Source organism: Patagioenas fasciata, chromosome Z (genome assembly GCF_037038585.1).
Source record: "Patagioenas fasciata isolate bPatFas1 chromosome Z, bPatFas1.hap1, whole genome shotgun sequence".
Taxonomy (NCBI): Eukaryota; Metazoa; Chordata; class Aves; order Columbiformes; family Columbidae; genus Patagioenas; species Patagioenas fasciata.
In genome coordinates, this window is record NC_092560.1 from 45,458,443 (window position 1) to 45,602,621 (window position 144,179).

Genomic DNA, 144,179 nt, shown 5'->3' on the forward strand with positions numbered 1-144,179 from the left:
GCTATGACAGCTATTTCCAGTGAGGGTTTCTTTCAGTTTAAAGTGGCTGAATCAATATGAGGGTTTTTTTGGCATCCTATAGAAGTCATGTTGGCCTAGCAATGAACTGAAAGTTGTGTTGTGTGCCTTCAGCTGCAAAATGAAGGATGACAAAAATGTCTGAAGATACAGAGCCTGTTGACAGACAGCCTGAGGGATCTGCAAGAGGGAAGAAGGAGCAGCTATGGTTGGTGCAGTTTTATCGATACTGCTCTCCAGGAATGATCCTCTTGTGGATTCCATCTCCCAAAGCATGGCTGGACTTCATGTCAGAGAGATTTGTAATATTTTTATTTAGCAATATATAATAGATGTAGCCTCAGTAGGTTCTGTACTCGCAAGTCCCTTTATCATGCCAAGTCATATAATGATGTTATGTACTGCATGGCCATTTTTATCATGAGGGAAGAGTCACTGAAGAAAATTCAAATAGACTGTTGTCTGGAGAACATGATGAGATTTCATGATCACATGCCAGATTACATCACGGAGTTTTGGTGGCAGAAGAGTGCAGTAAGTAACAATATAAATGACAAAAAAAATCTCGCATAACAGTAGCAGCTCGACTGAGAGACTCACATTATGCTGGTAAAGACTACCCATAATAACAATACAAGCGGTGATGAAAGTATCCATCACATTTTAATATAAATCGTCAGTAATAAAGTAATTAATGTAGTACTATTTTTTTTCTTATTAGTATGTTACGATTTTTATGACAAAACTCTGTGAAACTTGCCTCACAAAGACTTTTCTTGCTACTTGAAGTTAATTGCAGCTTGACTGTATCACAGAAATAAATGTGCCTCTGTCCACCTGAAGTATAGCTGAATTTCCCAATGTCTACATTCCTCCACAGTACCTATCAGTTTGCTTGGTCTGGAGGATTAAAGAGCCGTTTTCTACACTAGGCATGGCTGTAATTTTTGATTACATTGTTATTGTGGGGTTCACTATTTAAAGCTTTTAATATATTTAGGGGTGCTTTGGTGTAAAGATGAAACAATTATATTGTTAGAAATTAAGGATTATAAAATTAAGACTGTTCGCCTCAAAATAATTCACATGACAAATTTAAAGAGGAAATTCTGCTTTCCGATACATTCATACAAGTTGGTAGAATTGCTCTGCATTTACACAGTTCCGCTATAATATCAAGTGTTATTTTTCTGTACATGCAACTACAGATAATCTCAAACTAGCGCTTCAGGACTAACAACCCTCAGAACTATGGTACAAGCCAATTAAGTTTCTTGCTGTACAGATGTTTATACCTAAATTTGGAATGGTATGTGGATTTGACATTTGTGAATTTAAAGTTTTTGATAATTTTGCAATCAAAAGCATGTATTTTGCAAATTGAAGTGAGAAGCAGGAGTAAAGTGCTCCAAGCTAACTAATAGATGTGCTTCTCTTCTATGGACATAGTCAAAGTTAAAATACTCATAACGTTATGCATGCATAAAATATGAAAATACTATTTTGCTGTCACTTCAGGATGGAAATAAAAATGGAGTATGTGAAATTTCCCTGCCACTCTCTTCAGCTCACTTCATACTGTTGCAATGCCTGCCATCTCTCCACAAATCCCCAGTTTTCATATACTATCTAGCTACGAACATTTTTAAAACATCTAAAAAAAGGTGTTTCAACCCACATACACACTGCTGAAAGCACTCTAATTAGATTTATTATGTATCTTACAGTATGTAAAAAGATGAAAAGTATCAGCAATGAAATTCAGTTTTCCTACAATATGGTTAAGGGGGTTCATATTCAGAAAATAATTTAATCTTGTGTGTGTGCTGTGATTGTGTTATGTATCTTAAAATACCTAGACTTCTTTTTCTTCTGCTTATTCATGATGGGCCAGGTCCTAGAAAAGTGCCAAATATTTGAAACTCACATGGAAGACTGGTAATTGGGACCTCTAAGGAGCTGGCCTTGAATTAATCTGACAGACATTGAGACAATGGATGCCAAAATGTTTGCACTCTAGAATGTAATATCTACTTCATTATTCATTAGAACAGGTTTTTTAAAAGAATGCATATTCCAAATTACATGAATGAAATTTGCTGCAGAACAACTCCACTTCTCATGTATTTCACTTTTTCTCTGACTAATTATATTGAGGAAATGATAGTCTTACACTTTGAACATTATGTAGGAAAATATTAATGTTCCAAACTTCTCACTATGTTAGTATGAATTAGTTAAGGTAAAATATTAAACATGTAATGTCACACTTTCTCTAAGCTAGTCAAACCATAACTTCTGCTTAGCCTTGAATAACAGAATTAATAACTTAACGTTCTTCTCAACATTTCTGATCTTGAATGGACTTCAGTACATCACCTGTGGGAGATACACAGTATAGGGATTCTATTACATACAAAAAAGTCTGGAAAACCTTTTTGATTAATTAAAGCAAGTACACTTGGGCTTTTGTGTCTCATCAATTGTATCTCCACACTTAGCTACTTCAGGCAATTTTGATGAAAGTTGGGAACAGATCCACGAACTACCATCTCCCCTTGTAGGGCACAGGCTGTAGCAATGTCAAGATCTCCATACGGGCAACAAACAACACAATGCTAGATTTCTGTGAGATAGCTTCCTATCTCTTCTTATGCAGAAATGATAAACATAATTGCTTTTCTTCCTGTGTGTGCTACCACGGTGATATATTCACTTTCTCCCAAGAAAAGGGCTTACTAGCTCTCTCCACCCCACTGTCATCATTTTTATATAATTTTGATTCATCTGACCTCAGTGATTTTATTTCCGATTTTCTCTTGATGGAGTAAAGTAACAGCAACATCTTCATCTCTCCTGTCAAACTCTACTAAGTTTATGGGATAAGGAAAAACAGAGAATGGAGACTATGCCCTTGGTAGGGGTGCACAAAAAGCTGGGAGGACCTCCATCTGGGACAGCTGACTCCAGCTGACCAAAGGGATGTGCCATACCATATGGCATCATGCTCAGCAACACAAGTCATGGGGAAAAAGGGTGAACGGGGAACGCTCAGAGTTACTGAGTTTTATTTCTCCATGTGTGATGAAGCCCTGCTCTGCAGGAAGTGTCTAGACACCTGCCCACTGATGGGAAGGGGCAAACGAATTCCTTATTTTACTTTGCTTGTGCATGCAGCTTTTTCTTTACCTTTTAAACTGTCTTTATCTAAACACATGAATTTTTGCAGTCTTATGCCTCTGACTATCCCCCATCCCACTGGCTGGGAGCAAGCACGCTGCTCTGTGAGGCTTAGCTGCTGGTTGGAGTTAAAGCAGATCTTTTTGGTGCCCAACATGGGGCTTGAAGGTTTTGAGACAAAGGCAGATTTGATTGGATTGTGCTAGACTGAAATTATAGCTGTTATAGCTGTTTAGCTACTGATTGACAGGCTCCTGGGGCTTGCTTGCCCATGGTAATCCTCAGCAGCTACATGTAAATGCACTGTCAGACTTAGATGCTCCAAAATTACAAAGTTCCCTATGACTGATGAAACTCCAAACATAGCCAAAGCAAGGGAAGCTATGGTGCTATTTAGATGCATCAGATTCATGCCACTCTATGTAGTTTAAAGGTTATGGGATATGCAAAACTCTAAAGCAAGCTGGTAAGAATGAAAAGGTGCAAACCTCTGATTATTAAACAAGGCTAACAGAGGAAGAAATCACCATTGCTTTTGCAGTTTTCTATTGCCAGTGGGGGGCTTTCCTGTGACTTCCATTCCATTGGCTAGATGATACCTTGACTTCAGTAAAGCCTTTGACACAGTCCCTCACAGCATCCTCACAGCTAAATTGAGGAGGTGTGGTCTCGACAATAGAGTAGTGAGGTGGGTTGCAAACTGGCTTAAAGAGAGAAGCCAGAGAGTGGTGGTCAATGGTGCGGAGTCCAGTTGGAGGCCAGTATCTAGTGGAGTGCCTCAGGGGTCAGTACTGGGGCCAATATTATTCAATATATTCATTAATGATTTAGACGAGGGAATTGAGTGTACTATCAGCAAGTTTGCTGATGACACTAAGCTGGGAGGAGTGGCTGACACGCCAGAAGGCTGTGCCGCCATCCAGCGGGACCTGGACAGGCTGGAGAGTTGGGCGGGGGATAATCTGATGGAATTTAACAAGGGAAAGTGTAGAGTCCTGCATCTGGGCAGGAACAATCCCAAGTTCCAGTATAGGTTGGGGCATGACCTATTAGAGAGCAGTGTAGGGGAAAGGGACCTGGGGGTCCTGGTGGACAACAGGATGACCATGAGCCAGCACTGTGCCCTTGTGGCCAGGAAGGCTAATGGCATCCTTGGGTGTATTACAAGGGGGGTGGTCAGTAGATCGAGAGAGGTCCTCCTTCCCCTCTACTCCGCCCTGGTGAGACCCCATCTGGAATATTGTGTCCAGTTCTGGGCCCCTCAGTTCAAGAAGGACAGGGAACTGCTGGAGAGGGTCCAGCGTAGGGCAACAAAGATGATTAAGGGAGTGGAGCATCTCCCTTATGAAGAAAGGCTGAGGGAGCTGGGGCTCTTTAGTTTGGAGAAGAGGAGACTGAGGGGTGACCTTATTAATGTTTATAAATATATAAAGGGTGAGTGCCATGAGGATGGAGTCAGGCTCTTCTCAGTGGCAAACAATGATAGGACAAGGGGCAATGGGATCAAGCTGGAACACAAGAGGTTCCACTTAAATTTGAGAAAGAACTTCTTCTCAGTGAGGGTAACAGAGCACTGGAACAGGCTACCCAGGGAGGTTGTGGAGTCTCCTTCCCTGGAGACATTCAAAGCCCGCCTGGACACATTCCTGTGCGACCTCACCTACGCGTTCCTGCTCCAGCAGGGGGATTGGACTAGATGATCTTTTGAGGTCCCTTCCAATCCCAAACATACTGTGATACTGTGATACTGTCATCTATCGTGAGGCCACGTTCTTTTTCTCATGGATCACTATCAAGAGCTGTAGCCTTGTAAACAGAGCCTGTTTTCTTTATGTGGAAAAAAGGCACAGACTAACTGTGAAATAGTGACTGACACAGCTGCTGCAGCATGTTAAATGGCTTAATTAGATATCCCTTTTCATCTGAGTAACGTGGAAAATCAGAAAAGGTCAGAAAGCAAGCCTTTAGTTTCAAATCCAAGGTTGTAGAACTATAGACCACTCATTGCTCAGGATAGTTCACACAGTCTGTGGACAGACTCTATGGACTGGGAACTGTGTTCAAAAGTACCATTTCCTATGCACACAATTCACCTCTGCACTGACATGCTTCCTGAATACTTTATCGTCTTGGGATGTTGCCCACTACCAACTGCTGCTCCACAGAATGTCTGGATGTGAAGACAGTAATAAATGGCATCTATTTTGAATTTTTTCTTTTTCTAGTTGGCAACAGTTTATGGCTTTAGTGCTGCAGACTCATACTTGAATCTACTTTTGACTTATTACAACAACAGCCATGAATCCAGCTACAGTAGTGTAGTATGGAATGCCCCCCTAAGTGCATTCTGCTCTGTGTGCTACATTCTTAAATAATGAGTCACTGACATTACATAACCGGTGGAACACTCTGTAGAAGAAAAAAAATCAACTTAATTAAAATATTTTGAAATAAAATTGACTATTGTTTCAGTATTCTGATTTTAGAGTTCCTACTTTCTTTCTGTGTAGAAATATTTGGAAGAAACTAATTGGATATCTTAGAAATTAAGATTGCCTTCCATGGTCCAGATTCTACCACCTTTTTTATCTTTAACTGACATAAAATATTGGAGTTAGCCAGTCTGCTGTATGCTACACAGGGTGAAAAAAATCTGTCAGTTTTTAAGATACACTATTCCTTTACAGTACACTTTTAAAGACAAGCTTGAGGAACATCATAACACTAGTGCTGGTGCTTTACCTGTTGGTAGATAAACGTAAGACTGCAATTTCCTGTGGTGTCAATCTGGCCCTTTCACAGACACTAAATGAAATGAAAGATAACCAAACAACTATTCACAGATAGGAAGCCAGCTGAAAATCCCGATTTAGAAAATAACACGTAGTATTGATTTGACAGTCTGATGTAACAAGAAATGTGCACCTTAAAAAACACTGAACACAGTAGGGAGAGTAAGAAAGAATTTTGCAGAATATTTGAAGATTAGTTCTCTGATCACTCCTCTTCATTTTACCAACATGTTGCATAGCATATAGTGCAAATAACAGTTCTTTGCTACTTGTGAAATGCAAAGGCTATAGATTTCACTTACGAGTACGGATTGCAGTAACTGTAATTTCTGAAATAGATCTGCATTGTAGAAAATAAAGTTATGTACAATTAATGGTGATGAGAAATTAATTACTTCAGAAGACCATAACTCTGCCTGTGAAGAAGAGTTTGTCAGTTCAGAAAACCATGACTAAGTATCTGTTGGACTTTTCTCTCATGAGCATTTAACCACAACTTTCTCACATGCAGTATGTGGATTTGCAACACTTTTTTTCTTCTCTTTGGCTTTCTTGAGATATCTGGAATTAAAGGTAGGAAAATCATTGTTCTAGGTTAAAATTAATTTATTCAGTTTCAGCTCAGCCCTTGATGCTTCAAATTTACATCTGCCTTATAGCTTGCCATACCTGTGTTATTTCAGGTTTATTTTCAAGACAAAGATCTATTTTATCCTCAAATATCTCTGCTTTGTAAACTTAGATTAAATTAGTTGAAAACATCTATTAAAGTAATGCAAATGAAGGAAAGAGGATGATCACATGAGAAGTCACAATGAAGAGATAGCCTGTGTGTACATATTAAAGCATAGATGATGTATGTGAAAATCAAATCCCTTTTTAAGGCATGACCAGCCATAGTAAAACCAAATTACTTGAAAAGGAATATATATTTTGTAAAACAGAAGTAGCAGTTTAAGGTAATGGCCCCTAATGCTATGATATCACTATGTAAAACTGTAACTGGTTTATTGACATAAAAAGGTGTTAGCTTTAATGGGTCATATGGTGTTTGTTAACCACATACACAGTATGGAAGTCATTTCAAAGGAATATATGCCAAATGTTGTCATACAGTTACATTGTGGTTGCCATTACTACAACAAATCTGGGAACATGAAGACCTTGTAGTGATCTCAGATACAGCTTTGTCACAGCAGTCAGTACATGTGGAGGGGTTTTGTTAGAAGGAGATATGTTGTTGAATTAGTCAGGCCCAAAGGAATCTCAAGGCCACTTCGAGAAGCTGAGAACAGAATCTGCTGTGAGAAAGAGGGGCGTTTCTTCATTAACAGGGCCCCAGCATGGTGTGAGTCGTCGGACCTATCATCGGTGGGGCTCCAGTGTGTGGACTGCCCATGATGTTCATTTAGCGAATCCATGCTTGGAGATTAGAGAATAGTTGCGTATATAAGGAGAGATGTTTCTGTAATAAATGGCTTTGCGTGATTCACATTGAATCGGAGTGTTGAGTCCTTTATCGTTCCAACAAATGGTGATGCCGACGTGATACTCTGAACGGCGTCTCACTAAGGTCGAGGAAAAGCCTGGAGCGGGCCAGCTGGATCCGGAGATGAATCAGCTGGACTGAGAACTGGGCAGAGGCGTACGGATGTTCCGCAGATAAATTTTGTTGAAGAAGTCCCCGGAAAAGGTGAGCGGCTGGGAGCAGGAGGAGGGAAGACTGAAGTTATGGGGCAGAATATATCCTCTGAGGAAGAAGCTATAGTTAAACTCCTCCTGCATATTCTATGAGAGGACTTAAATATGAAGAAAGTAACATACATAGACTGTTGGTTTGGTGTAGACCTAACGGCTACCCGGCAGAAGCTGCGAAAGCTTTTAAAATTGAACTTTGGGAAGATATAGGGCAGAAATTATGGGATAAGGTTTGCGATGGAGATAAACAAGCTAAATCATTAGTGACTACATGGAAGTTATCATTTCCACCTTAAAAGAATTTAAGGCTGAACAGGCTGCAGTTAGCGGAATTTTTGCAGCGTTGCAGCCTGATAAGAACTCTAAAAATAACTGTGAAGCTTACCCAGTTGGTGTTTTCGATACCCTTCCTGCTCCATCCCCTGTTATGCCTTCGGCACCCCTGATGATACAGCAGTCTGGGGTGGAGGGAGGAAGATTACCAAGTGGATGGCCTCCTGTACCATCACATGATCCTAGAGAGACCAAGAAGTTCAAAGAACTGGAGTCAGATGATTTGTCAAAAGGACTGGTGAAAGTTGAGAATGCTAAAGTCATAAATAAGTGTAATATCAATTCTTTTACTGATTCGTGTCTGCCTTCACCGCCTTCTACCCTTCTAGCTCCTACAAGAGAACAGAAGGAGTCGTCGGATAAGAACTGGGCAAAAGAACTGTGTGAAAGATCAGATCAGCTATTAGCGAGTGAATTCAACAGTCAGCAATATCAAGCTATGAGAGAGGTACCTGAAACCAACAAAGCAGCCAAATCATTTGCAACTATTAATCAGGGTCCCAATGAGAATTACATGCAATTTATTGACCACCTTCAAGAGACCATCAATAAGCAGATTGAAAAGTTAGAAGTTAAGGAAGCACTGGTGTTGAAATTAGCAGTAGAAAATGCTAATGTTTGCTATCAGCATGTCATTTGCGAGTTTTACAGTACATATTATGTGTTCCTGTGTACCGTCTCTCTGAAAATCAAGCAGCTTGTCAGGAATGTGAGTTAATTGTTTTACTAGTTGTTTTTAAGCGCACCATAAAACCTTCTCCCTGCTCTTCCCACTCAGGCTGCAAGCAGCCCTGTGCTCCCCCCGCTCTCCCTCCCTCTTCTCATGGTTTTTACTTGCAAGATGGGGTCAGGAATGATTGTTTTCAGTTGTGTTCCTAAAAAATCAGCATTGGGAGGTGTTTTAAAACATAGGAAAGCACTCGGACAAGAAATCATTAAATCTTTTCAGATAGTTTTACAAGGCAAGGCGATTTGAACTTCAACAAGCTGAGAGAGACTTAACTGATAACACACAGGTCAGAAAACTTGTTAAAGTCTGCAAGATGCTTTCCTTATTAACCTGTTTTCTTTGTGGGTATCTGCTTAAGCATGTTGCAATTTTGGTAGGTCTTTGTTATATGGTATGATAAATTCACAGTCTGTTAAATCATGAGACTCTGTTGACTCAAAATGTGCATTTTGTGATAATACAGAAGAACATGAGTAATTTAGTTCTTTACTGCGTGAATGTGATGTCTATCCCTGTTTCTCTATTAGGATGAGATGTGTTAGGACAACTAGGAGCAACTCTGGTGACAAAACAACAGCATTTCTACAAGCGGCCATTGATGATGGGCGACCAGTACTGAAATTACAGTGGAAAAATTATGATCCAGTATGGGTAAAATCAATGACCGCTCAATAAAGAAAACCTCACCCATGTCGAAAATCTAGTACAGGAACAGCTTGTTGTAGGTGTCTATTACAGGCCACCAGATCAGACTGAGGAAGTTGATGAGGCCTTCTATGTGCATCTGAGAGTGGCCTCACAGTCACAGGCCCTGGTTGTTGTGGGTGATTTTAACTTCCCTGATGTTTGCTGGAAGGACCATTCAGCCAGCCAGCCACAGTCCAGGAGGTTCCTCCAGTGCATTGATGATAACTTCCTCATGCAGATGGTGGAGGAGCCGACTAGGAGAGGTGCACTGCTGGATCTCATCCTCACTAACAAAGAGGGTCTGGTCGAAGCAGTAAAGGTCGAGGGCTGCCTGGGTTGCAGTGACCACGAGATGGTGGAGTTCAGCATCTCGTGTGGCAGGAACAGAATAGCAAGTAGAATTGCAACCCTGGACTTTGGCAGGGCTAATTTCGGCCTTTTCAAGCAATTGCTGGGGGAAATCCCATGGGCAAGACTGCTTGAAGGAAAAGGGGCCCAAGACAGCTGGATTGCATTCAGAGATTGCTTCTTCCATGCTCAGGATCAGAGCATCCCCACATGTAGGAAGTCGAGGAAGGGAGCCAGAAGGCCTGTGTGGTTGAATAGGGATCTGTTGGGTATGCTCAAGCAGAAGAGGCGAGTTTACAGGTCATGGAAGCAGGGACTGGCCACTTGGGAGGAATATAAGGCTGCTGTTAGAGGATGCAGGAAGGCAGCTAGGGTAGCCAAGGCCTCCTTAGAATTACAGCTGGCGAGAAGGGTCAAGGACAGCAAGAAGAACTTTTTCAAATACATAGCAGATAAAACTAATACCAGAGGCAATGTAGGCCCACTGATGAATGAGGTGGGTGCCCTGGTGGCAGAAGACACAGAGAAGGCAGAATTGCTGAATGCCTTCTTTGTCTCTGTCTACTCCGCTGGAGGCTGTCCTGGGGAACCCTGTACCCCTGAGACCCCGGATGAAGCCAGGTTAATGGAGGAGTTTGCTTTAGTTGATGAGGACTGGGTTAGGGAACAATTAAATAGTCTGGACGTCCATAAATCCATGGGTGCAGATGGGATGCATCCGCGGGTGCTGAGGGAGCTGGCTGAAGTCATTGCTAGACCGCTATCCATCATTTTTGCCAAGTCTTGGGAAACGGGAGAGGTGCCCGAGGATTGGAGGAAAGCAAATGTCACTCCAGTCTTCAAAAAGGGCAAGAAGGAGGACCCAGGTAATTATAGACCGGTCAGCCTCACCTCTGTCCCTGGGAAAGTAATGGAACAGCTTATCCTTGGTGTCACCTCGAGGCACATCAGGGATAAGAGGGTCATTAGGGGCAGTCAGCATGGCTTTACCAAGGGTAAGTCATGCTTGACCAACCTCATAGCCTTTTATGAGAATGTAACAAGGTGGATGGATGATGGCAGAGCGGTGGATATGGTCTACCTTGACTTCAGTAAAGCCTTTGACACAGTCCCTCACAGCATCCTCACAGCTAAATTGAGGAGGTGTGGTCTAGACAATAGAGTAGTGAGGTGGGTTGCAAACTGGCTTAAAGAGAGAAGCCAGAGAGTGGTGGTCAATGGTGCGGAGTCCAGTTGGAGGCCAGTATCTAGTGGAGTGCCTCAGGGGTCAGTACGGGGGCCAATATTATTCAATATATTCATTAATGATTTAGACGAGGGAACTGAGTGTACTATCAGCAAGTTTGCTGATGACACTAAGCTGGAAGGAGTGGCTGACACGCCAGAAGGCTGTACTGCCATCCAGCGGGACCTGGACAGGTTGGAGAGCTGGGCGGGGGATAACCTGATGGAATTTAACAAGGGAAAGTGTAGAGTCCTGCATCTGGGCAGGAACAATCCCAAGTTCCAGTATAGGTTGGGGCATGACCTATTAGAGCGCAGTGTAGGGGAAAGGGACCTGGGCGTCCTGGTGGACAACAGGATGACCATGAGCCAGCACTGTGCCCTTGTGGCCAGGAAGGCTAATGGCATCCTTGGGTGTATTACAAGGGGGGTGGTCAGTAGATCGAGAGAGGTCCTCCTTCCCCTCTACTCCGCCCTGGTGAGACGCCATCTGGAATATGGTGTCCAGTTCTGGGCCCCTCAGTTCAAGAAGGACAGGGAACTGCTGGAGAGGGTCCAGCGTAGGGCAACAAAGATGATTAAGGGAGTGGAGCATCTCCCTTATGAAGAAAGGCTGAGGGAGCTGGGGCTTTTTAGTTTGGAGAAGAGGAGACTGAGGGGTGACCTTATTAATGTTTATAAATATATAAAGGGTGAGTGCCATGAGGATGGAGTCAGGCTCTTCTCAGTGGCAAACAATGATAGGACAAGGGGCAATGGGATCAAGCTGGAACACAAGAGGTTCCACTTAAATTTGAGAAAGAACTTCTTCTCAGTGAGGGTAACAGAGCACTGGAACAGGCTACCCAGGGAGGTTGTGGAGTCTCCTTCCCTGGAGACATTCAAAGCCCACCTGGACACATTCCTGTGCGACCTCACCTACGCGTTCCTGCTCCAGCAGGGGGATTGGACTAGATGATCTTTTGAGGTCCCTTCCAATCCCAAACATACTGTGATACTGTGATACTGTGAAGGGCATTTAGAGCTGTCTACAAGTCCCTGGAATACTCCTGTGTTTACTATTCAGAAAAAATCAAACAAATGGAGGTTGTTACATGATCTTCAAAAAATTAATGATACCATGGAAGACATGAGAGCATTACAGCCGGGATTACCATCCCCTGTCACGATTCCAGAAAATTGGCAGATTTTAATAATTGACTTGAAAGATTGTTTTTTCACCATTGCCTTGCATCCTGATGACTGTAAAGGTTTTGCATTTTCCATAAATTCTGTAAATAAGGCTGAACCTGCGAAAAGGTATCAATGGGTAGTTTTGCCACAGGGAATGAAAAATTCCCCAAGTATATGTCAGATTTATGTAGCTTGGGCCTTGCAATCAATCAGAAAATCTCATCCTGAGTTAGTGATTTACCACTATATGGATGACATATTAATAGCTGGGGAAACTTTTTCGACTGATTTGTTGATAAATGAAGTATCTGATACATTGCAGCATAGAGGATTACAAATTGCTCCAGAAAAGGTACAAATTTAAACAGCAGGGAAATATCTTGGTTGGGAAATTTCTCAGTCCACAGTGAAACCTCAGAAAATAGTATGTCGGCCTGTCATTCAATCCTTAAATGATGTGCAGAAGCTAGTGGGTGATCTGAATTGGGTCTGGACCGTTTTGAGATCACTAATGAGGATTTAGCTCCAATTGTAAAACTGCTAAAAGGGGATAGTGACATTAGCTCTCCTAGAACGTTTACTGCTGAGGCGGAAGCTGCTCTGTAAAACATTATGTCCAAACTTGTAAAAGCTTTCAGCCATAGGTGGAACCCAGATTATGTAATCGGACTACTAATTGTAAACAATACTAACAATCCTTTTGCTCTCATAATGCAATGGACAACTGGTAAGGAGCCGTTAAAGATCTTAGAGTGGGTGTTTTTACCTTTTCAACTCAAACGAACCATTACAACCAGGGTTGAGGTCTTTGCTCGGCTTATAATGAAAGGTAGGCAGAGAATAGTTGAAATTTCAGGGGCTGAGCCTGCATATATCATTGTTCCCCTCATTTCAGAATATTTACAGTGGGCTTTGTAGAACTCCTTACCTTTTCAGATTGCGTTATTAGATTCTCAAGCTTTAATTAAGACATTTTCCCCTCCACACAAGTTAATGTCAGTTTTGAATATGGGATCAATGGAGGAGGGTCCCCCTCTTCTCTCAGAATTTCCTGTTAAAGGACCCACAGTGTTCACTGACGCAGGGGATAAAATGCAGAAAGCAGCAATTACATGGAAAACAGATGGAAAATGGCACGATGTGATATTAACTGACCTGAAAGGATCAACTCAGCGTTTGGAACTCAGGGCTGTAATCGAAGTGTTTATCAGATTTGCTCATAGCCCAGTGAATATTGTTTGTGATTCTTTGTATGTGGTAGGTGCGGTAGCTCGCATTGAAAGATCATTGCTCAAAGAGGTTCAGGATGCACAACTGATGTCTTTGTTCAAGCAATTATGGTTGTTGATCGAAGAGAGACAACACCGATACTTCATAACACATATCCGTAGTCACCTGACAATTCAAGGCGAGCTAGCTGAAGGAAACTGCCGAGCTGATTTTCTCCTGCCTGGGTTCCACCTCCAAGAGATAGGTTTGGGCAAGCAATACGCTCTCATAGTTTCCTCCATCACTCTACTCAGGTCTTACAGTGGCAATTTTCATTGTCCGAAAGTGAAGCCTGAGGTATTGTTAAAAGTTGGGCAGATTGTCAGCGCATATCAGTAGGGCTGAGTGCAGGAGTCAATCCAAGAGGATTAGGAGCCTTGGAGTTCTGGCAAATGGATGTCACACATGTCCCTGAATTTGGCAGGCTGAAGTATGTGCATGTCTCTATTGATACATATTTTTTCGCCATATGGGCCACTGCTCAGACTGGTGAAACTAGTTCACATGTGCAATGACATTTACGTTCTGCTTTTGCAGCTTTGGGAGTTTCTGCACAGGTCAAGACAGACAAGGCACCTGGTTATATTGCCATAGCTACTGCCACCTTTTTTCAATCGTGGGGTGTTAAGCATATTACAGGGATACCAAATTCTCCTACTGGTCAGGCCTTGGTAGAAAGGATGAATCAAACTCTCAAGCATCAGCTTGACAAACAAAAAGGGGGAACTGACTGTACTACTCCACATGACAGACTAAGCAAAGCATTATATGTCTTGAACTTTTTACGCCTTCCGCAAGGGTTTGACATTCCACCTATGATTCGTTATGGAACAAGCTTAAAAGGACACTTGACAGACCTTAGAGAAAATCAGTGTCAGGTCAAAATACACAATGGAATTATTGGTGAATGGGAGGGTCCTTTCCAATGAATAACTTGGGGAAAGGGTTATGCTTGTGTCATTACAGACCAAGGATCAAAATGGATTCCTGCGAAATGGATCAAGCCATAGCTGAATAAAGACAACAAAGATTCAACAGATGCAGAAGGACAGGAGGGAGATAAGTTGTGAGAATTGTCTCAAATGTAAACCATGAATTCTTATTCAGTGTTATAGATGCTCCTAGACCCAGTGGTCTAAAAGTTTATTAGTAAACAGATAAGGTACCTTCCATAGAGAATGCTAATTTGAACAGATCGTAAGAGTTCCAAAAGGGTGATATTACAATTAGATAATCTATGCATAGATAAGGTAAAAGTATAAGATATTTCTACCATGGTAACCTAATTTAGCAACTGGTAAGGTTTTAAAAGAGATATTAAGTTATAGATCTTTTAAATAGGTTAATATAAGTTTTAAGATAGTAATTCAATAATTAGCATATGAATAAGTTAATATAAGTTTTAAGATATTAAGTCAATAATTAGCATATGCTGATGGTATTAAGTACGTTACTCTATAAACTGCGCAGTTATAGATCTTTTAGGAATTAAGGAGAATATATTGTATTAAGTTGTCTGACTGTTCTAAAATAGTGCATTTGTAAGGTTGTCATAAGTAGAATTAAGGTTTTACATATGATATGAAGGTTTGAGTACAAGCAGATAGTTGTTTAATCTTATTAAGTAAGGTTTAGCTATGTTATATGTAATTGTAATTATGTTGTTAATCACGTGTCCTATGTTGCAGTGTATTTCAAAGATGATTCAGCATGCTGTTGAAGGGGCCTGACTAATTCAAGAACAAAAAGGGGGAATTGTGGAGGGGTTTCCTTAGAAGGAGGTATGTTGTTAAATTAGTCAGGCCCAAAGGAATCTCAAGGCCACTTCGAGAAGCTGAGAACAGAATCTGCTGTGAGAAAGAGGGGCGTTTCTTCATTAACAGGGCCTCAGCATGGCGTGAGTCGTCGGACCTATCATCGGTGGGGCTCCAGTGTGTGGACTGCCCATGATGTTCATTTAGCGAATCCATGCTTGGAGCGTGGATTCGTGATTAGAGAATAGTTGCGTATATAAGGAGAGATGTTTCTGTAATAAATGGCTTCGCGTGATCCACATTGAATCAGAGTGCTGAGTCCTTTATTTTTCCAACAAGTACAAACTCTATTTTTAGTGGTATTTCCAAGATATGAGTTATGGAGCCAAGTAAGTCAAGGAGATCAGAATTTTCTCCCAGACTCTAACTTCAAAAATATGTTCAGCACAGACTGAATACAAAACTAAACAATACTGCACTGCATTTGCAAAAATGAGATTTTGTTCCTGGAATGCTTTTACCCAAAAACCTTACTATATGGTTATTTATTGAAAGCTAGACTTATACTTCAGCAAAGTAGAGCCAAGAACAGTTAAGTGACAGCAGACAGAAAAGCCTGTTGAGAAGAGTGGATTTCTTGCATACCTTTTCCAGAAGCATTATTTGGGGGAAAAAAAAAAAAAAAAAAGTAACATAAACCTTGTCCTGGTTTTGTTAAAAAACAAGTTTCTCTTTTAGTGAATTTGCCTGTCAGCTAAAGCCTTCATGTTAGCTGCATTTTCCTGGAGAACCCAACACATGTTTTGGTTAAACCTAGCAATGGAATGCAAACTTATTGATAAGCACGGATGGACATCTCGCGAGAGGGGCAACGAGAAACTGATGACCGAGAGACTGACCAATGGTGTATAACATTCCATTCACATGAATACTTCATATAAAAGTGGGAGATCACGAGGATCTCGGCCCCTTTTTTTCCTCATGGCTGACATTAGGAGAGGACCTTGCTGGTCGTCCCTGCGAACTGAGGCCTAGTGACAGACTGAATCCAGTTCCGGTTGGCTACAGAGTCTAATCCAGGACTTTGGGTGCTGGCTCTGCAGTTGCTGAGACTTTCAAGATTGGTTTTGTATATTTTGTATTATTTTCTCTATTCTTAATAGTAGCATTAGTAAAACATCTTTAACTTTTCCAACTCTCTTCTCTCTGTCCTTCTTTCCCTCCTGATCGCCTGTCCTGAGTGGGAAGGGGGGAGAGGGAGGGGCAAAAGGAGGAAGTGGAGGGGAGAGGAGGTTAACAATACATCTGCCAGGGTTTGATTGTCACCCCGCAATCTTAACCCTCGACAAACCTAAACAAAATTAGCTACAAAAACTACAGAATTTTTATCTTACAAGCTATTACTGTGTGTCTCCTAGGGCTTTTATAATCTTTTCTAAAAAACTCTTGATAGATTTTGCTTCATTTTACACTGTGACTAAATAGTTGTTTAAGTGATTCCTTCCCTCCCTCCCTCCAATTTTTTCTCTTTTGCTTCAGACTTTTGTACACTGAATAGTAGCTTTGTTTAAATCTTGACATGCAGTATTCTACTCTAGCTGAGCTAATTCAACAGTAAAAGTTCATTTATATCAGCAAAGAGAGAATTGTACAGGAATATAGAAGTACTGATCTAGGCAAAAGTTACATTGCTGAGCTTTATATAATTATATGCCACAGTGTAGGTTGCAACAAGAAAGACTTAATTTCGACAAGTTTCCACTGAAGATATATATTTTTAAATATATGCTTACTGAAAGGGATATAAAAATGCCATAATATCCACCTATCTGTAATCTCAGAAATGGGCTGGCATTAAGCTGCTAACACATGATACCGTTAGATATTATGTGATATTTGGAAGTTAACACATTTACTGATCTGTATTATTGCTAATTCTAGTTTCCCTATGCTACCACAACGTGTTGTCCAAACTCATTATGTGCCATTGTGGTCAACAAAAAAATAGAACAACTCACAACTGAAATTGTACTACCATGGGTATAGGAAATGATCCCTTGTGCAGCAGCAAATATTATCTGTTCAGGAGTACAGATAACCTCTGTGTAATCCACATAGGAGAGTCGCATAAATAACATATGAAGTGTTGGAGTTGCTTAAAAATAAGACCTGCAAAATGCATTTTGTCATTCCATTAAGGAGCAAATAATATTAATCTATCCTTATTTCTTTCTTTCCTAAGTGTCTTGTTGCCAACTCAGCTTTTATCATTCAGTAAGAATCCTGTTGATGCTGCTTTAGTGCTATATAACATAATGACATTGAAAGCAGTAGGAGGATTTTACCCCACCACACTTTTCCTCTATTATAAAAACTAGTTTAGCAGAGTTAATATCTGCCATAACTGATGATAGACACATTTTCTACTATGGCACTTTTCGGAACAATAAAATCAAGATGAGTGGGTGTCATCTACCATCAAACCTGTTTTTATAGTATTGCTTTGTTTTTTGCTTATTCTGAAAACACAGAGGGTTTTTTTCTGTGTAACTTTTTGCTTTTTAAGTCAGTAAATAAAATAGTGTCTTAGGCAGATATAGAGATGTCAATGAGTGACAAGTGCAGTGTGAGTGATGCAGTTTAGTATTGATAGTATGTGATGATCAATAAATTCTTTTCTAGTATTTTCTGCATCTCCCAAGGAAACTAAGAATAAAAACATGTAACTCCTTACACAGGTCTGAAAACTGTAACTACCTAAAACAAGTCTGTGCCTTGTGAGAGAAAGCAGGCTCCTGAACTGTCTATAATAACAATATGTTCCATCTCATACTATAATAGATATAGTAACTTTTTGTCCATTTTCACATAAAATTGGTCTCAGGTAAAGGATTTTTTTTTCTCCCTCTTCATATTTCTTTCTAAAGTATCAATGACAAGAATTCTCTTTCTTCTGAATATGCAGACAGTGTATTTTATATTAGCCACAGTTGTGTAAGTGGTCACCTTCTAAATGCTTCAGTATTACTGAGTAAACAAAGACTAGAAGGGTTATGTTCCTGAAAACCTTCTTTCCCATACTGCATCTGCAATTTTAATATAAGAAACTTCCTTTCTCTACAAACATAAGACTCATTTTTACTGATAATTGTTATAAAGGAAGTAAGCATTGCTTAAGGTCTCTAGTTAAGGGCTCCAGAAGGAGCTTTTAAGGACTTAAATGAAAAGGGAAGAGTTCCAGAGGTTCTTACCGCCTCTGTAGCTGGTGAGAGCCGTCAGCTTCCTGGAAACTTTGAAAATCTGGCCATACAGTGTAGCATCATCTTACTGGTACAAAAGCCTTTTTGAGCAATTAGACAAGTCATAGAATCACAGAATAGAATCATAGAATCACTTCGCTTGGAAAAAACCCTCAGGATCATCACATCCAACTGTAATCTAATCCCAGCACTAAACCATGTCCCTAAGAAACTTGTCTATATGCCTTCTAAACACCTCCAGGGATGGTGACTCCATTATTTCCCTGGGCAGCCTGTTTCAATGTCTGGCAACACTTCCGCAAAGGTTTTCCTAATTTCCAAACTAAACCTCGCCTGGCACAACTTGAGGCCATTTCCTCTTGTCCTATCACTTGCTACTTAGGAGAAGAGACCAACACCCTCCGTGCTACAACCTCCTTTCAGGAAGCTGCAAACAGCAATAAGGTCTTCTCTCAGCCTCCTGATCTCCAGGCTAAACAATCCCAGTTCTGTCAGCTGCTCCTCACCAGACTTGTGCTTTAGGTCTTTCAACAGCTTCGTCGCCCTCCTCTGAACTCACTCTAGTACTTCAATGTCCTTCCTAGGATGAGAGACCCAAAACGAAACACAACCTCACCAGTGCTGAGTACAGTCGCAAAATCACTTCTCTAGTCCTGCTGGCCTTTTTGTCCACCTGGGCACACTGCTGCCTGGGCACACTGCTGGCTCATATTCAACCATCTGTTAATCAATACCGCCAGATTCTTTTCTGCCAAGCAGCATTCTCCAGCCACCATTCCCAGAATCATAGAATCACAGAATGGTTACTGCTGGAAGGAACCCACCTGCTCAAGCAGGTACATCTAGAGTAGATTGAACAGGAATGTGTCCAGATGGGTTTGAATATCTCCAGAGAAGGAGACTCCACAACCTCTCTGGGGAGCTTGTTCCAGTGCTCTGGCACCCTCAAACTAAAGAAGTTCTTTGTCATATTCACATGTAACCTCCTATACTTCAGTGTGTTCCTGTTGCTCCTCATTCTATCATTGGTACCACTGAAAAGAGTCTGGTCCCATCTTCTTGACATCCACCCTAGAGATATTTTATAAACATTAATGAGATCCCATCTCAGCCTTCTCTTCTCCAGGTTGAACAGACAAATCTCACTCAGTCTCTCCTTATAAGAAAGATGCTCCAGACTCCTTATCATCTTTGTAGACCATCACTGGACTCTCCCCTTGTCCTTCTTAAACTGAGGAGGCCAGAGCTGGATGCAGTACTCCAGATGTGGCCTCACCAGGGCAGAGGCAGAGGATAACCTCCCTCAACTTGATGGTCACACTTTTCTTAATGCACCCCAGGATATCATTTGCCTTATTGGCCACAAGGGCACACTGTTGACTCACAGACAACCTGTTGTTGAACTCCCAAATCCATCGTTGCCGTACTGCTTTCCAGCAAGTCCGCCCCTAACCTGCACTGGTGCCTGGGGTTGCTCCTCCACAGATGCAGGACCCTACACCTGCCCGTGTTAAACGTCATTAAGTTCTTCCATGTCCAGTCCTCTAGCCTCTCCATGTCTCGCTGAATGGCAGCACAGCCTTCTGGTGTCGGGCCTTCCTCCCATTTTGGTACCATCAGCAAATGTACTGAGGGTGCACTCAGTCTCTTCATTCAGATCATTGGCGAACAGGTTAAATAGGATGGGACCAAGTACTGATCCCGGAGGAACCCCGTTAGAGTTGCATGGGGTGGTTGGTGACCTGGCACTTGACCTTGCTGAACTTCATACAATCGGCATCAGCTCAACAATCTAGTCAATCCAGATCCCTCTGTAGAGCCTTCCTACCTTTCAACACATCAACACTCCCACCCAATTTGATGTCATCTGCAAACTTACTGGGGGTGCACTCAAACCCTTCATCCAGATCATTGATAAAGAGATTAAACAGAACCAGCCCAAATACTGAGCCCTGTGGTACCACTCATGACTGGCCACCAACTGGATCTGGCTCCATTTACCACAACTCTTCAGGCCCAGCCCTCCATACAGTTCTTCATCCATCAAAGAGTACACCTATCCAGGCCATGAGCAGCCAGTTTCTCCAGGAGAATGCTGTGTGATATGGTGTCAAAGTTTTTACTGAAGTCTAAGTACACAACATCCACAGCCTTTCCCTCATCTACTAGGTGGGTCACCATGTCATAGAAGGAGATCAGGTTGGTCAAACAGGCCTGCCTTTCATAAACCCACGCTGACTGAGCCGAACCACTTGGTTGTGTTATATGTGTTGTGTAACGTCACACAGGATGATCTGCTCTATGACCTTCCCTGGCACTGAGGTCAGACTGACAGGCCTGCGAAAACTAAGCTAAAATTGTGTTCCTGTTAAATCCAGTGTCAACACAGTGGTCTCTTCTGGCCGACAAAGTCTGTGAATATCCATGATAACTATTCTCAGTACTGTGTACCTGATGTTTAAAAAAATGCAGAAGAAACAGAAGAGATGCAGACCAATTTGGTCCAGGAAAGAGTCGTGCTTTAAAGTACAAACTGTAGTTATCTGTAAATTTTGCCAAATCTCATTTAATATGTCCATTTTAGGAAACTAGTTTAACATTAACAAACTTTATAATTGTGTCTGCTTAGACAACTTGAACCACATTATCTTTTTCTGAAGTTGAAAACTTCTTATTAATACTGTCATTTTGTGAGTTGCTAGCAACATACTGATACATACCACTGCTTTATCTCTTACCTCATGTCTCGTACCATCTAGTTCCTTGTCAAAGGTTTTTAGAAAATCTAAATAAAACATTGCCATTATTCACTTGTTTCTGACATACAAAAATATTTTAGCACACAAAGTCTTGTGATGTGGTTTCATGACAGTTTAAGGCAATCAAAGTCACTGAGCCAAACAAATCCATGTATCTTGTCCCTTTTTTATAGACGTAAATTGCAGCTGTCTTTTTTAACCTTTGGAATAATGTTTGCTATGAGTAAGGCTCTAGATTTTTCTTGGGAAGGTTCGCCCAGGCACTAGGTAGATCACATGCCTCAGAATAACTGATTCTCTGTAATGTCCCTGAATACTTAGTTACTAAAGTTGTTGTCCGTGCGAGGCCTATTTCTGATGTCTTATTTTCCTGTAGTGTTTTGGGTGACTAAATATTTTCTCAAGAGCACAAACCTCTTCTGATTATTGTCTGCATTTTTGCATTTCTAGCACATGAGAGAACCAGGAAGTGAAGAAACACAATCATACAGATTTTAGCTCTGATATATGGAAACAAGATATAAAGAAAGATTATTTTAGACAAATGATGGAGTGAAGTCTTTAATTTTCATCATGTTAGCAAACACACAGGATTACTCTTGTCATGAAGTATGGCTGCTCCTCAGACTGAGACAAGGACAGACAACAAAAGGCACAGTCTGTAGAAGTAATTTGATTGCTCAGCAATTTACACACTTTTCCCCAAATATTGACTCTATTATAAAAAATGTGACTAGGTCTAGATGGCTATGGAAAGGACCTCTAAACTGTGTTCGCTCTATTACTCCTTGATGGTGAAAAGACTAAATTTTGGGAAATGTATTCTATTTGAGTATATAAAAGTTGTGAAACAGATATGAGAGGTAGTCTGAACTAGTGTTTTTCTCTTGTATGTTTGTGGCTCTCACTGACTTTTCCCAATGTTTATCTACCATGGAACCTGTCAAATTAAAATGAATTCCTTCTGGATAGGCAAAGTACTTCAGAGTCACTGAGTGCTTGTCCACTAGAAAAAGTCTGCTGGGATCAACATCTCACTTAGCACCCTCAGTTTTACCATGCTGAACAAAACCATGAAAGACGAAAAATTTTCAGTCAGGTTGAGTCAGATTTGTTACTTGGATATAAAAAAAAATTGTAAGTTGTGGAATTTCCTTGAGATATTTTTGCCTGTTCACTATACAGCTGTGTTTCACAAACTCTGAAAATGAGAGTTTGTGTATTCTATGTAGAGTATGCATTTTGCACCTCTCATTTTTTCATTTCTGATATTTCTCAATATATATTCATTTTCAAAAAACACGAAGAGGGACAATGTGCAATCACTTACGCATTCGTAATTGTTAGACAATTCATGTGAAGAACAAATACTTTCACAGAAAGTTTTTTCTTTTGAGAGAAATGAATAAAAATCCCTTAATGTCTTTTAAAAAGCCTATATTAAACTAAACACAAAAATACTCCTTCTTTTATAAACAACAGAATTATCAAACACACAAGATTTCCACACTAAAATAGTTTTTTTTTTTCTCTGTATGTATACTGTTTAAATTGAAACACATTTTTATTTCTAGTGGAAAATCTCAGAATGAATGTATTTCATAAAACAGTAAGAATTTGGGCATACTTGTATGCTTCCAAGTACAGTACCAGTTGTTGCCGTTTAGTGCTGTGCTGTCAGCTAACTGCAGAACATTCAAACAACCACCCTCTCACCTTTCCTTCTCGGGGGCAGGGTGGGGAAGGAAGGGAAAAAGGTGAAAAGACTCATGAGTTGAAACAGAAACAAATTTGATAAAACAATAAGAGTGAATAATAATAATGCAAATATAATAAACAGAAGAATAGGACAGGAACTGCTGGACAGAGTCCAGTGCAGGGCAATGAAGATGATTAAGGGAGTGGAGCACTTCCCTTATGAGGAAAGGCTGAGGGAGCTCCGTCTCTTTACCTTGGAGGAGACTGAGGGGTGACCTCATGAATGTTTACAGATATGTAAAGGGTGAGTGTCACGAGGATGGAGCCAGGCTCTTCTTGGTGACAAACCATGATAGGACAAGGGGTAATGGGTTCAAACTGGAACACAAAAGGTTCCACTTAAATTTGAGAAGAAACTTATTCTCAGTAAGGGTGACAGAACACTGGAATAGGCTGCCCAGGGGGGTTGTGGAGTCTCCTACTCTGGAGGCATTCAAAACCCGCCTGGACGCCTTCCTGTGTAACCTCATCTAGGTGTTCCTGCTCCGGCAGGGATTTGGACTAGATGATCCTTCGAGATCCCCTCCAAGTCCTAACTTTCTGTGATTCTGTGACTCTGAGATTCTGTGAATATTTAGCTGCTAGAATGCATGGTCCCAGCAATGAACACCAGAGGGTGGACACTGCAAGAACAGCAGGTGCAGCAAAATGTGAGGTGTAGGGTCTGCAGGGTGCAGCGAAGTAATGAGAATTGGGCTCCGGGGAGCGGCAGCAGGAATGGGACCCTTCAGGGACATTGGCCATCTAGGGAAGACGGCCGTTCCTGGCAACTTCACCTTTATATGTTGAGTGTGATGTTCATGGTATAGAATACTTCTATTGCCCAGCTTGGGTCGGCTGTCCTGAACCTGCTCCTCCCCACATTATACATCTGCTTACTTGCAAAACATGGGAAACTCAGTAACAACCTTGGTTAACCTAGCAAGAATTATCAACATCAGTGAGTTCTTGCATTCTTTCATACTAAACTACCTGAAGAAAACATTAACATTATCCCAGGGAGCTATCTATGCTACCTTAGTGCTCTCAAACTAAATTAAAAACAGAAAAATGCACTAGCTACCAAGAAGAGAATTGGCTAACTGCATGGAAAATTACCTTGGTTAAGCCAAACCAGCACACCAATACACAAATAAAAGCCTTTCTGTATTTTATCAGTCCATTTCTTAAATGTAGTACAAAACTACACTTGTGCTAGTAAAATATTTGTGGAGGATGTGATGGCAAAACTAACAGTTAAAATCTTCTACCATGTTTTAAGAATGAAGTTTCAGCCTGATAAGATGGTAATGGTAAATTTCATTCAGATCCCACACTCACTCTGTGCAGGTCTAGCTAAAATCTGAGAAGAAATACTTATTTCTGGCATAGATTCTACAGATGAATGAAGACTGACATCCACAGCAAATAAGAATTTCCATCCTAAAATGGCAAAAAAAGGAGAGATTTCTACAAGGAGAATTTCCAGTAACTGACACTGATAAGCTGTCTGGGAGACCTGAAAGAGTGAATGTGACATTCTCTTGTGATACACTGAAAAATGACCTGGCACATCAAGTAAGGACAAGACTACACAGTACAGTTTTGAAACTACCAGTGTTTTTAAGAATACCTTTGATAAACTGAAACATTACTGTTTTTGTAACACATGAGGGAGTATTTAGAAGCAAATTTCACTGACACAGGCAAGTTCAGACACTTACTTCCTCACCTGAATAGCATCTTCTAGCAAGAGACTACTGTCAGTGGGAGTAGCTTGAAGAATCATCTCATTGTTCACTCTAAATCTGAAATATCTATTGATTTGATCATATGCAAAGCTTTACTTAATATTCAGTTGCAGTTGAACTAGCAATTTTGTACTAATGCTTACAAGACCTTCACAGTCTGAACTAACCAAAAGAAATTAAGGTACTAATGGAAATTACTCTGCAGAATTGTGGATTCTGAGAAGCACTCAGCCTGCTGTCAATGGAGAGTGCTAAATAACAACTTAGTAATGGCTTTTTGCTGCATGCAAGTGACTAAAATTATTATTAGATGCCAACATCCTTTGGTCATTCTAAGAGCAGCTTGTTTTAACTAATGACTATATGTGAGATCTCAGAGGACAACTCAGAAATGGAATAAAACCAGATGGAGAGATGGTTTCTCTTTAGTAGACTGACCCAGAACAGGGCTACAGTGTGGACAAATTCACATGACTAATGGTCATACTATCTAAACACCGTAGAAGAAATATTTACATTTTCTAGCCAGGCATTCTGATACCTTCCAATAAGAAAAAGTTACATAAATACAGTCCAGTCACAGCCATTACTTCTCACTCACCAGCTGACATGCTTGAAAAATCTTTTGTTTCTATAGTTTCTGTCTGCTTTCTTGTATTTTCAAACAATAGATAAGGACCAGAAATTTACTAGTCTGTATCTTCAAACTGCAAGACTTATGGCTGTGTGAAACATTTGCAGATCCAGTTTCAGAAAGGAATGAAATAACGAAACCATCAGGATGAAAACAAAAAATATTAGCAATATCAGGCAATATACCGTCATATTTCCTTTTAGATATTTTGCAAAAATCACTTCTTATCCTCTTGATAGTTTTATATGTTACTGTCCTAGAAAACGCCATTTGTGCAGAATTATTTTTTTGTTCTGTATTTAGAAATGTAAACCATCGTTCTGCAGGCTTTGTAGTGTGCTGCACAATTGCTTTGCTTTGCTTTGAGACCCTGCTGTTAAAAAGATGTTATGCTTGCTTTGATAGGATATCAAGGTAAATACTTCTATAAAGCCTATTTAAAATAAACATACAGCAGAGCACTTATCAACTAAATCAGGTACAACAATTTTAGTTACTCTTCTCATGATACAAAAACACTTTTGTATACAAAAAAGTACGTATTTAATCACATAAATTAATAGCTACAGGTGCACCCACTCTGGAAACATGCAGTCATTTTCAAAGCTCCTTCCACAATATTTTTCAAACAGTCTAATTGCTGTATTACAGAAAAAAGTCTTCTGTTTGTATGGTGTAGGTCACCTAGTCAGGAGACAGAATAAATGATAGACTCACAGAATCACAGAATAATTTCAGTTGGAAGAGACCTTCATGATCATCGAGTCCAAACATAACCTAACCTAACTCTAGTGCTAAACCATGTCCCTAAGAACCTCATCTACACACCTTTAAAACACCTCCAGGAATGGTGATTCCACCACTTCCCTGGGTAGCCTGTTCCAGTGCCTGACAAACCTTTTAATGAAGAATTCTTCCTAATATCCAACCTGAATCTCCGCTGGTGCAACTTGAGGCCGTTTCCTCTTGTCCTATCTCTTGTTACTCTGGAGAAGAGAACAACACCCTCCATGCTACAACCTCCTTTCAGGTAGTTGTAAACAGCAGTAAGGTCCCCCCTTGGCCTCCTTTCCTCAAGGCTAAACAGCACCTGTTCCCTCAACCATTCCTTGTAAGATTTGTGCTCCAGGCCCCTCACCCTTTGTCACCCTCCTCAGCACTCCACCTAGTACCCCAATGTCCTTGTAATGATGAGGGGCCCTAAACTCAACACAGTATTCAAGGTGGGGCCTCACCAAGACCAAGCACCATGGCACAATCACCTCTCTAGTCCTGCTGGCCATGCTATTCCTGATACAAGTCAGAATGCTGTTGGCCTTTCTGGCCACACTGCTGGCTCACATTCAGCCATCTGTCAACCAACACATCCAGATCCTTTTCTGCCAGGTAGCTTTCCATCTACTCTTCTCCAAGCCTATAACATTGCATGGGGTTGTTGTGACCCAAGTGTGTTGACCTGACACTTGGCCTTACTAAACCTCATACAATTGGCCCTAGCTCAACAATCCTGCCAGTCCAGATCTCTCTGTAGAGTCTTCCTACCCTCCAGCAGACCAACACTCCCACCCAATTTGGTGTCATCTGCAGTGACTGAGGGTGCACTCAATCCCTTCATCCAGATTATTGATAATGAGATTAAACTGAACTGGCCTAAATACTGAGCCCTGGGGAACACCACTCATCACCAGTCACCAATTGATTTGTCTCCATTTACCACAATTATTTGGGTGCAGCCCTCTAGCCAGTTCCTTATCCATGGAAGTGTACACACATCCAGCCCATGAGGGACTGTGTCTAATTCTTGTCCTGCTCATGTTCTGCTGCATTACTGAGGCAAATGAATTAAAAAAAAAAGGCTCTATATTACCCAAGTAGAGGAATTCTCAAAACATATATAACTGATGTAGCCAGCTACTATCGCATTCTCATCTTCAGTTCCTGTTACAGCTTTAAGATTGGCCAGTACGTGTTGCTTTCACGCTAATGCCAAATGAGAAAGAATTCTTAGAGAGCAACTCTAAGTTGCCAGATCTTAAAATACCACCTGTGCTCTTTTAAATGTTGCTACTGCATGTGCACAATTTGATCCAGAATCAGAAAGTTTTAACTATATCTCTGATGTACTGTGTTTCTCAGAAGAAAGTGGCAATACCACATTACTTATGTGAGTTCAATGAAAAAAATACTTAGTACAGTAGAAGGCACACAAGATCATACTGTAGATTAGAATGTGTTCTTGTGAGCTCTTGACTGAATAGCTGAAGACAATGATCAAACTCATGACTAATTATGATTTGTATGAACAATTTACTAGCAAGGCAGAAAATAAGAAAAAAAAAGATTTCACTTACTGCAACAATCTATTTCAATGAATAATTCATGTACCTCAGCTGTTAATTTTTTTGGTATTAATTTATTCTGTTTCCCTGACAAGTCGGTATTACCATTTTATTTTGCCACTCACCTTTTACTCCTAATGGCTAACACCAGTAACTCCTGAGACAAGATCCTCCAGACAGTAACTACCTGGGATCCACCAGAATTTGTTATTGGCATATGTTTGAGTAGACAGCAATTGGGATTGAAAAATACATGAAATTAGTAACATACAACAATTGATTCTCTGCTTACGTTGCATTTTTGCTGTAAACTTATAGCATGAACAAACAGAAATGAAACTCAAAATGCAACTTCTGTAATTATTGAACAGTGTATCAATAAGATCTTTGGTAATTGAATGTATATGAAATACAGAGGAGTAACTCTAGTTCCAGCTGAACTTCCTGATACAGACTGTTCTACATTATGATTTCTTTTACTCTGTGGGCAGATTTGAAACCCAGCAATGATCTCTAGTGAAGGCTGATATAAGAATGAAAGGTAACTTATATAGGGACTAGATAATAATAAAACTCTGGAAAGTTGCATTTGTACACAAAAGCAGCATTACTATGGCCCTGACAACAAAATGAGATGTACAATGCTCTCCTCTGAATTGTATGGAAGTCCATAGACAGTTTTGGTTTGGGCTTTTATTGTGTTGCCTGACTTAGTATCCAAAAGTATGGTAAATGCTCTATAGAAATAAAAGTATGAAAGCCTCTACTGTCTAACTTCTGAATTAATGAGTTGTGGAATAAATGAAAAGGAAGTTTCACTGTCACAGTTGATTATGCAGTATATTCAGCTCTTATTCAGCCATAAGTTGGAATAAGAACCACTCTACATGCACTAAAGCAAGTAAGGTTCATGGGGAGCGAAAGAGAAGATGAAAAGAAGTTCTCAGGTAACTGATTCCACTATTAGTAAGTTGCCTAGATTTCTTCCGTCATCTTAGAGATCTAGAATAGGCGGCTGGGTAGAAACATTTGAAGTATCATTCCTTGGCAGAAGCAGCATAATTTTGGCTTGTGAGGGTCTGTTAGATAATACAAGTTCAATGAAAAGTCTGCTGAGAAATTTTATGTCATAAGGTCAACCTACTACCTGATCCTTTGGTGCTTACATACAGTATAGGAAAGGAAAAGAAAGAGTGGGACTGTGAAGGAGTATCATAATGTCTTCAGAATACATATGCTCATAATGCTCATAAGACTTCCATACATAAAATAACAGTATCTGTTCTGGAGTTACTACAGTGGATGCAAGGGATATGAAATAAAAATACATGTGCATGTAACAGTTTCTCACATTTGTACATCTTCCTTCATGAACAGTTGTTCACATCTTTTACAAAGAGTACAGCACCATTATTCTGCTTAGCAGCTGGATCAACCGAGAGACACAGAAGGTTCCTCAGCAGGTCAGAAGCAGAGCCAAGACTAGCACACCTGCCCTGTAGTCTATTTATTAGGTTGTGTCAGATTCACTTAAGATTGTAGGATCTAGGTTCTGTTTAGGCACTATTTTTTCCAGTAACAACCACCATTAAAAAAAAAAAAAAAATCCACTACAAATTATTGCAGTGGTCATTTTTGCACTGAATAGTCAGAAGGTGGAACTCTTTTTAATAACTAGTAATTAACAGATAAAAGATTTTATGTTAAACTACAATGCACATATATTGTGCTATTGCTTTCACAGTGAGACAAAAAAAGTATTTTAAAATTCAATGTTCTCTGTACTGTGCAGGCTCTGAATGTGGTGTTTTTCTTGTATGGAGTATAAAACAAACACTGTATTTCAATTTTGAGACCTCTTTTGAAGTTACCTCTCAAAGGGAAGTAGAGCTTCTCAATCTCATTACTACAACACATGCCTGTATCACACCTCCACTAAAGATATATTTGTATAGGCAAAAAAATAACATGGTCAGTGAAGCTGGAAGGAATTATATAATGGTGCTTATTTAACTTCTTTAATGGTGCTGAGATTTCAGACCTAACCTGAAGCTAAGTGTGCCTTCATATCCAAACTCTCCATCCCCCCACCATTGTTATAAAGAATATCTACCTCCGTACTTCAATCCAACATTAAAACTCATTCAATGGGAACTCAAGCAGTACTGCCAGGACAATGGTGTGCAAAAAATGTTACAGTAAAGTGTTAGTTAAGTAAGGACTAAGGCCGAATAGGAATACAGTAATGTTCAGAGGTCAGAAAGCCAATATATGCTAAATATGAAACCTTAGCTTCAGTTATAAGAGGATTTATTTATTTTTGAACAACTGGAATATTTAGGAAACATGTAAAATGTTTTGGAAGGAAAACCTGGTATTCTTTTACTCAAATGCCTAATTCGTCAGTTTTCTACTCATATCAGCTTTTGATTACTGCATAGCTATAGTACTGCAATGATGTCTTCTGATTTTGAAACTCTAAAGGAAAGAATTTTTATTTTTCAGTTATGTGAAGTGCACCAGCTTCCAGATGCCACATTAAGACAGCACTGTATCCTAGGCAATGCTCCAGGCTTTCACCCTGCTTAACAGTCATTACACTCTACTGGCTACATAGTCTAATGTCAATACAGACTTCAGTGCCCTTCAGCAGCACTGGTCTGAAAACACTGTATTAAATAATGATGACCTTTGTTGAGGCCCATCTCTTCTACCACCCAGTACCTATGTATTTCTATGAAAAATAATATTATTTTAAGTGCTAAATAACCTACTTTTAATTTTTGTCCCAGAATTTTGTTTATTTTCCAACCTAAAATATAGGGCCAAAAAAACATTACTCAACTCTGGTTAATGTTGCCATTCTCCTTTTTTTTTTTTTGTTTTAACAACTTATTTTCTCTGGCAATATGAGGAAGTAAACAGTGGAAAACTACGTATTAGATATTCTATTCAACAGTCAGTTATTCTACACTAACTGCTCTCAGTCTACAAAAAAAATATATATACTGATCAACTTCTACTTATTAGACCTTGCTTTTCGTAAAAATCCATTTTTTCTTTAGACTTTCTCAATCATTACCAGTAAATTTATAGCTGTTAAATTTTTTATGAGCTAGTGTATACACCGTGAAGTGACTTGAACATATTTGCAGAACAGCTGTCTCCAAATTAACAACAGTCACAGATTTGTAGTCCCCTGAAAAGCCTCCTCTGAGAATCTATGCAGACCTACAAGAAACATAAAGGTACCAAGCACATCTCTAAATCCCTTGGTATATGAAACCTCATCATTAGTTTAGGAAGTATAGAGAAGTATGTCACAGGGGAGTAATACGGGTTCTGCTTAGATTTCTTAAGGAGAAGTGCGACCTTCAAGAGTTCAGTGGTGGGTTTGCTCTATTATTTACTGCATGGGGGGGAAGATATACCAAGCCAAATGTCACTTTCCTTCCAGGTGTGTGTATCTGTCCATGAAGCAAACCTTCAGGCATCTTCTTTCCCTGATGACCGTTCGCTCCAGGGACTGTGTTTTGAAGCTCTAGAGGCAAACTCTCAGGTGAAGCTTCTATCTGTTATGATGCAAATGTTCAGGATTCATCTTTCCCTGACAACAATTACCTCTGGAGCCTGTACTTAGAGGTCTGAATGCAAACTTTCAGGGAAAACCCATAACCGGATGCAAAGCAGATTTTCAGGAAACAAAATCCTTAGAAAATAAAAAATTTAATGGAGTAGTATAGCAGAAGGGCTGGCTCAAGCTGGGTACTTGCACAGAGGTCTGCCCAAGCACAGAAAACTGCAAACTCTTGTATCTTTACAGACCATTCACACCAAGATCCAGTCCAATAGCAAAATTTCACCACCAGGTCCTTTTTTCCCCATTGGACCCTTTTTCTCTGACTCCACATGGGCCTTTGTTTTGTTCAGTTGTGGACAATTTTTTTGGTCCATATCCTTGAAGGTGCCGTGTTGTCTGGATAAGCCCTTTCTTCTCAGTGGAGTGCAAAATAGGCCCAACTCTCTGCACTACCCGTGTTTTCCCAGTCAGCTCCATTTTTTTTCCAGCAAAATGCAAGCCAGACTTTGTCTTGTTGGTGTTTAGTGTAGTCTGCAGTTACTTTTGGTAAATACAAGCAGGACCCTACAGCTTCAAGTTTTAGCAAATCTAGTCTACCAAGTAACATGAATCAAAGAGTACACTAAAAATCATACAACCTTACATCTCTAAATAATCCATTACGTTTGGTATGCGTCTACTTTAGCTAAATGATCAACACTGAACTTCAATTGCGCTCATCCACTGACCTGTGAGTAGTAAAACCATTGCCACACAGCTCACTTATTTAGCAGGGAGAGCTCAAAGTGGGCTCATTCAGGCTGTTGTATCTGTAGAACGAAGTGGTTGACTCGTAGTCAAATCGCATACAGTAGGAAAAAGTGTGCATGAGATTCCCTGTGCCCACAAGATACTGGCATTCGGTGTGCTGTTCTGCTTCCCTGTGGGTCTCCTGGAAGGAGTTCTTGGCCTGGCTGGGGCTCAGGCCTTTACCTCCTCTGGAGCCTGGACCAAACTGCTGCTGGTTTGTCTGGGGGGGTGGTCAAGTGCATCCGCCACAAAGTAATGATCAGAAAATTAGAGCTTTTTTCCTCCTAGGAAAAAAAATATTCCCACGCAAAAACATCTAAAGCTGAAACGTTTTGGACTATCATAAGAAGTCTTTAGCCAAACGGGAAATATTTCAGCAGTGCTGCCCCAGTGCAAACTGTAGTCTAATTCTCTCATGCTTTTCTTTACCACTCTTATCTAGCTAGGCTGGCTGCAAGGGACAGCATTTTCTACCTTCTGAGAGGTACTTTCCCACTGGAGGGCAGAGGATCTATGTAAGAGTGACCCTAACACTTCCTTCCAGGCAGTACAGACCAAAAACTTGAGACAGGTTTTGGATGAAATGTTTTGTTTTCAGAAGTAGTTTTTTAATAAATGAAACATAAGATGGATTTCTTGATAGAAAGCACTTTTGTTTCTGTCTGTTTTGCAGACTTTTTTTTTGAAAACAGATTTTTTATTGAAAAAAACCCATCATTAGTACTATTCAAGAATCCTGGAGCCAATATTTAACTCTAACTGAAGACATTTACTTTACATGCACAATGCTGAAAATAATCCCTGGTTTTCAATGTCTTTCACTGTGGTGTATGTCATGAGTAGTTGCATACACATTCTGTCTTAGACATGATTTACACTGCATCTGTCATTATTTTCAATAACTATAAATATCTGTACACTGGGAAAGGTGCTTTGCTCTGGAACAAAATCCAGATATTCTTTTTTTTTGTTCCCAACTTTATTGTGTGGTAAGAAAAAATAAGTATCTTTTGTACTCAATGCTAATCAAAAGTTCATGTACGTTGAGAGAATTTAGTGCCAGTCAAAAGATGGATCTATTAGAAGAAAAATCCTGCAAGGGTCTTTTAATCCATCTGCTTTGTTAACATTGAGAAATTTGCTACATATTTCACTGTAAGTCTCGTTCTCTGCATCATCCTTTTCTTTCTTAAGCTGAAATGTGTCACATTTGGGGAGACTGAGCTTTGCTATTATTGCAAAAAGAGCATTTTCCTCCCAATCTTAAAAGGATCTCAGAGGTACCCTGTGTCTTTTTCAACCGTGTGGGTTGAAAAAAACATTTTCCAAAGGTTTTCTCTAGTTTGTATCCAATTAATACATGCCTCCTACAGCTGTGTTTTCAGTGCTCTGTTTATTCTGCTGCATTTTATGTAAGGTAGCTGGAATTGCTCCGAAAGACATAAAATGATTATTCTAAATTACAGAGATAATAAAAGATTTTTTAATCCTTTTTTCTTTGTCCCAGTGCTTTACTTCCTTGCTTCTTTAATTACCAATATGTACTTCCTACAGTGAAGTAACAATCACAGTAAGATACTTCAATTTTGATTCTCTTCACCCTAGTTTTCCAGAGTCTAAAACTTATTTTGTATGCAGTCTCACCTTCCCATTCAATATCAGTTCATTCTAACTAGTAGTGACCATCGTAGTCTCTTGATACTTATTACTAATTTGTAGTTTGTCACCACTAGAAAAGTAGGAATGAAATTTTCAAGGGCAATAACATAATTTATATGACAGTCAATGAATTCATTCACTCAGTACCCTATTCTCTTTGATTATTGAAGATTGAAGGAAAAGACTAATTCAGTCATCTAGAAAGTATTCCCCTTTGAACCATGAATATATTCTGGATACATAATATTCCAGGAAGGGCCAAATTCTTCTGTTTCTGCAGCCTTTATGGGTCATGAAGGCTCATGAGAAACCATAGTAGTTTTCAACTGGAAATCTTTGCCCTAATCATACTTCTAACACTGTCCTAATCATTCAAGAATCATACTTCTGCTGGATTTCTGTGCCATGGTTTCGAACTGCTCTTTCTGACTTGACAGATAATTATGTGGCTTTTATTACTGCTACACATTTTGAAGTTAGATTGCTAATTCTCATGGAACTTGTTGCCAATTTTCGCTGATCTCAGTGCATTTAGCTGCCTAGTCTGAGAACGGAGGCTACGACTGGGCCCATATTTGCCCTTAGTTTCTGGCTTATGTTCTCTAGATGACAGCTGACACATAGGTAGAGCTTGCTGAAAGATGAATTTGGTATTGCTTTACATGGGAAGTATTCCACCCTGGGACATCTATTAACTAATTGAAAAAAAAAAAATTAAATACTAGAGTCATTAATTTCTGGGGAAAATGTTGACCTGCCATCAAGGGCTGTGTATAGTTTGACAGTTGGGAACAGTTTTGTTCAAAATGTTTTTACTTTTTTTCAGCTTTTCTTTTTTTTGTAGTTGTTGAAAGAGCGCAGATACTTTTGAAGGAAAATTTAGTTTAGCAAAAACCCTTTGATGAATAGTTTCAGCATAAAGTTTTCAGCTAGACATATATGCAACACTAAAACAGAACAATAAAACCTTAACAACAGATTCCTCTAATGGTACACTTTACAGCTTGCTCAGTGACAGATGTCCAGGTTTCAGTATAAGTTGGGGAATGACCTATTAGAGAGCAGTGTAGGGGAAAGGGACCTGGGGGTCCTGGTGGACAACAGGATGACCATGAGCCAGCACTGTGCCCTTGTGGCCAAGAAGGCCAATGGCATCCTGGGGTGTATTAGAAGGGGGGTGGTTAGTAGGTCGAGAGGGGTTCTCCTCCCCCTTTACTCTGCCCTGGTGAGACCACATCTGGAATATTGTGTCCAGTTCTGGGCCCCTCAGTTCAAGAAGGACAGGGAACTGCTGGAGAAAGTCCAGCGCATGGCAACAAAGATGATGAAGGGAGTGGAGTATCTCCCTTATGAGAAAAGGCTGAGGGAGCTGGGTCTCTTTAGCTTGAAGGAGACTGAGGGGTGACCTCATTACTGTTTACAGATATGTAAAGGGTGAGTGTCATGAGGATGGAGCCAGGCTCTTCTCGGTGACAACCAATAACAGGACAAGGGGCAATGGGTATTTGCTTTTCACAACTTTTCTATGTAGGGTTAATATAAATCTATCATACATGACAGTTCCTGCTACTCACAGCTCCTAGAAGAAAACCTGCCTACCACTTAAAACACCCTAGCTGGTGTTGTTCTGAACAAGTAGAGGTTGAACAGGGATTTGCTTGCTCCAAACTGTTGACCACAGTTTCTTAAATAGCATATATGCTTAATTTTTTTCTCCTCCTCCACATTATACTTTACGAAAAAAATGACACTGGCGTTTACCTGGGCACTGTGGAACCCATCAGTTCTCATGGTGTGTTTGAAACTCTATGTATTTTATTTTTCATTGAGACATTCGTACTGCACCCATTGACATCAAGATCAGCAATAATTTTTTTGTTTTTTAAATAATACCCTTTAAGTGTACTTTGTGAAGGCATTTAGAGTTACCACTTTGTGTATCACAGTAATCAAGGGGGTGCCATTTCTTTATAAAATGAATATGAGAAAGAAGGACATTATTCAGTGCTGTGATTTGATTTGTATCATTTAGAGTAATGGCAAAAGAAATTAAGGAAAAACTGAAAATCAGATATCTATTGGAGTTTTCAGTATGACATCTTCCTAACTACAGAGACCACCAGTACTTACCAGAACACTAATCTGCTGTGAGGATCTCTTAAAATACAAAATGGGGACATCAAAATGTACTGGAGATAGCAAAATCTGGGCAGTTTAAATACAGCAATACTTAAATGCATTGCACAGGAAAGTGAAGAGCAAGTTACTGGAAAAAATAAGGAACACTCACACTGCAATTTTCTGTAAATTGAGGTCATACTATTTTGACTAGTTCTTAAGTTGAAGTTTGACACTTCACAGAGGGATAATAAACACAACAGACATATCCTGTTAATTGGTATACCAGTAGGAGGCTGACCTAGATTGCTTCTTTTTGGAATAAAATTTCCAGGAAGAGAGAAAGAGGCTATATTAAACGAAGCCTTTTCCAATTTATGTCAGTGAAAGAGAGAAGGGTACACTTCATTACCCATGTTATATGAGTCGACTTTTGACTTGCACTGTCTGAATAGCCTTTCTTAAAAGGCAATTTGGGGGATATAAACATACACGTTTTCAAACTCAGTGAACTTTAGTGCTCACAGAAGCTTTTCCACACAAGTTTGCCAAGGCAACAGCAGCTGTTATTAAGGCCTCCTATGTGCGCACAGAGATAATTGTACCAATTTATATGTTACGTGGTGATTTTCAGATACGGAAAAATGACTCATAAAGATAAAGCAAGTCTAAACAATATGCAACATTCTTAGATATAGTGATATTGTACAGTTCTCAATAAAAATCTCCAGGGGTGAACGGTAATTTTATGAATCCTATACACATGACTGAAGATATTTTTTGCATATTTTACAGAGAGTGTAAGTCCAATCATATGAACTTTGTTTATATTAAAAAATTCATGCTCATGTAAATAATTCTGTTAGCACTGCCCAAGGAAAGCCTACTTGTGTACATAAATGCTCTTATGAACTATGCATACAGTTAGACTACGTTAAAAATCCTTTTGTTGCCTGGATCTTCCACACCAGTCTGTTTCTTCACTTACCTTAACCATCTTACCTTTTATACTGTGAAATCTTTTCGGAAGAGGTTGCAATTTTATTCTGTTTTTACAGAACCCAGCTTAAGGACATCACCACACACAACAGAGAATATGAGGCGTACAGCACAAGAGAATATCATTAAGTAGATGAAAATACAAACCATTCTTGTTAATATGAAGCTTTCTAGAACAGAAAATCCAAAACTTGCATTGCAAAAGACCAAAATTCTGTGTTGTAGATTGCATATTAAAATATACTGTGATTTGATTACAGAAATTGCCATGTATATGAAAAGCATAATGAGACAAATAAAATTTCTCCCCCAATCTCTTCATTCTTCCTGCCCAGTTCTAGATGTCCACATCATGGAATAAAACTCTTGAGCTTACATATTGATGCTTTATACCCAGCCATCTGCATAAGGAGCTTAGTTAATGTCCCAGAGCTCTATCTTCAACAAAAAAGTTTTATCAATTGTAATAGTAAGGCTGGAAGCTGCCAATACTCATTAACATAGAACACAGAGGAATCCTGATTATCCATGTAAGGCTTTTTATTTTGCACTCCAAATACAGTGAAATCATAATCTTCATCATTTTGTCATAAAATTGAATGCTTTTCTCTCATAAATGCATCCTCCTTAACATAATCCGAAACATCTCAGATTTTATTCACAGCTCATCGAGAACCAAAAAGGCCAATTATAAGTGAGAATCAACTTAATAAAATCCCAACCTACACTGAGAGAATAGTGCTGTATACTGTATCTTTATTACAAAGATATAAAACCAATTTAATTTCATCACTTTGAATTACTAAGCACTGCCAGAGTCACAGCCAGAAGAATATAAATTAATTAATGCAATGCCTATTTTGTAGTTTATTCCCTGAACTGCACCATTACTGCATAGTTATTATATTTTTATGCACTACTGTAGTTACTGTTATGGAAAAAGGACTTAAAATAAGGTTTCACAAGAAGATATCCATTGTAGAGAGATACAGCAGTAATAAATTCTGCCTGCGCTTCTTCAGTGTATCTCAGATGTAATTTGAATTAAAAAAACAATGCTACTTCATTCTCCATGTTTTTTTAGCTTGAGGTATATACAAAAGATTTTGAAATCAACATGCTGTTTCCTACTGATTAAATATGTCAAGGACATATAATCAACAGACTTTCAGATTTTCAGTCAGCAGCTAATACCCATATGGGTTCCACACTGGCCACTGGTGATGGGCAGTGCATTGACATGCACTAGCTTGTATGTATTTTCTTCCACCTGAGTGTTAGAAGCTGGTAGGAATTCATACTCAATATCTGGCCGTTCTGCTGTGAACCTAGGTATAAGACACATACTGCCATACTGCATATGAACTTAGATGTAGCTTCACAAACATCTGTTTGTGTAGCAGCTTTGATCCTAACCTGTAGGTTTTGACCTTGATACTGTAGTTGTACATAGTCATATTTAAAGATGGGTTTGACTTTGAGGTCCTCTAGAGATTTAAGATTCGTGTTTACAGTAAAGAATATCCTGGAATTCCTGTCTGAATGTGGAGGAAAAGGGTAGAAGTGGACACTGTTACCAACATGGACTTCCCATCAAATTGGCCACCTTAGGGCTGTAAACCCCTTACCTATTAAGTATTTTAATAGTTGTAGTTGTCCAGTAAGATACCTTGTCCTGTACAGAAAATACTGAACTAGTACGGTATGTAACAGTGGTGTGTTGACACACAGATGAGTGCAGCTTTGTCCAACCAAGTCAGTGTACCAGAAGAGAAAATCCCCTTGAAGCACAACATGTAAAATAATGGTAGATTAAAAAATGAGGTAAAGATGCAATAAAAAGCCTTTCTCCCTGCCTCTTAAGCTGACATTTCTGCTCTGCTGTGCCTTCTGAACTCTCACATATACCTGTCTAGGCATGAGAAACTCGTTGTATGTCATGTTCTTGACATATCCCTACTCCTACTCTATTACACATTACTAATGTAGCTCTGAGCAACTGTGTTGTGATATTTGGAGACTCAACACCTTAAAGTCTTGTTGTCCATGGAATTGTATGTAGCAGTGTACTCCTGATCTCCTGATTGCACTATGACAGGCTGACCTTAAAACATTAATTGGAAATTACACAACATTATGGATTTGTCAACTGTCTTAATAGGTATTGAGAAACTCAGAGAAACCTTTGTTAGCCCTCCAACCCTCTTGATTCTGAATGGATTGGTCAATGACATATAAAGGCAGTAGCCCTTTCAAGGAATCAGAGTTATTATAGATGACAAGATGATACTTTTTCCCCCTTCATTCCTATTTAAAAAAAAAAAAAAATTTTATAAACAAACGTGCCTGTTTGCAGCTTTGTCTGGATTTACAGCACAGCTGTTGAGACAAGCCTTTGTTAACGGATAGGAAAAAGTTGGATATTATTTCCAGACACTTCGTTAAAGAATGCACAGTCACATTAGTTCGAACCAAATTCCTAACAATAATCCAAATCTCTTTGTAAGATCACACTGACAATATTCACTCTAAATGTTGCACGATTATGCTGGTTATTGACTTTCTCTCCACCATATGCAGCACAGAGAGCTGAAATGTGGTATTAAATTTAAGTTTTCCCCAGAGGAAGATACTGGGCTAGCTTTTAAAACCAATGCTCAAGAAAAAGCCTCCCACTTCCCCCACTAATCAAGCACCCCTCCTCTTAATACATATAAAAAACAAGTTTGTCCTCGAAAAGAAAAAAAAAGAGAAAGAAAAATAGAAGTCCATGTTACAGCAAGTCAAACCACATCCAGATGCTCTCAGGAATTTTTTGGGGCATGCAGAAATGTCACTGTATTCATTATACTCTTAGACAGCACTTTCATTTTCAGTATGAAAGCTGTGCTGACGTTGCCAGTCCATTAAACTCTAACAAGGGTCTCCACAGTTTCCTAGTTCCAATTATGACTCAGTTTATAGGACCCTAGCAATAAATACAGCTTGACTTGCTCCACTGTGAGCTGATCTTTGCTCTTGCAGTTGCCAAATAAACAACGGGTTGGAGGTGAAAACTCAAATGTCTTTTTTTCTTTCAAAAGTATAGGAACACCTCAGCTAACATGCAGGTAAGATACAAAAGGAGGCTGTTCTTCTGGGCTTCTGTTGAAGCTGATCACTTCTTGGCTGATATGAAGACTTTATATTAAGTGTGAAAATAGCATTTTTCGAGGGTTAAGATTGCGGGGTGACAATCAAACCCTGGCAGATGTATTGTTAACCTCCTCTCCCCCCCACTTCCCCCTTTTGCCCCTCCCTCTCCCCTCTTCCCACTAACGACAGGCAATCGGGAGGGAAAGAAGGACAGAGAGAAGAGAGTTGGAAAAGTTAAAGATGTTTTACTAATGCTGCTAATAAGAATAGAGAAAATAATACAAAATATACAAAACCAATCTTGAAAGTCTCAGCAACTGCAGAGCCAGCACCCAAAGTCCTGGATTAGACTCTGTAGCCAACTGGAGCTGGATTCAGTCTCTCACTAGGCCTGAGTTTGCAGGGACAACCAGCAAGGTCCTCTCCTAATGTCAGCCATGAGGAAAAAAAGGGGCTGAGATCCTCGTGATCTCCCACTTTTATATGAAGTATTCACGTGAATGGAATGTTATACACAGTTGGTCAGCTTCTTGGTCATTGGTTTCTCGTTGCCCCTCTCACGAGATGTCCATCCGTGCTTATCAATAAGTTTGCATTCCATTGCTAGTTTAACCAAAACATGTATCTGGTTCTCCAGGAAAATGCAGCTAATATGAAGGCTTTAGCTGACAGGCAAAAATTCACTAAAAGAGAAACTTGTTTTTTTAACAAAACCAGGACAGCATTAGAAAAGGAACAAAACAAGCTTTCTGAATATGTGCATATCATAGTTCTACACCATTGTGATAGCATGCCATTATTGGCTAGTAAAGAAAAATGAATAGGTAGGCAGGTATGTACTGTATTAGTCAAGGTATGATATTAGAAACTGGGGGTCAGATTTTCAAAGTGTAGATGTGATGAAACTAACACCTGATGTTCTGTTCTGTGGTCAAAAGTCAGGAAAAAGATTTTACTGTAGGACCAATAGCCATTTTTATAGTTAAGAAATTAATTTTGACCCAGAATTGTTGACTATGTTCACAAACATCAACAGGGAGACTAATTTAACTGAAGGTATAATAACTGAGTTGCAAAATTTGTGTGCACAATTAGCACCTGCAAAAGAGAGATGAGTCTTGTGAACATTGATCATTTTCATTCCACATGTATATAACAATTTTACACTGCCATCATAAGAAAAAATAGATCATCTTTATCATAGTAAAGCTATAAGGAATATCCTTCAGAAAAAGTGACCATGTTATCTCAGAGTGATGATGTACATTTTTTTCGAAAGTGCCCTTAGGACATATTTCAAAGATATTTGAGCCCTTACAAAATGCAAATAAGAGCTTAACTTGAGTTTCACAAACACTGAAATAGGAGCATTTTCTCTGCCTAGTTCCCAAGAAAAAGAGATGTTTTGTCTGTATAGGGAATAATTATATGTTTGTGTTGTGTTCTAAAATGAGGGGAAACTGATACATTAGGGAAAAACAAAGTAATAAATATAGCCAAAATACTATGGAATGATTGAGTTTTGTATATTCAAAAATGCTCAAGGCAAAATTATACTTAATCAAGTTCATAACTTCTACCTTCTGAACAGCTGCCATATATCCAAACATTTATTCTGTAATAGAGGTAATTATATTAAACATTACTCCAAAGCTCATCAAGCAAAACTGACCCACAATATACTGTGTGAATTCCTGAATTTATTTTTTATAAATAGAATAAGAAAACATTGGCGAATATCATTAGTGGGAATAATGAATAAAAGGAAGATATAATCTCTGTGATTCTTGGTTGTCAGAAAATATGTGTTAATGCATTAATTCCCATGCAGAAAGTTGGGCAAAGCTTTGTGAAGCTCAGGAATTATTTCAGTTTCTAAACGAATAGAAATGCATATCATGAGAACACTTAAATAACAAGTGGTAACACTCCTCCAGTTTTTTGTGTATTGCGGTTTTATGTTTAGAGTAACACGTGAGTGCTATGACTATAGTTCTACAGAGTAAATATGATGAACTCGATAACACTAAAGTTCTCCACTCAGTTCAAGAGTCTGAACAACCTTCCCCCCACCCCCGCACCCTCCTCCATGATAAAAAGTGGACGTGTTTCCAGAGTATGTTTTCTTTATGTCTCCTATAGAGGCATTCACTTATACAGAACTTGCATACACGATTTCTGAATGGCCATCACATTTCAAATCTGAAAGGTCTAGAAAATGCATTATGGTCATGCAGACAAATTATGTATCTTCTTTACAGGTATGTAGATTGCTTGATTATAAAACCTCCAAGATTAATAGTCAGCCATGTAAGCTATACATGATCTGATGTGATAATCTCAAATTCAATCAATAAAAACATCTGATATCTCTCAAAAAAAGGCATGAAGAACTATAACAATATCACCCCTCATAAAAAGCATGTCAAATGTTTATAGCAGGTTCATTTATACCTAAGGAAAAATACTGCCATAGGAAGTAAAACTGTTTGAATGCTGCCTTTGCAATATTTTTTTTATTTTTTTTAAGCAGAATAATCTATATGATGGATATATTTCCATGAGATGCGCATGGTGGAATTGAAGGACAGAAAGATAGGACTGATATTGATACTATAGTGTTATAGTTTTGTCTTTTTATCATTATTAAAGCAGAATTACTTAACTACTTTTTCTAAATATGTTTTAAGTTTAAAAAAACTCATGTTGTATTCACTATTTTTTGCTCTCAGTTTCCTATGCAATATCATAATTAGACGTTATGTTTATGTGCTTTCAGAGTTGTCAAATTTTTTATGTCCCTGCATTCTGTTTTTTTCTGGCAGAAACACAAGAAGCTATCAACACAAATCAAGTACACAAATGAAGTCCAATTTTCTTTTATTCCCCAGCTGCTCTTACTGTCAAAACCAGACAGTAAATAGAATTGAGTCCATAATCACAAATGCAACTTTTCAAACAGCCAAACTTCTCATATGTATTCAAACAAGATCAACAGCAGGTAAAAATAAACTGTAATACCTTTTGGAAGCAATAAGTACTTACTTCAGTCCAATGAATTCAGAAATTCAAATCCTTACTGACTAAACTTTTTGTGTATCAAATGTTACTGCCCACTTGAGATTCAATCTGTTGCATTTTATGCTTCTTTCTGTTACTGAATTTACGTCAGTAGGCACTCTAGGCCTAGATGTCAATGAAGCTGAAGAAATTCAGGCAGGGAGGACAAAGTGGGGAAAAATAAACCCATGTAAATTGGAACCAGTAGGGAAGTTCACAAAGCTCTGATTAGTCTCATTCTTCTGATAAAGTCTCTAGTGATTTGAATACAAGAGTCTAAACATTGAATTTTTTTTTTTTTAATGTTTTTAGACCATGCAACTCCAAAAGAACTTTATTTTCAGCAGAAAATAATGGTAGATGGAATGGCAAAAGAAGAATGTTATTGAAGATCAACAATCACTATGGTAAACGGAACATAAATGTGTCACTTTTATACGCCAGGTCTATAGGAGGCATATGCTATGTGACCTCAGGGCTTCTCAGTTTCCTAGAGGTGACGTTCCCTATGGGACACTGGCAGATATTTTCTTCTTACTCAGGCCTTTTAAACACTCAGAAATTGCTGTTTCTAATGAGTGGCATTATGTAAGGGATCCTATTCAACATACGCTGTTTGGGGAGATCATGACCATAATTGTGATGGGAAATACGGGGAATGTGATCAGTTATTACCAGCACATTTTTTTAATTGTTACTTGTGTACCTATTCCAGTTTGTTGTGTATTTTCTGCATGTGTATATTTGGTCTTGTAGGCAGAAGCAACTACAGCATTCAAATGAGTTGATGACAAACGATTATCAAGTCTCAGTCAAACATGCAGCTTCACATCCAAGAAATCTGGTTGAATAGAAGCAGAAAGGCAACAGGCTGAAGCAAGTCATCTACTCTGTTACAAAACCTCAAAATATTATCACTGATAGTATTAAACCCACCATATATAGACAATTGAGGGAACTTCATTAAATAGAAGCAACATTTAGGAAACCCTTCTAAGGTGAGCCCAAAAGAGAGATGTGGAAGAAATTATGAACTGAGAGCCCTTATCTGAGTTCTATGTGTTGGAAGGTAAGCCCATTTTGTAGAAGAGACAGGGTAAATTAACCTTGCTGCTAGCATTTCAGCTGTCATTGAAGGTGACTTTTGATGTGGCTCATCTGTGTAACCTTGGCTCAGGCAGCTGAGGAAATTGCCAAGCTGTGAGGAAATGCATAGACTAGAGCCACATATGATAAGAGACGTAACATTTCAGGCAGACCAGATTGTTCAGATAGGGCTAGTTAGCTGCCAAAGGATTCAAGTGGAAAAGCACTCCTGTCAGATGATATAAAATCCTAGGGTAAAACCAAACAACAAACACACAAAACCAAAACCAAACAACAACCAAACAAACTGGAAATTGGATTAATGCAACTCAGGAACACTGTTGCAAGGACAAAACATGTTGCTGTCCCTCTGGTACCTGACTGATGGCTGCCTGGCCAGAAAGTACTCTTCAGGGGGTTTGTTAGTAGGTGTACTAGTGCTGCATGTTTTCTCTAGTGCCAACCATCCACCCTGTGCTTTCGCCAATAGGGAGTTGCTTTGTACTTTCAAGTTGTGTTCAAACTGCTGGCAGTGTCCCTTCTCACATGGTAAAAGCTTCCTGCACATAGCAAAAGAGCCTAGGAAAACAGAGTTACAAACTGGTGGTGAATGTGGGCAACCAATATCCTTTGGCCTGGAGTGGTGGTATCCTGCATTTTTCAGCTTAGAAACTAGAAATATGAAAGCAGGATAACTGAAGTTGAATAAACTTGTATTTTGAAAGCAAAATGTGTAACCTATCGCGGCATTGGTGGTTGCAATGCATTGTAGAGTAGTGCTTACCAATGCTTCCCTCCATGATTGTTGAACTAAACAGAGAAATACAAAAGAATGACAAAGCAGCAGTATTGTTTTACTGGAGTTAAAAGGCTGTTTTAGCTCCAGTATCATCTTCATCTACTTTTGCTGCACATAGAGTGTATTTTCATTGCTTAAAAATGTGGCAACAATATTTCCAAGCTTGGTAATAACAGATTCTCCCTCTGTAACTTGGCATGGTTGGCTGGCTCCTTTGACATGTCTGTCTCTTTCTTTGAGCTATTTGTCTCTTTCTGCTTAGCTTTGTCAAGTAACAGAATGACTACTGCAATATTTTACTTATTTGAAAACAGTTTTTGCTTGTTGGTTGCTATTTTTGTGGGTGTGCTTCTGTGTCATATTAAGACCATTTTATACCTACCTTAAGGCCACTTCTTAAAGCCAGTGAGAGAGCTGGTACTAGTATAAAGGAAGAAATATATTTTATGCTAATGATCTATTTTATTAATCTAGATGATATGATGAAGAAAGACACAATTACACAAAGCTTTCTGAAAACAGTGTAAAGTTAAGAAAATCAACCAACCAACTCCCTGCTGTAATGTTACTTCACTGTAGTTTCCTGTTTTCATTTCTAACTCCTAAATTCCATTAAGCGGTCCAAACCATGGACCTCCTTCTACTATTTTGCAGAATTTTTAGTGGCAATAGTAGCAAAATCAATGGTGAAGACAGAAGAACACTGAAAACTGTGAAGATTTTCAAGGCTGTGATTATACAAGGAATCTAATCAAATGTTCGAAGTGTTGCATGACAGAAATGCAGAGGTTGGCCAATGGCATCTCAGCCTTAGAAACGGAGATTGAATAAGATGGTAGAACCTTTGAAGAAAAAGACGTTGGATAATCTGGTAGCTTTACTTCTCTAAGCAAGTTTTGGGCATATAAAGTGATGTCTTTTTCGTTCCGTACTTCAGATATGCTCCCACATAGTGCTATGTAAAATGTTTTAGCTGAAAGAAATACTCTGGTTCAACGCTTCATATAGTTAATTCCATCTATACCTCTAGTTGTCCTCAAAATAATTGTCTTCAGGATGTTCATACTCTTCCAGTATGTGCAGACTCCTATGATGCCCATGTTCTGGTGTCACTTGGTCTCCTTATGTACATTAATTTAGTTCCTTCAGTTTTCTCATAAACTAATCTTCCAGCCTTCCATTCCTTTTTTGTCTCTGTTCTCAGAACTCCCCTCAGTATTTTTCTAATAGTGAGTTGTTCAGAACTGAACTCAATATCCTAAATGTGATCGTAGTGAAGTGGTATAGACAAGACCTGTTATCACATCATGTCTACAGGGAATCCCCGAATACCATTGGCCCTCTTACTGAAGTATGTGAAATTATGTCTAAATTTCTGCCTCAGGTCTTTACTGGCTCTGTTGCTTCCCGAGTTTCTCTGCTCCTGTCTGCTTGTTTTTTATCTCTTTTCCAGGTTACTTCCTCCTCCTCCCCCCACTATCTGCTATCTTTTAAAATTATTATTTTTATTATTATTTTCTACCTTTATTTCTATTCTTGTAAGATTTCTGTATCTCATTGCTCTCCACAGAAACATTCACAACACTCATCAAGCTCATCATGCAGATTTCACTAAGATGCCTTCTTATGTGACTTACATTCTCACATCTTTAAAATATATTTTTAAAAACAGCTTTCTATTTATATATATTCTTCAGTCTTCTAAAATGGCAAGCATCAACACTTACTGTTCTTGGTCCTTCAAAATATTTTTGGCCTGTTTCATAAAATGGACATTGCATTTCACATTTCTCCTGTGAGAATAGCGAGACATGCAATTCCAGCCACTTGGATGATAAAGGAAGATCAATACTAATATGACCATCCGGAAAGTGAGGAACAACACATTCTTCCATGTTTTATTTCCTTCTTTTGAGGTAATTAGTAACTCTTATTCATTAATTATAGTGATCAAAATAGACTGTGATATTCCCATTACAATTATAAATACGTTCTTTTCTATAATTAAAAACTGTTTCAATTTCTGAATCAAGTGTTCCTTTCCTTCCTAGGATAGACACATTTGAAATCTGAATCAAATATGATTCCTTCTTTTTAATAATTACCAAACTTGTGGCTTTATAGATCCTAAGTTTTGCAGTCCGTATCTCAGACTCTTGCTGAAAATTTCAGAGCAGAAAATAACATGTGGCATCTGTCTATATATATTCAAAGTAGTAATTTTACAAAAAATAATTCTTTCCAGTTGTCCAGTGCTTGGAGAGATAGACATGTACTCAAGACAGCTGAATCTGAGTACATCAGCTCAGTAGGAGTGACATTAATTGATAATGTGCTGTTAAAATTTATTTTGCTAAGTTAAAAAATAGGAAACTATTGGCAAAGCACAAAATATGAGGTAGAAAATGAAAAGTTCATTATGTTTTCAGTATCATTCAGGAACATGTTCACATGACACATTTTTTGTTATTTCATGAGCATGCATCCTAACATGCATAGAAAGAAACTTGAATGAATTTCTATTTCAGAGACACCAAGAGCTTAAAGGGAGCTGTTCTAGCTTCTCAGTTGTACATCCTTTGATGAGATTCAGTGCCTTTAACAGGGCAGTTGATGGCTCTTTTTGTGCCCCACTGTACCTGTCCCCATGTATACACTTAGGATGATGCTGACAGTCATGTCATCCCCACACCTGGGGACAGGGTGACTTCACCTCCATCTGGCTGGAGCGGGGCAGGAGGGAAGAGACTCTCAGTCAGTTGACACGGTCCTCAACACAGGAAGTGCCCAGAGAAGTTGAGAAGTTTCTGGACCATGTTTTAACGGCCACAACCAGATCTGACCAGGCTATAAAACGGGGTCCCTGCCGAAGACCCCCTTTGAGTGGTCTTCTAGGAGCAGCAGGTCTGTGAACTGGAGCCCTCCCCTTAGATTGGGACGTCATCTAAGGAGGCTTCCCAGGATTGAGTGCACCTCACCTACTTGCTTGGTGAGTGGTTTTTTTTCTCTGCTGGATACATCCTTGAGTGAGTCCTTGCCTAACTCAGGCAAGTGCTTATTTCTCTTCTCAGTACCCTTGAGTGAAAGAGACCTCTAGTTTTGCCTCTTGTGAGTGAATGTGTGCATGCTGTGGATCCTCATTATTCTTCTGTTGTCGTACCCCGATAACCTCCACAACTGGTATCCAAATTTGTGCTTTATGTTGTCAGAGTGCTAAATAATTTGTATAAAGCCTGTTCCTAGTTTGTTTATTGGTTATACTTTCTGGCTAAAATAAAGTCTGTCTTGGAACTTCTTGTCTGCCTAAACTGACTTTTGGGGTGCCTCTGTGACAACTGGCAAAGCACAAACTATGAAGCTGAAAAGTTCATTATGTTTTCAGCATTGTTCAGGAACATGTTCACATGACACATTTTTAGTTATTTCATATGCATGCACCCTAATGTGCATAGAAGGAAACCTGAATGAATTCTTATTTCAGAGGCACCAAGAACTTAGATGGAGCTGGCCTAGCTTCTCATGTGTATGCATGTCTAGTCTAATTTATAGTGATGTAGCTTGCCCTATCCAACTGAGAAATAATGAAGTTAGGACAATGTAATTTATTTTGGGGAGTCCTTACATTCATACATCATTTTTACAAAAACAGGCAAAATCATTGCAGTGGGCTGACCCTGACTAGCAGCTAAGTTGCCATTCAGTCACATCCCCTTTGCGCCACAGTGGAATGGAGGAGAGAATAAGGACAAAAGTGTGAGAGACTCACGGGTTGAGATAAAGTAAAGCAAACTGTGCAAGCAAAAGTTAATAAGGAATTCAGCCTAGAGAAGCAAAGGCTTTGGGGACACCTTATTGTGGCATTTCAGTAGTTAAAAGAGACCTATAAGAAAGATGGGGGAGACTTTTTACCAGGGTCTATTACAATAAGATGGGGTAATGATTTTAAACTAAGAGAGGGGAGATTCAGGCTAGATGTGACCAAGAATTTTTTTACAATGAGGGTGATAAAATACCGGAGTAAGTTGCCCAGAGAGCTGGTAAATGACCCATCTCTGGAAACATTCAAGGCCAGGTTGGATGGGGCTCTGAGCAACCTGATCTGGTAGAAGATGTCCATGCTCATTGCAGGAGGTTTGGACTAGATGACCTTCAAATGTTCTTTCCTAGTCAAACTATTCTATGATTCACTCCCTGTTCCCCATCTTTAGGCAGGTTTTTAGCGATTTCCAGGAAAGCAGGACCTCAGCACGTATGTCAGTTGCTAGGGAAGAAAAGCACCATAAACTTGAACATCCCTGTTTCCTCCTCCTTTCCCTGACCTTTTATTACTGAGTGCAATGTCATACGATATGGAACAGCCCTTTGGTCAATTTGGGTCAGCTGTTACAGCTGTGCTCCCTCCCAGCCCACTCACTGGAGCAGCTTGAGAAACACGGGAGGTCGTGATGCTGCACAAGTGTTGTTCAGCAAGAGCTAGAACACTGGTTTGCTACAAACACTGGTCTGATCATAAGTCTATAACACGGTATCATATGAGCTGCTTTGAAGAAAATTAACTCCATCCTAGTAAGACCCAGTACAATAATACGAAATATTAAAATTCGAAATCAGTTTTTCAAAGATTAGTAAACAAACTCAAGCCTATTACATAGCCTTAATGCTTCCTCTTACATTTCTATTTAATATATAATATATACCAACTATTGCATTTATTATGTATGGATAATATAGATGCAACCATGTACTGTTTTATTCCACGGGAATCCTACTACTTCAATGCAATTAGATCTCTAAGATTGACAGCATATTAGGATCTGGCCCTATTTTTATGTAATTATGTATTTTACTATACTTCCTGTCTCAGAATGATTTTCATATTGTACATCTTCAGCTGATTTCTGTTCTATTTTATTAAATACAGACATTGGCTTCAATCTCCTATCATTCTCCGTACGTTGTTAAAGAAGACCAAAGTAGACTGCTGCTTTGCTTGATACTTATGGGCTAACTAATGCCTACACAAAGTTTCACTGCCTTTCTGATTTTTATAGCTGCATTCTGTGTTCCCATTTGCTTCACATTGTGCAGCTAATAGAGCTTCTCTTCTGAATGTTTCCATCTTAAATTTAAATGGGATTAATGCTGTGAGAAGTTATTTTTAAATGATTAGGTTAATCATCTGGAAGTTACAGCTCCCCAAATAAAGCACTGTAACTAGTACTGGTCTTAGTATTTATTGCAATTCAATGGAAACACGCGTGTGTGTGCATAGGTTTACCATTTTCCCAGGTCATAATTCCAAGACGCCCTGACTGTTGCCATAACCATGATTTATCTCCTTTCTATTTTACATGTGGAGACTTAGCAAATAATGAACATGTTCTTGATTGTAGTAACAGCTGTAGATATTTCCAGAGGTCATATCATAAGCTAGATATCTGGCATCAATGTTGGATTAATTAAAATTTGGGTTACAGCTAAATGGACATCTCCATTATTAATTTCCAATTCATCTGAGCTTCTGGTTTCTCTTTAAACCGTATCAAAAGAAAAAAAGTAAACATCATTATTCTTAAAGGTTCTATCGTTCGTATTTTACCCTTATATTTGCTTGTATTGCAGTTAATTTTCCTCTTGAGAAACCTTGCTTTGTTGAGAATATAGTGAGTGACTCATTACTGGGGACATGATTCCTGTACTGGATATACCGAAAATTAACTTGATGCCTACATGCAAGATTGACCTATTATCTCTAATTTTGAACTCTCCTACAAATTTCTCTTTAGCATTTGAATTGCACGTCATGTGAAAAATACAGCTACCTTTCCTAGGTAAGTGTGAGTAGAAATATATGTTGAGTGCATGGACGTAGTCAGGATTTAGAAGAGACGAGAGATGTTCCAAAAGCTGGATTTACAAGCAAAAGTGTAGATATTGCATATGTCTCTTTTCTTGCACTCCATTTCTGTATATGGGTACATAATCCATCACTATGATCACAGTCACAACTTTTTTACCTTGCTGTCTTTCAGTAAATATAAAAACACCTTCTTGCACATATAATCCCCTTCCGCTATCAGAGCAAAAAATCAAATGCCTGAAGAATCACCATGTGTTGAAAGGTGTGCAAAATCCCATAGCTTTGTACGTAAGTATGAATCCTCATAATCTATGTAACCTCATGAAGCCCTTGGGGTAGTTTGAAAATTATCTCCCGTTAATAAGTACCAGTTGAAGGACTAAGTTGTTTGTCTGGACTTAACTTTTCAAGTAAAGACGGGAAACAGAGGTCCATGTGTGGGGCTGTCATAGTTCCACTGGTTCCACTGCAGTTACATTAACAGCAAATTTGGCCCAGTGTCACTGCTACCATTGTGGCTTTACGTGCTTGGAGATGAAACTTCAACTCATACTGAGGTGATTTACACCGCCACAGATCACTCCCATTCCATTTTGCCAATGTAAGCTGATCACTCATTCAGCTATATATACCCTAGTGAAAAAGCAGAAGATGGTGCTAAGCAATGGGAGGACTGGTAGTAAGAGACAGTCTTTAAAAATAACTATAAAAATTCATTTGAGGCTGATGGTGTCAGTAAGACATTACAGTCTGAATAGCTGACTGTAGTCTAGAAGAACTGATGAGATGGGTTCAGCCTGGATGGAGTCTAATAAAAATTATACCCTTTACTTAGCATGGTTAACACAACGTGCAGAAAAGCTTTATCATTTAACATTGAAATTTGCTGAGTCCCCTGTGACATAATATTTAACCTCTTGTTTAGTTGTGAGGACAAGAGTAGCTGTAAGGGTAATAAGACTTTTCATACGGCTACAATGAAGCACAAAATTATGTGTGTCGCTGGACTGGGAGCAGACTGAAATGCATAATTTCTTTTAAATTTCACAGCCTGTTCCGAAATTCTGCAGTTTTTGGGGTGCAATCATCACCAGCAGTAGAAGGAGTTCCTGTCCTTGTGTTAGGGCATGTGCATGTACAAAGAGTGTGTTTAAGTCTATTGGCATAGGATCTGGAGATGATAATTTAAGATTTGCAGGGTTTTAGAGGAGTTCCATACAAGTAATGAGTAACTTTGTTAGGTGGATATTAATGAGTGAAAACTGGTATGAAACTGGCATGTTAGCCCTGATACTTACTATAGCCTAACACCATCCCAGTCAGACCCAATACAGTAACAAATCCCTATATTAATTTCAGATGTCTCATCCTGTGGAAAGTTGTGTGTGACTAAGAGATGTAGTGATGTTAACATGGAGTTTCCCCAAAGAATATGCATGTTCCTGAAAGCAAGAATTTGTCTACATCCTAGCACATCTAAGCAAAGTCTTGTGTGGAACATCTGCAGTTTAAGAGTCTCAGTCTCAGGTATCTTTAAAGAAGCTTTTATTAAAAATGATTATTGATTTAAAAAAAAAATCAAGATCTTGTAAGGTCTAACATATTTTAGAACCATTTTAAGGAAAGCTGAAAGAAATTACTCCTAAAATTAAACAGCTCCACTATGCTTGAGTAACAAAATCAGATATTATCTATTATGCCACCTGTTATTCTTTCAGCGTCTACACAATTCTCATTAAATTACTATTTTTATATCCATATTTTATATTTTTATATTTTTATATGTCTTTTTATATCCAACCTCAGGTATTTATTTTTTACTAGTTAACACAGCTTACATCAATTATTAAAAAACTTACGATGAAGCATATTAGTAAAATATCCCTTGAGATCTGACCCAACCAAATATGAATCTCCTAGACATGGACTGAGGGCAGCTGTGCAAACCGAAAGTCAACAACAGTAATGATAAAGGTAATCTTATAACATCTGATAGAAGCAAGCCAATCTAAACAGCCAAACAGAGTAACCACTATCAGCTAAATGAATTATCCCAGTCTCCAAATGCTGTGTTGGACAACCAATGTGCTAATTAAACAACACATCCATAATGATATGGCTTGGCTCGAGAAACACAAAAAGTCAAGGAATAGAATAAATTAAAGATACATTGACACTTTTTGTGTGTGTGTGTGTGTGTGTGTGTGTGTGAAATATTCAGATCATTTTTTTTTCTGTGGAAAAAGTAAAGCAAGTGAAGCTGGCATGTGCAGGATCAAACCTAACTCTTCCCAAACTTCACATGCTATCCACTTCATTAAGTCTCCTGTGTAAAAATATAAAAGAGTTTTGCTCTTTGGAGTTTTTGCTTTCTCATTGACTTCTTTGATACAGCTGAATGATTCTCATTTTTAATCCCCTTGAATGAAGGAAATGTAATATATTTCAATTATAGTTGGGCTAATCTGTCTGAAAAATTTACTGGTGTGTGTAAAACTCTGACGAGAGCATTGAATGAAATTGACAAAACTACACATCTTTGGCTGAATTGCTCACGTCAGAATTACAAGTTTAGATGATAAAACTAATTTAAAGAATGGACTTTGCTGATCCCTACTTTATAGCAATATAAATGCCACCAAGAGTCAGTCCTGATAGATGACAGCATTATAAAAACACAACACAGCAAATGGGGAACTAGCAGGGTCCATTGCTAAATTAGATTTGTAAATTCAACCATATGAAAGCAAGCTATGTAGCTGGCACCACATTAAGAAATAGTTCACATTAGGGGAAAAAAAAAAAAGAAGAGAAAAAAAAAAAAGGTCATGACATTTCTCCCCTGTATTGAATTGTCACATGCACTCCTCACCTTTCACCTTTGTCTCCATATCCAAAGGCTCATGGTTAAAGTATTGTAGAAGTCAGAGCCCCTCCAGAGACAACTAGTGTTCAAGCTCCTTACATGTAACAGACTTGACTTAATGCAATAAATGCATTCATATTTAAACAAAAACAGTGATGATTTCTAGCTCAAATTAAGTAACAGAATGTATTTTATTAGTGTGGTATAAAACAGTGAAGCAGTATGAAGAAATAGAACTGTAGACAGGCTGAACTTGTATGAACAAAAATGTAATACTTCTATTTTTCCTTGCCAGCTGAGTATGTTATTATAGCGAAAGAGTGTAGCATTTACTATAGCTATTAACTAAAAAGCCCATTCACTGGGTTCATCTACAGAAGAAGCTCTATGATTCCTTATCTTGTGTTTAAATAAGTATGAACCACTTTCTCTAGTGAAGATGCCTATGTCAGCTTTGTTATTATTAATCTAAGGCCCAGTGAAGTCTTCACCAACATTCACTGGATTCACTTATTTTGGAAAATTGGCTTAAAAGCTTAATAAAATAACCACCACTTCCTTTAGATATGAAAAGCTGTACAGCCACATCAGCTCAGTGCTCCACCCAGGGTAAAGAGCCCTACTGCTGACACTCAGGCTACATGGCCTAATCTGAGCATGTCACACTGTGCATGTCACACTGTTCACCACTCAGTTCAACGTTCATTTACGTCTCTGTCAAGAAGCACTGCATTGCACTGTGTAGGTGTATCCCAGATGTTTCTGTTAATTAAGCAGCTGTCTCTCTGATACGACAGTCTCCGAAGATAGGTAAGGGGTGGCTTGTTCCTATACCTTTAGAAATGCGGTAGCCTGAAATCCTGATATGTTGATGTAGAGGCTGCTCCATCAAACTGTCCTTTTGGGTGCCTGTCTCCTAGAACAGTGGTATCATTCCGTGTCTACAAATACAACTTTTCTGTTTCCTTACTAGGAAGCTCGTCTTCTTATTGGTTTGGCCTCTTACATCAGGCCAGACATGTAAAATCTAAAGCACTGGTAGCCTTTACTGACCTTTACTGTGGCAACACTATGCAAAATTGCCAGAAAACAGAAAATGCATTATAAATTGAAAGACAGCAAGACCAGGAAGAGTCTGCTGTTAGAGACAAAACACACACACACACACACAAAAAAAAACCACCAAAAGCCAAACAAAACCAAAACCCCAAAACAACAACAACAAACCAAAACAAAAAACCACAATCCAGAAAACACAGAATTTGTCCTACTGTCAGTGAAGAAGGGCAAGATGAGCAAAAAATTTAGAGTTGCTTGGTATCATAAACACAGATGTTTCCTGAGCTTCAGGAGTTAATTTTCCAAAACTAATGCTGGTTCTTGGGGGAAGTTTTCCACAGGTGGGAGAGCTCAGAAATTCTAGCTTGTATACTGTGTTGATCCCAGCAGTGCTTTCTGTGTAAACTAGATACTATAATAGAATGACAAAAATATTCTCAGTACGTTTCATAGATACTTGTGACAAAATAAAATATGAGATGCTCCATCATTCCTCACTTCATTTCAAATTCTGGGAGGATTGTTGTCACAGAATCCCACAAGTCCATTTAGGAAAATGATAATCTCAAAACAAACTTCATTCTGACCAGAGTGGTTTAGTGGACAAATAACTAGGAAAAGGGTTTATTCAAAATAATTCAACACTCCAACAAGATTATAAAACACACATTCTGATACTGGTTGGGAGTTCAAATACTTCACAGCTGATTGTCACTCGGGATCCCCAAAACTTTAAAATATTGGTTCAAAATACGAATCCACATACTCAGAAAAAATGAGGACTCTCAAGGGTAACCCAGAAGGTAATTCACTCACCAACACGGCCAGGTGTCTTCAGCTTTGAGGAGGCTTCTGTAGATGGTGTCCCAGATCTCAGGAAGAGTCCTCAATGCAAAATTTGGGCTTAAAGGAAAACCAACAGAAATAAAACCTTCAGCAAGCTCAATTTATACTCTAGTAGAATCTGAGCTTGTGGTCACTTATGGTAGTGGTCTAGAAACTTCTCTCAACAAAGGCATTTCATTGGTCAAGGGCCCTATCTGTCAAACAAGGTGCATGTACATGACCATAGTGGTTTATAGGTCTGGAAGTTTCTGGTGCTTTCAAAGGTGGCAGGAAGTGTGCCCAGAAGAGGCACTGCTTTCTAGACCCTTCTGTCCTTGGTTTTCTGACTAAATTCTTTCTACTCCATCCCCACATCAGACTTTTGTTTTTTTACTTATTTGCTGACAGAGGTTCAATTTGTGGAGTCAGAACAAGGAGGTTCAGTTTCAGATGCTGTGGAAACTTCAGCTCGGCAAAGAAAAATAAACTCGACACTTGGCAAGCAATGAAGGAACAAAGTAGTTTAAAACATTTTGTTTTAAAATGTCAATGTAGTTGCAATTTTAATGTATTACACATCTGGAATCTTAAAAATTCTTCTAACAAAAGCTTTAAATTTCTCTTTAAAATTTTATGTAAGGCTTGTCAGCTCTTTGGGTCTGCATTTTCCACAGTTAACAGTCACTAGCTCTGCCAAAGGAAAGACAAAAAACAATGCATGCCAATTGTAATAGAACAAAAAAAGACAAGAAAATCCCAGCTCCTTTTAATGAATTGCTATTACTCAGACATATCCAGTTGTGTTTCTTGTGTTTTGTTTTTTTTTTTTTTTTGGTTACACTCTCAACATGCTTACAATAGTTACAGTTTCATACTCTTTGTGCACAGTGTTTTTCATTGAGGGGGTAGGAGAGAGAATGGAAAGAATAAAGAGAAGTGTGAAAAGGTAGAAAGAGCAATTACATGACTGGAATGTGAATCAGCACTTTGGCTGAGGATCCAAACCTGGTAAGTTTTCTGAATATAAGTACAAACACCAGGCTAATGATACTTCAGTATTTCAAAAGCTGAGCAGATATAAACCAACAAAACCAGGCTTTTAAAATTGGAACACTTGCCTGTGTTTGATTTTTTATTCCCATATAAACACAGAACATAAAGTACTTCCCATTGGCACCATTTTTACCATGAGGCATGAGCTGTATAATTTGAAAGCATGAAATGTGAAACAAGCTATTTTTATAGCAGAAACCATGAGCTAAAACCATATTAATACAAAATAAGTGTTCCCTTTTCCTGTTCTGCAGTCATATGCCCAAAATGAACATTTTTTTTCCGATATTATAAAGCAGGGCTTATCCAAAGTTATTTTGGGCAGGTTAGACTTTCATTTGAAGGGATAAAGTTAAAATCCATTGTGATGTATCATGATTTATATATGCATCTTAATATCATCCTGCTTTGTACTATCATAAATTTGCACTATCTCAGACCTGTAATAGACTGATCAAGCTTCTTCTGAAGTTAATAAACTAGAGGGAAGAGGAGCATATCCTTGGGCTCATCTCTACTCTGTTTCATACTACTGACCACAGAGATAAAAAAATGCTTTTTAAAAGCCTCTATATTACTGTAGGTGTAGGTCTGTTCAATGTCTGTGTACATAGCTATTTTTTTCTACAGGTTATGTTTGCTTTAGCCTTCTTATCATGCCTGAATGTTTGGTCTTTCTGGAGAGGTCTAATCTTAGCAAAAGGATGTCTAATCAGCCGGACTTGACAAAATTTTCAGAAACGTTGCCTGGGCAGCTCATTAGACACACAGCAATTCTAGCATGCTGAATGTGAATGTGGCTTCATATTTACACATCAGTGGAAATGTAAGTCTTCTTGGGAATTCTGAGCAGTCAGTAGAATTTACATGGTGAACTTGCATGTTTAAAGATTTAAGTATCTGAATCATGGCTAACGTGACCTAATACCTAACATAAAAATAGTGGTGGGGAGGAAGTTTCTTGCTGTTTAAGATGGTGTTTTACTATGAAGTCAGATGGTCAATAGAGTACAGGTCACAGCTGGACAGGAATGAAGTGGGGAAAAGGTGTAAAGTTCTCTATGAGCCACAACTAAGGTAACTGGCTTGGCCATACACAGTGGTACTGTGTTTAAATATGACAGGGTTCAGTCCTTTCTTGAAGGAACTCACTGAGGGTTTTTCAGGAGTCAGAGTAAGTCTATGGAATATTCTTAAAGAAAGTATACAGCTAAGCATCACTGAGGATGTTGACCTCAGGAGATATGATAATGTGCATAGTCTATGCCACTACAATAGAGAAAAATACCTGGAGATTTCTAGTGTATCAACAGTTTACTATGTCTGTTATCCTATGCACAGCATAGCATTATTATAATTCTCTTATGCTATGCATTGCATTTTTTGTTACTAATTTCATTATTGAGTATATGCATAATCTGTTTTTATAACTATTCCTCCTTACAAAGAAATGGATAATATTGTTCAAAGATATACTATATAATTTTGTGATTTCTCTTTCTGTCAATTTTGTTATCTCAGTTACCTAATAACACTATTCCCAGAGCTGAAGATGTGAATGCAAAAAGAGGGATTTGTTGACATGACAAGACATTATTATAGATTAAAGTTTTTATTGCTGTGTTATGGTTTAACCCCAGCTGGCAACTAGGAGCATGCAACCACTGACTCCCCAACCCACCAATCACAGAATCACAGAATCGACTGGATTGGAAAAGACCTCAGAGATCATCATGTCCAACCCTTGATCCAGCTCTAGTCCGTTTACTAGATCATGGCATTAAGTGCCATGTCCAATCTCAGTTTAAAAACCTCCAGGGACGGCGAGTCCACGACCTCCCTGGGCAGGCCATTCCAATGCCTGACCACTCTCTCTGTGAAGACTTTCTTTCTAATATCCAGTCTAAATTTCCCCTGGCAGAGTTTAAGCCCATGCCCCCTTGTCCTATTGCTAACTGCCTGGGAGAAGAGACCAATCCCCACCTGGCTATAACTTCCCTTCAGGTAGTTACAGAGAGTGATGAGGTCACCTCTAAGCCTCCTCTTCTCCAGACTAAACAACCCCAGCTCCCTCAGCCTCTCCCCATAGGTCTTATGTTCAAGTCCCTTCACCAGTCGTGTTGCTCTTCTCTGGACCCGCTCCAGCACTTCAGTGTCTTTCCTGAACTGAGGGGCCCAGAACTGAACACAATACTCCACTGGTGTGGCCTCACCAGTGCAGTGTACAGGGGAAGGATCACTTCCCTTGTCCTGCTGACCACGCTATTTTTGATACAGGACAGGATACCTTTGGCCTTCTTGGCCACCTGGACACACTCTTGGCTCATGTTGAGCTTCCTGTCAATTAGTAACCCCAGGTCCCTTTCTGCCTGACTGCTCTCCAGACACTCTGTGCCCAGCCTGTAGCGCTGCAGGGGGTTGTTGTGGCCAAAGTGCAGGACTCGGCACTTGGCCTTGTTGAACTTCATCCCATTGGAATCAGCCCATTTTTCTAGTCTACCCAGATCCCTCTGCAGAGCCCTCCTGCCCTCCAACAGGTCGACACTCCCTCCCAACTTGGTGTCATCAGTAAACTTACTGATGATGGTCTCAATCCCCTCATCTAAATCATCAAAAAAGATGTTAAACAGGACTGGACTCAACACTGACCCCTGGGGGACACCACTAGTGACTGGCCACCGGCTAGATGCAGCCCCATTCACCAGCACTCTCTGGGCCCGGCACTCCAGCCAGTTCTTAACCCAGCAGAGAGTGCTGTTTGCTGAGAGCAGAGCAATTCTGCTCTGCTGCGAGCAGTTCTTAACCCAGCAGAGACCGATGTTTCTCTGCAACTGCTCTTTCCTTAACTTCTGGTATGAGGAAAATGCTGGGAAAACTGATGTTGATGCTTATTGCTCAGGAAACAAAGGACCTTCCTCAGTTTTCCATGTTTTACAAATAAGCAGGTGTATAATGCAGGGAGGAGCAGATCTAGGACAGCTGAACCAGGCTGGGCAACAGAAGTATCCCATACCATGAATACTGTGCTCTGTATATAAGTGGGAAGTTGCCAGGGACCGCTCTTTTTCCTCAATGGCCACCATCAGTGATGGGTACCACTCCTGCTTCTGCTCCTATTCCTACTCCTTTGATTTCCATGTTTTACTATACTGTACAACCTCAACCCTCTGGCATTCATTGCTGGGAGCATGCATTCCAGCAGTTAGTAGAGGTTAGGGGCAGACTTGCTAGAAAGCAGCACTACAGAGGACTTGGAAGTTCTGGTCGACAACAGGTTGACCATGAGCCAACCATGTGCCCCTGTGGCCAAGAAGGCCAATGGTATCCTAGGGTGTATTAAGAAAAGTGTGACCTCTACTCTGCCCTGGTGAGGCTGCATCTGGAGTACTGTGTCCAGTTCCAGTCTCCCCAATTTAAGAAGGACAAGGAATTACTGGAAGGGGTCCAGTGGTGGGCTACCAAGATAATTAGGGGTCTAGAGCATCTTTGTTATTAGGAGAGGCTGAGAGAGCTAGGCCTGTTCAGCCTGGAGAAGAGAAGGCTGAGAGGAGATTTTATCAATGTTTATAATTATCTCAAGGGTGGATGTCAAGAGGATGGGACCAGACTCTTTTCAGCTGTGCCCAACAATGGGAGGAGAGGCAACAGGCACAGACTGAAGCATAGGAGGTTTCATTTGAATATGAGGAGAAACTTCTTTACTTTGAGGGTGACAGAGCACTGGAACAGGCTGCCCAGATTGTGGAGTCTCTTTCTCTAGAGACATTCAAAACCTACGTGGATACATTCCTGTGTGATCTGGTTTAGATGTACCTGCTTTAGCGGGTGGGTTGGACTAGATGATCTCTAGCGGTCCCTTCCAGCCCCAACCATTCTGTGATTCTGTGATACTTCTTAGTCTGAAAAAGAACCACATTTCAAGCCCTGCACGCACTTGAAACGCATCCCTTCAGCTGTACGGCTTTTCAAAATACAAAAGAAGCAAACATTAGGCAGAAGTCGAAATTAATATTAGCCACTCGTTGTTTGGTAATTTTATTTTCTTCTTTATTACCTCAGATATATCCTTTTAAATATTTATAATCTCTGGTTTCTAAAATCACTAGTGTATTGTTGAAAATTTGTAATTTACAATAACAGAAAGTCACCTAAACTTTGGACTGTGTTATTACATTCACCAAGTGTCATAGTTTAGCCCCAGCCCCACCTAGCTGGAAGCTAAAACCAGTTGCCACTCACTCACCCTCAGTGGCATAGGGAGGAGAATCAGAAAGCAAAGCCAAAACTCGTGAGCTGGGATATGGAGCATTAAACAGAACAGCAAAGAAAAACAACAACAACAAAAAACATTAATAACAACAATAATGAAAGAACCTACAAAACCGATGGGCACACGGCACAACCTGATCATGTGGCAGCCCCGCTGTGGCAGCCTGCACTCCCTCCCAAGAGAGGCAAGTGGGCTCAGGGAGAGAGAGAGAGGGAGAGAGACTGAGAATGTGAATATGGTATTGAATCTGCCCTTTAGCTAGTTCTGGGTCAGCTGGCAGTATAGAAATTAACCCCATCTCGACCGAGCCAGCACACAAGGTGATTCAAATGAGGGAAAAAGTATACTTTTTTAGTTTCTCCTGTCAAACTCAAAAGTGCTAGCAGTTGAACGACACAGAAAAGGGAGACTGCAATGGATGCAGCTGACACCTGAGTCATTCTTCTGAATACTCTGCACAAAAATCATGTCAGTATGTTGCTGTTGCGTTGTACTCAGTATCTTTCCTGCCTTGAGTATGGGCTCTTTGGAGTGTCTGCTAGCTGATATTGTGGGGAACATAACTTAGGTAAAAGCTATCAGAAGTAAAGCCTAGCTCTGCTGCCTTACTCTGTGACTGGGTCTACAGGGAGAGCTTAATCCAGATACGCACTTGAGTGTCTGAACTCCATGTTCCTTCATGTGTGAAAATGTCTAGATTGCTTAAAATTTTCCTTACAAAATTCACTAGGTCCTCTAAACTTGCCAGGATTTCCAGATATCTGCTGATCCTTTACAGCTGTTCAACTTACAGTGTTGGATTTATGATTCTGAAAGTTTACTTTCCTTACTTTTTTCCACAGAGGACAGGATATTTCAGTGAACAAAACCTGTTCTCACTTCTTCGTTTAAATCCCTTTTGGGTGGTGAAGGAAATCACAGTATCTTTGCCTTCAAAGATTTACCTTAATACTTACCAGAAATGGACTTACAAGTATCTATAGGTTATGCGACATGCAAATACTGCATATTTAACCTACTCTGTTACATGAGATGAAGAACACATGTGGTAAAGAAGTCCTTAGATTTCAATGCTTGAGAGATTCAAGAAATTACCAGATTATGTTATAGATATTTCTGAGTTAGGCAACCTAATAATGGTGGTTCGTTTGGTACGATTTCATCATTGTATACTCTAGTTGGATGTAGACTCAGCCTTAGAAAGTTACCCTCCACATGGACAGACTTAAAAACCACAAAAAGCCTTGTTGCATGCATATAGCATCGTGGAAAAAAAGTCACAGCTTGAGGCCTGCATGGCATGGCCTAGTAGTTTTTTATTTCAAGCAGAGGCCTGAACCATGAATGTGAACCACAACACCCCTGAACTTCCAGTTACATGGGTAAGCATCACTGTGTGATCGTAGAATCATAGAATCATTTTGGTTGGAAAAGATGTTTAAGATCATTGAGTCCAATCATTAACCTATTACAGCCAAGTCCACCACTAAACCATGCCCCTAAGCACCTCATTACAGGACTTTTAAACACCTCCAGTGATCGTGACTCAATCACTTCCCTGGGAGAAAGACAGTGAAGAAACCTCAGTGCTGTCCCTATGTTTGGTCTTATTGTGCATCCACATCTGTTCTTCATCAACTAGCATACATTTGAAGTGCTGTTTTCACCCTGCTGTTGAGCTGACAGAGCTTTTACAAGAGGATCGTGGTGCTGCATACTACAGAGACAGTTGATATCTGTAGACTGCCTGAATCTAAGGTATGTGATAGACTGGGTTGCAGATCTGTTTTATGGTTACCAGGCACACAAAGATTTTGGGTCACTTCTGTGCTCAGTTGGTTCCCATCACTCCAGAGAAGCTTTAAACTGTCATGTGCAGGAACCTATTGAATGCTGTGTCTCCCAGACCTTTAGCCATCGTATCTTTTGCAAACCTTTAGAAAGTGTGTTGCCCAAAAACTAAGTGATCCCTGGCACCATCCAAAAATGAGGAAATAAGTTACATGTCCTGAAGTCAGTGATGTATTAGGTACTGGATCAAGACCTGATGAATAAGGACTTTCTTAGTTTTAAAATCAATGCATATTTCATTGGCAGCTGACTTAACTCCTTTAAATTGGTCAAATGTTTTGGTTTTTTTGTTTGTTTGTTTTGTTTGTTTGTTTTGTTGTGTGTTGTTTTTTTTTGTTTGTTTTTTCATCTACCCTGGACTACTTGAAATACAATAGCTGCTTCTTTAAACTTTTTAAAGTGCCAGAGCCAACTTTTCACAGAAAGACCTTATATTAGGTTTGACAGATAAGGTGACTGATTATCAGGTTCTGCACTGGGGTCTGTCCAAATCCTGAAGTCTTTATTTAAACATAATTCCCACTGATCTTATAGTTTTACTTGGGAAGGGGCTCATGGATTTTGTACTGGTTACATATTAGACAAACTGGTACTTTAAAGAGACTGTAGTAATAAAATCCCACTTCATAAACCAAATATGTGACTAACATAAAACATCACATTAACAGACTGTTCAACAACCTTTCCTCTCACTAGAGGAGAACATATTGTGAGCATGAGCAACAAGTGTTTTCATACTCTTTATTTTTTCTTTTTGTTTTATGAAGTCCAATTACAAGGATTACTGGTTTACCTACAGTTGAATATTACTTCATCTGATCCTTTGAGCTGTCTGCTTCACAATGTTTTCTTGTAAATTATATGTGCAATCTCAATAGTTTTTTTCTCAGTAAAATGATTTTTAATCAAACAAAACAGTAAAAAAAGGAAAAAAAAAAAGCCAAAACCAAACAAAAACAGTAGAGCTCAATTCATCCCAAGAGTGGCATAACTCCAGAGCCCCACTGCTCACTGTACACAAGTGGCTGACTGCAATGCAGGACTAAGTTTTTCAGAAGCAACCATGGAAGCAGTTGAACATTAGGCCTGTATTTGATGTCATACATAGATGTTCCAGATGTGGAGAAGTAAAAATCACCTCTGTCATTGAGGATGTGAAATGTTGTATGTTTCTTTAGATCATGGCTTCCATTTATCTTATTTTATTATACAGCATGATTCCATGGAATCATTATTACAGTATTGATTCTGGGTTGAAACCTCAGATTCTGTTCTTGTCCTCTGTGTTTTTTCCCACGTAATAGCTAGAAAGAAGCCAGAAAATTATGTTTAAAGGATGACTGAAGATTCTCCCACTCTAAATGAGTTCCCATGATGGCAGAGCATCAGAGAAGCATGCATGGAAAGGGTCAGTTAAGGATAGATTTGAGATGTCCTACCTGGCTGCTGCAATCAGTGTAATGTAGATTAGGTCAAGGAAAGCATATCTGCTATGATAAGCAAGACTGACAAACTGTTAACAATGGCCGAGGAGAAGGCTGAGGTATTCAACAACTTCTTTGCCTCAGTCTTCATGTGCAAGTAGTCTTCCCATGCGTCTCAAGTGGATGAACTGCAAGATGGGGGCTGGGGGAGCAAAGTCCTTCCCACTGAAAGTGAAGATCAGGTTTGTGATCACCGAAGAAACCTGAACATACATAAGTCTCTGGAACCTGGCGAGATGCATGGCAGAGTCCTGAGACACTTAGCTAATAGAGTTGCCAAGCCACTGTCTGTGGTATTCGAGAAGTCATGGCAGTCAGCTGAAGTCCCTGGGGGCTCAAAAAAGGGCAACATTGTACCTGTTTAAAAAAGGGTACAAAGGAGAACCCTGGGAACTACTGATCTGTTGGCCTCACCTCTGTGACTGGGAAGATTGTGAAATAAATCCTTCTAGAAACTATGTTAAGGCACACAGAAGACAGGGAGGCGATTCAAGACAGCCAGCATGGCTTCACCAAGGGCGAGTCTTGCCTGGCCTTCTATGACAGAGTAACTACGTCACTGGACAAAGGAAAGGCTATAGCTGTCATCTATCTGGACTTCTCTGTAAAACCTTTGACATGGTAACCCACAACCTCCTACTCTCTAAATTGGAGAGGTATGGATTTGGTGGGTAGACTGGTAGGTAAGAAATAGGCTGGACGGTTGCACCCAGAGAGTAGTGGTCAATGGCTCAATGCCTAGGTGGACACTGGTGGCAAGCGGTGTCAAGGGTTCATATTTGGACCAGTACTATCTAATATCTTCATCAATGACATAGACAGTGGGATTGAGTGCAACCTCAGCAAGTTTGCAGATGACACCAAGATGAGTGGTGCAGTTTGAGATACCTGAGGGATGGGATGCCATCCAGAGGGACCTGGACAAGCTTGAGAGGTTGTCCCATGCAAATCTCATGAGGTTCAACAAAGCCAAGTGCAAGGTCCTGCACCTGGGTGCAGTCAGCTCCTAGTATCACAACAGGATGTGGGGTGAAAGGGTTTAGAGCTGCCCTGCTAAGAAGGGCTTGGGAGTGCTGGTGGATGAAAAATTGAACATGAGCTGGCAAAGTGCACAGGCAGCCTCGAAAGCCAGTCCTATCTTGGGCTACATCAAAAGGTGTGTGGCCAGCTGCCTGAAGGAGGTGATTCTGTTCCTCTGCTCTGGTGAGACCCCACCTGGAGGGTCCAGAGGAGGGCCACAAGAATGGTTAGAGAGCTGGAACACCTGTCCTATGAGAACAGACTGAGACAGTTGGGGTTGTTCAGCCTGGAGAAGAGAAAGCTTAAGGGGCACCTTATTGTGGCATTTCAGTACTTAGAAGGGGCTATAAGAAAGATGGGGAGAGACTTTATAGCAGGGCCTGTTACAATAAGACAGGGAGATAATGATTTTAGACTAACAGAGGGGAGATTCAGGCTAGACATGAGCAAGAAATTTTTTACAATGAGGATGGTAAAATACTGGAATAAGTTGCCCAGAGAGCTGGTAGATGACCCATCCCTGGAAACATTCAAGGCCAGGCTGTATGAGCAACCTGATCTAGTTGAAGATGTCTGTTCTTATTGCAGGGGAGTTGGACTAGATGACCTTTGAATGTCCTTTACAGCCCAAACTACTCTATATTTCTATGATTTTATGGTCAATTTCAGTAAAACTACAAATGCTAGCTTTGGATCACTGCGCTTTGATAATACCCTTCTCATCTGTGCTAAATATTACCTCAAGATAAACTGAGACTTGCATATGATAACTCTACATTGTTTCACGTTTTCTACAGAAACTCTGTCTTACAGCAATAAATTCTTTGATACAAGAAACAGATGAGTTAGTTGATGGAATAATTGGATCAGTCACCAACTCTGAGCTTACAAAAGATTTGTCTTTTGGGAAAGAAAAATCTATTCAAATAAATGTTTTCTTGTCCAGCATGTTTCTGCTTTGCTAGGGATAAAAAAAAAAGGAAAACCAACCCCACTGTACTTCTGTCTGTCCTTTGGTCAGTTGTCCTTACAAAGAGATGCCAAAAATCATTCTGAAGCTGTTTGTTTCCCCTTAAACAAAAATCTGGCAGTGGTACATTTGCAGAAATGTCACCATTTTGTTGTTTTTCTTTGAACAAACCTGGTCATGCTTTCCTGCTTTTTCTTCTGTTCTGCAGAGCTTTCAGAGTGGCATTGTGCTTAGACTTTAAATGATATTTCAACTTACTGCAAAACCCTAAGGTGCTGACACACTTCAAAAGCATTTATGACTCCTTCCCCTTTAAAAAAAGAGAGGAAAGAGAGTGTGTAATGGGGCGGGCAGGCAGAAAAACAACTTCTAATGAAGTCCACATCTGCATAGCTGAAAGGTGGTTTATGTATTAAAGGTCCCTGGAGTTTTTCAGGTCTGGAGATTGTAATGTGGCAATTAAAATGGGCATTGTAGTAGCATCCATTATTTTAGCAGATCTCTATCATCTGTAATTGACAGAAAATGTTTAATTTGAGACATTTAGTAAAATAATGTCTGCAACAGTTACATTAAGTAGAGGGGAAAACATGATTGTTGGGGTTATATTACATTTTGAAAGATGAAATAAGCAATATTCTGTGGAAACTTCAATTTCCAAGGGAAAACAACAACATAGTTATGGTTCTTGCAGTAAGAATTAATTTGTTTGGCTGATGCATTAATAAAAGAATTGCTTGCCAAGTTTCTCGATTTTGACTTCTAATAAGTCATTTATACTTTTACTTCATTTTTGAGTAAATGCTTTATAAAAACAGTCTTGAAAACACTGAAGGAAGAAGGTAAGCAGAAAGATTTCATGAAACAATGTTTGTTTAAAAAGTGAACATTAGCCCTACCAAAGCATCAGCAAACAGTCTGAAATACTCTAGCTGGGGTCACTTTCCTAACAACAGTGACTATGTTTGAGATCAGTTCCCACCAAGGGGAAACATGCTCCTTTACATAAAACTATTTTTTTTTTTCCTGCGACTACATCATATCCCATTTTCCATTTATTTCTCCATGATCTAGAAAGAAACAAGTGCTATTACAACGTTCCTGTTGGTGTAAACAGACCACAGAAGGAATGGAATTTTAGAGTTTCTTTCTCTTCAGTGGTTGATGCACTTGTGCATGAAACTGGACACCCCCATTTGCTCTGTAACCTGCAGGGGTCTAATGTCCTGCATTCCATAAAACTGATTACCTGTGTTTTGGTTACTCTGCATTAGCTGGGATGAGGAAGTGAAGGCATAGAGAAAGATATCCCTCACACATCCTCATGCAGCAGTCCCACAAATGAACAGAAAAAGCTTCATGATTCAAAACTGTTCAGAAAGCTATGTGCTAAGAGTGTAGATATTTTTAAGTGTTTAGATTTCAACAATGTTACTAGAAAGTGGATGTTCTCTATGACAAGGTGCTTAGTGAGGCATTGAGGTCTCTGTATTTTAGAAGTATAATGTGTAGATCCTTAAACATTCTCAGATCATGATGATGATGATCTCATGGTAAAATCAATAGCATTTAGTGGTTTTAATTTTTTTTTTTCCAGTCTCTCCTCATTTTTCTTTTTTTTTTTTTTTTTTTTTCCTTCTCATCTAGCTGATAGTATTTAAGCCACCCATAGGAGATCTGCTTTATCCTTTGTCTGGCAACTACACTTACCAAATACAGAAACAAGTGATAGCTCCTGAGAAGATACTGTTTGTTTTCATTAAGCTCAATGCTTGATGATTTCAGTCCAACAGCCACAATTATTCTGGCAGACATATTCAGAAATCAAGATTATTATGAAAAACAGGTTTTTAGTTGACAGGTTGAAATTTAGCATAGACAAGAGTGGGATACCTTAAAATAAATGGATGAATCAGACAAATAAATCATAGAATCATAGACTCATTTTGGTTGGAAGAGACCCTCAGGATCATTGGGTCCAATCATAACCTAAACTAACTCTACCACTAAACCATGTCCCTAAGAACCTTGTCTAAATGCCTTTTAAACACCTCCAGGGATGGTGACTCTACCACTTCCCTGGGCAGCCTGTTCCAACACCTGAATGGGGCTATCTGAATAGCTAGCCGTTTATTAGCAAATATTATGTGGTTCACACGCAACATAAAAGTCACAAAAATATACTTTTGTGAAAAAGTCATCCCTTTGTTGATCCTATCAGAAGGATTCTATGCAGTACATTAAAAAAAAGGCTTGTCTTCAATCTTGTTCTACTTATTGCAGTCAAACCAGTAGTACCAGTTACTAAAATTACTTAGAAGAAAGTTGTTAGTAAATATTACAGGAGACACAATATCATTTGTCTCTGCTCTAAACTTTCATCTTCCCCATCAGAAACCCCAAAACTTTGTGACAGATTACTGCGTAAATTAAGTGACTCTGCTATAGATAGGAGGACCTGATGACCTCTTGAGGCCCCCGTCCAGCTTTACATTTCATTGATACTGGGATATCTTAGTTTTAGTTTCAGTGAGACTGTATAAGACCCTGTGCCATAACAAACCTATTTCCCAGATTTAGGAACGGAAGTTAATAGGTTATTGAGATATTAGTGACATATATGATAAGAAAACCAGATGTTAGTCAGGTTCAATACTTCTGGAAAAATAATTGCAAGGGAGATGAAGACCAAATTTAATGTCTGGCAAGGAAACAGTATGTTTGATTTATCCTTGCAAGTCAATCATGCTTTATACCTCACAAGGTATAAGTTCCTTAAAGTGTCCTGTCAGTCTAAAAGAGCAGAATATTCCTTTCTCAAGCAGGAGAGAAGGATAAGTCTGACACATACAGATAGTTGGTAGAGTCTGTCTGTTGTCTCATAGCACAGATATGGTCAAGGCTGGTATGCATCTTAGAAGAAACCAGGGAAAAATCCAATCCCAGGGATCAAACTATCCATCAAAGACAAATCCTTCATGACCTCTATATATTATTAAATGAAACCCTGAAGTATGGAATGTGATTAAGTTAATTATCATAATAGAGAGCTGCAACTGTTAAAGTGATGTTATCTTTTGTGTGTGTGTGTAAAAATTTTTTAAGAAATTATATCTTAGTGTAAGGACTATTTAATCTAATTTTGATTCCTGGTGTTATTTCAGATGTAAGTGCCTCCTGCATTGCCAGAGTGCTTTGGTAAATGATTGAAGCCTTTAGTCTTCATCTGCACATCAATCATTGATGCTTGTGAGAGGCAGGAGACCTGGTTGACCAAGAATCAGATCTGTTACATGTGTCATCCCTAATCGCCGCAATTACATACTCCTTAGTTCTATGAGATTTAGAGTATCTTACTTTTATTGGAAAAGGAAAGGATATTTCAACCAAAACCTAGCATTAGCTATCTTTTGCAATCTCATTGTTGACATCCTGTTCCTGCCAAGGTCTACATTTAGCCCAATTGTGTTAAAATCTAAGGAAGGAAATTCTCAGTATTTCTTTACATGTTAATGTTAATTTGTTTATTAAATCTTACTGTTAATTAAATGTTCATTCTTGTTAAAATGTAGTTGTTATTAAGTCCAAGATTTTGATCCAGGTTATTTTAAAACTCTGACATGATCTTCAAAAAGTTTTTGAAGTAGTTCCTGGCAGTGAATGAGGATCCCCTCTCCTAAGTGGTTCTGCATGCCCATTAACCACACAAATATTTGATAGATTTGCTCAGTTCCTTCTGGATCACTTCCAATATTACTAGATGGTACATTTCCATACCAAGTTTAAACCTATATTTACAAAACTTAGAGATTTTACTTTGGTCGTGATCATTTACCTGTTTGAAGTGTGGCAGGGAGGTTTAAGCCACATAATTAGAATCATAGAATCATTTAGGTTGGAAGAGAACCACAAGATCATCAAGTTCAACCATAACCTAACTCTGGAAATAAACCATGTCCCAAAGAACCTCATCTATGTGCCTTTTAAACACCTCCAGGGATGGTGACTCAGCCACTTCCCTGAGCAACCTGTTCCAGTGCTTCAGAACCCTTTCCATGAATAATTTTTCCTAATATCCAATCTGAACCTTCCCTGGAACAACCTGATGCCATTTCCTCTTGTCCTATCAATTAATTGAGATATTCAGGGGAAAAAAAAAAAAAAAACAACAAATTGACTTGTTACTTTTCCACAGAATCAACCTCTTCAGTTAGTTTTGACCCACTTTTAGCAGAAAAAATCAGCAATGAAGAAAACACTGTTATACTTCATTCTTTTGCATTAAGCCTACTGAAAGAAAAACCAGTGACTGAATAGCTGTGAGCAAGAAAATCATAACAACAAATTATGAAAAAGATATGTGGCCTTCAAAATACCAGAGTCAGTGAAATACTGTCCTCTGAATAAGCAGTAGTTCAGCAATCCGAGTGAGAGTCAGAGCTGGTTGGCTAATGGCCAGGTACTTTCAGCCTGGGAGCTTTTCAGAAATCAGGATCAGAACTGGTTTGTTTCATAGCAAAACCAAGCCTTTCTTATTTAGTTGGTGATAACAAGCTTTAAGCTGCAATCGTAAAATGACCATATAATATTTTTATCCATAATTATGTTCTGGATTGTGAAAACATTGTTTTGGTAGTCACAATGCTCATGGGAGAACAAATGAAAAAAAACAGGCCTGCTCCAAACCTTGTGTAGTAAGCTGTGCTTTTATGTCACACCAAAAACTATATTTTAATTTAGGTGAGCATTTCTGTTCCTCAGAGATCACACAGGTATACTTGCATAATCTTCCTAATATTTTTACATGTTTTGCTTTTCCTTTAGATTAGAGCTTGTGTCTCTTCTTTATAAAAAAAAGGATAACACTTTCATATATGTGTTATGAAAGACAGGTGGAGAACTTCTTAAATGCAAACTTTTCTTATTTTTTCATAATAGACTAATGGTTTCATGTAAAGTATTGATTAATGTGTTGGAGACAGATGCATAATGCAAACTATAAGCCTGGTTGGTGCATTCAGCTAATATATTTCTTTATTCCAAGAATTCCAAGAACATTTAAAGGCTTACTTAATAAATATTTCACATTTTCCATGGGTTTTATTTCACTTCAATACATCTGCTGTGCTGTGATAGCAGGCACCAGATAGTTTATAGCTTAAAAATTCTAATTTTTTGACACTGTCAGGAATTTTAGTGTATAATAGAAGGAAATATTGGTTACTACCAGATACACAATAATACTTGCCAGACAAAGATACATGAGTATTTATTACCGGAGAGTATTGAGCTTCGCATTAACTCCAGGCAAAAGCATCAGAATCGTTGGGATTATAAGAACACATTGCAATCTTCATTATTCACTGTCAGAAATGATGGCATTGCTGCTGTGGACCCTCAGACCTTTTCTGAGTGTTTCTAGGATGAGGGCATTGCTCATGTGAGTGTGCATTCATTGATGTAGGCCAGCTCACTATTTTTGCATATTTTCTTCAACATATTGAGTTCACACTTTCCCAGCTCTCTACTTCTCTGTGCCTAGAGATGTGAAGTATCATTTGTCAGTTATTGCAGGACTATGATTCGTTCATCTTCAAGGATCAGATCATCCATAACAGTTAGCTCTTCCGGGAACATCTAAAGCTATCACTTTTGGCAGAGTAAAATGGAGGACCCTGGAAACTATTGATCAGTCAGCTGCACCTCTCTGCCCAGTAAGATCATGGAGAAGACCCTTCTGGAATACGTATGGAAGACAGAGGTCATTAGAGACTGTCAAGAAGGGCAAATTGTACCTGACTAGTTTGGTCGACTTCTGTAGTGGGGTGACTGCATCAGTGCACAAGGGAAGAGCTATGGCTGTCATCTACCTAGACATCTCTGAGGCTTTTGATGTGATCCTTCACAACATTCTTGCTGTTAGATTGGAGAGATGTGGGCTTTATATACTGTTCTGGTTTTGGCTGGGATAGAGTTAATTTTCTTCACAGTAGCTGATATGGGGCTATATTTTGATTATTGATGAAAAAATGTAGATAATACAAACATATTTTTGTTATTGCTCCATAGTACTTACACAGATCAAAACCTTTTTTGCTTCTCACACCATCCCAACACTGAGTAATCTTGGAGTACACAAGAAGTTAGGGGACATAGCTGAAACAGTCACCCCAGCTGACTCAAGTGATATTTCATACCTTTTGACATCATGCTCAGTATTAAAACTAGGGGTAGGTTGTGGGGGAGGCCACTGCTTGGGGACTGATTTGACATAAGTCTCTTGGTGGTGAGCAAGGTTTTCAGTTGCATCACTTCTCTTCTGTTTTATTTCTTTCTGTTATTTCCATTTTCTTACAATTTATTGTTACTGTTACTCTTAGTCTTATTCTTGCTCTTGCTCTTGCTCTTACTATTTTATTTCAATTAATAAACTTTTTATCTCAACTCATGAGTTTTCTCACTTTTAGCTTTCCAGTTCTCTTCCTCATCTGACTGCAGGGGAATGAGCACATGGCTATGTGGTGTTTAGTTGCCAGCTGGGGTTAAACCATTGCATGGATGAACTCTTAAACAGAAAATGACTTGGCTGGATGACCATGTCCAGAGACTTACAGTCAAGGGTTCACTGTCTGAATGAAAACCAGTAACAAGCAGTGTCTCTCTAGGGCCTGTACTGAGATCCATGTTATTTAATATCTTCATCAATGGCATAGTGGGGTTGAGTGCACCCTCAGCAAGTTTGCGGGTGACACCAAGATGAATGGTACAGTTGATTTGGTAGAAGGAAAGGATGGAATCTAGGAGATCTCGACAAGCTTGAGGAGTGGGCTCATGCGAACCTCAGGAAGTCCAACAAAGCCAAGTGCAATTTTGTTCACTTGGGTTGGAGCAATTCCCGGTATCGGTACTGAAGGATTAATTGATTGATAGCAGCCTTGCAGAGAAGAACTTGGGGATACTACTCTATGTAAATTGTTCATTAGTGGGCAATGTGTGCTTGCAGCTAGAAAGTAAATCATAACCTGCTCTACCGAAAGGGAAATCTGACCAGCAGCTTGAGGGAGGTGATTCTCCCCCTCTGCTCTGCTCTTATAAGAACCCACCTGGAGTGGGTTCCAGCTCTGGTGTCCCCAGGACACGACAAGCATGGACCTGTTTGAATGAGTCCAGAGGAGGGCTATTAAAATGATCAGAGGGTTGGAATACCTCTTCTGTGAAGAAAGGCTGAGGGATTTGGGGTTGTTCAGTCTGGAGAGTGCTGCAGGAGGGCCCTATGGCAGATTTTATGTATACAAAAGGGGATTATGAAAAAGACAGAAAAAGACTTTTTACCACAACGTGTGTTGACAGGACAAATGGCAATGGTTTTAAACTAAAAGAGTGTCAGTTCTGATTTGATATAAGGAAGAAATTCTTTTATGTTTTGGTGGTAAGACACTGGAACTGATTGCCCAGAGAAGTTGTGGATGCCTCATCATTGGCAATGTTCAAAGTTAGGTTGATTGGAGCTTTGAGCAATCTGATATAGTAAAAGATATCCCTACCAATAGCCTTCCAACCCAAAATATTCTATGTTTCTCTGATAAACAGAGTGGAATGGAATGGAATGGAATGGAATGGAATGGAATGGAATGGAATGGAATGGAATGGAATGGAATGGAATAATTTTGTTTGGAAGACACCCTCCGGATCATTGAGTCCTACCATAACCTAACCCTGGTACCAAACCATGTCCCTAAGAACCTCATATATATGCCTTTTAAACACCTCCAGGGATGGTGACTCCACCACTTCCCTGGGCAGCCTGCTTCATTGCCCGACAACCCTTTCTGTGAATAATTTTTCCTGATATCCAATCTGAACCTTCTCTGGCGCAAGTTGAGGCCATTTCCTCTTGTCCTATCACTTGCTACTTAAAAAGATGAAGTAGTTTAGTTATTAATAACTATGCTTTTTAAGCCAAAATTTTAATTCATCTCTACTTAGGTCAATTCAGATCTATTCTACTTTTAATGAATATATTTGACCATATTAATTTTTTGAACCTTGTTGTTATGCAGTCTTTTCAAGTTTATTCCCCTATTCTTGATGCAGAAGGGATTAGTGTAAATGGTCTTTACATTTAAGTACTCTCTAAGATAAATAATGTAAACATTAATCAAAATTTGCTCATGTATATCGCATGGATATGTGAATGAATTTAGATATTGCAGATACTCTGCTAAGCTTTCATACCCATCGAAGTAAAATGTGTGATAGCAAAGTTAAACTGGTTTTGATATTACTGGGAGAGGTTCCATTAGATCACAGAATCACACAGAATCACAGCCAAATGATTTTGATTTTATTTGCAGGTAGATGTCAAAGTAAAAAATGCCTTGTTTCTGGTTTTTGTACAAATTAAGGCAAAATTTTCAATGTTATAAAGATTTTTGTTTCTTAGGATAAATGCCTAAAGCTAAAGTTGTTTTTTACATTGTTAACTAGTAAGCAAAACTAAACATCAAGGTATCAAAGAATGTTTCTTCACATTCTGTTTAAGGGTGTTAAAGACTCTTTTAAAATCTGTTATCTGCTTTTATAATGTTACCTAATAAAATATTTTTCCCAACTGTTAAATTCCAAAAATGGTTTAACATATAATTTTCTTATCGTAAAAGTATATGATATTTTAAAGTTAATGGAATTTGAAGCCATGTATCTATGTGAATAAAACATAGTGTTGAGTTAAGAAAAAAAAATCGAGTCTCAGTAACCCTTGTGCTACTGAAGCATTAATGATGTCTTACCAGTTAAGAGAGATCATGTTCCCTTCATGCTCCCACGAAGAGAGCTGACAGTAAGAGATATTAGGGGACAACCTGCCCTTCCACTAAGTTCCTCAGTTGATAGACAAAATAGCTTTGGAAAAAGTTACACTGATGATATGTTTATATTTGATTTACTTGTACCTTTGTTTAGCTTTTTGCTGTCATTTTAACTTCAGAAAATTGCACCACTTACATGAAAGATTTAATTGGCCTCATGTATTGAAAGTCTATTGACATTCAGAGAAACAAGCTCATGGCAACACCAACAAAATGGGATGAAAAAGGAGGTCCTGCCCCTACTGGATCCTAATGCACATTTCAGAACTCTGAAGAGAATAAGAGAATATCTTGCTTTATTTTCTTGACACAGTAAGTTCAAAATAAAAAACTCTTTTTCCTTTCATCAACTATAATTCAAAAAACTGCTGAGCAGAATGGATCTATTTGCTTCCTCTGGTGGAGGAATCCAACTCTAAAAGTACACCTTTTCCTATATCTTCTACCATTAGATTCTTTCTTTTCCTCACTTTAGCCAACATCAGCTCCTTTTCACATTAGTATCATTCAGAAATGGAGAATAGATAACACCATGAGGGTAATTTGGAATTACTCAACTGATTTATTTTCCTTCTATTTAGTACCTCCCTCACGTGCCCATTTTCACAGAACATATGTGACAATTACCAGGAAAAGAGCTATTATAAATAAAGGTTTGACAAGAAGAATTTAAAATTAGTCAGAACACTATATTGTCTGACATTTTCCCAATGCTTGCTCTGTGGTCATTTTCTGCTTCCAGATCTGTTGTAGCACATTTGAAATGCAGAAGTCTAGCTATCATTTTTCACTGCTTACATATACTAAACATTCTTACTGAGGTCACTTCATTCTTCACTTTATTTTCCAAAGCTATCGTTATTCTTTTGGTGTTTAAGTATGCACTTCTTTGTCCTCAGCTGTTCAAACTCCTCTCAGGTTGGCAGTCATGTTTCTAAGGATAATAGTAAAATGATGCAGTGAACAGTAGTAGCGTGCAGTCCTTCAGTCCTTGAAAGGCACAAATTAGAGATGCTTTGTATATTTATTTTTTAAAATGTTCAATTTGCTATGCAGTTATGATCCCACTGAAACATTATCCTTTCTTTCTCAACAAACTGAACCAGCAGTCTGTGTCCCATACAGTGGCTAGACTATTTTATTCCTCCCCTTCTATGTTGTCAGCCTGTGCTAATTGAAATGTTTATAAAATGTTGATAGTGAAACATTGCAGCTTAAAACTTCAATAGTTCTTTAATGAGCCTTCTGTTTTATTAATAAAATGATTTATTGAAATATTTAATCTCACTGATTTACCATTAGCATTAATGAGTCTAGTTATTAAGCAATTTATTTCAGAATGCCGCAAAAATACAAACCCTGTAAAAGAAGCAGTATCTTGTACGAAGTTATTTTTTATTTAGGGGAAATCAATGGCATAAAAATCTCATGGTTTTTCCTCAGTGAAACAGAGTTATTCATTAGCATAGAACTAGATAATTATTATTATCAGATTATTGTAATTCTTATTATCAGATTTTATGCAAATAATTTAGCACAGGGCCATTCACAAAAGTAATCCCAAAGACTGGAAACAGAAGTGCATATCCACTCATTAAAAAGAAAGGTATTTCCATTGCCCTTGACTATTAAGCAGACTGCTTGGTTATCGGCTATTAGTAAGAATCTGATTCTTTATTACTTTCATTCTAATTTATTGAGGGAAATAATTTCCTATCATGTTGTATGCTATTACAAGATATTTTAAAATAATACAGCCATCACTTCTCTTTATATGTACAATGTTGTATAAAGGAAGTACTATTAGTTAGCTTTCACCCAGTCTCTTGCGTTAGGAAGCTCATAAAATGATCACTTCTGGGAGTAACTGTCTACCATGATGGGTTCAATGAAGAAGCTGCAAAAGTGACTTTGAGTCCTGAAAGGTACCAGAGGTAAATTATTTCCCTCAGTGACCCCTCCATGTTTCAGCCTCAGACATCTAGGAGGGACAAATAGGAAAAAAAAATATATTTTTTAGTTCCGTTAGTGTATTTGACCTATTTTTTATGTTCTCCTGTGGTTTTAATGCTTTTGGTTTTTCCAGTCAAAGGACTGGGACTTTCTTTTTCTTCACCACATATGCTGGCTTTAACAAGTAAAATAGCACTTATGTGTTTTCATCTGTGTTTTCCTTATCTGGAAAATTTGCATAATTGAAAATTTTGATATAATTAAGGTAATCCATTTTCATTGAGATAGTTACTTCTGTTTTTCCCTATTGAAACAAGTCAATAAAATAAAGCCTTTTCACAAAACCCACTAGATTCTCTGGAAATATGGTTTCACGTATGTTTGCTGAAAGATTAAACAAGGTCACCCTAAATGTCTCCGGTTGTCACTAGACCTTCTGAGAGATGTCATAAACCAGGATGTATGTGAAATGTTTATGTCACATATAACCAGAGTACTCAGTGAATTTTGTAGGCAATTTGTGAGGTCTTAGGTTCATTCTGCAGAGTCTCAGTTTTCCTAGTTTTCCTGTTTTTAGGGACTCAGTTTTCCTGATAAGAGAGAAGTGGTGCTGTCACAACTGTGATTAGCAGAGAACATTCATGTAGGATGGCATGCAGGCAGGGTCTTATGTATCCTATAGAAAGTTTTAATTATACAGAGAATGACATATGCGTTACTGTAAAAATCCATGATTTTCAGTGGTTGACTAGGCTACCACTTTTATAGGAAAAAGGACTTATGAAAGGGTCTTTCTCTGACAGGAGGAGGTTTTCTCTGACTAGGCAGATGTGCTAATATGACAGTTTCACCAGAATGTAAGCTACACAGTCTGATTCTAATTGGAGGAGATAGTGGGGGGCATAAAAGCTCCCTTTTCTGCAGGGGAACTAATTTTCTGATCTCAACTGAGTCTTCATTACAGAATTCACTTTTTGTATTGATCTGAAGTAAATCCAGACATTCAGACTATATTCTGTACTTATTATCTGTTGCTGCATTCTAAATTACTGCATCCATTTTTCCTGTACTTTGAGGCATTTCTGGCTGGTCTGAGGATGACAGGATGTTGCCTGCACTTCCATTATTACTATCATTATTTTTATTATGATTGCTTGTACTTCTAGTATTATAATATTATACTTTCAGAGCAAAAGAATAGTGCTAACTCTACTTGCTTGACTTTTTGTATTTAAAAAACAACAAAAAAAAGGTTATTTTGAAGCTTAGAAACATGCAAATGAAGTTAACAAAACCCTCAGAAATAAATATTTTCCATTTCTTCTATTAAAGATTATTTCCAATTTCTACTATTAAATAAGACTGCTTTTTCCCCCAGTTGCTTTCTTTGTATTTTCTGTGAGGAGAAGCAGCCATTATCCTTTCCAGTAAAAGACAGAACTGAAGGGAAAGCTGGTGAGTTTAATTCATTTTGATACCCTCTCTTTGTAAGAGTGTGTGTGTATGAATGTGGATGTTGATTACAGGATCCTTTCATTTTTAGGGGTGTGTTCTGCACCATTCATCTGGGTATTTAAATAAAGTTGTTGAATATATGATACTTCAGCCTTAAGATGTCAAAAATGAGATTCCAAAGTATTTAACAGCACAAAATAGCATAAAAAGACCTTTGCTACTATTTATCTCTGCTTGCCAGCTTGTAATGTTGATTTATGATATGTCATAATAAAGCACTTAAATGAATACAGCTACATAAAAAAGAGAAGCTACATGGCCATAGACACTGGAATATTTGATTTCTCTCTGTTTCTGTCCTACACACACACACACATAATACTGGAAGACATACATTCTCACAGTCATCCTGTTATAAATCTGCTTTTTGCCAGCATACAGATAAGGTGTATACTAGAGCCTTCCAAATAATTGCAAAGAAAATGGTAAAAGCTGCTTTATATATAACCCAAACTCATAATTTCCATTAGCCTTAGTTAGAGTGAGGAGGATCAACACCATCTGAAACCCAGGTCTATATCTGATTTTCCCCTTCCTTACAATTCTCTAGCATGTAAAATTTTTTAAACTTCTTTAGATATATATCTGTATGTGTTCATGTAAGTTTTTTTACTTTAGAAAAATGAACAAATTTTACCTTTTTTCCTCCTTACGTGTTGATATAAATACATACATGGAATATATAAATAAACATAATAAACAAAGCAAGAGATTCCATCTGTATTTTATGTATTTAATGTATTTTAAGGGAAATCCATCCACAATAAATCATTACATCACAAGTTTTCACAGTATTTGTGAGAGGAGACAGTATGCCTGTCATTTTCATACTTACTAAAGTAAGTTGCTCTGCAAGGATTTGAATTCAGTAAAAAAAAAATCTTCCAGAATTGTTAATAGGAATACCAATAAGCAGAATCCCTGTGTTAAATAACACTTCATCCTTTAGCAGTTTACCTGGCAGCAAATCTCTATCACAATCCTAGCATGAAAACAACAGCAAAGTATGAGATTACTAGCCTAAATAAAATAAATGCCACTTCTATAAATTAACAAAAAAAGAATAGCTTAAAATCTATTTCTTTTAGCATTACAACTAGTTTCTAACCAGTTCTCAATATTATGTTGTCAGATATTCTACTGACTTCAATGGAGAAAAGTCCCGATTAGTATCTGTCCCATAATCTGTATTTTGTCCAACCACCAATACAACCTTAACAGTTTTACAGATTATTGACTTTCAGAACAAATTTAGTTGCCTGAGTGTAATAGGAATATATATTTTTTTTTTAAAAAGTGAGATTGTTTATACACCACAGAAGTACATTTTCCTTCATTTCCACTTATTTTAATTTTCTATCTTTATTCTTCTTCTGTTTTGTGCTTTGAATATGCCCATTCCATGTGGAGTCCAGCCTTTTTTGCAAGGTTATTATTCTATGGCAAGCACTTGCTTACATTGAAATTTGCAATAGTATTCCTATGTGCCTAATGAACAAAAATATAACAAAAAGCCTATTCACACTTGCCCAGATGTCTCTCCGTAATGTATTATGGGAAGAGTAATTGACTGTTGTAATTATACACAAATATTACATCATACAAATTACATGCATATGTACACACACATGCACAGAAATGACATGTGCTTAGTAACTGTTTATGGGCACAGAAAAGAAGAATATACCACCAGAGGAACACACAGAATGTGTTGTCCATTGTTTGAAAGCAAAAAGGAAACAGCATATCTGAGTGACATGTCTCTATTGGAGAGTATTAGAAAAAGAAAATGCCCTGAAGGCACTTGCTACTTGTCTCATTAGACTGTGGATTTTTTAAAACTTACAGAGTCCTTAGACATTCAGTGACAAATTACTGCTAAGATGGTTTTGGTATGATATCTTTATGAGGATATGGATTTTGACACATTTCACTATGGCACATGGAAATCATTACTCCTGTCATCCCAAAATATTATCAAAACAAAGCAACCACCTGTCACAGGAAAGAACATTACATTGGCCATCCTTCATTTTAAATTGCACCTCCTCTTGTCATTGCATCTCTCTAAGGTGACCAGTACCTCCTCGATGTTAGGTGCTTGTTATGGCAGCCGTCATGTGCTGTTGCTATGGCCATAGATATTGTGCTCCAAAACCATCGATTTTAAATTTCCTAGCATTTTCTACATGTGTCAAGCTTTAGTTTTAAAAGCAAAATAAATTCTCTGAACCAGTCTTGTATTTAGTTTATGAAAAAGTATAAGGCACAATGTCAGATAAAAAGCATTTTTTTTAGTTACCTGTTAATATGTGTAAGAACAGAATTGTCGTATTTTACCATTACAAGTCTTCCACATTAGGACTTTAACACAGGTTAACAAATGTCCTAAAAAGCATCATCAACCAACCAGTGATCCTGTTTTAGCAGACCAAGGAAGGTAAACATCATGAGAAGATGAGACCTGAAGATTCAGTATGTTCTACTCCTTGCCATGAATCAAGGAAATGGAAATACATTTTTCAATGTTTCGTATACTCCATCTTAAAATTATTAATAGCTAAATTTCTGTTAGATACCAGGTAAATTATGTATAAAGGCAGGTTTCTTTGAAATTTAAATCCTCCAATAGCAAGATTTTTTTTCTTACAATCCATCCCATGCATCCTTTCTTATATCAGCTTACAGATTCATTTATGCGGAATATTTCTATATTTGTGGAGATTCATTTCTAGGCAGAACTCAGATCCTGTCTTTTTATGAACAGACTGTGAAAGTCAAATTTTTCTTACTTGTTCTCATAAAAAGGATATTTCTCTCCCTCAAAAATCCTTGTAACCCTTCTCTCCATCTTCTCTAAACCAAATTTAATTAATATTTCTTCAGCATGGGTCAGCAAAGATACACTTTAAATATCTCACAAGGTCTCAAAATTTCTTGTATAAGGCATGAATACTCCCTCAATTCTCTGAGGAACAGCTGACCTATCAACCTAAGGTAAAATGTTACTCCTTTTCATTCATCCCAGGCTGAATGCGTCTGGAAGGTGTGAACCTCTTGTTCAACAAAACTGAAACCTATGGTGCTAGAAACTGAGAAGTGACTAGTGATCTTAGAAGAAGAGGCTGTCAATGTTATTCAATAGAAACCAGACTATAAGATGTGAAATTCTAAGACTATACAATTTAAAACTATAGAGGTCATAATAAAATGTTCAATATGTCACAGATTTCAGGGATAACTTTTGCAGGTTCCACCAAGGTAACCAAGGAGTCTGCATAATGTGGTACTTTAAATAAAGATAGAGAAAAAAAGAAAACTTTAAGATGTCCAAAATAAGTGTGCTCAGCTTGCTCTCTGAAAAACCTGTACACCAATGCATGCAGCATGGGGAATAAGCAGGAGGATTTAGAAACCTGTTTGGTCAGGAGATTATGATCTGGTGGCAATTACAGAGACACGGTGGGACAGCTCACATGACTGGAATGTGGTCATGGCTGGCTATGTCCTTCTCAGAAAAGACAGGCCAGTAAGGTGAGGTGGTGGAGTTGCTCTTTACATGAGAGAGCAACTATAATGTATTGAGTGTTGTCCAGGAATGGATGTGAGACCGCATCTGGAATACTGTGTCCAGTTCTTGGCCTCTCAGTTCAAGAAGAACAGGGAACTGTTTGAGAGAGTGCAGCACAGAGTCACAAAGATGATTAAGGGAGTGGAGCATCTCCCTTATGAGGAAAGGCTGAGGGAGCTGGGTGTCTTTAGCCTGGAGGAGACTGAGGGGTGACCTCATTAATGTTTACAAATATATAAAGGGTGAGTGTCACGAGGATGAAGCCAGGCTCTTCTTGGTGACAACCAATGATAAGACAAGGAGCAATGGGTACAAACTGGAACACAGGAAGTTCCACTTAAATATGAGAAGAAACATCTTCACAGTGAGGGTGCCAGAACACTGGAACAGGCTGCCAAAGGGGGTTGTGGAGTCTCCTTCTCTGGAGACATTCAAAACCCACCTGGACGTGTTCCTGTGTAACCTCATCTAAGTGTTCCTGCTCTGACAGGGGGATTGGACTAGATGATCTTTCAAGGTCCCTTCCAATCCCTAATACTATGTGATTCTGTGTGACATTGGAATGGGATCAGGTGAATTGAAAAAAAATGTAGAAAAAAAAGGTAAAATTCCTTTTAGACTATATTTTTGAAGAACTAATTAAACTGTTTCTTCATATTGTTTCCATTGTAAAGTCTTTTTTTTTGTGTATTATGAGTTCTCAATAACATCACTGTAAAGTAGTGTAAAGTGAGTTCTCCAATTAATAGTCAGTTTCGGGGATGCATGCATGGGAATTTTTAATCTTGTCCATTGTAGATGAATTTATTTGAATGGACAGTTCAAAAATGCCCCTTGTATATAAGATGATAAATGTTAATGCTTTTCATTTTTGAAACCTCATGTTAAAATAATCACATGACTACATTTAGTTTATGTCTGAGAAAGAACCACCATAAAAAGGCTAATGGAATAGCGAAGGGTTTTTTTTTTAAGAAATTCCGCCATAAAATCTGCTGACATATCAGCAGTTAGAAAATAATAGGAACTATGTATTTTCAAATGAACCAATTACTCATTTATTTCAGTTTCATTAAAAAATACTTCCCAGTTCTGGTGTGTTAAAATCAATCAGTTCACTGATCCTAACTGCAGCGTGATAAGGACAAGTAATAGTAATACTTGTGAACTCCAAGCACTCACATGTGGTACTGCTGAATGCACAGGACTACATATGACCTTAAATAAGCAGTGAAGGAAAGCACATAATATGTTGTACATAATAGAGGTTGCCATCTGTCAGCATGCTACTACCCAAGGCAAGGGAGAGGCTGCAGGAAGAAAAGTGTACTTATGATAGGCATGGGTTACAGAGAGGGAAAAAAAGAAAGGAAAAAAAAGATTAGTATGTATTATCCTACATATTAATGAAAGTATAGACCACAGTTCAGGTAGTATAATGTTTATTTTGATTTGACAGGTTGAGTATTGCTCTATTTATTTTACATGTAATTTAATTAACATTTTATTGCCAAGGAATGTAATAATAGTAAGTTTCTAGTTTAGAAAACTACACTAAGTAGAAGACTGCATATATGTTTTCCTCAATAAACAATGTACAGGGCTTATAAGAAAATATTTAATTGATCAGAAGGATATCTAGAACACAGCTGCTATAATAGTCATTAAATCTTTGAAAAAGTACCTATCAAAGGGTATGAAATACTTAGCTGGCCATGTTTTAGACCTAGGTTAGACCAAGTTTCAAAAAATACAGATGTATGAGAATCATACTATGGCTGAAGATATCTGGGAAAAGAGGTTTGGACAACAAAGTTACCTAAATAAAACATTAACAAGTCAAAATACTTGGATGAAAAAATAGCTCAGAGCAAAGAGCAGAGGAGAGATTCTAACACCATTGAGTGCAGCTGGTATGATGAGTTCCTATGCGAAAGCTTTATATATATGTAAACAAAATAGATATAAAACTCCCATAGATGTACATGCTATTTTTTCCTTTCCTGTGATGTGGAATATATGCGTAGTGGGTGGCAGACAGAGGGTCAGGGAGACAAGAAGAGACAGGAGTTTTATTCCTTCTCTATCATTTAGTCTGTAAATGTTCAGACATTATATTTAGGAAAGTCTCATCCAGGGATGTAAGCAAGTTTTCCACACATTTGCTTTTCCTCTTACACACTGATATTTTTTAACAAGCCCTGACTTTTGGAAATACATTGTTGAATGTTGGAAAAATTCAACTCATTTTTTCCTTGAGGATAAGAGGTATCCCGCAGTTACGTGAAGGAAAATATAAGGAACATAGGAACCAATCCAGAATTGTCTTTTGGCAACCCAAATCTTCAAATAAACAGTGATACTGTTTTGTGTGGCAGTCCAACTGTTGACAAATCCTCAAAAGTACCAGTGGAGAGGTAAAAATTGGAGGGTGTGGTCAGCATTGTGCTAATTAATGTTGTTTCTAATGTTTTTATTTGTGCCCTACATAGGAGGATAGTTTTAAAAATACACTGCAAAAAAAATGCAGTTGTAGAAGTGAGATATTCTGAGAGACATCTGCTCTTGCTTTATTACACAGTTTAAAAGATTTTCTGGGAGAAAGAACCCCAGGTTTAAGATGTAAGGCTGGGTTCAAAGGACTCTAATACTCTAACGCTCTTTGCTATGACTCCTGGTGTAGTCTAGTCACGCACTTAGAAAGGCAGGCCAAAGAGCAGACAAAGCTTAAAAAGCTGTCTTCACAATTCTTTGAGATAGTTTAAAGCCTGTGGATTATAGAATCGTTTTGGTGGGAAGAGACCCTCAAGGTCATCAAGTCCAACCTTTAACCTAACACTTGCCCTAACTATGCCCCTATCTATGCATCTTTTAAACACCTCCAGCAATGATGACTCAACCACTTCAGTGGGAAGCCTATTTCAATGCCTGACAACCCTTTCCATGAAGAAATTTTTCCTGATATCCAACCTAAACCTCCCCTGGAGCAACAAGAGGCCATTTCCTCTTGTCCTATTGCTTGCCGCTGGGGAGAAGAGACTAACACCCTCCATGCTACAACCTCCTTTCAGGTAGTTGTAGAGAGCGATAAGGTCTCCCCTCAGCCTCCTTTTCTCCAGGCTAAACAGACCCAGTTCCTTCAGCTGCTTTTGTAAGACTTGTTTTCCAGACCCTTCAACAGCTTCATCACCCTCCTCTGAACTGTCTCCAGTACCTCAATGTCTTTCTTGTAGTGAGGGCTCCCACACTGAACCCTAGTCCTGCTGGTCACACTGTTACTGATACAAACCAGGATGCTGTTGGCCTTTTTGACCACCTGAGCACAATGCTGGCTTCTGTTCAGCTGGCTGTCAACTAATACCCCCAGGTCCTTTTCAGCCAGGTAGCTTTCTAGCCACTCTTCCCTGAGACTGTAGCACTGCCTGGAATTGTTGTGACCCAAGTGCAGGACCTGACATTTGGCCTTGTTGAACCTCATACAATTGGCCTCAGCCCATCAATCCAACCAGCCCAGATCCTTCTGTAGTGACTTCCTAATATATGCCTTCTTATTTGACTGTTCCTAATGGGCCAACTTGAACTACGTTTGACCATATTTACATACTTTTTTGAATCCTTACATACTCAAGTGAGTAATCCTTTTGATTACACTGAGTTTAATAGTATGTGATCTCATAGTCTAGATTATACTATTGGGATACACATACTTTGCCTTCTTCACATCCCAAACTTCTACGATTTATGTTCTTCTTTGATCCGGAGGTTTATCTGGATCAATGCACTTCGTGATTTTGAAAATCTAAAGTGAGTCATTAAAAAGTCAGGTCCTCCTCAGTAAGAATAAGACCACTCTTACATTTCTTCACAATGTTTATTTTCGATGCTTGTTTCTATTTTATCCAGTTTGTGATGTTTCTTCCAGTATTGAATTACGCAACGTGGGCGTACAATTGACAAGACTTAATACATATATAGTCCTTCTTACTCTGATTTTACCATACTCTCTTGTCTATCTGATTTTCTACTTCAGTGCAACTTTAGTGGACAAACTATTTTTTTCCAGATCCCTCTGTAGAGCCTTCATACCTTCAAGCAGATCAACACTCCCATGTAAGTTGGTGTTATCTGCAAACTTACTGCATCTGCACTCAATCCCCTCAATCAGATCATGTTAAAGAGAACTGGACCCAATACTGAGTCCTGCAGAACACCACTCATGACCATCTGGATTTGACTCCATTCGCCACAACTCTTTGGGCCCAGCCATCCAGCCAGTTCTTTACCCAGAGAAGAGTACACCTGTTAAAGCCATGAATTCTTTGGGAAAGTGTCAAAGGCTTTACTAAAGTCCAGGTACACAACATCTGTAGCCTTTCGCTCATCCACTAAGCAGGTCATCGTGTCATAGAAGGAGATCAGGTTGATCAAGCAGGACCTACGTTTTCCAAACCCATGCTGACTAAGCCTGATCACTTGGTTGTCTTTTATGTGCCATTTGATGGCACTCAGGATGATCTGCTTCATGACCTTCCCAGGCACCAAGGTCAAACTGATGGGCCTGTAATTCTCCTTAGCCCTCCTTTTGTTGCTGATGTATTTATAGGGTCACTTTTTGCTTTCTTTCACAGCAGTAGACAGGCTCAGCTCTGGTTGGGATTTGGCCCTTCTAGTTTTCTCCTTGCATAACTTCACAGCATCCTTGTAGTCCTCCTGAGTTATCTTCCTCTTCTTCCAAAGGTTATAAAATCTCCTTTTATTCCTGAGTTCCAGCCAAGGCTCTTTATTCAGCCAGACTGGCCTTCTTCCCTGTTGGCTTGCCTTCAAGCATATTGGCACAGCCTACTCCTTACCTTCTTGAAGAGAGACCAAGCTTCCTGGACTCCTTTGTCCTTCAGAACTGCCTCTCAGGGGACTCTGCCAACCAGCCTCCTAGATACATCAAAGTCTGCCCTTCGGAAGTCCAAAGTAGCAATTCTGCTGACTGCCTTCCTTACTTCTCCAAGAATTGAAAACGCGATAATTTCATGATTGCTATAACCAAGGCAACCTCTGACTGTGACATTACTCATGAGTCCTTCTCTGTTTGCAAACAAGAGGCTCAGTGAGGTGCCTTCCCTCGCAGACTTACTAACCAGCTTTGTTAGGAAGTTGTCTTCCATACATGCCAGGAGCCTCCTAGACTGCTTCTCTCTGCTATGTTCTATTTCCAGCAGACATCTGGTAAGTTGAAGACTGACATGAGAGCAAGGGCTAGCAATTAAGAGACTTCTCACAGCTTCCTGAAAAGTATTTCATCTGCCTTTTCAGCCTGGTTGGGTGGTCTGTAACTCCCACCAGGAGTTGCCCTTCCCCTTGATTCTCACCCATAGACACTCAACCCTATCATCAACCTCATACACCTCCCTAACTTACAGGGCTACGCCACCTCCTCTTCTTCCTCGTCTGTCCCTTCTGAAGGTTTTATAGCCATCCAATGCAGCACTCCAGTTGTGAAAGTCCTCCCACCGTGTTTCTGTGATACCTACTACAGCATCATTTTTCTGTTTCAAAATCGCTTCCAGCATTTGTATAGACAGACTTTAGCTGGGCTATTGATCCTGCCACTAGTTTTTTTGCAGTCAGAAGCCCTAATTCCTTTGTGACCATTCTCAGGTACTGCTATGGTTTCTAATACAGCCATAACCTTTGTGTCTTTGCTACTGCATCTCTGTCCATCCTCTGTGCCCTCTGAGATGGCACACTGAGGGGCCTCACTAGCTCCCCACCCCTCAAACATTGGCATACTGCCCTTGGGTCTGTCTCTGCTGTGCATGTTTGTCTCCTCTTCCCCCCTTCAAATCTAGTTTAAAACCCTCTCAATAAGTCCTGCTAACTCCTGCCCCAGGATGGATCCTTTACCCCTTTTGAGACAGGTGTGTCCCATTTGTTACTAGCAGGCCCAGTGTCATGTAGTCCAACCCATTATTAAAAAACCCCAAATTCTGCCACTGACATCAGTTCCATTTCAGAATTTATTTCTGGGGTCAGCAAGTCAAAGAATGTTGATAGTATGGAGAAAGAAAGTCTCTTAGTTCCAACTAAAATGCATAATCCACACTTACTAAAATTAAAAGAAAATGATTGTTTTGAATAAAAGAACTGATGTTTGGGTTAAGCCTTGTCTGAGAAGATACAACTTCCACACTTACTATTTATGAGGATTTTCCAGTACTATTTACTTACATATTCAATAAGAAAAAAATAATTGTTTTCCCATTCCTTTAATTACATGGTGCAAATACTACCTCTACAGTACAGAAATGCTTCTTCGAATTGGATGCCAGAACATAGGGTTTATCCCAGTAGTTAGAACATGCATTTAAGGGGCTGTAAATTTCGATGAACAAACATTATTCTGATTTTATTTTAAATTCAGTTTTAAAACAAATAATTGTATTGAAGATAGAAATAAGAGGAGAAGAAAATTAAAAAAGAGCATAGCTGGTTTATCTTTGATTGACTTGTTTTTTTTTTTTGTTTGTTTTTTTTTGTTTTGTTTTGTTTTGTTTTGTTTTGTTTTGTTTTGTTTTGTTTTGTTTTGTTTTTTTCTGACAGGTAAATTCAGTTCTTTATATTACAACTGACTATAGGTATATGGAGCAATGGGCTTCTATATCAGTCATGATGCAAAGTGAAAGACTCTCACTGTTGATTTGCAGATGCTGACCTAAACATTGGTATGTCTTCCAAGAGAATGAGATAAGCTGTTCTTCTTAGGACAAGCTGTAAGCTACAAGCAGCTGAAAATCAGATTTCTCTGATGATTCCTGGAGTAATTGTAATCCAGGAAAAGGAGAAAAGAAAAACATTGAGTTCAAAGCTATTATGACTCTTCTAGGGCAGCTGTATGTAACTTAGCCCTGAGGCCAGCTCCAGGAGGAAAGACTTGCAAATGTGTTCACAGAATAATTTGGATTGGAAAGGACCTTCAAAGGTCATCTAGTCCAACCCCCTGCATCTACCACCTCTCTGGGCAACCTGCTCCATTACTATACCACCCTCATTGTAAAAAATTTCTTCCTCATGTCTAGCCTGAATTGCCTATCCTTTAGTTTAAAACCATTACCCCTTGTCTTCTTGCAACAGACCCTGCTAAAAAGTTTGTCCCCATCTTTCTTATAGGCCCCTTTTAAGTACTGAAGGGGCACAATAAAGTCTCCCCAGACCCTTCTCTTCTCCAGGCTGAACAACCCCAATTCTCTCAGCCTGTCCTCATAGGAGAGGTGTTCCAGCCCTCTGATTGTTTTGTGACCCTCCTCTGGATCATCCAGGTGGGGGTCCACCAGAGCAGAGTAGAGGGACAGAATCACCTTCAAGCTGCTGGCCAGGCTTCTTTTGATGCAGCCCAAGATACGATTTGCCTTCTGGGCTGCCTGTGCACATTGTTGTTTCATGTCCAGTTTTTCTTTCTCCAGTAGCCCAAAGTCCTTCTCCACAGGGCTGCTCTCAATACCTTCATCCCCCAGCCTGTTTTGATACTGGGGGTTGCCCAACCGAGGTGAAGGACCTTGTACTTGCCTTTGTTGAACCTCATGATGTTCACATGGCCCCACTTCTCAAGCTTGCCCAGGTCCCTCTTCAGGACATCCTGTCCCCTAGGCATGTCAATTGCACCACTCAGTTTGACACCATCTGCAAACTTACAGAGGGTCCACTTTATTCCACTGTGTCATTGATGAAGATATTCAATGTTACTGGTCCCATTGTGTTATGGATCTACTGCTGTATTCTCTGATTAGCTGTGTTCTACAAGGGAGTTTATAATTGCATCAGTCCCACTGCTGCTGCCAGTAGCTGTTACTGGATGTACACAAGTATGGTGTATCAGAGGATATTGGGGTATGAGAGGTCAAAGACAAGGGGCATGAGTTAGTCTAGATTTGCAGTGACCCGTAAGAACACAGGTCAAATTCACAACAGGTCTTACTCTCTTCTCTGCATTGGCTTGAAAAGAAACTGATATGGTCTGCTTTTATGAAGTGGTCTGCTTTTATGAGTTGAGGCATTGCCATATGTGTATAATTCACATTTCTTAACCAATTACACTTGGAAACTTTATTTGATTTTTTTTTCCTCTTTTGACAGCATTTTGATAATCACAAACAATATATTCATGTTGTAATTTACTGCTTGAATGGCCTGAACATATTTGTGTTCAATAGGCACTGCAATTACTTTTACCAAGAAGTGGTATCCATATCTGTAGGTATGGAGAACAAGTACAGAGAGACTTTATTTCAACACCTCCACTGTGTCTGCAAGCATTTGGAACTACCTTTGAATTTTGATGAAGCAGCACACAACATCTGCACTGAACGCCATTTGCAGCTGTACCTGATTGAAAACACCTTACATGATAAGGATCCAGATACTGTAGGAAAACAAAGCTGCAAAATGAACTCACATTATTTATCCCTTATCTTGTCCTGCACTAGAGACATTAATATAGATTGGAAAAGTGTAAGCACTCTGCCCTGAAATAGAAAGAAGAGTCCTGTAATAGGCATCTGCACCTCTTATTTGAAAGTACTGAAATAGGTTTGCCAGATGATTTTGGAGACCCAAAGTGCTTTTCAGTAAAAAGGTCTGCTCGGTGTGATAGAGCATCTGTGACCCTTCCGTGATTAAAAAAATGTTAAAGAATGTTCCAGCTTCTGTCTTTGTCAAGTAGAGAGTAAATAATAGCTCAGACTTTCCTTGCTTGCCACCTGCACTCCAACACAGAATGATCTTTACCTTTGGTTGAAGGAGAAAGACACAGTGCCTTATCTGTCCCTAAAAGAGTAAATTGACAAGGGATTTGTATTATATAAATGTGGAAAAATACCGTCAATATATTAGGAGTGCAAAGATTCCTCAGTTGTAATAAAATTCAGTGGAATCTGTATCACCTCCTGCCCTGCCTGCTATTGACAAACAGGTTGGATAAGTTTGAACAACCACTTCTGTCATTTCCATCTGTTTACTCTTCTTCAAGAAAATGTCTTACTGAGTTGAATGATTGCCATATCATTCAGAAAGGCAAGTAAGAGAAAAAACAAAACAAAACAAAACACCTTTTAAACTACTGTAGGCAGTAAGAATACCATATTGAGATTTTCTTAATCTCCTTTGAAAGTAGTGAAAATGCATTAATATGAATGCCTATTCTGTAAGCAAGATAACTGAGTATTCAGATTGAATAATTTATTTTGAGAAATCTGTAACCGTGAGAATGATGATTCTGAAACAAAGAAGGTGTAAAGCAGAGCTGTTTAGCATTGTTAAAACAACCTTCTGTGTACTAACACAAGGTTTGGTGGGAAACTGTAGAATGATTTTTTGTCATTGTCCGTGGGGAATGCAGCTAAAGTATTATATTTTTCCTCATTATTGCTTCTGACCCTCTGGAGCCAGTGTGTGTGTGTGTGTGACTCCTGCCTCCTCATCCCAATTTCTGTTCGTTGTACAGTACACAACAAATCATGTGAAGAAAAAAAAGAAAAGCAACACCCATCTAGGTACTCCTATATTAAAGATAGATTTAGGAGTTTTGCTACATAAAGGATGCCCAGTAATTTCTGTGGCTTTCCAGTGGTCCACCAATGTCACATGTTTTGTACTTGGCTTTTCACCTTTGTTAAACACTCCCACAACTGAGTGTTTTAGCCTCAAATCATTCCCTTTTGAGAGATTATAGTTTTTAATCTTTAAAACTACTATATGTGATTTAACATTCTCAAGTGTTTGACTTACCTTTCTGACTAAAAAAATACTGGAATACAACTTTACTAAAAGTTATTTTTGATAAATTACAAATGAATGCATGTATTTTTCTTTTTAGCATTTTAAAATAACCTTTTCAATTACCTAGATAAACCAATTTTAGAAAATCTGCACTAACTCTCTTTAAATTGTTATAAAACCTTGAATAAAGGGATCAAAAAATAGTGAAGGAACTATACACAGTGTTTATAGAAATGCTGCGTCCTTAGCAGAGATGAAATTATTACTTGTGTGAAATACACTTCAGAGTGTATCACATATTAACAAGTCTAGAGTGGAAAACTGAGCACAATAATAAGAAAATTAAAGTTGTAGTAAGAGTAATAAAGGCTGAACAAATTCTGTGGTGTTTTTTTTTTTTTTTTTTCCCCCTGTCTTTTCTGTATTATGACATAGAACTGGTGGCATTTTTGAGATGGAGAAAAGTAAACACATACTGTTATGAGGTTTTGGAACACAGCGGAAAATCCAAGAATCATGCTGTAAGTTCCATTTGATACTGTTACTTCCATCGTGAGTTAGAAGCTACATTTTTTGCTGTCTGCTCTGGGTCTTACATCAAACCCTGCTGGAGTTAAGTTTATTAGTAAGTGTGTCAGAAGTTCAGTCCAGTGATCTCAGCTATTAAATCACAGTTCATTCTTGTGCTACCTCGAAACAAGGTCAATTCCTTACTGCTGGTCCAGTTTCTGGAAGGGTACCACTTGTACTCAGCTGGCCAAACAGCTGCTTTCTCCTCTTCTTTTCCTGCTCAGCTCTTGGCTGGGAAATCCTCGTTTTTGAAGTATCTGGTGAATAACCTTGGAGAAGCCAGTAAGAAGGTTGTGAAATTACATCTCAATGGCTAGTCTGTTTTCATAGATCAGTAGTCTCTTCATAGAGGTTATTGGTCTCTGAGTCCACCATGAGGGACACAGCAGAAGTAATGTGTGGTTTATTTAAGAGGGTTTGGTTTTCTCCTATGGCAATCTAGCTCTCTAACATGCCAGAAAACTGGAATGAAGACAGAGGAAATGGAAACTATATTATTTTCGCATTATGACCTTTTATGAGTACCTTATAAATAAGGTGGACATTTAATATAACAACATAAAAACTGACAAACATTATGGGTATAGCTGATAGCGGACGAAACATACTCGTGTTCTCCTTGAGGTTGATAGCCATGTATATTACTGATTTAGCTGGATTCATGCTGCCACACTGAACCCAACCCTTAAACAGAAACATGTTGTCATAAGAGGAAATCTGCCTAGATTAAAATGCCAACAAGACTTTAGGTTACTTAGATAAATCAGATTTGAGATGGGTAAAAAGAAGCCAAGGATCAACACAAGTCTGCAAATATATTAGTAAACAGTTAAGGAGTAGTGAGACACTAAGGAAGTTGATATACTATTTTCCAGAGTCTAAAGATCATATATTTCATTGAAAGAAAGATTTCAGACAAAAAGTGCTCCCAGAGCACCAGCAGCAGTGACTATCCTTGGCTGAGACACAGTAGACCCAGAAACAGCTGACTGAACAACTCATGTTAACTCACACAAACAGTGAAAAGAATTAAGTTGTACATGTAATGCAGCAGCGCTGATATGAAATAGGAACAATAGTTTTAATAGTAGTTTACCTTTTATTAGTTGGGATTGGCATTTGGTAGTGAAGGAAAATTGACAGGTAGACAGTGGATAAACTAGTTAAGCTGAAACATTTAAAACTGGAATCTTAATACAATTCTTACATTTAATGTTCTCTTTCACCCTTTCATATTAAAAATTAAATTTGAACCAGTATTGTATTGCCAACATGCAGTGTTTATAGTAACCTTAGAAAAATCCCACAAACACTTCCCCCAAAAGGCAATATAAGGATGACTCAATGTGTATTCTTCTGTTCATAGTACAAGTACCAAGAACAAAAATGTAATTTCAATTGGTTTTATTAATAACATTTTTCCATAGTAAAAGGGCATATAAAATTAGAAGGAATAATATATTTTTATTAATTTTATATAGTTTCAAGGCATTTAGAGATTTGGAAAGCTTCTATGTTTCTCAATGCAATGGTAGGTAGGCATGTTTCAAAGACATTGCTGAAGCACTGATTTGAGCAAAATAATGTTTGTTGCTATGAAAATAATCCCTGCATTCCTCATCAGTTTTCACACACTATAGCTAGTGACCTTTTCCCAAGACAGCACAGACATATCCCTGACTTGAAAATTTTTAAGACCTACATTCACACTGATCACAACAAAAGTGTGTATGGCCACATATCTTGTGAAACTAGCTTCTGCTTTTCTGTGCTTTATAGGAAGGGAAGAAAATTAAGAGAGAAAATATTTATTTCCTACTTAATTTAAACTAGTGAACCCACTCATGTCAGCTTATCTAACAAGATCTAGAAAACATTCAGGAGCAGTAAAGGCAGTTGCTCTATTGTTCCACAGACAGTGGTGTGGCTGTCCATTTCTTGCAGCAGGAGGGCCAATACTTTGTTAAATGTCTGCATTACAGCTGAGCTGGTGGTCCTTAGAATTGCAGCCACGTCCATGATTCTGTTAAGAAATATACTGGCACCACTGGCCAGCTGAATAGGGAGAAAAAACTCACAAACGGGGAGGGTTAAAGAACCTGGTTTTGTAAGAACAAAAGTTAGTAATCTTAAAGACAAAATGGGCCCTATATCATTAACTCTGAAATGGCAGAAACTACTTGGGACTGACTGTGACATTACAGAGAGTTATACAATGCCAGTCAGCAGGAACTTAAGCACTAAACCTTCTCTTCTACTCTGAGTGTCTTCTGAACTGTGTGGTCTGAGAGCACTGCTCAGATGAAAGAACAGGGCAATTAAAGTCCTCTAAAGCTGAATAACCTTGAAGATGTGGCAGATAAACAATAAAGGTAAAAATTGTGCTTTATTCTGTTTCTAAAAGTAATAAGCTTGAATAAGAACTCCATATCAACAGATTTACATTTTAATACAATTGGTGCTGAAGCCACCAATGTTTTTAGTACTTCGAAACAAATTTGAGCAGAGGAAGATAAATACGGGTGCATATTATATTTCTGTGAGAAGTACTGTCTTACATCAACGAATGAATTATATGAAAACCAGATTTTTATGAAACGGAGAGGGGGAAATGTACAAAGCTTTTAATTATCTGAGCCTAAAAAGACAATTTTACAATCTTTCAATTCTTGATAAGTCTAAATCAGAAGATTCAGAGAGTGAAGGAGATGCAGGAAAAAAAAAAAAAAAAGTACAGTGAAAACTTGCCAGGCAAAGGAGACTCTCACTGCTCATGGAAGTTTACAGGGTGTCAACAAACCTCTGAACAATAGAAGGAATAAAAACAACTGGAAAAGAGAAGTGAGACAAAAGGGTTTGATAGTCAAAACCAGAGTCAATGAAACAGGAAAAGATCAAACTTCAAATGCTGTTGTAAACAATACAAGATCTGATTTTTTTGAGGGAGGGGAGGAGCGAAAGCAGCGGAAGAGATCAGATGGCATCACTTTGAATGAGATTTCATGTGACATTAAACTGACTTTGCACAGTGTTCAGGTTTCTTCATATGATAACAGTGTGGTAAAATGTGAATCCAGCTCAGAAATCCCAACAAAGCAACAGGATTTTAAAATTATTACTAGATTTAATAGATCTGCATGAAAAAATGTGATGCTGGAATGACTGGTTTTACAAGTTAAAGACTTCCCCTTTGCCCAGAAGTAGAATGAAAGCCAAATAAAATGTAGGCTGACAGTGTTGAATTCTTGCAAAGAGCCTTGAATAAAAAAATGTGAGAAAATAACATACTTGAGTTGTATTGTTATGGCATTATGGAGGAAAAAAAAATCAAATATTGAAGTATACGTATGTCAAATATTTGGTCTGATATATTCATTGAAAGAAGACGGAACTAAAATAATCAAGAAAATGCTTGATAAGATTAAGGAAGCTTTCGATTAAATAAAAATATTAAATGAGCACATATGTTGTTTGACCACTGACCTTAGAATTCCAATACCTTCAAGCAGATAGTTGCTGAAGGACTATAGAGTATTTTATTGTTGTTGTTTTCCATTGGAAATCAGTGGATGAATAGAAGAACTAAGTACCAATACAATTGTTCATCACTGTTGAAGAATATTCATTAAAAACATTATGTAAATGTAAACATCACATATCTTCATGAATGTATAAAGCTGAAACATTTACTGCTAACTGTAATGGGGAAATTATTGGTGAAATGACAGCTGCTGATTATTTCTCTCTACTCTCTTGTCTGTCGACAGAGTTCTGAATAGTGTAATTACATAACAGTGTATACATTTCATATCTCATGGAGAGACTTAATTTCTTTGTGCAGCTGTTTTCTTTGTTTTAGGCTCTTGATTTTTCTCACAGAAAGAAAATTAAGGTTTGTGTGTGTGTGATAATATGAATATAGGTGAAATAACAAAAGATTCAGAGAAACTTGGAGGTACCACTCCTGTAGCAAAGCTAAGCATGGGATTATATCTCCTACATAATGAGAATAATCTGTCTCTTCAATATTAATATAATAAGGTATACTTGAAGAATATATGGGATTGAGGTTGGCAGCTGGGCATGAGTGGTGTTCCCCAGAGCTCAGTATTGGGGCCAGTTCTCTTTGATATTTTTAGGAATGATCTGGATGAGGGTACTGAGTGCACCTTCAGTAAGTTTGAAGACAACACCAGGTTGGGTGATAGTGTTGATCTGCTGGAGGGCAGGAAGGCCATACAGAGGGGTCTGGACAGGCTGGATTGTTGGGCTGAGGCCAATTGTATGAGGTTTAACAAGGCCAAGTACCAGGTCAACAACTCCAGGTAGCACTACAGGCTCAGGGAAGGGTGGCTGGGAAGTTGCCTGGCAGAAAGGGATCTGGGGGTTTTGCTTGACAGCTGGCCAAACATAAGCCAGCAGTGTGCCCAGATGTGAAGGATGATGACATTTCTAATGGGTCAGCATGGGAAAAGGGTGGGGAAAGCTCCCTCTCTTCTTCTGACCCTCACAACTTCAATAAACTGCAAGCTGGTTTTTATTCCGCAGTTTATAGCCTGATACCTGGTTTACCATTTTCTGTAGCTTTTAATATTGGAGCAAACTCAAGACTTTCTAATTAAGGAAACAAAGAGTTGTCCAATAATTAGCCTTATTTTATGTTAATTACTATTAACTGGTCATTATATCTAGCAGACTACATGGAAAAAAACAGTTGCTTGCTCTGCAGTTATTGATCTGGCTTCTGGTTTGATGGGAGGTTCCAGATAGGTGAGAAAAGAAAGTGGAAGCCCCAAAGATTCTATCTCCATATGAAACACAATTGCTTTTCCCAGACTTGTGGGTCCAGGTTTCCTGTTAAACAGATAGCTGTGAAGTTTCAACCTCAATATGAACTTCTCTAAAGAGCAGTCATATTCATATCCAGAATTTTGGTTTGCATAAAACTCTAATCCTATTATTTGCTCAGCTAGTCAAAGATCATCTTATTCATCAAATAGCTATTTAAAGCATGCTTTTATGAATAAATTGGTTTCCTGCAGAGAAACCTGTAATGAATTGGATTTTGTAGCCTTTGGTTTGTACAAGTGTTAGTGTTAAATTCAAAATTACGGTTTGGCCAACTGCTTCTGTCTACTGCCTGTGACTTGTGAGTGGACTGTGAAAACCAGATTCTCAGCTCTCTGTAAATCTCTCCATTTCCAGTGAATCAAAGAGGATTAGGACTCACCTAAAATTCAAAAGAAAAAGGTTGTTTTTTTTTTTTTTCTCATTAATTTCTCCTGCTTATAGGGCATATACCACTGGTTTGAGGACTGGGAAAAAAAGAGATTTTGAAGGGATTACTCTTCTTCAGGAAAAACAAAACAAAAAACAAACAAAAAGACACAAACAGAATAAAATCCTAGGGTTAGCTTTCAATAGGTGATGTCAGATATGCAAAATGACTGACATGATTCAAGTCTCTAACCGTCTGATTAAAATAAGAGGGAATCACATATCCAGAAAGTACCTGTTTACAACCATAAACATCAAAATGCCCTCAGTGAGTTGTACCCCCTTTCTGGAACGCTACAGCACTGTGCTTTTCCTATGTTAAAACACTGTATGCTTTAATCTTGTAGATATATCTCTCTCTTTTTTTTTTGGAAGTATTTAGGAAGTTGTGGAAAAATTTGGAAAGGTAGAGGTTTGCCTCTTTTGTAAATACTTGTTTTTTCAGAAAACATTTATGACATTTTCCTTCCTTTTTATCTGTGTATTGACACTGAGATTAGTGGTAGGAATCAAACTTTAACACCAGCTCTTAATACAATGCTATCTGAAATGTCCAACTACCCACAAATCACCTGGTTCCCACAGCCAGGATTCCTGCATTTCATGGGAAAGTCTGAGATAACTGTTGGTAAGGATTTGATTTTTAATGGCTGTGCATTCGCTGCAAAATCCTTGCAAATGAAGTTAAAAACATCACTGCCACATGAAATGTTAACCTGAAGATCATCATTCTTTCTTTCTGGATGGCAAGAATCATTATTTTTTTTTTTTTTTTTTAAATTATTTATTATTTTTTTGGTCTGTTGTGACAGTAACTAACAGAATTGAAAAGGCTTGGAAGCGCTGCATTAAGATGGCTGAAAACTTTTAACAATACTGAGTTTTTTGTGTGCTTTTGTTTGTTTGTTTGTTGTTGTCGTTTGGTTGTTTTTTTTCAGGGAGGGTAGGACTTCAAAATCTGACTCAGAGCCCCAGCTGTGCTCATGTCTCTATTTCAGTTTTGCAGTTCTATTACACATCAGACTGTAGGATGCACTGTCCCAGTTGCAGAGGCTTGCCAAGCGACACACACTGTTTGGACCTTGTGACACCCACCGTGTCCTGCAAGTACTTCTTCCTTGCAGTGCCACTGTAACCTCAAACTCCTTTTTTACCCAATTAGGTATGTTTAGAACTACCTATGCCTGCTGGTACTCACAGATTTGCTTTATTGTTTTCTATTATTTTGTTCTTAAGATAATGAAATTATAAATAAAAAGAAAAATCCTTTGTATTCTATGGCTGTTACAGAAAAATCAGACTGACTATGAAATGAAAGAACAAACTGATAGGAAAGAGCTAAATAAAGGGTAATATTTAATGCAGATATTTACTCAAGGAGCTCTTATCAGCCTTTACATAAGCAAATGCTATATGCGTGAATGGTAACAACTAACTGAATTTATGTATTCTCAAATGCGTAGTAGACTGAAAGCTTTAATCCATTTCAGTTATTAAGAGCTGGTAAGAAAATAAAGTTTTTCTTTCTTAATCAATATAGAGAGAAAACATTTCCTTGAAACCATTTAAAGTTAGAAAAGGAGCAGCCAGTTCATCATAGGGAACTGTGCAAGTAGCATAGAGCTTTCTGGCATGACTGACATAACACCTATATTAACAGATAATACAGAAAGAACTGTGATGTTAAGTAAATGCAAAATGGCAATTTTTATGCATCTCAAATCAGCTTTGATTTAATTATTCCAAGATATCAGTTGATTAATTACACAATCGTATTAAGAGAGACATATAAATGAGAAGTTATATTTTGCCTATTTTTCCAAGTAAGTTAAGTCTGCTGGAAAGTAAAGTGTAGAAATGTACAAAATATAGAAGCTGATTAAATATTTTAACCTAGGACAAATATTGAAAACCAAATCCTAGTTTGTCCTATCTTAAATTTTACCTTTTTTTTTTTTTTCATAAAGCTCCAGATGGCTTGTCTTTGTGACTGAGATACGTATTTTATTGTATTTAAATATATTGCTATTTTAACAAAAATTACTTTATCTATTTTTCTTCCTTGCAGTACAGGAACGATAATGAAAGACAGAGTGTGAGTGTTTAAAAAAGTATATATTTCTCTATACAGGACATTTGGTCCAAAACCTAGCCCTTTGTCTCTGTGGCTCATAAGGATCTTCTGCCAGTGTCACAACTCTTTACTAGGCTACACTTTGCTCTTTAACTTCCCAGCCAGGCTGACTTTTCTGTAGCACACTGCGTGAGGAACATAAACATCTCTGTGGGATGTAGAATTTCACTTCCTTCCAAAATGTTTTGAAAGATGCAGCTGATACATAGACATGACATGCAAAGCTTGGATGGCGGCAGCAGTGCGGCATAGTCATCAGGCAGCAGTAACTTGGTAATAAGTGTGCTCCCCTAAGATGCTGACAAGGTGCCTGCCCATGTGATGTCCTGCACAGAGCATTGCTCTGAGCAAAGGAGATTCACAGTGATTAATGTAATGAGAAGAATATATACATCTCAGCCGCTCAGCAACTGCCATAGACCTGTTTTCTCAGTTGCTCCTTATTCACAGTTCATCTCAGAAAAATAAGACCTTTATTTTACTTCTACTACAAGCGGTATAACTCAGTCAATTTTTATTTGCATGTGTATGTAAAGGATTCCTCGTTTTTTTCTCAGACACCATGCGTCAAAAAATTGTGAGGGTAAATGTTTATAATCAGACAAAGTTGTACAAATCAGCTGCAGTGTGGAAGCTACAGTTGCCTGTGTAGCAATGACAGGCTATGTCAAACAACAGTTATAAAACCAGCACACACAAAATAAGTGAATATTGGTGACAATTTTTCAAAGTTCCTAGAGGAGAAAAGAAAAATCATAAATTGAAAAGCAGTTTGTTTTTTTTTTTTAATTTCAGATGCTCACAGCTAGTTTAACTCTCAAGGTGGGTACCATTGTGTCCAGATGAGCTGCAAGTTGAGGAGTGAATGTGAGTTCATTTGATCCAAATAATGGAATGTAACACTGCAGAACTCTGAAATAATTGTGGATGTTGAGAATGGAGACACTTGGTTAGTTTTCAAATTATGGCCATTGGTGAAACTTTTGTTGTGTGGAATGAAAGAAATACTGTGTAAAGGAAATAATTAAGCTTTAGAACCTCATATACTAAAGTCTCTCTGTTGCAGCATAAAGGATCTGGTATTAGGTAAGCCCCATATAGTGTAATTGAATGTGTTTGAAGAAGAGCTAAAAGTGTTGATAAAAAGGCTGCAGGAGAATAAAGACAGAAGATGAAAACTTTCTGTAAAATTGGATTCTATGAAAGGACTTGAACTTAAACAAAAAGATAAGAGAAAAAATAAATACAAAATAATAAAATAGTAAAAATCAAGCTAAAGCACTTCTGAGAAGGATTCATAGCAACCAATTAAACATTGTATTCACTCAAAGATGAGAGAAATTGGATTAATGTTTAGCATAATATAAAGGTTTAAAATCAAGGTGGGTTTGTTGTAGTTGTTGTTTTTTTGATGATGATGATTATTATTACTAATAATAATAATTTATTTATTCATTTTTAAAAAAGAAAAAAAAATCATGTAACTCTACAGAAGATTTAATGAATACCTTCTGCATGGATATTAGAGGAATTTACAGTTTCTAAACTAAGACCAAAATGTTGTTTTGGGGTTTGTTTGTTTATTTGTGTTTGTTTGTTAATTTTACTGTGGGCAAGTATTTGGTGAACTGTGGTGCAATGGCGTATTACAATTGGCTATGAATGCACACACATGGAGAGTATTACTGAAGTCTGTGCAATACTGTCTAAATTTTTGAGCCTAAGAACTGTAATTCTTACAGGCTACAGAAGGGAGAAGGGCCCCAGCAAATCATAACTCTCAAGCCAGAAGCAGATGCTGGCCTTAAGCAAATTAATATAATAGCTGAAACATTCACAATGTATTTTAACCTCCTAAATATGTTCTCAAGTCCTTTTTCAATCTGTGGTAAGCAGTGAGGGGAAGTGACCTAGTAGAATGGTGGACAACTAATAATAAAAGTGAGCTACGATCCTTTATTCAGCTCTCAATACATGTACTGACACTTACAACAAGGTCTATTGCAGTTAAATTTTGAAAAGGATCAGGTACTTCAGAGAAACAAACAAGCAAACAAAACGCAAGGACCATCCAAACAAAAAAATCCCCAGCAGTCACTATTTCTGTTATCTATTAGGTTTATAGTTTCTTCAAACAAATAAACAAAAGCAGGCCTATTCTTCATGCAAATTTCTTATACTTCCAGTGCAATCTAGAAGATAATTTTCAGTAACTCTGCTATCATGACTAGCCTGAGTTTTATCTTCTTCCTTTTGATCTCACATTATTGATGTATCTGAGCACTTCTTAAAATCCGTACATCCTCAGAACCTTATGAGATAGGAAGCAGTTGTCATCACTAATCTTAACACAAAAGAGCACTTATCAAGTTAATTGGGAGTAGTCTTTAATCCTTGGTGTTGATTCATCTTTTTGATTAGGAATAAAAAACAGACATGTGGGGAAATGTTTCCTTTAAAACCGATGGGTTTTTTTTGTTGTTGTTGTTTGTTTGTTTGCTTTTTACCCAGTTATCCATATATGGTTTTAAAAACAGATGCATGCATTGAAGTAGGTTGACGTATATTAGGCAACTGTTTAGTCCTTGGCACTTAGCTGTTGTTGCCGGACTAAGGCTGCCTGTGTCTATGCAGATTAGGTATTTGCTGCAGAATGTGATCTGGTAGTATCAGAATGTAGATACAGCATGTGGCTCTCTGGTAGCATCAGAATGTAGATACAGCATGTGGCTCTCTGCTGGAAGCAGATCTCGACAGGGGCCAGAAGCTTAGCTTCTCCACCAGCCCTGCTTCAGTGTGGCTCTAAGATGGAGAGCGATGCCATCCCACTGTATGCCTGTGCTGTATTCTTCTCACCTTTGTTCATGTATGTGTACATATGGGTGGGCAACTGTCTGACTTGCACCAGGAAACTAAACTTTATGCTACGTTCCTGGGATCAGGAGGACATAAACAGACATTTCTAAACCTGTCATGACCTCAGGATTCACTTCAAATTATTCTATCTTTTCCTGAAAGAGAAATAAGATACATTTTATTAATGTTTACTGTTTTTGGTGTTGAATATATATGACTCAACTTCACATCTGTATTGCAGTACAACTTCTCATTTTTTTTTTCCTTAAGAAACTTGTATTTTGTTGTCCTTATAAGTTTGTAGCTCCTCAGGGCAACATTTACAAGAACAGAAAATGTCTGAGGCGAAGAAAAACAAGAATTTAATTTCTAGAAGAAAAAATTACAGCTTTTGCCAACATGACCCAAGTGTCTGTGCCTTTCTAAAGAATCATTTTGTGCCATTATACACAGTTTATTTGCTGTGCTTGCTGCATCACTTTGCTGTTATTTTGTATCTGTGTAGGACAAGATGAAACGTTTATTTTCTGTGTTCAAAGAACAATATGTTCTATAGCATTAGTATATCAAAGTTCTACAGAATTAGTATGTCAAAGTTACTAATCACTTCAAATCAAAGCTGTGTAAATGTTTCAATTCACCATGCCTTAAGACATGATAAAACTTTTCGGAATAGGCCATAAGTACATGTAACTTCTTCAGGCTGTTTGCTACTATATGATCACATTCAAACTTTGTGTAGGCCACTGTGTGTGTGAAGGTACACCAATTTCTGGCAAATTTATACACAAAAAGAACAAAGGCAACCTCTCCTGTCATAGAAGGTACAGAGAGATACATTAAAACTAACAAAACAGAAAGGGGGCTTAAACTTGAAGCAGTTTTTAAAATGGCAGTTTAATGAAAGCAGTGTGAAAATACCATCAGTCTGATGGGAAACATCTGTCCTCGAATATTCCTGAATGATGGAACGTTGTGGCACACTTCAAGAATTTTTTAGCAATCTATGGTTATATCAACAGTAGGTCAGATGTTACCTATCTCCTTTAATATCATAGCAGTGACACTAGACTGCACTAAACTTGTCAGATGATCTGTAGACCCTGTATTGATTCTTCTCTGCTAAAGGAATCCTTCAAAAGTATTGCATGTCATCATTCATGGATTTATAATTAAGTTACCACTTGCATTGCTATTTTAAATAAAAATTTGAGAGTTTAAAATAACTACAATGAAATATGACATATTGTAGTAATGTGCAGGAGATAGGAAAATAAGAGCCTTAGTAAATTACATTATATAAATTTAGTACATTACCTATAGCGCTATGTGGATCTGTAAGTACTGCCTACAAACCGACGAAAGTGATTTGCCATTTTATCCTTATAAAATTCCTCAGCTTGCTGATGTTTGTTTAATGATTTCAGACAACAATTCTTATTGATAATTTTCCATTTCTGCCTAGTAGTTTTTACTTCATGTTGCATTTTCAGAGCAGTATTACACTTCCAAATTCTCATTTTAACCCACAAACTACCTTGACTGACAGTAGTAACGAGTTAGTCACTACTTTATATATTATATCAATGGTGTCTTACTGCCAATGTACATAAAATAATTTTCAATTCCAGTAGATACATTCCTGCTGCTATGGTCAAGGTTAAACCATTACTTCAAGTTTAAAATCCTCTGAACTAACTCAACAGTGCAAATTTGCATCAGGCGGATGGCACAGAGGTTCTCAGGTTCTGTTTTCTTTCTCGAGGATATGAAAATAATTGGTCAGGTTTTTTTGTGTTTCAAAAAGGAAAGAAAAAAAAAATCAAGGAAGAAGTTTGGAGCATTTTGAAACTGACTCAAATAAGTACTGTCAGAAAATGAATCTGTGCAGGTGATTAGTCTCTGATTTATAAAAGAAACACTGAGGAGAGGGAACTAATTAAATAAGAACAGACACTGGGGACACTTCTCTGGAAAACTGCTTGTATATCAATGTTGATTAGGTAATGTCACTTTGTTTATAATATACTACATTTTACATGTTTTCACATACAAGTTACTGAAGTCAGCAACGAGCAATAAGCACAGCAGCAGCTACAGAGCAACCACTGGAGATTTAAACATGAAATGATGAGCACAGCAGTGGCTATAGTAAGAGCTTGAGGGTGGGCATGGATTGAGGAGATGAGGAGGAGATCCCGGAGCCATTGTCCTGCTGAGAGAATCGCTGCAAACTGACTGATCTCATGAGAAGGGCTGACGTGGACAGGGTGTTGTTGCCAGGAGCTGAGGGAGATTTAAATGGCCTTCTAGGGAGCGCAGGCAAACAGGAGCACAGTGACTGGGGTGAGCTAACACGGGTGAGATTTTTCATGTAAGCAGGGAGAGCAGGAAGGGAGAGGAAGCTTTGCCAGCTCAAGTGATGACCTCAATTGGTTGTTGTCACCCTTGCAGAAGGAGCCAGCTATAGTATCCACTCGGAGCAAAGGTAGGTTCTCTGCACTGAACAGGAAAGAGACAGCAAACCAGATAGAGCTGCCATGGGAACATGCAACCACCCAGACCTCAGGCTGCAGCGAATGTCACTGGTCTGGAGTGGCAGTAGAGAAAACAGTTATGTGAGCTGTCTGCAGGTGGATGATGTGCTCAGCCTGGTGGCAGAGCTAAGAGAGAAGGTGGAAAGGTTGAGAAGCATCAGAGAGCTGGAAAAGGAAATAGACTGATGGGATCAAGCTCTGGTCGCCCAGAGAAAGGAAAGACCACCATCAGGAAATGAAGACAAAGGAAGTCGTGTATCCTCCCTTTGCCTGACTGAAGAAAGCAGGTCAAGGGATGAATAGAAGAAAGTCCACGCTTGGGGTGGCAGGAGAAAAACCCATTTACCCACCCCACTTTCCCAGGTACCCTTGTCCAACAAACATGAGGGTCAGGATGTGGAATGCAGTGACTTGAGGAATGGGCACAGTGACATGATGTTCCTACTGGGCACAGAAGGTGAAAGGTTCCACTAAGTTGGAGGTACCACAGAGAATAAGTCACTCTGCACTGTTCATTAAAACAGCTCCCACAAAGTAAAAAGACAGGTTGTGGTCATAGGGGATTCCCTTCTAAAGGGAACAGGAGGCCCTATACGCAGGTCTGACCCACTTCTTACGGAAGTTTGATGCCTCACTGGGGCCAGGGTTAAAGACATAAAAAAGCCCCTTCCTGCCCTGGTTAGGCCCTCAGACTATTATCTCTGACTAGTCTTTCAGATAGAGAGTGATGAAAGTGAAAATGGGAAACATAAGGCAATCATGAGGGTGATGATAGTTGAGAGTCTATGGGTGAGAATCAAGGGGAAGGGCAACAGGGCAGGCAACCTGGTGGGAGTCTGTTACAGACCACCTACCCAGGCTGAAAAGGCAGATGAAATATTTTGCAGGAAGTTGGGAGAAGTCTTCCGATTGCTAGCGCTTGTTCTTTTGAGGGACTTCAACCTACCAGATGTCTGCTGGAAATGCAACATAGCAGAGAGGAAGCAGTCTAGGAGGCTCCTTGTGTGCAGGGAAGACAACTTTCTGACATGGCCGGTTAGTGAGACAACTAGGGAAGGCGCCCCACTGGATCTGTTTGTAAATGGAAAAGGACTTGTGGGCAACATGTCAGTTGGAGGTCACCTTAGGCACAGTGACCATGAAATGATTGAGTTTTCTATTGTTGGAGAGGTTAGAAGGGTGATCAGCAGAGCTGCTACTTTGGACTTCCAAAGGGCAGACTTTGATCTGTCTAGGAGGCTGGTTGGCAGAATCTCTTGGGAGGCAGTTCTGAAGGACAAAGGAGTCCAGGAAGGCTGGTCTCTCTTCAAGAAGGAAATCTTAGAGGCACAGGAGCAGGCTGTCCCCATGTGCCTAAAGGCAAGCCAGTGGGGAAGAAGGCCAGCCTGGTTGAGTAGAGATCTGTGGCTGGAATTTAGGAATAAAAAGAGAATTCATAACCTTTGGAAAGAGGGACTGTCTACTCTAGATGGATACAAGACTGCTGTGAGGTTATGCAGGGGGAAGATTAGAAGCACCAAAGTCCAAGTAGAGCTGACCCTGGCTACTGCTGTAAAAGGCAACAAGAAATGTTTCTATAAAGATATCAGCAATAAAAAGAGGACTAAGGAGAATGTCCATCCCCTGATGGATATGTGGGGAAACATAGTGACATAAGATGAGGGAGAGACTGAGGTACTAAATGCCTTCTTTGCATCAGAGGAGTTGTGCCCCAGGTACTCGGACCCCTGAACTGGAAGACAGGCTGGACAGTTGCCAGGTGGAAGAGGATCCGGTAGTGCTGATCAGCAGCCAGGTGAGGATGAGCCAGCAGTGTGCCCAGGTGGACAGAAAGTCCGACAGCATCCTGGCTTGTATCAGGAATAGTGTGGTCAACAGGACTAGAGATTTGATTGTTCCACTGTGCTTGGCCCTTGTGAGGCCACACCTTGAATACTGTGTTCAGTTTCGGGCCACTCATCATAAGAAAGACATTGAGGTACTAGATATAGTTCAGAGAAGGGTGACAAAGACGGTGAAGGGCCTGGAGCACAAGTCTTATGAGGAGCAGTTGCGGAAACAGATGCTGTTTAGCCTTGAGGAAAGGAGGCTGAGGGGAGACCTTATTGCCGTCTACAACTATCTGAAAGAAGGATGTAGCATGGTCACTTCTCCCAAGTATCAAGTGATAGGACAAGCAGAAATGGCCTCAAGGTGCATCAGGGAAGGTTCAGATTGGATATCAGGAAAAAAATTTTCACTGAGGCAGTTGTGAAGCACTTGTACAGGCTGCCCAGGGAAGTGGTGGAGTCACCATCCCTGGACATGTTTAAAAGGCGTATAGACAAAGTTCTTAAGGACATGATTTAGTGCTAGAGTTAGGTTATGGTTGGACTTGATAATCTTGAGGGTCTCTTCCAACCAAAATGATACTATGGTTCTATGAATTGACTTCACTCGGATTGGTGGTAATCATCACTCCTGAGGAGAGCTGGCATCTGAATCTTAGCCCTGCTGAAGACATGACTGGCAGGATAGTTTCTCTGTTTCTTGTCTTTATAATCTATATTATATTTATATTATATTTAACATATATCATCTAAAGACAGCCAGAAAACCATCAATACCTCCTTCCTTCCTTCAAAATGACCCAGGTTCTGTACACTTGTGTGTGTGGTTAGCCATACCTATTTTTCTGTGTTGTACAGAAGATGGACAAGCTTTTACAGCTACAAAAACTCTTCCAAGAAAGGCTTTATTTCATGTCTTCCTTACAAAAAATCCTTTTCAGCTAAAGTTTATTTTAGTTTATATGTAGTCTACCATGGGAAGAAGTGTGATGAGCCTTAGGAACTGGAAGGGTCTTAACTTGTTAGTATTAGGAGAGCCTGTTTGCACTGCAGTAGCAGCTTCAGGTTACCTGCCAGAAGTTCTTCATCTTAGATATTACAAAGACAAACAAACAAAAACGACACCAAAACCAGAAACCAAGTAATGAAACCAAAACCAACCAACCAACCAACCCAAACCGAAACAACAATCTGTGCCCTAGAAAGAAAGGAAATGAGAAGTTCGAGAGAAATACAAGGCAACTCCATAATTTGAGAGAAAAAAAGAAAGTGCTATACACTGATAACTTAAAAAGAAATAAAATTTTGACAGCCTTCTCATATCATAAATCAAGATTATTTCCAAACTTGGAGGTTTATTTTATTGGGTGTAGGTGGTAAGTGTCAGGGGGGATTTATTTAGGGTTCTGCTTGCTACAGAACAATCTCTAGATTTTTCAAAGAGAAGTGTCACATGAAAGGGTTTGGTGGTGGGTTTACTCTATTATTTACTGCATGGGGAAACATGCCAAGCCAAATACTGCTCACCTTCTCTCCAGGAGCCTATGCCCATTCATGAAGCAAACTTTCAGGTATCTTCCCTCCCTGATAACCATTCAGTCTGGAGTCCATGTCTTGGAGCTCTTGAGGCAAACTTTCAGGTGAGGCCTGTATCCATTACGGTGCAAACTTTTAGGATTCTTCTCTCTGTTCTGTTCTCTCTGGAATCTGTATTTTAAAGCTCCAAAGGCAAACTTTCAGGTGAGGCCTGATAACTGTATGCAGAGCAGACTTTCAGGAAACAAAATTCTCACGAAAAAGAAGTATTTCATGAAGAAAAATAGCAGGAGGGATGGCTCAAGCTAGGTAGCTGTGCAGAGTTTCCCAGAGCATAGAAAACCATAGACTTCTATATCTTTACAAACCATTCATACCAATATTCAGTTCAATAGCAATATTTCACTTTGGGGTCTTCTTGCTCCTCATTGAATCTTTTTCACTGATCTCATATACGCTTTTGTTTTTTTTTAGCTGTAGACATTGTTCATGGTCCATAGCCTTGCAGGTATTGTTTTGTCTGAATAAATCTTTTTGTTCTCAGTGAAGTGCAAAACAGGCCTCATTTCGCAGATGTCTGTAATGTTTCCTCGCTAGCCTTGAAATTGTTATTTTTATTCCAGTCAGTTCCATTCTTCCCAGAAAAGTGCAAGTTGGACCTTATCTTGCAAGTGTTCAGTGTAGTTTGTAGCTGCTTTTGGTAAATATGAGCAGAAATATACAGCTTAAGATTTCAGCAAATCCAGCTTACTAAGTAATATGAAGCAAATAATGTATTAAAAATCATACAGTCTTATACTTCTAAATAAATGTCTGAAGGTTTACGGCATTTTGCTTAGTGTAGGATAATAACAAAACTTTCTCAAGTGCCCAAGGCAGACAGGTCACAGTTCCAGTGAAACACAGGTTAGTTCAGTAGCCAATGCTAATATTATGCTATGGATACTAGTGGGGCAAGACTTTAACCATACTCAAGTGAAACCATCACAAAAGTTGAAAAAAGCTTAAACAACATAGAACAGTTCTTTACACTTTTTTGGTATATACAGTGTACAAAGAAACTAACATACAGGGTTAGGACAAACCATCAGTATCACCATGAATGATGAACATAGTTGGAGAAAGATGAAAAAATGTTTCTCTAAAGGTAGATATGAAGAAATGGAGGGATAAAAGTACACAGGTGCATATTATGCACATATAGACACACACACCAGAAATATCAAAATATAGTGAACTTCCTAATGAACATTGTTTGGAGAGGCAGAATTATTTGCCTATGCCTGTAGAAAAATCTTTCCATTTTGCATTTCTGTTTTGAAGAAAGCCCTATAAATATGTTGCACATTCAGCACTCTGCCACAATCCTCACAGTCGCAGTGTCCTTTGTCAGTGTGCCAATAGGCATTGTAATAATCTAGCAATCAAGTCAATTTTAGCCTCATCATGAAAATGTAAGGATACATAAGTGGTTGTTTTTTTTTTTTTTTTTTGAATACAGTGATCTTGGTGTAAAGCCATGACTTTAGATTGAAATTGAACCCTATTTTAGGAGACACTACTGAGATTTACCCACTAAAAATTAAAAACTGAAAATACCCATCTTTGCATACCCATCTTTCTGTCTGTTTCCCTGCCTGTTTTTAAGTGGCTAGCGTGGTACTGCTGAATGATTGTACTTGTTTTAATAGCTTTCTTCAAAAATATTCACTTACAGACATTATAGTTTGGAGCACTACGTTGTACATTTGGAGAAAGTGGTGCAATGTGGAGTATGTCAAAGGGCTCTTGCACTGTGAATGCTATCTGCCCATTGCTGGGAGCTCTGGCTGATTAAAACAAGACTGTTGTACCTTGCAGGTCTAGGGTGAGTCTTAGATCTGTCGATGATCTAATGCACAAATAGAAGGATCAGCATGGGTCTTTCATTAAGAAGTTGTCTAAGATGCTAGCTGCATCCCTAGCTACCTGGCAGTGTGCTGACAGCTAGAGCAATTGCCTAGGAACAGTAAGAAAAGAAAGAAAAAAAGGCTTAGGCAAAGCCCCTGAGCTGCAAGGAGACAACAGAATTTAAAGTTCCTAAAATATTGTAACAAAGTTTGAGAGCAAAATTCTCAGACTAAAAATAGGAAAACTGAGTAACTAGGAGTAGGTGACTTTGCCTTTTACGTCATTGCTGAACAAGGTCCTTTAGCAGTTGAACAAGTTTCCATACAGTGTATGGTCCAGACTAAGAAAATTAAGAATAACAAGGGGAAATAAAAGCAAACAATCATAAATAAGTTGATCAGAAATAATGCCAAAACATTTCCTTAACAGAGACCTTGAAGAGAAGCCTGACCCCCCCCCTCCCGCCCCAGAGTGTGAGAAAAAGCAAATCATAAAATAACTTTGGGAACCACTGAGTGTAAGGGTGTGCCATACCTGATTTAAACCTTTGGTTGTTTCAAGTTTTCTAGCCTCCAGGCAATGGCAAATATTTCTGTAACAACTTACGCAGGATGAAACTGAGATCATACCTAAGAGACAGTGACTTACACAGGGGAATGGCTTATTTGCCATTATTGCAATGATATTTCCTGCCTATTTAAGCACATTTGTGGTGTCTACCTAGAACGGGAAATGGGCATAACAATAGAGACTTCTTGCAGAGTTGTATGTACAGTCATTCTGCCTTAATTTTCTTAAGCACACTAAGCCCTTAGCAGTCTTTGGCTTCTAGTCATGTCTTAGTACATTGACCTCTTTACATTTAAGTAAGTTAGTTTGCTTAAAAGTAGAGTGCTCCTTCTATCCAAAGTTCAGCTAATCATTGCACCTGATGGCAAATGTCACAAAAAGATACAGAAAATGCAAAACCTACATGGACATGACTTCTACTGTGATTCCAGTAGGTACTGCTACAGGTCACATTAAAGAAGACATGCATAAAAAAAAGGACTGTTTTGACTAAATCTTACAAATTCTGTTTTCCACTCTGTAAAAAACTTACCTTGAAAATTGGTATTAATATTAGTCTCTCAAGCAGACATGATTAGTACAGATGAGAAAAGTGGGGGAGAAGAATAAAACAACATGGGGAAGAGGACTACCTGATTTGCAGGTGTACACAAATTTTTGACCATTGCCTTTGACTGGTAGATAGAGTTTCTGGTGTGCCCAGCCAGTGATAGGAAAGCATTGCTTCCTGGCAAAACAAGCACCTGTAGCAAATTCTGTAGTGTATTTTCAGGAGCAACAATCTCCTCTTCTTTAGAAGCTATTTAAATTCTATCAGAAAATCAGCCCTTTGATGAAGAGCATCTGGTTCAAATTGAACTATGGCTTTACATAGATATTTTCTTTAAAGCGCTCACAAATGTTTTGCTTCTGAATAAAATATAGTCTGTTTTCCTCAAAATATTGAGAAACTTAGATACTCCTGTAATCTTAACAGAAACTTGAATGGTCAGGTAACATCAATTTCTAAAAATGTCTTTTTTCTGCCACATCTCAGTTGAAATTAACACTTCTTCTTTCTGATATTTAGCAGTGCTTGCATAATTGCATTGCTTTCAAAGAGAGGGCTAAAGCCTGTGTGATGTTTAAACAGAAACTGTCTAGCTGCAGAGATGACACTAATGGTAGCTTGGGTGCAGGGGCTTTTACTACAGCAACAATGTGTCCCCTGAGCTGACTATTTTACAGCTTGCTCTGCCATATGTATAAAAGTTGTTTAAAGTTGTCTTTGATTGCAGGCTTAGCAAAACCCAATGCGTAGGACAGGCAAGCTTCCTTAAGGTTCTGGCTAGTCTACGCTTCTGATATATGCTTTGTATACAGCATCACTCTGCTCCAGGTCATTTCAGAACCTTGTAAAGGCACAGTTCCCCACTTCTCACCTCCCCTCTCTAGGCTCAGCTGAAGTTTACAAAAGTTAGGAAGGCTGCTGCAGTAATGGATCTGGTTCCACTTCTGTTACAATACCAGGGAAAATCCAGCTGACTTTATTGGAAGTAGAATCACAGTTGTAATAAGCATAAAAGAAAGGGAAAGTGGTGTGGTAGGAAACCTAATACTTTTACCAACTTTTGTAGAATTATTTCTGGTGAGAAAACTGTAGGTGCCCACACCAATCAAAAATGCAAGCTTATTTTTATTTACACCTGGGTCTGTAGGAGGAAGCTGTGTGTGTGAATAAAACCACACGCAGAGATTGATGTCTTTATTAACTTTGGCTATAGGAATTCTGTAATCTTAATGATCACTTCATACCAAGATGAGATATTAAATCAAATGTCTTATCTAGTTTGCAGTTATGATTATTTGCTCAGAGGATCTTACTTTGAGTGTGATAATTGCATACCATCCTTTCACAGTGGAAACAATGTGTTTGGGAAGGAATACTAGACATCTCCAGAATGTTTGCTGAGAGAACAGACGTAATTGTAGAATCAATATCTCCTTTAAAACTAAAGGTTGTACTGGTTAATATTTTATACAGAAAAGTGGTTATACTGCATAACAAAGCTGATGAGAAGCACATACCTCTTGTAAATTTAAGGAACCAACCCAAACAACTTGTAGCCTTTGAAAATAACATGAAGGTTTTGGAAGAGTCTGTAAGTGTGGGCATACAATAGTTCAAGACAAAAATAAAGTGAATAAATGTTCTTTTATGACACTCTTTGGGGGTCAACATCTATTTGGAAGAGCTGAGATCTACTTCACTATGTGGGGCAGAGCTGTCTTTGCCAACAGCCTTGTATGGCTGGTAAGAAACCTGATAGGGAGAACTTTAAACTAGATATGAGTGGAGAGGAAGACACTCCTCAAAAAGTGAAGAAGCTATGGGTGGGGTAAGCAAGGCAAAGGCTTGGGGTGATAGGAGGAGAAAGGACATAGTAATACAGAAAACAGAGCTGAAGTGCAATATCTTTTAGCATAGACATGTAAATAAGTAAGTGCTTGCAGAGCAATCTTTTGGGGAAAGCTCACGTGTCTCTCTGTGGTGGGTTGACCCCATCTGGACACCAAGTGTTGATTAAGCCACTCTATCACTTCCACTTCTCTGATGGACTGAGAGAGAAAAATATGACGAAAGGCTCATGACTCAAGCTGATTGCCTCAGCCTTGGACAGAGGTGGCTCCATCTTTGAGCCAGCTGCCATTGGCTTTTTTGAACAAAGGGGAAGCTTCTGGCATCTTCTCACAGAAATCATGTCTGTAGCCCCATGCACACAAACCCAAAATACTCTCTGAAGTGTTTGTGTTGCATGCTGCATGGAGAACATACCGGAGAAGGAGTTACAATTCTGTGTGCAGTCACAGGGCTATGACCTCACTGGGATCAAAGAAGTGTGGTGAGATAGCTTGCACAGCTAGAGTATTGTAATGGATGGATACAGGATACTTAGAAAGGACTGAGCAGAAAGGCAAGAAAGACAAGTTGCCCTTTGAGTTGCTCTTTATGTGAAAAGGCAGCTGGGGTGCATGGAGCTCTGCCCAGGTGTGAGTAAGGAGCCAGTTAAGAGCTTGTGGGTAAAGATTGGCAGGCAGACTGACATGGTTGCTTTTGAAGTAGGTATCTGTTGCAGATCTCCTGACCAGGAAGAAGTAGTAGCTGAGGTCTTCTTCAGATGACTGGATGAGGTACCATAATCCCAGGCCCTGGTCCTTATATGAGACTTCAATCATCCTAATAACTGCTGGGGAGACAACACAGAACGGTTAAAACAATCTTGGAGATTTTCTAGAGCAGATTGATTACAACCTCCTGACACAGGTGATTGAGAAGCCAACAAGGCAATGTGCTCTGCTGGACAAGCAAGGAAGAACTGGTCATAGATGTGAAAGCCAAGGACAGCCTTGTCTGCAGTGACCATAAGATGGCAGGGTTCTTGTCCTACAAGGAGGAAGCGGAGCAAAAAGCAGGACCATAGCCTGTGTTTCAGAAGAACAGACTCCAGCTTCTTCAGGGGTCTGCTTGCCTAGTAATGTATTACATGGTGTTATGGCATTTCAGGTTTTCTGACATAGCTGTGTAAATACTAGATTTTTTTTTTTTTTTAGTATGTAACTATGGGTAGCTTGCACTCCTATAGTAGGAGAGTGTTTTCTGGATTTTTGAAAGAGAGAAACAATGATTTTGTAAGCTGCTTTGTCTTCATTTATACTTTAATGTCAGTGACTGTGCTGATATGAATAAATATGAGTAGGTTCAAAAGAACAGAGCTTTAATTCTCTATCCAGGCAGGAGACTTTGAATATCTGTGTAATGTTGTTATTATTTGCTTTCAATTCTTTCTCAACCCATGTTTTTTGGAACATTGCCTACAGACAAATGCCACAGATGAGGCACTCGTGAGTGGTCTCTGCTGCCTAGCACAGTGATCAGTCCTTATCATGTCCTCATGTTCCTTTGTGTATCTGTGCTTATAGTGTACTTCTTCTTCTTGCTTGCTTTGTAAGCTCTTGTAAACAAGACATTGTCCACAATGGTCAGATCTTTCATTTTGTATTTCTGTTCTGTATTTGTACAGAAGATCCTTGCCTTTTGATAATTCTGTCTAAAATAATCTTGTCTAGATACAGTGAAATTAGAGTTACTACTGCTAATGCTTTTGCTATTATTACTGTTTTTACCAGCTGAGGACGTGATCTGTTTGCATAAATATATTATTTGTCCTGGAACTGTCTCTCCCTAAAAACAGATGGTCTCTCACAGCTTCAAATACTTGACATCCCATACTCTCCTTCACTGCTCAGAAGCTTCAAATACTTGGCATCCCATACTCTCCTTCACTGCTCAGAATTCAAAATCAAAGTACTGCCTCTTTAAATTCAATTTGTCAAACTGGGTGGGGTTTTTGTGTAACACACTGCTTCAGTGTGCTTCAGTTTCTCTCCCACTGTTAAGTCTGATGGGCAGAAAACTACTCCAACTACTCAAACTTTTCTGCTTTTTAAATTAATTTAGTACTAGTCAACTTAAGTCACTGTTCAGGAAAAATTAGTACAATCTAGCATCACTAGAATTAAAATCCATGGCACCAAGCTAGGTGTTTCATGACGAAAGAATGACAATGGATTTATAGTTGCGGATGAGATTGCATCAACTTCCTGTTGTTTATTTTCTGAATTCTGCTCCAGTCTTTTCCTCAAAAAAAAAAATTGTTTAGTCATAATATCTAACATATGTGTCAGTCGCACTGTGGTTTTGTAGATCATAAATTGTCTTTCTACTATGCCGTTTAAACTATAGAACAGTTCTTGAGCATCCCACAGAAACTCCTTTTTGACCTTTCTCCAGATGAGAGGAAACAGCTGGCTAGGAGGCTGAGGAAATATAATAAAAATAAAAGAAACCCAGGATTTAAATATTTATATGCACAATACATTAGAGAATTTAATCTTTATGGAAAAATTTAGGAGGAACTTCATAATTAGTTCCCATCCTAATTGCTTTATTTCATTTTTTATGTGTCTTGAAATGATGAAATTCTAAATCTGAATTCTGTAGTATTATGTGTTATAAAATACATTGTTGTGTCAGTAATGACAGCAGACTACTTTTTTACTCTCTAAAAGCACATAAGCGGAGATGTGCTTTAGCATCATCAGGTTTTCTTTATCATAATCCAGGGACATAACAGATACCTGATCAGCTAACCAGGTATCCTGTCTTTCCTTTGCGGAAACACACCAGTTTTCATAACAACATTACAAATGAGGCATTTTATTTCAGTTTTGATTTTTGCAATTGGAAAGATTATGGATTACAACAACAATGAAAAAAAACCTCTAACACATATTTCAAATATAACAAATATTGTTTTAAAAATGACTACACTTACTCAACAACTCAGTGAGCTTGCATTAATGTAATAATTTCTATGTGTTACATGTTAAATGTAACAGAGCAACTGTCTGTTTCTGCCATGTTTCATGTCTTTTCTCATTATTATAATGGATACCACTAAATATCCAATCCTATCCTAAGCTAATTTGCATCAGACTTAATGTGATTTGGAACTTTTAAGGATTATGGATATATTGGGTTTCTCATTACTTTCTGACAATCAAAATGTGCAAAGGAAGAGGATTAGTATTACTGTATCAGTATAGTTAGTTGCTTTCTTTCTAACACCCTTTTTATCTTAAGGGGATGAAGGGAAGCAGCTGAGCACTTTATCAAGTGAATTAAAACCTACTCCATACTTGGATTTTCTAAGCAAATCTATGAAGAAAAAGAGGGAAATATCCTCTCTGGTCAGTCTGTCAAGTCTTCTACTAGTCTGAGCATCCAATCTCTCTGAATTTTTTTCCCCTAGTACAATCATTGAGCTAACAGAAGATATCCTCTGGGAAATGAAAACAATATTTTAAGACTTTCATTTGCTACATTTATTATTTTTTTCTGTCTTTTTTGTTTGCTTGTTTGTTTTTGTTTTTCTTCTCCAAGTGCTTCCCTTGTACTTGACACTCTTCCTCTGGACAATTAATGAGCTCTGAAATGATGCACTGGGATCACTTCAACCTAACTGTAAACAAAACCAACCCTGAATGTCAAAATGAGTGATTTCTAAGGTGCTATTTGTCATCTGTGGAGATGATTTCACACCACACTTTTTCCTGGGTGAAAAACATGAAGAGATTTCCATTTTTACATATCATGTCATTACACCAATGTGTACTGAACTGACTCAGCCTTTTTCTAGTTATTAAAGTGAGACCCCTTGAGGACTTATTTCTATGAATAACCTACTTTGTGTGATTCACATAAAATAAGTGATTAAAATGACTCCAAGAGGACCATCATTCTTCAGAACAATTCTTACAGAGCAGAGGATGACAGAATTATTTTTCCCCTCCTACATGTGAAACAACTTGGATACCTTGAGGTATACTTGAACTTTAAAGGTTGATATTATGGAAGGTATTTTAATTTTGTAAAATGAATCAGTTAACGAAGAATACCTCCTTCAAAATGCTAACAACTCTGATCAAGGACTAAGTCTTTCCAATTAAGTAATTGTTCAAGTAATGTCCTCGCTGTTTTCTTTAAATCAGTTTCATTATTCTGATCTATGATCTATAAAGTCTGTTCCAGATAGTAAAGTACAGTACATCTAAAGTTAAAATGATGCTTTTCTTTGACAAGACAATACACTGTTATTTGTGCTGCAATGAATTATATCAGTGTATTTGTTAATATAAATTTTCTGGCAACAGTAATAAACTATTCTATCATTCATTTTATTGCCACAGAAGGTAATATTTTCTTATTCATACTGATGTAGCATTTCCATTAGTCCTTAAACAAGACTTGGTAATACTTCAAAATGCTTGTTATTTTATTACTGCTCGGTAAATATTTTACCTTCTTTTCCATTATGTGTGCCATTCTCCAAAGAAGGAGTGCTTTGATTACACTCGTCTGCTCTGGTGTAGAAGCAACCTGCTTCAGAATCTGTCCATCGCTAGAAGTCAGAGGCTTTCCATGGAAGCACCTCTCACATACACAATGACATTGCAGTGGCACAGATCACAATATTCCTCCCACTGTACAGTCCTAACTCTCCTACAAATGATCAAAATAGCACAGGTGCATATTTCTAATAAGAAGATATTAGTCAAATTTCTATAGTTGTCAAACTCCCCTTATTTTAATGTATAGAAATGAATATGATGTGCTCTGACTGAGGTTTCTTCTCATTCTCATTAGACAAGAAAACCTCCAGAATTTTCAAAGGTTTTGATTAGAATTAGAAACATATTTTACATTTTGAATTGGTAATATTCTGTGCTGTATACCACATCCATTCAAGCCTCAGCAATGCCCTGAAAAGACAGGTCTGCAGTGTCAATGCTGTGCTCTGAGCTGAACTTCATCTACAATTCTCCTTCAGGTAACAACGAAAAATACACATTTGAGTCTTTGCTGAAGACCCAGTATTCAAAACTGATGCCATGAGACTTCAGAGGTAACATACATGACCTATACATTTAGTATTGCTGTATTAAGCAGATATTTTGGAAGTTGTAACTTAAGAACATGAATTTAATTTTCAGTTGGTCTGAAAATACGCAGAATAATATTTTAGATTAACAGATCTATGGTTTTGTGTTTTATTTTTGTTAGGTGGACAGCAAAAGATTGCTGGAGCCTCTAGAAAAGGAAGACAATGAGTAAAATTCTGTATGTAACAATAGTCTCATTCCTGTCCAGTGAGACTTTTTTGCTATGTTGGTCAATAAATTATTTTCATCCCCTCCCCTGTTTCATATCTTTCTGCCTGGAAAATGAGTAAGAAGTAGAAATCAGTAAAATTTAAGTTTTGTCTGGATTGCCCCACGCACCACAATTGAAAACTGATAAAGTAATCCATCTTAAATGCAATTGTTCAAAGTTATTGGGGTGTTCTCTGTTTAATTTTTTTAAAAAGAGGTCAGTGGGGCAAAAGTCGTGGCCTCAGGGCAGTGGTAGGTCCAAGGGAACACATTTAAGTGTCAAAGACCATCCATGTTAAGTCTTCAAAACTCAACATGAGATTGCAGTGGCCAGTCTCAACCCATGTTAAGAGTGTCAGTTATTTGTTCCTTTGTTTTGCCATAATGTGCCAATGGAATGATACAGCAAAGCAGAATAGCTGAAGGGCTCATGCATTTCTATTGGACATACTTTAACACAGGATCTCTACACACTTTTTCATAAAGAGAATTTTGTCTATGTGAATGTCAAGTGCAGCTTTGCCTGGTGTACTTTTTTCCAGCTTTCTTGTTTTGCTGCATAATTGCAAAGCTGTAAAGCACGTAAGGAAGAATCTCATTCTCATTGTACATGCATCTTTGATCCCAGACAGACCCAGCATTACAGACAGGTAGGGATAAGAGTCACCTTCCAAGTATTACCATCTGTAGTGTCAGCCACCTTCTCTTGTTCTTTTCTAATATCAGGCATAGCTCCTATTACTATCATCTATTCATAGGTGTCCTGTTCCTATATCTTTACACATGCTTCCCAATTTAGTCTTTCTTAACTACAGTGTGCTTTGAAGAAGAACTGTTTCTTTGGACTTTCCTACATATATTGATTTTACCTCCAAGACCACAATCCACTCCAGATATATCACTTTAGAATAATTTGATCTCCAAAAGATGATAAACAAGGCATTGAGATCAATATTAATTTGCATATATTCGTAAATGAATAACAATTCAACAAGCCTTCTAATGTGAACAAAAATGGAGAATCCTTTGAGGATGTCAAGAAGAGTAGAAAAGTTAGGGAAAAAAAGTAGTACTAATTTTTACTCTTTCCTCCACCCCACTCATTATTGCCTTTTTTTTTTTTTTTTTTTTTTTTGTAATCTATGATCAACATTTGTGCTCCTGTTTTGCTGCCTAACTTATATCCAGAATCTTAGTAAGGGGGTTGCAGGAAGGACTGGTTCTCAAATACTCAAAAACCTGTTATATAATGTCACTATTAAGATAAAATATCTCATAAAGTTGCAGTTTGGAGGGTAATTGTGTGAGGTTCAACAAGACCAAGTGCCAGGTCCTGCACTTGGGTCGCAACAGCCCCATGCAATGCTACAGGCTTATAGAAGAGTGTCTGTAAAACTGCCTGGCAGAAAAGGATCTGGGGGTGTTGGATTACAGCTGGCTGAATAAAAGCCAGCATTGTGCCTAGGTGGCAAAAAAGGCCAACAGCATCTTGGTGGGTGTTAAGAATAATGTGGACAGCAGGACTAGAGAAGTGATCATCCCCCTGTACTTGGCACTGGTGAGGCTGCACCTCAAATCCTGTGTTCAGTTTTGGTCCCCTTGCTACAAGAAAGACACAGGTACTGGAATAAGTTCAGAGAAGGGCAATGAAGCTCATGAAGGATCTGGAGTGCACATCTTATAAGAAGAAGTTGAGGGATCTGGATTTGTTTTGCTTGAAGGAAAGGAGACTGAGGGAAGACCTTATCCCTTTCTATGACTACCTGAAAGGAGGTTGTAGCATGGAGGGTTTTCGTCTCTTTTCCCAGGAAGTGAGAGATAGGACAAGTGGAAATTGCCTCCTGTTGCTACAGTGAAGTTTAGATTAGATATCAGGAAATTTCTTCATGGAAAGTGTTGTCAGGCATTGGAACAGGCTGTTTCAGGAAGTGGTGGAGTCAACATCCCATAAAGTGTTTAAAAGGCGTGTGGATGATATTCTTAAGGACATGATTTAGAGGTGGGCTTGATAGTGTTATGTGGGAGACTATGGTGGGTCCGTGGATTCCCTGACGGAGGGCATGGGAACAGAAATTAGCCTTGAAGATATGAAGGCCTACCCATGAGAAAGATGGGAGTAAAGGAGTATCCGGAGATATTAAGGATGTAGCCGTGAGAGAGAAGGGAGTAACACTGATGATAGCAAAATTAGCCAATGAGATGTTACTGCTGTAACTTGTAACCAATAGTGAAGAGACACATGAATTGGTAAAACTGTATAAAAATGCACTTGTGGCAATAAATGGCATCTACTACTTTCATCCTGGAAGAACTTGGTCCATGTCGTTTGTCCGTCTCAACCACGACATATGGTGACGCCGACGTGATCCTGTCTGAAGAGGATCTCGCATGAAGAGGAGACAGTGTGAAGCTGTGACAGCCAAAGAAGAACTGTGGAGACGGAGCCCGGTACAGCTGACAGAGCAGCCGAGGAGAGCTGCCGAAGATCCGAATCGTTGAAAAGACACCACACTAAGAGTTGGTGAGCTACTGGGAACGGAGGGGGTGGAACTTATCTAAAGAAGAGGGTATTATATTATCTACATGAAAGTTGCTTCTGAAGAAGCAGGGTATTAGCCCTCTGGAATTGACTTTACGAAGGAAGGACTGTGTTACTATGGGGCAAAGCACTAGTGAAAGATGCAAAGAAACAACTGAACTGTTAACAACATGTCACTTTTTGCTAGAGACTTTGAGAGGATTAAAAGAGCAACGGGAACATGCAGAGACAGCGGGGAGGGATGGTCTTCCTGGCTCTCCTGGGTCAGATTCGGAGGAAAAGGCAAGATTAAGTACTACTCCGACCCCCCCTGTTACTAAAGGTTCGTCAACACCGCCCAAGTCCATATTATCTGATACGGATAAGGATCCGCGACACTTTCTTGGAAAGTTAAAAGGAATAGAGGAGGAGCATACGTATGTGTGGCCCCAAGATCAGATAAAAGCTATGAAAGACTCACATAAAAAACCAGCGTTGGGTTATATACGATCTCGAGAGGGGCCCCCGGAGCACCGGTCGGACTAGTGCGTTCAACCGATTGCTCCGCTGTCATCAATCATGGCTCAAACGTCTGCTCCACCATCATCAATTGCGGTTCCACCGTCTGCATCACCGCCATTAATCACAGTTCAACCTTCTGCCCCGCCGCTATCAGTCGCGGAAGGAAAAAGTGGAGGTTTTTTTTTTTTTTTCCTATCCCCCCTTGCCTGGAGATTTAGGTGGGGAAGATCCTCCCGTGGTGAGCCAGACTGAGCCAAATAACGTAATTTCTATAAATTTGGGTCCCCCCAGCCTGCCCCCGCCCCCCTCCCACGCTGCTGCAGAGCAAATTCCTGAGGGTGGGGGAAGAGTTTCAGAGCGTAAACCGAACTTACCAAAAAGCTGGGATTTACCCCCCAACTCCTGGAAGAGACACTAGTTGGTATACCACAAGTACAGGCATGATAAATTCCTGAAATCCTGAGGCAGTCAAGAGACCTTGCATATCAAGTTATGATAAAGGTGCCTGAAACCGACAAAGCAGCCAAATCATTTGCAAGTATTAATCAGGGTCCCAATGAGAATTACATGCAATTTATTGACCATTTTCAAGAGACCATCAATAAGCAGGTTGAAAACTTAGAAGCTAAGGAAGCACTGGTGTTGAAATTTGCAGTAGAGAATGCTAATGTACGCTATCAACATGTTATCCACGAGTTTTACAGTACATATTATGTGTTTCTGTGTATTGACTCTCTGAAAATCAAGCAGCTTGTCAGGACTGTGAGTTAATTGTTTCACTGGTTGTTGTTAGAATTGTTTCTTTGTGGTATAAGTGCGCCGTAAAACCTTCTCCCCACTTTTCCCACTTACGCTGCAAGCAGCCCTGTGCTTTCCCCCCCTCCCTCCCTCTTCTCGTAGCTTCTACTTACGAGATGGGGTCAGGAATGACTGTTTTCAGTTGTGTTCATAAGAAATCGGTATTGGGAGGAAAGCACTTGGAAATATGAGGAAGGAAGCTCTTGTGAAATATTGTAATTAATGGTGGCTGCTGTGTAAGTTTGATGATTGGGAAAAGTGTCCGGAGAATGGAACCTTGAAGTATAACTTTTTGTTGTTTCTAAAGCGAGAAGAGCAGGACAAAAATAAAACTCTACAAGAGATCATTGAATCATTTCAGACAGTTTTACAACTGGAACGGTTTGAACTTCAACAAGCTGAGAGAGAGTTAACTGATAACACACAGGTCACAGTAAACTTGCTGAAGTCTACAAGATGCTTTCTTCATAACCTGTTTTCTTTGTGGGTATCTGTTTAAGCATGTTGCAGTTTTAGTAGGCCTTTGTTGTGTGGTCCAGTGATTTCACAGACTGTTAAATAATGAGAATGAGACTCAAAATGTGCGTTTTGTGATAATACAGAAGATCATGAGTAATTTCGTTCTTTCCTGCGTGAATGTGATGGTAAAATTTTGTGTGTAGTAGCTGTTATTTTTCTTTCTAGCATGCTAGCTTTATTCCGGCATTCAGACTTGCACAACTCTGTGATGGGCTGTGCTTCATCACTGTGTACTAAATTTGGCTCTTGTGTATGCACACCAATTAAAGAACCCTGGTTTTGGGATAACAGTTGTAGCCCACCAGATGAGACACTGATAAAAGCCTTGCCCGGTCCAGCTTGCTGCTGCGGCGGGGGGGCAGGTGCCGATGGGGCTCCAGCGCGCACTGACCTGTTTTGTCAGGGAGACCCAACAGCACCGCTACCTGGCTGAGCAGTAAGTGGTTCAAAGGTGCAATGCTAAAATCAAGATATTGTCTTGAATAAGTGTAACTCTGATCTATCTGCATATTTGAACTTGGTATTTGGTTTTCATATCTGAGCTCAGTATTTTAATTTGCATATTTGTATTTGGTACCAAAAGAATTTTGTTTGGGGAGATAATTACAAAATGGAAACCGGTTGCACTGCTAAAATTCCACCTTGCTCCCCCTTAGGATGCATCCTTCCGCATTAGAGTAATTGCTTATATTGTTATCTAGTAATTTTGAGACCAGAAAACAATTTAAATTGCTAAACTCTGCTTTGCTTTGGAAAAAAAAAAAAAAAAAAAAAGACAAGCACTTAAATGGTATGATGGATGTGAACTTGGTATTGTATGAAGATGTATTTAAAAGTTGCTACAATATGAACTGATTTGGATCTAGGAAAATGGAATAATGGATTGATGTTTAATATACTGGTTTTTGACATTTGTAAAGTGTGAAAGGTAAATGGGGCTGAGGAATGTAACAACTGTTGAGCTAATTGGAATTGTTTATAAAACTAGCTCATTCAACCGAGGAGTTCACCAGAGCCTCCTACTTCATACCAGCGATTACGCCAGCTGCGTGGCCTTGGTACATCTGAACTGCAACAAGACAAGAAAAAAGAAAAAAAAATAAAAAGGAAAAACCTGTTTTCCTGCTGCTAAGTGGAGAAAGGGTGTCTTTACTCCCCCCGCTCTGTCTTTTATTTTCCCTTGAGTATTGTCACCCATCCTTGTTGTGGCGCTGTGTTGCTTCTTGGCTTTGAATCAGGGGTTGTTGGTGATGTTTCTTTTTGCTTCTGTCTTGTTTCCTAGGTTTTGGCACAGCTGAGGAAAGAGTTCATCATTTTCCCTCCTTGCTGAAGTCAGTCTTTTCACACTGGTCAGCTTTTGGGGGTCAGAGTGCTCAGTGCTTCTCTGGGTCAGACTGGTACTGATTTGGGTGTGGAGTGGAGCCAAGCTGGTTTGATGTGGAGTTCGAACTGATTTGTTTTCATACTGAGCTGGACGTCTTACCATCTCGGATGGGGGTGAGAGGGAGGTTTTATTCCCCCCGCACCCCTCCCCTAAGCAATGTTACTACTAGAGACATGTAATACTGCATGAAGGAGTCTGAGGGTGAAATTTAAAGGCATCACCAGTGGATCATTAGTTCTAGTGAAGCTGGGAAATTAAACAAAAATATTATAAATATATATATATATATATATATATGTATATATATGTATATATATAGACTCATTCTGTGGTAACTGGTTGTAAGAGACTTCTTAGTAAATTCACTGTGCTAGTTTTTGAGGTCATGGGATAAAACGAAAGGAAAGCTGTTTTTTGAGACTAATAGAATGCCAAATTTGGAACAAAGTTTTAATACATGAATTCTTGTATTTGCCAGAAAGCCCTATACCTCTCTTCGGTCGAGATCTGTTAAGTAAATTGTAAGCTGAAATAGCGTTTTCTGAGGATTCTGTTAAGTTGCATGTCCTACAAGAAGCTGCTTAGATGGTGCAGATCTACTTGTGTAAGTGAGAAATCTCCAAGGAAATTTTGAATACTGTATTTCCACTAATATTAAGAGCCAATGTTTCGATAAAGCAAACACTGCACTGATAGATCTGAAACAGGACTTCCATCCGGTAAGGGAAAACAATATCCAATCAATATGACAGCCAAAATGGAGTTAGAGATTTTGAGGAATAAATTTATGACAACCTTACAGGCTGACTGCATTCGATTGGACTTGCAGATTTGTCTGTTTATAGCTAAAACATAGAAAAAAACTGTGGCTCTTGTGGGACAGTATGATGAGATTGCTAACAGACTGATATACTGATTGTTACTCTGATCAAGAAAAGCAGGGAATGAATTTAAATCTCAATAGGCCATGATCCTTTTGTCCTACATGTACCATTTGTGAAGTTTAATTCTTATTTTTTTTATTTGCAATCTATGTCTTTGTAAATTGCACGAACTGATCTTCTTAACAGCACAGCTTTTGGCATGCATAAATGTAAAATGTAAATTGCTCAGAACCTGTAATTCTTTAACATCAGGTCATAGACCATACTGTATCTGGTCTGATTCTACATACTTGCACAGGTTTTGTTGATGGTTCTGGGAAGTCTAATAAAGCTGTAGTGGTTTGGTGTGAAGATAACAATCGGCATCATTCTGTAAAAATTATTGAAGGTTCAACCCAATTAGTAGAACTTGGTGCAGCTTTACATTACTTAGAGCTTTTTAAGGAGGAACCTCTAAATTTGATTTGTGATTCTGAGTACATAGTCAAGGTCCAATGTACGTATCTGATTCTGAACTGTGTTTTTGTTTTTGTTTTTTTTTTCTTTTTTTAAACAAAAAGGGGGGAGAAGTAGGGAAAACACCACAAAATCAATTGTCAAAAGCATTGTATGTGATGAAATACTTTGCAAGTATGACCCAAAAACATGCTAAATCAGAAAGAACCTACATTAGTTGTGGTCAAATCACTAGTTAAAGGTCAATGGAAAAGGCCACATCAATTGATAACCTGGGGGAGAGGCTATGCTTGTGTCCTTACAGATCAAGGGCCGCAATGGTTGCCAGCATGAAATGTGAAATCTGTGTTATCTTCCTGACAATGATTGCTGCATCTGCTGCGCTTTGGATACCTGCACAGACAAAGACTAACGCGGATTACTTTAGCCAACATGACTGGCCAGGACTCTACGTGCCTAGCTATGGCATCTCCGGAAAACCTGTGCCACACATGCTTGGTTGGCATCCCCCTTGATGACTACAGCAGCATCACACGACTGTTTCAAAATAGTGGTTGGTGCAGAGGCATTGCAACGAACTGTAATAATACCAGCATGGCACTTTAGATTAATTGCCTCCTGGAAGCAGATGTTGAACCACAGGAACTGGAATTGCTGGCATCTATGTCCATGGACGCTTGTATCAACCTGGTTTGTGAAAAGTGTCAGAACAATATACGAGAACATGAATGGATAAGACTGCAAAATGTTAATGCTACCCTTGATGACTATAGAAATGAAACTTGATGGTGTAACGCCTCGCAGAAGAATCCAAGGGGTGTCATTGATACTGTGGGACAGCGACCTCAAAAACCTCCTGTGTGGTGTATTCTTGATCTGTGGAGATAGAGCCTGATCAGGAATTCCTTCTAATGCTGTTGGAGGACCATGTGGTTTGGGATGGTTAACTCTCTTAATGCCCAATGTATCTATGATAGTAGATCACAGAAGAGCAAGACGAGAAAAATACTTTTTGCATGTATATGAGTCAAATGTGATGATAATCTAGACTTTTGGGGATCAGGGTTAAGGGTTTTAGAACCTCATGTATCTGGTGTTGGCACAGCTAAAGCTTTAAATACTTTAGAAAAATTAGGATGCTGGTTAGTTAAGCAAACTAACAGAACTTCTAAGGCTTTAAGTGGACTTTTGTTAGATGTAGATTCTGTAAGACATGCCACATGGCAGAGTAGAGCTGCGATAGACTTTTTGTTATTAGCATTGCTTAGTGGTTGGGGGTTTTTAGAATGGTTGCTATCAGTAGTGAAAATGGGACTGATTGTTTTGATGATTGTTGTGGTTGTGTTACTAATGTTGCCATGCATGATTTCTCTGCTGCAAAGGGCCCTGCAGTGGACAATGAAGGCAATTTTTTTAGCACAGAAACAAAAAGGGGGAATTGTGGGGGACTACAGTGGGTCCGTGGATTCCCTGACGGAGGGCATGGGAACAGAAATTAGCCTTGAAGATATGAAGGCCTACCCATGAGAAAGATGGGAGTAAAGGAGTATCCGGAGATATTAAGGATGTAGCCGTGAGAGAGAAGGGAGTAGAAGAGTAACACTGATGATAGCAAAATTAGCCAATGAGATGTTACTGCTGTAACTTGTAACCAATAGTGAAGAGACACATGAAGTGGTAAAACTGTATAAAAATGCACTTGTGGCAATAAATGGCATCTACTACTTTCATCCTGAAAGAACTTGGTCCATGTCGTTTGTCCGTCTCAACCACGACAGTGTTAGGTTAATGGTTGGACTCAATGATCAAAAGGGTCTTCTCAAACAAAAATGATTCTATGATCCTATGATTCTATGATTCTGTTCTGTAGTTTTTTTAGTTTACATGTTTTTCAGTGTTTGAAGGGAGCTGTGTCTTTGTCCTATGTAAAATACCCAGGACTTTGGGTCTGCTTCTGTGTTAGGAAAGTGCCTAGCGTATTTCAGGCTTATTAAGTAATTAAAAAATCACAAGTATAGTGCTCCTTTAGTATGTTTTTGCTGGATCACACTGTAAGGCATTCAAGAGGATAGAGTTCTCCCAGTCCAGTATAAGGAAAATTTGCATTGGTTATATGAGAAAGATAGGTAACTGTTTATCAGCACTGAAGTTATTTGGCAGAAAATACCTACCTTAAGAGCAAAGAAAACCTAGCTACTATTACAGTCAATGTAAAAGATATCTTTTTATTGCTTGTAAAATAAAAGATTCAAAGTGGTAGTGTTATTTGGGAACACCCGCCTGATTTCACAAATCTTAAGTGCATTTCCTTATGGAATGCATAAATTACCAGAGACAAGAGGAAATGTTTAGTTTATGAAACTCCAGGTATTCTTACAGTGTCACAGCAGTAAATTAATGCCATCAAGAATTCACACTGATATAATTATGTATAACTTGCTACTTCAAGTACTGTGCAAATTACCTCTGTGGTTTATGATTCAGTTTAAAAAACAAAGAAGATTCTTCTGATTGTGGGTTAAAATTTGCGAACATATGAATTTAGGAAGCAGGAAGGTCTGAAAAATAAAGCCATGTTTCATTGTGGTGGTATTACTACAATTAGGTTTTCAGAGAAAGTGTTATCTTGCGTTTCTCTTAGTAAAATAATGAAATAGATTAGGAGAAACATATGGAAGAATGAGAATGTCAAAAGGCTGAAGGATTCAGATAAGAAATTAATGAAATAACATAATAGCATGTTGGTATGTCATGGTTTAACCACATCTGGCTACTAAACACCACATGGCTTCTCACTCGCTCCCCCCCAGTAGGATGGGTAAGAGAACTGGAAGAATTAAAGTGCAAAAACCCATGGGTTGAGATAAAGACAGTTTAATAGTGTGCTGGGTTGGTTGAGATAGGGTTAGTTTCCACAGGTAGCTGGGGGAGGATGACACAGCCAAAACAGCTGAGCCAAAACTAGCCAAAGGGGTATTCAATACTATATAATGCCATGCTCAGGTGGGCTGGCTGGGGAGAGGTCACTCTTTCTTGCTGCTGGGGAGAAAGGCAGTCTGAGACACTCTCAGTTCTCTCTGGACTGCATGGTTTGGTGCTCTTATGTTTCAGGTGTGAGCTGCTGTCTGGGACAGAGGTAGGTTCCAACACAAGCTGCAGTCAGGAATCCACAATTTCTGCTTCAGAGGAGGTAAGCTGCAGCATTGGGATTGTGACATAGTGGGAGATTGTAGTGTGTATCCATTGCTTTGTATATTATTTCATTGCTGCTTTTTTTAAGTGGTTTTGTTCCTTTTTTCACTGTTCTGTTAAACTGTTAAACACAGCAGTTTTGACTTTTGTTTCCCGATCCTCCTCCCCATCGCGCTGGAGGAGGGCGAAGGATGAGTGGGTGGTGCATGATTTTATTTGCTAGCTAGATGGGGGTGGGGATCACACTATGACAAACAGGTAAAGCAAAAACCATGCATGTAAGCAAAGCAAACCAAGGAATTCTTTCACCACTTTGCATCAGCAGGCAGGTGCTCAGCCATCTCCAGGAAAACAGAGCTCCATCATATGTAATGGTTACTTGGGAAGACAAATACCATCACTCTGAAAGTCCTGCCATTTCCTTCTTCCTCCAAAATGTATATTAAGTATGATGTCATATGGTACAAAATATCTCTTTTACCAATTTCCGTCATCTGTCCTGGCTGTGTCCCCTCCCAGCCTCTTCTGCACCTGGCGCAGCATGAGAAGCTGAAAGTCCTTGACTACTTAGCAACAACTAAAAACATCATGTATTATCAATGTTGTTCTCATACTGAATCCAAATCACAGCACTATAGCAGCTGCTAGAAAGAAAATTAAATCTATCCCAGACAAAACCAGGACACTGAATAAATCAAAGCCAAGAAATGGAATAGATTATAATTCTTACAAATTTAGCTGTATCAACAGTTACAAAAGAAAAAGGAAACAAACAATAATGGATGCTATTCAAGCAAACAGTAAAAAACACTGCACAAATAAACATTAATATCAGGAGATCATCTGAAAATATGGTCTCTCTATTGGTCTTGGATTTTCTCTGTATTCCAAAAGCACAAGTTAGTCATAATAATAAATAATGAGTTGTTAGTTAGTAATCAAATGCAGAACTGGAGTAAATACTACAACCCCCCTAACATGTTCTCTTTTTGTATAACTTAATATGAACAAGAAAACATAATAAAATGCATATAGAACTACCTCAAATGTGCTGAGATTGTTGTTGATGTCCTACAAATCAGCTAGCTGACACTGCAGATCATCAACCTGTATGTATCTTTTGCAAGTACTTCTCTTTTCACCAGAAGAAGGGTCTGGGCAGCTGCTACAATCTACAGTCTGTACCAAAGTCTTCTTGCCTACCAGATCTGTCCTGGTGGAAGCATCAGACCTCCCAGGGGCTTTCTCCGAATAAACACTGCTTTTAACTCTGAAGCGAGTGCACACCATTAAGGCACTCTGAGGTTCTCTTGAGTGGGTATGGTGAGTATGCCCTTCATGTGCGCCTTTCCTTGTGAACTGTTGTGCAAACTACCATGCAATGGCTGATGTACTGTGTGCTGTTTGCCCACCCTCGTTGCAGCATTCCTGATCACTAGTGCTCCCTGGGCTGCTTTAAAAAAAAAAAAAAATCATGTAAAGCTCAATTTCTTATTTTTGATCTTTTCCATCCATAATGTTGGAGAACATCCCCAGTCGGGAAGGAAGGAAGGAGGGAAGGAGGGAAGGAGGGAAGGAAGGAGGGAAGGAGGGAAGGAAGGAGGGAAGGAAGGAGGGAAGGAAGGAGGGAAGGAAGGAGGGAGGGAAGGAGGGAGGGAAGGAGGGAAGGAGGGAAGGAGGGCAGGAAGGAAGGAAGGAAGGAAGGAAGGAAGGAAGGAGGGAAGGAAAGAGGGAAGGAGGGAGGGAAGGAGGGAAGGAGGGAAGGAGGGAAGGAAGGAGGGAAGGAAGGAGGGAAGGAAGGAGGGAAGGAAGGAGGGAAGGAGGGAGGGAAGGAGGGAAGGAAGGAAGGAAGGAAGGAAGGAAGGAAGGAAGGAAGGAAGGAGGGAAGGAAGGAGGGAAGGAAGGAAGGAAGGAAGGAAGGAAGGAAGGAGGAAAGGAGGGAAGGAGGGAAGGAAGGAGGGAAGGAAGACGGGAAGGCGGGAAGGAAGGCAGGAGGGAAGGAGGGAAGGAAGGCAGGAGGGAAGGAAGGCAGGAAGGAAGGCAGGCAGGAAGGCAGGCAGGAAGGCAGGCAGGAAGGCAGGCAGGCAGGAAGGAAGGCAGGAAGGAAGGAAGGCAGGAAGGAAGGAAGGAGGGAAGGAAGGAAGGAGGGAAGGAAGGAGGGAAGGAGGGAAGGAGGGAAGGAGGGAAGGAAGGAGGGAAGGAAGGAGGGAAGGAAGGAGGGAAGGAAGGAGGGAAGGAAGGAGGGAAGGAAGGAAGGAAGGAAGGAAGGAAGGAAGGAAGGAAGGAAGGAAGGAAGGAAGGAAGGAAGGAAGGAAGGAAGGAGGGAAGGAAGGAAGGAGGGAAGGAGGGAAGGAGGGAAGGAAGGAAGGAAGGAAGGAAGGAAGGAAGGAAGGAAGGAAGGAAGGAAGGAGGGAAGGAAGGAGGGAAGGAAGGAAGGAAGGAAGGAAGGAAGGAAGGAAGGAAGGAAGGAAGGAAGGAAGGAAGGAAGGAAGGAGGGAAGGAAGGAAGGCGGGAGGGAGGGAGGGAAGGAAGGAGGGAAGGAAGGAGGGAAGGAGGGAAGGAAGGAGGGAAGGAAGGAGGGAAGGAGGGAAGGAAGGAGGGAAGGAAGGAAGGAGGGAAGGAGAGAAGGAGGGAAGGAGGGAAGGAGGGAAGGAAGGAAGGAGGGAAGGAAGGAAGGAAGGCAGGAAGGAAGGAAGGCGGGAATGAAGGCGGGAAGGAAGGAAGGCGGGAAGGAAGGAAGGAAGGAAGGCGGGAAGGAAGGAAGGAAGGAAGGCGGGAAGGAAGGAAGGAAGGAAGGAAGGCGGGAAGGAAGGAAGGAAGGCGGGAAGGAAGGCAGGAAGGCAGGAAGGCAGGCAGGAAGGCAGGCAGGAAGGCAGGCAGGAAGGCAGGAAGGCAGGAAGGCAGGAAGGCAGGAAGGCAGGAAGGCAGGAAGGCAGGAAGGAAGGAAGGAAGGAAGGAAGGAAGGAAGGAAGGAAGGAAGGAAGGAAGGAAGGAAAATTTTTCACTCTGAAATTTTCTTCACTACCTAGCTGTAACAGTAATACAATTATATATTTTATATTATAATAAACAAAAACAGATTTGAAAAAAATTAGTAAGAAACTTAGATACTTTACAAAAAGTGAAGTAAAAGACCACCCTTATGAAAGTTATCAATTACATTTTGTAAGTGAGTGTGCCTGCTAAATTGGATCCAATGTCTTGTATAGTCGGGGTTGCAGCTGGGCATGTTTTCAGGATGGCAAAATAATTTTAAAAATCTGAGTGATTCTTAAGATTGTGAGTTTTTGGTGTCTTTTTAAGGCTTTGTGAAATGAATATTTGAACAGCAGACACAACACATAGGGAATATACCTCCAAACCCTCTTCATTTTTTGGGCCACTCAAGAAAATGTGCCTGAAATACGTCCCTAGATATCTGCATTATCAAGTAAAACAGGCTCATTGGCTCATTCTGGCTCATTGTCACAACCTAGTTGTATCCACAGTAATTAATAATTAGCTTTGTGTCTCTCCTGAGCCATAATGATCCTAGGGCATCGATGCATTTTTTTGTATATTTTCTTCTCTTTTTTTTTTTTAAAGATCCTGAATACCTGAAATTATGATAGTGCAGGGATCATATCATCTTAGCATCATTTCTGGGATTCTGGAGAGGAACAGAGGCATGGTCAGTGATAGTCCTTTTTATTCCACCACTGCCCACCAGGGCAATAATTTCATTGCAATAACTTCCAGCTCTGGGATGTTGCATTCCTATGCACAGGGGAGCATTGTAAGAGCAAAGGTATACTGTTAAAGGACCATGGAAATTGGGAAGAACTTAATATGGTAGTTTCGTACACATTACCTGTTGGGAGAATCTATTGTACTTCCCCAAGCTGTAGTTCATGGAATCATAGAAGTGCTTAAGTTGGACGTGTTCATGAGATATTGCCTAGTCCAACCACTCTGGCCAAGCAGAGTCAACAAGAGCACATTTCCCAGGACAGTGTCTGGTCATGTTTTGAATAACTCCAAAGACCAAGACTTTAAGACCTCTCTGGGCAACTTGTTGCCAGTGTTTGGCCACCCTTTAAAATTAAAAAAACAACAATAAAAAAAAACCAAACCAAACCAAACCAACCAACCAACAAAAAAACCAACCAACCAAAAAAAAAAAACAAACAACACACCCCAAAACAAACAAACAAACAAACAAAACCAACCCAAACCAAAAAGACCAGAAGAGTGGGTTTTTTGTGTTAAGATGGAATTTCTTGGTGTTTTGATTTGTGCTAATTGTCTCTTGTCTTTTATGAGAAGAGTCTGACTCTTTACACACTCCTTTCAGGTGTTAATAAGATGCCCTGCCATGCCTTCTTTTTTCTGGGCCAAAAGTCCAATTTCTCTCAGCCTTCCCTTTTGAGACATGCTCCTATCTATTAATTGACTTCATGGCCCTTTGCTAGAATTGCTTTCTTGTCCTGGTGAGCTCAGAACCTGATGCAGCAGTTCAGAGGTGTTGTGCACCCTCTGCTGAGTAGAAGGGGAGGATAGCCTCTCTCAGACTGATGGTGTTGCTCTTTCTAATGTAACACAGCATGCTGCTGGCTGCCTTTTCCATGAGAACACTCTTCTGGCTCGTAACCAACTCTTTGCCTGCCAGGACTCCTGGGGCTTTCTTTGTAACCCTGCAAAGAACAGATCAGCCACCAGTGTGTGCTGGTGTATGGGGTTGTTTCTCCCCAGGTACAAGACTTGACACTTCCTCTTGTTGAACCTCATGATCTTCCTGTCAGCCCATTTCTCCAACCTTTCATGGTTCCTCTGAATCATAGCACAAACATCTTGTGTATCAGTCACTCCTCCCAGTTTTGTGTTGTCTACCTCACAAAAGTGCTAGCTGGCATGAACCTAAACTATGTCAGAGAATAAGGTAACAGGCAAGCAATATGTACGGTCAGATGCTTATGGCTTGAATTCACTCTCCAGCCATCCCTACCTAATATGTCAATATGAGTGTCACCTAAGTCAGGAGGGCACTGATTTATTTTTCCCTGATAACAAATGGTCACGGTATATAGTCTATATGCTATTCTAGTATCCTATAATAAAAATTTATAAAAGCTGAAATACATAGGCCTAGAGTATAAATGTTTTTCTTTTACTAGTCAAGACAACACTGAAGGTTTTTAGTTCCCAGCGCCCCGATCACCTAATTCTATTTTCTGTTGTTTGTTACCTAAACACTAAAGCACTGTTTAAGTTGTGTGTCAAACAGTCATCCTCCACCATGACTGACACCAGAAATCCCAGTCAAACACAGTGACTTTAGTAAAACCAACTGGGAAATAGCACTGATTCATAACAGTAGTTCAGCTAATGAGGGTGTTGAAGAACAAATGCTTAGAAATGCAAACATGACAATAAAACATTGATCAGAAGCAAGTGCAAAATCAACCTAAAGGTAATGGTGGCAACATTAGGTGAATGATCTATTTATTTTCTGTTTAAACTTATGAACTTCAATAACTGATGTACATACCTGCTTATTTGACATCCAGGTAGATGTCTTTCCAAATTAATAGGATTATTTTATGTCAAATTATCAAAACTGTTCCTAGAATTATTTGCATCAGTAAAAGGAATATCTTATAATGGCCAGACTAAATCACACTCTACACATTTCATTTCAAAATCAATATATAGCACTGCGATATTTTGGCTTGATGAAGGTCTGTGATACATACAAAACTTCAAGGAGCTTTCAAAATTGTATTTTCTCTGACTGCTGAGTACCTTTGTACTTTTATATCCATAATGAAGATTAGTATGAAATTCAATCCCTCCACAAAATTAAGTAGTAGACACAAAATTAAATACTGAAATGGAAGCCTTCATTTGGCTGAAATTAATAATAGACTATAAGCATTCCAATAAGTCATGAAATGAGCTTGTGTAATGCTTTAAGTACATAAGTTGGATATCTCCACTTGTGTGAGTTCAAAAGCCAGGAAGGCACTGATTTATTTTTCCCTGTTAAGAAATAGTCACAATATGTAGTCTAGCTGATTTTACGTTGTACAGATAAATAGGAAAAAATATTTAATATGACAGGTTAAGGAAAGATGGAGGATTATACTGAAGTGCAAGACTGTAGAGCACATGACAAATGACTAGTCTGAGTCTTTGAAGCAAGTGATATGAAACAGTCTGCAAAGGATAGTGTCACCCTCTCAAGGAAATAAGTCTGATTCTGATTCATAAAACCTTTATCAGTTTTATGCTACAGTTGCTTGATTAATTTCAATTTATTTATAATAAACTGTAGAAGATCAGAATCAGGACAAAGTAATAAAACCACAGATCGTCCATTGTCCTATACTTTGCTCAGGCACTGATAATGCACACATGCCATAAAGCTGTGTCAGTCAGATGTGCTGAAAGACGTTATTTATGCTACATGGTTATGGAAATCTAATTCATATTCTGAGCAAGATTCTGATACCATAAAGCCTTGCTTTGTGGTTAATATTGAAACTGTTTTTAAGAACTCGCATACATAAATTTTTACAGAACAAATTTACAAGTGCATCAAGATAAAAATCAATGCTTTATTGAAGTATGTTAAAATCTGAAGGTGCTTGTAATAGTTGAAACTTTGAACTTTCACCAGCAGAATATAGCATGAACCCTAACATTTTTATTACACTGAAGTAGCAGAATATGAGTAGATTGCATAGTTTTAAAAGAAATATTCATATGAGAATTTTCAGCATAAATTAGTACTGGCAGCACAAGTTAAGCTACAGGGCACGTTAACTGTAGAAAGTGCTTTGGATAAAACTGTCAGCTGCAGGGTTATAGAGTATCAAAGAAAGCATTGAAAATGTCTCCAGCCCAAAGGGTCAACTCAAAGGAAGTTGAATTCTTCAATGTGATTAACAAGCCTGTTCAGAATGTATAGGATTTTATAAATATAGAGAAAGGTATAAAACCTAGCTCAGGCATATTATCTGGACAAAAAGAAACATATCAAAAAGTAATGAGCACTAACAATGAAATGGAGAAGAAAAGTTTGTTGAGAAAAGCAAAAGAAAAATATTCTAAATCATCTTCAAAACACCTTTTTACTTCTTTTTAAGGAAAGTACATAATCTCCGACAAAAACAATATAGAGCGCATTGTATTGTTTTGGTTGACTTGAAGGGGCATGCTGTAGAAAGAACTGCTAATGAAAATGCGGCAGCCATCCTGAGTGTTGTTTAGCGACAAGCACTCAGTATGCTCCGCCTCTGACATGGTGTTCTTCCATCTTTCTCAGACAAAAGTTGGAAATGCATAAATATTTCTGAACAACCTGTATATCCATTTTCACCCTTTTTTTCCACTTTTGATTTGTCTACAGCTGTATTGTAAAACTCTGGAAAATGTCACTGAACATTTTTTTAATAGCTTCCTAAATAATAATTCAAGATCTTTCACAGAGTTGCACCAAAATTTTTCAGTATTGTTAAATATTTCTCAAGGGTTGATTTCTGTGCTGTGATTTTGCTTCAGCAAATACATTTAAAATACTTCAGGACATGAAGGTTTCCACTCTGGCCACAAGGCTTCCATTTGGAGCTATGATTACCTCTAACAATTGCATTGAATGCTAAGATAATGAGAATTAAATAAAAAACTTTTTTTTTTTTTTCTCAATAGAGAAACAGCACATGTGGGTTTGTATTTGTTATTCAATTAGCAGCTTTAAATAATCAAAGCAACAGTGTTGTTACAGTGATGATGTAAAGATTGTTGCACACAGTGGAGACTATATATTTTTTTTATTAAACAAACAAATTATGTATAGAAACACAGGTGAGCTTTCAGGTGAATTCCAAAGCCTTTTCAGGTCATCGTTCTGGTTATTTTCCCGGAAAACACTGATGCTGTTGTGGCCATTCTGATAGTGGCAATTCTTTTGAATCTTCACAATTATTCACAGAGTTATTTTCATTCATTCACATCCAGTAAACACGTAGTAGATTTCAGTTACTCCAGTTGTCTGAACAACAAGCTGGGAAACATTTAGTCAGACCATTTAAAACATTTTTATTCTGATGACACACTCTTCAGAAGTCTCGTGTTTCTGCCACACGTTAGGAAAGGAACTATAGTATTTGAATTATTTTAATAGGTTGCTGGAGGACAATCAGCAAAGAATTGTTTTTCCCTTGTAGTGTGGAGTTACAATTTACCTGACATGCCATATTCAGCAAGAATAAGTAGGTGTAGTTGCAATTGCTATTTCTTCCTAAGAAGAATATTTTTCTGTGCAGAAGTTGGGGCTGTGCTATACTATGCCTTTCTATTATGAAAACATATGATCACATATACTTTGTTCCTGCTTAAAAATGTACATTGAATGCTTTCATGGTGAGAAGTAGATAGTCTTTCTTAGGATGACACCAGCATGCACAGTTAAGGGTGGTAAAAAAAAGAACAAGTATCTTGAAATCTCTTCAAATGTGGTATGGGAGGTTAGTACCATGCTATCCTACGACAGGATAGCATTATTTAGTTGACTCTACTTCTTTTCCAACTGGAGCACATATTTTGTTTTGCAGTTTAGAAGTCATCAGAAACTGTTGAAAGAAGGAGGTCTTACAGTTTTTGTATGTTCAGTAATTACAGTTGTTTAGACCACACTGTGCTTCTGTGGCCCTGCAATACTAAGTTTTTGAATAGAGAGCAAGAACAAAAAGCCTCATCCTTTTATACTTAGTGAGTTAACTTTTCTGCTTTCGCTGGCATGTGTGGCCAAACACGATTCAAAGATACAGAGGTGAAACAGCCGAGTGAGAATGGAGAGCATCAGTCTAGGTCAAAATACTACCTTGTGCAATTCAGTTTCAAACATTATCTATAAACAGCCATTAAAATTCTAATATCCGAGTCTTAGACAAAATTTAAATAGAGGAGCAAATGACCAAACATTAATCAGGTCTCTTGACAAAGGTTGAGGAAATGGAAAGTGATGATAACTCATTCTTGCCATAGTTTTCACATAATCATCTCATGACCTTCCTAGGTTACTGAGCTGTATGTTATCCTAAAGTTTATGGATAGGGACTGAACCTTTTCTCTCCCTGCTAATACCTTTTCCTCAAGTTTTACTAGTGTTAACTACTTCTTTGTTTTCACAGTTTGTACCTGGTTGTCTTAAGGCTTCAAATACGAACTGACAAAAAAATTCTGATGTTTATATTTTCTGAGGTCCTTTAAACTAAACCTTAATTTTTCATAGGTCTTGTAACAGATTGGATGTATTGTTGTGTGAGGTTGCACTGCACAAGCCTCTTATTATAACCACTCTTTAACAACTTGTAGAGAAAGACCTTTTGAGAAAATGTAAACAGACTACAGCACACATACAATTATTTATGTTTATTTGTCTTAAGGTGGCAGCAGCAGCACACTGGGCACCTCCAGAGCTACATTTGTCTGTTCTATCTGTAGACAAGATTAGTGCAACTCTTTATTCAATAGGGGAGCTGAATGGGATCTTGATGATGTCTGTTGTATGGGGTCTTTATGAAAACAAAGCCCAGTTTTTCAACCTTATAGTGTTCATTCTTTGACATCTGTTAGAGACATAAACCATTTAATATCACATTGAAGTTCTTGGTATGTGTCACTGTAGTTTAGCTGGAGAATTATAAGGCTGTCACTGTGAGCAGCGACCATGTATACATGTTTTCATGAGCATAATTCATCTCAAATTACCTTCTGTAGTGATTAGTAAGGTCTATGGGACATAATACGGAAATAGTAGAGTGCAAATCTACTATGGTATGACTCTTCAAAACCCATAAGGTTTCTGTACTTTGGCATATTGAATTCTAAACGACTTAAACAAAACACAGTTGATCTAATATGTTCTGAATCACTCTCCTGTTTTCTTTAAGTATGAAACCTACTGGACCTTTGCCTGATTTCCCAAGCCAATATCTGAATAAACTAATAATTGTCCCTCAGGTTTCCTTTATTACTGCATCTTCTTGACTCCATATCCCACCTACTGTATCAAGTTGCAAATATGTATTTCCACCCAGGTAAAAGGCTAAAAAACCAAAAATTCAGATTGAAAGCCTGGAATGAGTCTGTATGATAAGAACTGGCATTTTACCAAGTGTATTCCCAAAGCAAATGTGTTTTTCTTCCATAAATGACTTTATCTGCAAAATCTTCAGATTCATTTAAGTGCTAACTGTTTCTTAGCAAAGTTTTGCAGGACTGATACTGCCAGGAAATATATTTAGATAACACCAAAATCAGGATGTCTCTGCATGTGATGCTTAGAAAAGAAATAGCTGATAGTATAGCTAGGTTTTTTTTTTTTTTTTTCATCAGAAAATGTAGTTCTAGTTATCAACTATGCATTGTATGCAAATAGTGAAGCTGGGGTAATAACTATATAGTCAAAAATTTACTGGCTAATCACTCAGTGATAATGTGATGTTTTATGATCAATATCAGTCACATTAGAATGGCCAAGTTAGTAAAAAAATGCTGATGAAAGGCATTTTCTTTTGTGAAGAGAAAATTATCAAATTACTGGGATAATCTGACAAATGTAACACTCTTCACTATGTCTCTCACTGACCCAGAAGGGTGCAATTTTCATGACTATAAAGTTGTTCTTTTCGATGTATGTAGTTACTGCATGCAATTACATATTGCATGCTGTTGCCACCTTCATGTATGAAAGCATATTTCATACAGTTATTATACCCTGAATAATTTTGATTTTTACAACAGTCAGAACTGTAAGGCAAAGGAGAACAAATTGTATATGATGTAAGTACTTTTCATATCTTCTCTGTCAAGTGATACACACATTCATTCTTTAGAAATGGTAACTGTACCTGCAGGCTCATAGACCTAAGCAAAAAAGAAAAAAACATAAAAGATACCCCAGAGAATAAAAACATTAGTCCCTTGCAATGAAAAGCTACAGTGGTGCAAAACAAAGAAAGCAATAGTAGGAAAAAAGGTTTTCCCACATTAGATATCCTAGATCCCACCTTTGTTATGCAAACCTGCCATACTTCAACAACACAATAGACAGTTCTCTTTAAATTTAAATAAATGGTGAGAAATAGGTGTTCCTGAGAGGTATAATGTTAGGCATTATTAATACTCAGTGTCTGGAACAAGTTTTCAGAGTGTTCTTATCTCATAGACCTGAACTCTAAGCTATATAAATATTGTCAAATCAAGTTCTCTGCCCCAAAATTGGCAGTAGGTACATACCATCCATTGTTACGAAAATCTCTGTGAAGAGAATGAAAACTAAGAAAGATACAAAGGTCACCAAAATGTAAACCAAGAAAACTTACTGAAGATACTTCACCATTTTAATAGTAATAGGGGAAAGTTTCAAAGTTGTTCTTCTTTACACACACATACATTTTTCTGCATATACTCACTATATACATATAAGAAAGTTGAGAACAAATGAGGCAGTTTAAAGTTTGATCAGAATCATAGAACCATGGAATCATAGAATCGTTTAGGTTGGAAAAGACCTTTAAAGTCATTGAGTCCAACGATAAACCTAACACTGCCAAGTCCACCATTAAACCTTGTCACATCTCCGTGTCTTTTAAGAACCTCCAGGGACGGTGAATCAACCACTTCACTGGGCAGCCAGTTACAGTGCTTCCCAACCCTTTCCATGAAGAAACTTTTCCTAATGTCAAACCTAAATCTCCTCTGGTGCAACTTGAAGCCATTTCCTCTCATCTATCACTTGTTACTTGGGAAAAGAGACCATCACCCACCTCATTACAGCCTGCTTTTAGGTAATGGTGGAAAAAGACAGGGTCTCATCAGAGCCTCCTTTGTTCGAGGTTAAACAATCCCAATTCCTTGAGCTGTTCCTTGTAAGACTTGTGCTCCAGACCCTTCACCAGATTTATTGCCCTTCTTTAAGCTCACTCCAGCACGTCAACATCTTTTTTCTTGTAGTGTGGGGCTCAAAACTGAACAGTGTTCGAGGTACAGCCTTGCCAGTGCTGAGTACAGGGGAACAATCACTTCCATAGTCCTGCTGGCCACACTATTTCTGATACAAGCCAGGATGCTGTTGGCCTTTCTAGCCACCTGGGCACAATACTGGCTCGTATTCAGCTGGCTGTCGACTCACACCCCCAGCTCCTTTTCTGCCAGGCAGCTTTCCAGCCACTCTTCCTCAAGACTGTAGCACTGCCTGGGGTTGTTGTGACCCAAGTGCAGGACCTGACATTTGACCTTGTTGAACCTCATACAATTGGCCTCAGTCCGTCAATCCAGCCTGTCCAGATCCTTCTCTATGGCCTTCCTACTCTCCAGCAGATCAACACTCCCATCCACTTTGGTGTTGTCTGCAAACATACTGAGGGTTCACTCAATCCCCTCATCTAGGTCATTGCTAAAGATATTAAAGAAAACTGGCTCTAATACTGAGCCCTGGGGAATACCACTCGTGCCAATCTGCCAACTGGACTTAACTCCATTCACCACAACTCTCTGAACCTGGCTGTTCAGCCATGTTTTTTACCCAGCAAATAATAGACCAGCCCAAGCCATTAGCAGCCAAGGAGAATTTTGAATTGCTGAGCAAGATCACAGTATCCTGCACTTTCTGGGCTAGATGAGACAATAAATGACATTGTAACAATGCTCTCTTTATTTCCTATCTTTGTTTCTTTGCTCCCTTATTTTTCATTGTGCCTACGACTACCTGTGTATCCTCCCATACACCTTAATATGCCTCATATGATCACCTCACAGAGCTGTTCTCCTTGCCATAATAATAAATTGCTCAGAAAATGTTAAATTGCATCTGATTATGACTATCATTCCAATGACACTGTAATTCCAAGGTCTGTGAGTTTTAAGGATTAACTTTCTTATTGGAAGTGAATCTAGAATTGACTGTTTGGGTTTCTTCTTTTGCATTTTCTCATCATAAAGGATCAAGGTTCCCTTACAGTTAAATTTAATTCTGATATAATGGGATTTATGGTGTGAATATATTTCCACCCTTCACTTGCAAACAGTTTCATGTTCTTAAGTTTATCGTTGCTCGATACATTAGCTACTCTGTAGTGAGACAAACAATGTACAGAATACCACAGTCAACACTAAGTAGTGGGGCCTGGGGCCTGCAGTACTGCCCTGATGTGCGATGTGTGGCACCACAGGAGAAAAGCAATGAGTGCTGAAGAACAGATAGTGGGCTTCCTTCACTCCTGGAGGCTCCATGCAGCATGTGAAGTCACTGTGCTTTTTACTCTGGGGTTTTCCACCTGTATGATGGAGCCCACTCACTCTAGCATATAGATACAGCTACATGTGGGATTTGTTAAGATGTTATTGGTGCCACAGAGTTGCTCTTCACAATAGTAGTATTAATTAGTGAACAAGTACTGTATGCACATACAGAAATTCCTATGCACACAGACATACAGGTGTACATTCAGATGACATGAAACCATGACAGAAGTGTTTCACCATTAGTGTTACTTTATGAGAGATTGTAAGGTTGTTATGTACTAGGCTAGTATATAAATATTACGTACATTGTATCATATGTACATTTCAATGCACAGATAAACACAGTATGTGCATAAACAAAGACATGCATACACAACTGTCAGGCCAACAGTCCTTGATTTGGCATATTGCTCTGCTGTTCATATCTGACAGAGCATCGATGTCTGTAATTTTCCTTCAATGAAATCGAATTAGATTTTATCAGGGGAAAGAGTTCAAAAGGCAATATCTACATTGCATATGGATTTCATGCCCACCTTTGCTGATTTGGAGTTTTGAAGATTGATGGATTTCTGAAATCCTTTGCTCAACTGTTGTGGTTGAGACGGACAAACGACATGGACCAAGTTCTTCCAGGATGAAAGTAGTAGATGCCATTTATTACCACAAGTGCATTTTATACAGTTTTACCAATTCACTATTAGTTACAAGTTACAGCAGTAACATCTCATTGGCTAATTTTGCTATCATCAGTGTTACTCTTCTACTCCCTTCTCTCTCACGGCTACATCCTTGATATCTCCGGATACTCCTTTACTCCCATCTTTCTCATGGGTAGGCCTTCATATCTTCAAGGCTAATTTCTGTTCCCATATCCTCCGTCAGGGAATCCACAGACCCACCTTAGTGCCCCACAATTCCCCCTTTTTGTTTTTGTGCTAAAAAAAGTTGCCTTCGTTGTCCACTGCAGGGCCCTTTGCAGCAGAGAAATCATGCATGGCAACGTTAGTAACACAACCACAACAATCATCAAAACAGTCAGTCCCATTTTCACTACTGATAGCAACCATTCTAAAAACCCCCAACCACTAAGCAATGCTAGTAACAAAAAGTCTATCATGGCTCTGCTCTGCCATGTGGCATGTCTTACAGAATCTACATCTAACAAAAGTCCACTTAAAGCCTTAGAAGTTCTGTTAGTTTGCTTAACTAACCAGCATCCTAATTTTTCTAAAGTATTTAAAGCTTTAGCTGTGCCAACACCAGATACATGAGGTTCTAAAACCCTTAACCCTGATCCCCAAAAGTCTACATTATCATCACATTTGACTCATATACATGCAAAAAGTATTTTTCTCGTCTTGCTCTTCTGTGATCTATTATCATAGATACATTGGGCATTAAGAGAGTTAACCATCCCAAACTACATGGTCCTCCAACAGCATTAGAAGGAATTCCTGATCAGGCTCTATCTCCACAGATCAAGAATACACCACACAGGAGGTTTTTTGGGGTCTCTGTCCCACGTTATCAATGACACCCCTTGGATTCTTCTGCGAGGCGTTACACCATCGAGTTTCATTTCTATAGTCACCAAGGGTAGCATTAACATTTTGCAGTCTTATCCATTCATGTTCTCGTATATTGTTCTGACACTTTTCACAAACCAGGTTGATACAAGCGTCCATGGACATAGATGCCAGCAATTCCAGTTCCTGTGGTTCAATATCTGCTTCCAGGAGGCAATTAATCCAAAGTGCCATGCTGGTATTATTACAGTTCGTTGCAATGCCTCTGCACCAACCACTATTTTGAAACAGTCATG

The 144,179-nt window shown here is 38.9% G+C and overlaps 1 long non-coding RNA gene across 1 annotated transcript; it reads right to left on the reverse strand.

Annotated features, from left to right (window-relative positions):
- Window positions 1–6,575: 6,575 nt before the first annotated feature.
- On the reverse strand, window positions 6,576–55,600 carry LOC139826454 (uncharacterized). Its single transcript, XR_011736529.1, has 3 exons — window positions 55,513–55,600; window positions 8,074–8,203; window positions 6,576–7,691 (listed from the first exon to the last, which is right to left on the reverse strand). It is a non-coding gene; the product is annotated as an uncharacterized lncRNA (long non-coding RNA).
- Window positions 55,601–144,179: the final 88,579 nt, after the last annotated feature.